Consider the following 123521-nt stretch of genomic DNA (forward strand, 5'->3'; position numbering starts at 1 on the left):
AAACTGAGAAGAAGAATGGATGGAGCAAACACGATCAATTCATTTTCTTATTCTGACTTAACAACTGATGACAGGCAAGAACTGAACAATTGCGCCCTAACTTCATGCACCATCCTGCTGTGCTCAGAGGCTCAGTCGTGTCTGACTCTTTGAGACCCCATGGACTATAGCCCCCAGACTGCTCTGTCCATGGGATTCTCTTGGCAAGAATACTAGAGTGGGTTCCAATCCAATGAATATAGTTCCTGAAGCAGATGTCTGAGACAAAATTGGTAGAGAAAGTTTGAAAAAAATGGATTGCATATATTCATTTCTAGAAAAATTGAAAATATACACCAAATCAAACATTTTCCCAGATAGGCAAAGAAATATGTGTGAAAATGAGAGCTGGTGTAGTTTGTGGAAAGGGCACTGAATGAAGCTATTAACATTCTGGCTCTCTCCTCAGTTCTGTTACTACTGATCACCATGTGACCCAAGGCCAGATACTGTACCTCATTGAGCTTTAGTTCTCCCATGCCCAAATGACATATTAATAATACTTGCCATGCCTACCCCAAAGGGATGTTATGAAAATGATAGGAAAGTGATTTGAATACTTGAAAATGCTACATGGCATTCTTATGATGAGGAAGAATGATCTTGGATTCAGGATGAAAAGATTAAGGCAATGTAAGATGAGTATGGAATTTGGGTCAACTGCTGAATTAGGGATTGTTGCCACTATAGTGGTTTTCTCTTTCAAAATTAAGTATAATATAATAATAAAATTATATATACAACTTTTAAAATTTGGCTTTAAGGAGATTATGTTTGATCTCAGATGTAACATAACTTAAAGATAGGGACTAATATTTTTTTTTCTCAGCAGAACTCTGACTATATTTATAATGGAAATCAGTGGGAAAATGGGCTTTATTTAAGGGAAGTTTCTTTAATAATATGTTGGACTATGTACTCCATTTTATAAATCAAGCCAATATCTAACTCATACAATCTACATTCCAGTTATGTAAGTAAAAAAATTCATCTAAGCACAATTTATCAACCTAACAATTTTCTTGAACTGAATCTCAGATGCTGAGACCATGTACTTAAACATATAAAATTACTATATTTAATCAGTGATTGTAATATGGAGGTGTGAACCCTAAGTAATCATAGAAGTGAGATTCTATGTGCTCTTTCATTCTTTTTTTCCCTGGAAAAAAACTTACTGATTTTTATTTAACCAAGGTTATGAGTAAGGCCAAAACACTTAATGGATATTATTTATCCTAGCACAAACCAAATGAAATATCATCCATCTCATTAAACAAGTACATTTTTCCTTTTTGCATGGTAATTACAATCTCAGTAATACAGTTTTGATTAATATAAATAGAAAACCATTAGTTGTAACTTAATTAAGTTGGTTCTCAGCTCAGTAGCTCAGCTCGTAAAGAATGTGCCTGCAACGCAGGAGACCCTGGTTCAATTTCTTGGTCAGGAAGATCTGCTGGAGAAGGGATAGACTACCCACTCCAATATTCTTGGGGTTCTCTGGTGGCTCAGCTGGTAAAGAAGCTGTCTGCAATGCAGGAGACCTGGGTTCAATCCCTGGGTTGGGAAGATCTCCTGGAGAAGGGAACAGCTACCCACTCCAGTATTCTGGCCTGGAGAATTCCAAGGACCATATAGTCCATGGGGTTGCAAAGAGTCAGACACGTCTGAGCGACTTTCACTTCATTTCAGCTCAAAACAGCTAACATGAAATTTACTGGATCTTGCTACTATGTCTTACCACCTTAAGTTTAAGGTCTCTTTGGTATCATAAAATGAAACTGAGTAGGTCACCCTTCTGCTGTGGGCCTTACCGGGCTCCTGAGAAAGGATCAGGTGATGATCTGGGCTGAAAAGATTTGCTTCTGAGTATTTCATTGCTCTTTGCTTTATAAATAAGCTGAGACCTTGAGGCATACTTCAGACTATTAGAGACTGAGACGTCAAGGCTGACTCAGTAGGAGTTTTTAAACAGGAATAGACCAGCACAACTTGTTACTGTTGGCACAGAGTGATCTAAAGGAAAGATTAAAAAAAATTTTTTTAAACAAATATTCAAATAGTGCTTACTAGGTACCAGGTTCTCCCAAGCTTTCTAAAGCACTGACTCACTCAATTTAATCCTCACGATGATCCTAACAGGTACTATGGTTATTTTCTTTAGCTGATGAGAAAGGGGAGGCACAGGAAGTTTTAAGTAACCTTTGAGGTCACTTGACCAGAATGACTGAGATTCAACCCCAGGCTGCTTGGCAAGAGGCATGGTTACCTCTCTGTGTGGCTGGTGACCAACGGTGCTAAAAAGCACACCGACTAAACTGGTTTTTTAGTACTTGCTCAAATCCAGAGAAGAACTAATCAGTTCTAACAAGTACTGTGGTGAACCTGGGAGAGAGAGCAATGGCAGCTAAGTCTATGCCAGCCAAGCCCATCTATACAGAAACTTCAGAGTTCTTAAAATAAGATTAATCATTAATTTCTAAGAGGTTAATCTTCTCATTCAGTTTTATAGTAAACTTTCCTTTCAAAAACCCAATCTTCCCTGAGAATTATCCATTGCCAAGCCAGCGATGATATTAGTGGTATTAAGCACTGTAAACAATAGTTGACCTGGTGAAAATAAACACAGATCAAAGTCAGCAGGCTGAGAGAGGGAAACAAGACAATTTTGCTTTCTCACCATTCATGGATTTCTTTCTCACTTGTATAGGTTTTGTTTTTTTTTTACAAGAGATTTTTATCTCTTATTTTATATATTGCTCCATTTTGTATTTCAGATGTTACAAAATGTTACAAAACTGTTACAAAAGTGTCATTTACTTTTACATTAAATATCAAATTAGCCAGAGAAGTTGAGTAACTTGTAAGTACTCCAAAAAGCAAAATGAAGATGAATTTGCTGATTCTATCCAGTCGATCCTCTAAAGAGATGTGAGGAAACCCCTTAGGTGCCAGAACTCATGTTTAGCTTTTTGCAGAGTTATCAGGTTTAATCCCATCCCCTGCAAGCTGGTATCACACCCACCATTTGAAGACTGAGAAGAGAGGCTTGGAGAGGGTAATGGCTTGGCATAAGTTTCACAGTTAATAAAAGGCCTTGGCAGAATTATAAACTCAGGTGTTTCAGGCTCCACAGAGCATAGTGCTATATCAGAGTCGATGGAAGGCATGGGTCTCTTGCTAAGAAGGTACTAAATCTGCTGGCAATCAAGTGGTAATTCAATACCACTGCATCTAGAAATACTGAGCAAGTAATGGCAGCAGGGGGCATCCAGCCACCTCCTACGTGATTAGTTGCAAAAGAAACACCCACAAACACACGTTGGAAAAATGTGATATAGCTAAGGACCAACTGGTAGGAAAAAGTAGCTTTTGAACATAGGGTAGACCACGACCTTGGAGGTGCAGTAAAGCAATTTGCCCATTGAAGCTGGCTAGTGTTGCAGCATTTAAGGGCCTATTGGTTGCACAGAAGTCTTTTCTGTGCCGCCTGCACGGATACAGCTAAAGCAGGGCTATCCAGGGCTCACCTTCAGATCAGAAGGCAAGTTATATTATGAGAGATATACGTAGATAGGTATCACATCCCGACCGTAATGTTTCTATAGCTAATGCGGGATGGGAGGTTTCATTAATCCAGGACCAGAAAACACCTTGTTTCCGGAGAGTATATTTCGGGAGGAACGCACACCACCGAAGCCTCCTCCTTGAGATACAGGCACAGCATCGTTCGCTATCGAGCCCCAAAGTGGAACGTATCCGAGGCTCAAGAGCGGTCCCTCAGTCCCCGGGAGCGCGGCGAGCGACGGGGTCCGCGCGCGCGGGCGGGGGCCGCGGTGACGCAGGACGCGGTCGGGGCGCGGGTCCTCGCGCGGGGAGCGGGGTGGCGGCGCGGGCCAATCAGGAGGCGCAGTGTTTCGGGCGAGGGGAGGGGAACGGTGGGCGGGGGCCGCCAGGTTTCCTCACGGCCGGCGCAGCGCCGCCTGCAGTTCCGAGCGAGCGCGCGGAGCCCCCGGGGGTCTCCGGACCCGTCGCCGGGCCCGTGTTCCTCCGCGGCTCCCCCCACCCTCTGGAGTTCGCCTCTTCAGCGACCCGGACGCGGCTCCGACGGCTCCCGGCCGCCCCCTCTTCGGGCTCCTCGGCCCTGTCCGCAGCGCAGGTCGCCCCGCGGCTCTCCGCCTGGTGTCTGCGGGCCGTGCGGGGGCGGCGCCGGCGGGGGCGCTTCACCCCGGGCCGGCGGCGGTAATGCTGCTGCGGTTGCCGCCCTTGCGGCCGGGCGGACAGCGGGCGGAGGCAGGAGCCGGAGCCGGAGCGCGCTCGCCGCTGGCCGGGACGCCGCCCTCGCCTGCGCTCGGCTCCCGCGGCCGCCGGGGGACGCCGGGGCCCCGCGCGGCATGAGGAGGAGGCTGTGCGCCGGCGAGCGCCCAGCTCCTCGGCCCCCAGGGCCCCTGCGGGCCCCCGCGCCTAGCGCGCGCCGGCTGCGGCCCCGGCGCCCACGCTAGCCCCGCGCAGGCACGAGACGCCGCGGCCCCGAGGAGGAGGAGGAGGAGGCGGCGGCGCAGGCCTGCCTGGAGCGGGCGGCCCGGACCCCGCGCGCGGGGGCTTCGCGACCTGGACGCCGGCGGGCGCGGGCAGCCGGAGCCGCGGGGGAGCCGCGCGTGCTGCAGTCGGCCGTCCTCTCCGCAGGGGCGCCGCGGCGCGCAGCCGGCGCCTCTCCCCACCTGCAGCCCCTCCTCCCGCCGCCACCGGGCGCGTCGAACGCCGCTCCTCGCCCTTCCACGGCCTCCTCGGGTCCTTTAGTCCCCAGACCCGGGCCCCGCGTCCCCTCTTCCGCCCCCCCCTCCCCGCATCCTCCAGGCCTCCCATTCATTCCGGCCGCTCCCTCCTCTCTCTTCCTTCCCGCTTCCCCAGAGCCTCCCCGCGCGGCCCCGCTGCAGTCTCGGGGTTGTTTTTTTTTTTTTTTTTTTTAGCACATTCATGGAAGTTTAGGGCCTGGACGGTGTCCCCAAGTCCGGCCTGGGAGCGCAGCCCGAGCTGCCGGCCGGGAAGAGGAAGATGTCTGTGCTCAAGCGGATGATGCGTGTCTCCAATCGCTCGCTCCTCGCCTTCATCTTCTTCTTCTCCCTGTCCTCGTCTTGCCTCTACTTCATCTATGTGGCTCCGGGCATCGGTAAGCACCGAGGCACACCCTCCCTTCCCACGGTAGCGGTGAAGGAAGTGTAGCATGTTACTTAAGGTATTGGGAAGCTGTCTGTACCGGGGCCCGGCAGAAAGCATTTTATTTCAAATGAGATGTGTCACATAGCCCGCTTCGGGGCATGGTTTTGGCACGTGAGTTTTGTTAATGAACGTTTAACTAACTTAAAAGACTGCGTTAAATGGATAGAGCAGAATGAGGTATGATGGACCTCATTTTGATGGACCTGAGATACCCCTGGACGCTTTCTTGAGTATTCCTGATACTATTAGCCATTTAATGTTAAGTTTTTAAGCTTAAACTTAGTGCTTAATTGTAATTTTATTCAAATATCCTCAGCTGTGTTAACTGGTTGTAAAAAAGACGATGGAGAAACCCACAGTAAGGAATGTGATTGAGTTCAAGAATGTACTAGTGTAGTGTTCCAGGTCACTTTTTTAGAATGGGGTCAATGAACATTTGTGCCTCACTTCAGGAATTTTTAAGCGATGAGTTGTCTATTAAAAACAATGCTCCATTATTTCGTCTGCTTGGGTTTGTTTTTCAAGGGTAGGTAACCTCTGCTACCTGTCAGGATGAATTCTGAAATAAAATAATAACTAAAAGAACAATCATGCAAAATAGCTTAAAATGTTAACTATTTAGTTTTTTGTTCGTTTGTTTCTGGTCCAAAACACACTTTTGTATAATCTGCTTGAATTAGCCTCTTCATTAAATATCCTAGTTTCTCAGCATCTTTGATTGAAAAGGTACCAGTGTGGCATTCTCATGATGGAAAAACTGGAACTTCATAGGGATATTAGGAAGTTGTTTTTACAGAACTTCTCTGAGTTTTTTCTGGTTATTACGTATTTAAATGTTAAATTAGTAACATTGTGCATCTCCTATCATTTCTTTTTAGACACTAGTAATATTTTGAGGCCATACCATTTCTCCCCTGAGTGAGCTAAAAATGTATGGCCTCTTAGAGTGAAAACACCTGCAGGATTTTAAGGTGGAATTATTACCAGGACATTGTCTCACACGGTAATAGATTATTGTAATGAATTGTAGGGGGAAAGGAAGAAACAGACCATCCCCAGACCTCATCAGGACTGTTGAATTTCCTAAAAATCACTGTGACAATTCTTGATAAAATTTTCAGGTTCAAGTAAGATGTACAGGCTCAGAATGATACTTGAGAAGGCATAAATTGTTGAAATCTTGATAACCCAAAATAGAAGTTTGAGGTTAAAAGTTTGAAAAAAAAAAGTGAATATTTTAACATAGTATTTTCTTTTAAGGCAGTTTTTCTTTTGTTTAGGCTACATCAGACACCTCCTGAAGCCTGTAGTAGAAAACGACAGTGGTAGCTCAATGGATTCCAGAATTGTTAGCCAAAATACTCAGTAGGCTTTTTCTTAAGATCCTCTGCCATTTTGGAAATCTTACTAATTAACTACTCATTCTACAGCAGTTTTTTTACTTGTAGCTCTTTAAAGATTGGACATCATTGGGGGATGTTAGTTTTATCTGATATTTCAACTTTGAGAGATTTTTGGAGAAAAAAGTGGGTTTTTTTGGTACTGAGCTAACAGTTTTATTACTTTCTTGGTATTTTGAGTAACATATTACAATAATGTTACTCAAAAAGCTAACCAAAGGAACTCAGAAGTCCATTTTTCACTTCATAATCAGCCAGTTTTTGTTATTGTATTAATATATTGTGTGTATATTCTTAAAGTTCTGTTGGTATGAAATACTGAGACATTTTCCTTATTTGCATACTTAATGTTTACCGTAGAACAGCCACTGATATGTCATAAAAATTTTGGCAGTTGTCTTCTAGGCAACTAGATTGACATGATTTAAATTATTCTTGTGGGTCTTCTAATTTATACTTAAAAAGATTGATTGAAACCAGTAAAAAGAATGAAAACCAAAACTTAGTGTTAAGGATTTGTTAAACTGAATCTGTTTCTCAAACCATTATTACTTAGCAGCAAAAAAAAAAAAAAAAAGCCCTGCTTATCTTTTAATTATTGAGAAGCAGTTTTCCAAAATTCAAACTTTTGTTTGGAAACTTGGATTTTGTCATTGGTAACACATACTGTCAGTTTTTCTGACAGAGTGTCAAGCTCATTTTGCTTACTTTTTGGGAAAATGTAGGTCAGATACAGAAATCTAAATAACCATAGTTTTTTTTTTTTTTTTTTTTTTTTTTTATAAATTTATTTATTTTACTTGGGGGCTAATTACTTTACAATATTGTAATAGTTTTTGCCATACATTGACAAGAATCAGCCATGGGTTTACATGTGTTCCCCTTCCCGAACCCCCCACCCACCTCCCTCCCCCTCCCATCCCTCTGGATCATCCCACTGCCCCGGCCCCGAGCCCTTGTCACATGCATCGAACATGGAATGGTGCTCTGTTTCACATATGACAATACACATGTCTCAATGCCATTCTCCCAGAACGTCCCACCCTCACCTTCTCCCTCAGAGTCCATAAAATTGTTCCATGCATCTGTGTCTCTCATTCTGTCCCGCATATAGGGTTATCGTTACCATCTTTCAGATTCCATATATATGCATTAGTATACTGTATTGTTGTTTTTCTTTCTGGCTTACTTCACTCTGTATAATGGGCTCCAGTTTCATCCATCTCAGTAGAACCGGTTCAAATGTATTTTTTTTAATGGCTGAGTAATATTCCATTGTGTATATGTACCACAGCTTCCTTATCCATTCATCTGCTGATGGACATCTAGGTTGCTTCCATGTCCTGGCTATTGTAAACAGTGCTGCGATGAACATTGGGGTACACGCGTCTCTTTCAATTCTGGTTTCCTCGGTGTATATGCCCAGCAGTGGGATTGCTGGGTCATATGGCAGTTCTATTCCCAGTTTTTTAAGGAATCTCCACACTGTTCTCCATAGTGGCTGTACTAGTTTGCATTCCCACCAACAGTGTAAGAGGGTTCCCTTTTCTCCACACCCTCTCCAGCATTTATTGCTTGTAGACTTTTGGATAGCAGCCATTCTGACTGGTGTGAAATGATACCTCATTGTGGTTTTGATTTGCATTTCTCTAATAATGAGTGATGTTGAGCATCTTTTCATGTGTTTGTTAGCCATCTGTATGTCTTCTTTGGAGAAATGTCTGTTTAGTTCTTTGGCCCATTTTTTGATTGGGTCATTTATTTTTCGGGAATTCAGCTGCAGAAGTTGCTTGTATATTTTTGAGATTAATTGTTTGTCTGTTGCTTCATTTGCTATTATTTTCTCCCATTCTGAAGGCTGTCTTTTCACCTTGTTTATAGTTTCCTTTGTTGTGCAAAAGCTTTTAATTTTAATTAGGTCCCATTTGTTTATTTTTGCTTTTATTTCCAATATTCTGGGAGGTGGGTCATGGAGGATCCTGCTGTGATTTATGTCGGAGAGTGTTTTGCCTATGTTTTCCTCTAGGAGTTTTATTGTTTCTGGTCTTACGTTTAGATCTTTAATCCATTTTGAGTTTATTTTTGTGTACGGTGTTAGGAAGTGTTCTAGTTTCATTCTTTTACAAGTGGTTGACCAGTTTTCCCAGCACCACTTGTTAAAGAGGTTGTCTTTTCTCCATTGTATATTCTTGCCTCCTTTGTCGAAGATAAGGTGTCCATATGTGCGTGGGTTTATCTCTGGGCTTTCTATTTTGTTCCATTGATCTATATTTCTATCTTTGTGCCAGTACCATACTGTCTTGATGACTGTGGCTTTGTAGTAGAGTCTGAAGTCAGGCAGGTTGATTCCTCCAGTTCCATTCTTCTTCCTCAAGATTGCTTTGGCTATTCGAGGTTTCTTATATTTCCATACAAATTGTGAGATGATTTGTTCTAGTTCTGTGAAAAATACCATTGGTAGCTTGATAGGGATTGCATTGAATCTGTAGATTGCTTTGGGTAGAATACTCATTTTCACTATATTAATTCTTCCAATCCATGAACACGGTATATTTCTCCATCTGTTTGTGTCCTCTTTGATTTCTTTCATCAGTGTTTTATAGTTTTCTATATATAAGTCTTTTGTTTCTTTAGGTAGATATATTCCTAAGTATTTTATTCTTTTTGATGCAATGGTGAATGGTATTGTTTCCTTAATTTCTCTTTCTGTTTTCTCATTATTGGAGTATAGGAATGCAAGGGATTTCTGTGTGTTAATTTTATATCCTGCAACTTTACTATATTCATTGATCAACTCTAGTAATTTTCTAGTAGAGTCTTTAGGGTTTTCTATGTAGAGGATCATGTCATCTGCAAACAGTGAGAGTTTTACTTCTTCTTTTCCTATCTGTATTCCTTTTATTTCTTTTTCAGCTCTGATTGCTGTGGCCAAAACTTCCAAAACTATGTTGAATAGTAGTGGTGAAAGTGGGCATCCTTGCCTTGTTCCTGACTTTAGGGGAAATGCTTTCAATTTTTCACCATTGAGGATAATGTTTGCTGTGGGTTTGTCATATATAGCTTTTATTATGTTGAGATATGTTCCTTCTATTCCTGCTTTCTGGAGGGTTTTAATCATAAATGGATGCTGAATTTTGTCAAAGGCTTTTTCTGCATCTATTGAGATAACCATATGGTAAATAACCATAGTTTTGCAGTTGTACCTTTTTAAAAAAAAAACAGTAATGTCACATTAAATTTTTTTTTTAATTTATTTTTGGCTGTTTTGGATCTTCGTTGCTCTTCCGACTTTTCTCTAGTTGAGGCGAGTGGAGGCTCCTCTTCATTGTAATGTGTGAGCTTCTCATTGCGGTGGCTCCTCTTGTTTCGGAACATGGGCTCTAAGGCGTGTGGGTTTCGGTAGCTGCGATTCCTGGGCTCTAGAATGCAGGCTCAGTAGTTGTGACCCATGGGCTTAGTTGTTCCAAGACATGTGGGATCTTACTGAACGAGGGATCAAACCCATGTCTCCTGCGTTGACAAGTGGATTCTTTACCACTGAGCCATCAGGGAATCTCTTCAGTTGTACCTTGAAGTAAAAATGATGTTCCATGAGAAAAATGTGGCTAGTTCAGCTCCCAGTGCAATGATCTATTACACGGTTTGATTTTCAAGATAACCATGGTCCTTTGGTATGCTGCTGAAATGCCTTATGCATGCTTCCCATTTCATCACAGATTTTCTTTGTTTTTAATTAATTTTTATTAGTGTATAGTTGATTTACAATGTTGTGTTAGTTTCTGCTGTACAGCAAAGTGCATCAGTTACACATACACATATATCCACTCTTTTAGATTCTTTTCCCATACAGGTCCTTACAGAGTATTGAGTCGAGTTCCCTGTGCTTCACAGTAGGTCCTTGTTAGCTATCTAGTTGATGTTGGGTTGGCCAAAAAATTTGTTTGGGAAAACCTGAAGGCACTTTTTGGCCAACCCAACATACAGTCGTGTGTATCAATCCCAATCTCCCAATTTATCCCTCCCCCTTCCCTCTTGATAACCATAAGTTTGATTTCCTACTTCTGCATCACAGATATCTTATTAATGAGACATACCCTAAACTAAGTAGTTTCTTATAGCTAGTTTACATTAGATGTCCATAGACTCTTTTGGAAATAATTCATATTTTAGCCTGGGTTAACATCTTGGAGCAGTTTTCTTATGACTAAAATACATGTTGTATAAGAGAGCATTTTTTTTAATTGATCTCAAATGTTTCGAATCTCTTTTGTTAAAAAAATCGGTATGAGCCCTATCCAGATCAACCTGTTTAGTAGCCATCAGTTGTATTTTCCTGACTTTTCTGCCCAGAGACCTATTTTTGTTGTGTGCCTTCCCCCAGACAGTCCAGTCATTTTAGTGACTCTTGTTAGTCTCCATCCCTCGTGTTCCTCCCTCCCTCTCTAGTACCACATAGTAGTGCATGTGTACTTACCTGCTCAGTCGTGTCCGACCCTCTGCGACTCTGTGGACTGTAGCCCACCAGGCTGTTCTGTCCATAGGATTTCCCAGTCAAGAGTACTGGAGTGGGTTGTCATTTCCTTCTCCAGGGGATCTTTCTGATCCAGGGATCAAACCCATGTTGCTGCGTTGGCAGCAGATTCTTGACCTCTGAGCCACCTGGGAAGCCCCTTCTTCCTTTGTGATTGCAAAATGATGAGCAGAGTTTCCCTCTAAGGTCTTGCCTTGGTTAAATTGAAACTGGAATTCCATTTAGCATGGAATTGTTTCTAATATAACATCGCATTGTCATTTTCCTGCCGTCATATCAGAGGAGTAGGTGAAGTGACTTAGATTCATTCACCTAACATGAATAGAGCACCTTGGATAGGCTAGGCTTTGTCTGAGGAAGACAGATGACTAAGACAGGCCTCCTTCCCTCATGTGATGGGGTGAGCACCATGCAAGGGCTCCAGCCAGTCCTCGGAAAGCATGCAGTGGAGCGTGCGGGCTGGTGAAGGATTTCCTGAGGAGGTGACGGATGGGGTTTATCTGGACTGAGCAGAGGGATTCTAGTCAGAGGGAACAGCTGGAACAAAGGTAGGTTCCAGAAAGTAGGAGTATTTCCGTCTGGTACCACTTAGGGCACGGGGTGGTAGATGGGCCAGACTGGAAAATACTCATGGGTCTCCCCTGCCCAGCCTAGTATTCTGGCTCTTTAGGTCCCTAAACTTCCTGGCTGAGAGTGACTGGCCTCGGTTCACATAGCTTTATGAAAGCAGTCTGTGATTAAGAAAGAAGTTGATGTGCCTTGACTCAGTGGGGCAGTATTGTGGGGAAGATCACACAGCTGCCCTGGGAGTGGGGATTTTGCTGTCCACTTGACTCACCGGCCATCCTGACCTTTGCTTGACCTGCTGATGGGCTCTTTTTTTCTTTGAGCAGAGGAAGAATCTGGTTGGATCACTTTGGTGTGAATTCCTGTGAGCTCTTTAAGGAATTACCGGGCTCTGTGCCTCACTTTTTGGGTCTCAAGTGGGTGGATGCCTGGCTGGGACAGGTGGAGTTGCTGATGGGTGGGCCGGGCATGGAGGGTGTGTTGTGGGAGGGTGTGGCTTAGTAGGGCCTTGCTCAGAGCCTCCCTGACATTTCTGGCTGGTTTCTGTAACTTTGCTCAGAGAGTAGCTTGTTTGTTGCCCTGTAGCTTTCTCATCACAGCCTTTCACCCTCCTGGGGGTGAGCCTAATTGTGGGTTTTTTTTTTTTTTTTTGAGGTGTTACACTTTGCTTTGTATTTCAGAGTTCCTCTTAGTTATTCTCCCCACCAAGTTCACTGGTCACTGTGACTCCTTTTGAGGGTTCTTTTGGTTGGGCTACGTGTTGGGCATTTCTTTTTTGTGGTCTTCTCTTACCAGTCAGGCTTCACAGACTTATGTTTCTGTCCTGTGAGTAGCAGGAGACATCAGATGTTCTGAAAATGGGAATGCTGGAATCCTTTGTTTTAGAGCAGTTCTTCTAGCCTGGAGTACAGGTTATACAGAACAGAGGTACCAGGTGGGAAGTTATTTCAGTGGCTCAGGCGATAGAAGGACTTGAGACAATGTGGACAATGGAATTGAAGGAAAGGGAGATGTTTAAGACAGTGTATTTAAGAATACAAATTCTGGCCTAGACACTTGTATTCTAGTGGGGCAAAGGGGCTGTAGAAAGGCAGGTGCCTTGAGGAGGCCATTTTGCTTTTAGAGAAATTGAGTTGGGATGCTTTTAGGATAGCGAGGAAGAACTTGTCAGCAGATGGGCAGATGGAAAAAAGGGCTTAGAGCCCATGACAGAGGTCTAACAGGAGAGAGATGTCATCAGCATATAGGTGAATGATATGTACCTGTTTTCCCCCTACACACTTGAGTTAATAAGACTAACTCATGCATGTGACTCACTAAGTTAGTTACTCGTAAATATGGAATGATAGGTGTCAAATGGGAGTATGATGGAGGTCCAAGTGTAGTTTGAGGGCTTCTTTGGTGGCTCTGCAGTAAAGGATCTGCCTGCAATGCAGGAGACGCAGGTCATCTGGAGGAGGAAGTGACAACCACTCTAGTATTCTTGCCTGGAAAGTTACATGGATAGAGGAGCCTGGCAGGCTACAGTCCACGGGGTCTTGAAAGAGTTGGACACAACTGAGTGACTAAACAAGTGTAATTTGAAGGATTTCCCATGAGGCTCTGTTACCTTTTTCACTCCCCAGCCCCAAAAGGGGGCAGTGTGATCGACACCGTGGAAAAGTTCAGATGGCCACCCAAGGAGAGCTTGTGGAGGCTGAAGACAGGGCAGCCACAGATGAAATCCATCAGCCTAGGGCGAGAGAAGAAACAGAAACAGGAAAATGAAGGGAGGGAGGTACCATGAAAGTGAAGAGAGTTGGAGGCCTTTGCAAAAATGAATCTGGCAGTAAGTAAAAATGATGATCAGCAAGACAAGCATTGCAGTGGGCTGTAGTTGAGTAGAGTCAAGTCTGGAAGGAGAATCATGGATTTGGTAAGTAGGAACTCTGTGATGGCCACCAGGGGACCTGTTTTTGTGATGTTAGAGGGGATCAGTAAGACTGCCTGAGGCTGGATAGTATTAATAAATCAAGTCAGATGAAAGTGGCTGATTTCTGGAAAAGTAGGATCAAAGGGATCTTAGAAGATGGGAAGACCTGAGCTTATGTGGATGTTCAGGGAGTGAGGACATGCTTTGAAGAAGGGAACAGATTATGACGTGATCTTATTCAGTCGCTCTGTTCTGTGCGACTCTTTGCGACCCCATGGACTGCAGCACACCAGGCTTTCCTGTCTTTCAGTATCTCCCGGAGTTTGCTCAAAATAATGTCCAGTAAGTTGGTGATATCATCTAATCCTCTCATCCTCTGTCATCGCCTTCTCCTGCCTTCAGTCTTTCCCAGCCTCAGAGTCTTTTTTCAGTGAGTTGGCTCTTTGCATCAGGTGGCTGAAATATTGGAGCTTCAGCATCAGCATCAGTCCTTGCAGTGAATATTCAGCGTTGATTTCCTTTAGGATTGACTGATTTGATCTCCTTGCTGTCCAAGGGACTCTCAAGTGTCTTCTCCAGCACCACAGTTTGAAAGCATCAATTTACTCTTCCATACATATTTGTCTGGTTTTGCATTGAACAGGATCCACATGGTCCCTGTTTTCATAGAGCTGAAGCATGCATGCTAAGTCGCTTCAGTCATGTCTGACTCTTTGCGACCCCGTGGACTGTGGCCCGCCAGGCTCCTCTGTCCATGGGATTCTCCAGGCAAGAGTACTGGAGTGGGTTGCCATGCCTTTCTCCAGGGGATCTTCCTGACCCAAAAATCGAACCCGAGTCTCTTATGTCTCCTGTGTTGGCAGGCAGTTTCTTTACCATTAGTGCCATCTGGAAAGCCCCTCATTATTCTAGGAGATCGTGCGAGTTTGCTGTGGAGGCACTGGTTGGGTGGATGAGTAGGGCACTAAACTTGTCTAGGCATCAGGGAGAACCTAAGGCCAGAAGCTTAGGTTAGGTAATTAAAGACCTGGGGAAAAGTGTTTCAGGTGTTTCAGGTAGAAATAAAACAGTTGAAGGTTAAGAAGTGGGAGAGAAATGGAAAGTTAAAAAATAACCAAAAAAGTAGAGGCTAAGGCATAAAAATTGGAGCAGAGTGTGGGCCAAAGCCAGAGACGTAAATACAGACACCTGTAAGCTCGATTTGAGAACTTGGGCTTTAGCCTGAGAACAATGTCAAACCATTGAGTTTAGATTTTAAGTACGAGAGTGACATGATTAGGTTTGCATTTTATAGGAATACTTAGGCTATATTGGTGTGGATGGATTAAGGCAGCAATTCTGAATGAGGGAGACCAGGTAGAGGGAGTAGGGTCAAGTGTATAAGGGGATTACTTTTAAGAGGTGGGAGAGTAGATAAAGATGCTCTTGATAGCAAAAATTGGATGCATATGAAGAGGGAGGTCGAGGACATTCATATCTGATAAGGTGGGTGTCTAAGCTCTTTACAGGGGCTCTGTTCTTGTGAACAAATCTTGGTATAGAGCAACGCGTTTGCTCGACTAGCTTCAGAGATTTGGTTTCTGCCTTGGCACATACTGGAGGCTTAGTGAAGAGCTGTCGAGTGACTGAGTCTTTCCAATTAATCACTTCTCTTGGTGTGGCTGCTCTAGTTCCTTCTCTCCCCAGCCCACCCATCAATATCCTGGTATTGGATGTTAGACCCCTGGGAGAATATGGAGGGGCTGGCAGGAGATGAGGAACAGTGAAGATGCCAGGGTCTGTCCGTGTGTTAGTTGTCTATTTGTTGTTTGGTCGCTATAAGTCGTGTCTGACTCTTCCGTGACTCTGGAAGCAGATCTGTCCATGGGATTCTCCAGGAAAGAATACTGGAGTGAGTTTACATTTCTTTTTCTAGGAGATCTTCCCAACCCAGGGACTGAACCCACATCTCCTGAATTGGCAGGCGGATTCTTTACCACTGAGCCACCAGGGAATTACCTCCAATTTTAGGGGCTTAAAACAACAAACGTGTTATCTCCTAGTTTCTGTGGCCAGGAATCTGGACACGATCTGGCTGGATGGCTCTGGTTCAAGGTCTGTTACTTTGCTACAGAGTGTAGGTCAGGGCTGTGGTTGGAGGCTCCAATGGGGAAGAATCCACTTCCAAGTTCAGCCGTGTGCATTTGGGCAGGATTCTGCCCCCTGAGGGTTGTTGCTCTGAGGACCTCGGTTCTTGGCAGGTAGTCGGCTGGAGACCTCACTCAGTTTTCCTTGCCCCGGAGCCTCTCCACTGGGTAGTTTAGGACCCCATTACTTTCGCCATATTTTCTTTGTCAGAGAAGAGTCATCTTGGGCCAGTGCACGGTCACGGGCTGGGGAGCCATCTCAGAAATTGCTTACCTCCATCAGGCTGCCATTCTTTTGTTTTTATTATTTTATTTTTACTTTATCTTCTGGCCACCATTCTTGAGCCTACATGTTAATTCAGCTGTATTGTTCCAGCAGAAGTGAACCTCAATTCTATGATCTTGTGAAGAATCAGGTAGTTTTAAAGGGAAAATGAATTCATTGAAATCTGACAGTGCTTCACAACCATTCTCCATGTTACTGTTTTATGAGTAAATTTTCTTTTGTAATTGGCGGATAATTGCTTTACCATGTTGTGTTGGTTTCTGCCCTACAACAATGTGAATCAGCCGTGAGTGTACATACGTCCCCTCCCTCTTGAACCTTCCTCCCACCCCCCACCCCTCTAGGTTGTCACAGAGCACCAGGTTGAGCTCCCTGTGTTGCATAGCAACTTTCCACTCGCTGTTTTACATGCGGTAATGTATTTGTTTCAGTGCTTCTCTTTCAATTCATCCCACCCTCTCCTTCCCCTGCTGTGTCCTTTTCTGGGAGATTATTCTAGAACTTGAATTTCCTAGGTCCTGTTTGGGCCTTCCTGGCCAATGGAGAGCCCCGCAGACCTTATGTATTGCCAGTTTTCTCCTCCTGGTTCATTTCCCTCGCCACCTGAGACCAAACTGAATATCGTCACCGCTGCTTGGACTGCACTTGACCAGTTTCATCAGAGCAGCCTACCCCCAGCTCTTTCTCCCTCCTCTTCTTTCTCTTTTTTCTTCTGAATCATTTTTTCTTAATTCCTGAAAGACCCAGTGATTGAGTATATAAAAGATCTTTATGTTTCTGCCTTTCCTCAGGGTAATAACAGAGAGAATAATATATGGGTTATATTGTGATTAGAGTTGAAGATTGGGTCAGTTGAAGGTTAAAAGTAGATTTTCTGAGAATACCTACAAGGCCATTAACATGCCACTGGGAAATCAAGAGTTTTACTCCAGTTATCATTAGGTATTTTTTCCTCATGTCTTAGACCCGTTGGAGAATTTCAGGTAGCATTCCAATTTTATTTTTCCATAGCATGTATATCCTACATTGGGCCGACTTGATGGCATACTTGTTTTTGGTTGTAGCAGAACTTGATGGTGTTTGGTTTAAACCACAGCAAAAACCCTCCTCAGTTAAAGTAGGAAAGAAAGGATGTTTGTTCTTGTTCGTTGGTTTGAAAGTATGCTCTGGCTGTGGAAATCTTTGAAATTCATTTTCCATGCTGTGTCCCCTTCTCTCCTTGTTTAGAGTCGTTTTCCTTTCATGAATAAGTAAATTGAAATTATGAAATGTTTTATTTTTGACTGTTCAGGAAAACATAACTTAGTGCTTTTAAATATTGAAATTGTAATTACTTTTTTTTCTCCAGAGGGGTAGTAGATATGACTTTTTGCTTGCATCTTGGTTTTCATGATTAAATAGTCAAGTTAGTAAAAGTCTTTGGCTCTCAACGAAGTCTTTATGTTGTATGTTCTTTAAGGATGAAACATAGATTCATTGTCTGAATGAATTGCGCATAAATTAGAAAGCTGTATAAAAGAGGATGTATTTATACAAGTTAAACTGTGAAAGGAGACTTCTATTTTTTCGCCTGTTACAAATGTTAGTGATGTTTAGAGAATTACTACAAGCAGTGGCTTTCAAACATGAAGGTGCTCAAGCCTTATTTAAGGCAACCTGGGTCTTATCATTAGAGAATCTAATTGGGATCCTGATTTTTTTTTTTTAATTATTTATTTATTTATTTGGCTGCATTAGGTCTTAGTTGTGTGCAGGATCTTTTTTTTTTTTTTGCATTAAAATTTTTATTTTTAATTGGAGGATAATTACAATATTGTGATGGTTTCTGCCGTATATCAACATGAATCAGCCATAGGTATACACATGTCCCTCCCTCCCTCCCACCTGAGTTTGATCCGTGGTCCAGGAACTAGATCCCACATGCCATAACTAAGAGTTCACAAGTGGCAAGTAGAGGATCCTGCATGCTGGGAATAAAACTACCATGCAGAATCTTTAGTTGTGGCATGTGCAGTCTTAGTTATGGCCTGTGGGATCTAGTTCCTGGATCAGGGATCGAACCCTGGCCCACCCCCCACCCCCGTATTGGGAGTATGGAGTGTTGGTCACTGGACCACCAGGGAAGTCCCTGATTGATTTTTTAATTAATCCTTCACCCTCGGAACTTTATTTCTGAGACACACCCCAAACAGTTGGGAAATCCTTTAGTGTGAGATAGTTTTACATTTGAAATTGGTTATCTCATTTGATCTTTCATCTAACTAATCTTACCTGTTAAAAACCAGATTAATTTGTTTATAGCATCGTGTTTTACTGGAGAAAGAGCTTTCATGGTGAAGAATTTCTTTCCTCCAGAATAAAAATGGACAGAATGTACAGATAACTTAAGGCAACCAGGATCATGCATTTCTTTATGAAACCACTATGTGATTGAGTTATAGGTTGATCCTAAATTTGTTATTTAACGTTTTTAATTATTAGAGAGATACATTGTAATTCACTTAATAGGATCAATATAAATAGTACATCATGAGAAACGCTGGGCTGGATGAAGCACAAGCTGGAATCAAGACTGCCCAGAGAAATATCAGTAACCTCAGATAAGCAGATGACACCACCCTCATGGCAGAAAGTGAAGAAGAACTAAAGAGCCTCTTGATGAAAGTGAGAGAGGAGAGTGAAAAAGTTGACTTAAAGCTCAACGTTCAGAAAACTAAGATCATGGCATCTGGTCCCATCACTGCATGGCAAACAGATGGGGACCCAGTGACGGGCTTTATTTTTAGGGGCTCCAGAATCACTGCAGATGGTGACTGAAGCCATGAAATTAAAAGACGCTTGCTCCTTGGAAGAAAAGCTGTGACCAACCTAGACAGCATATTAAAAAGCAGAGACATTTCTTTGCCAACAAATGTCCGTCTAGTCAAGGCTATGGTTTTTCCAGTAGTCATGTATGGATGTGAGAGTTGGACTATAAAGAAAGCTGAGCGCAGAAGAATTGATGCTTTTGAACTGTGGTGTTGGAGAAGACTCTTGCGAGTCCTTTAGACTGAAAGGAGATCCAATCAGTCCATCCTGAAGGAAATCAGTCCTGAATATTCATTAGAAGGACTGATGCTGTAACTCCAATACTTTGGCCACCTGATGTGAAGAACTGACTCATTCGAAAAGACCCTGATGCTGGGAAAGATTGAAGGTGGGAAGAGAAGGGGACGACAGAGGATGAGATGGTTGGATGGCATCACCAACTCAATGGACATGAGTTTGAGTAGACTGGGAGTTGGTGATGGACAAGGAGGCCTGGTGTGCTGCAGTCCATGGGGTCACAAAGAGCAGACACAACTGAGAAACTGAACTGAACTGATGGCTCTACACGTTAACCAGTGGAAATAATTTCAAAACAAAAGACTTATAAAAATCTCTTTATAACATGTTCATAATTAAGAAGCTCTGTGAAGTTGGTTATTGTACCATCACACCTTGATTGAAATATTATCTCTTTTTTAAGTATTTGAGACTTGCTAGTGTTAATAACGGAGAAGGCAGTGGCACCCCACTCCAGTACTCTTGCCTGGAAAATCCCATGGACGGAGGAGCCTGGTAGGCTGCAGTCCATGGGGTCGCTAAGAGTCGGACACGACTGAACAACTTCACTTTCACTTTTCCCTTTCATGCACTGGAGAAGGAAATGGCAACCCACTCCAGTGTTCTTACCTGGAGAATCCCAGGGACGGCAGAGCCTGGTGGGCTGCCGTCTATGGGGCCGCACAGAGTCGGACATGACTGAAGCGACTTAGCAGCAGTAGCAGTGTTAATAATTCTTTACTGAAATCATGTTTTATGTATTACCTTTTTGATAATTAAGTTAATGGCTCAGATATTATGACTTCTAATCATAGTGCAATGTCCAGCGTGACTTGCAGGAAGAGAACTTGGACTTCATTTTCATTTGACTCAAGAGGACCAGTGGTAGAGAATTAAAAGATGCCTTGTTTTTTGATTTGAAAGTATGCCCTGGCTTTGGAAATCGTTGAAATGCATTTTCCATGCTGTGTCCCCTTCTCTCCTGCTTGTTTTAGAGTCATTCTCCTTTCATGAATATGTAAGTTGAAATTATGAACGGTATTTTAATTGTGAAAACACAGGGAAATTGGGGATAATTATAAAGCATATAGTTCACATAGGTCTCTCTTTTATGTCCTCTCATTATGATAGCGTTCTCAAGTGGGTAGAGGTTCATTTCATTCACTTTAAATGCATTCTGAAATCATTTATTTTCAGCAGATTTACAATGTTTCCTGGGTGTGTTTATTTATGGCTTCATCCTTTAGTCTATAATTTCATTAGATAAGTTTCCTTACTGATTAGATTAAAAATGTAATTGCCTGCATTTTTCTTTCCTGGTTCCCTCATTTCCTCCTGATTCTACTTGTCTCCAATGTGGTTTATAACTCTTGACTCTTTAGGCTCCTGTCATGCTTTAAAGAAGCCATATGTTTAAGTGAGTAACAATCAATTAACAAAGGACAGTGCTGAAAGCTGTCATGTGTTAGATCATGTGTTCAGAGTCTAGTTTTTGAATTTTCAGCTAAGTTTAAACCAGGCTGAGCTGGTCATCTGGTTGTTGTAGAAGAAGTAATTCCAATGTTTTAGGCAGTTTACCCTTTCTTAGGATTTTGGTTTTTACAGAGGGGCCCCCATGGCTCTTTAGTTGCTGATACTGCTTGGCAGTTGGTGGTTATTCAACACATATTTATTGTAAATAAACACATGTCTCCACTTTGAACGTCTTTAATAAGACTGTTAGAAAAGTCATCCTCAAATAACTTAAAGCTGTTAAACTGCAGAGTGGAAGTGGTAAAAAGCACCTGTCGGAAAGAATTTCTTGTTAATTTTTGGTGCCTACATCAGCAGAGCTTGAGCCATTGGCTAAGATCTGAAATAGATCTGTGCTGTATGTGATCAGTGTATTCATGATTGCTTGATAAAATGGGATTCTGAGCACAGAATTCTTTCATTCTACTTATTAGTCAGTCTGTGATTTACTGAAAGGATGGGGAGGAGGATATTATAAGCTAATAATTACTTGCTCTGCAGATTTCCTTGAGCCCAACTTGACTTTGAATTATCACCATAAAATAGTAAAATAGTCTGTTTAAATAGTGCTTTGACATAAAGGGAATCATTTGTTTTGCAGCATGGCACAGCCTAGAAGTCTGTTATGTTTTGTTTTTAACTTAAGCAATGCTTTGGTTCTAGGCAAAGTATGAACTCTTTTTCATATGTCATGTGGCCTCATCATGGGGTTTCAATTCAGTTCAGTCGCTCAGTCGTGTCTGACTCTTTGCGACCCCATGAATCGCAGCACGCCAGGCCTCTCTGTCCATCACCAACTCCCGGAGTCTACCCAAACCCATGTCCATCGAGTCGGTGATGCCATCCAGCCATCTCATCCTCTGTCGTCCCCTTCTCCTCCTGCCCCCAATCGTACCCAGCATTAGGGTCTTTTCCAATGAGTCAGCTGTTCGCATGAGGTGGCCAAAGTACTGGAGTTTCAGCTTCAACATCAGTCTTTCCAATGAACACCCAAGACTGATCTCCTTTAGGATGGACTGGTTGGATCTCCTTGCAGTCCAAGGGACGCTCAAGAGTCTTCTCCAACACCACAGTTCAAAAGCATCAATTCTTTGGCGCTCAGCTTTCTTCACCGTCCAACTCTCACATCCATACATGACTACTGGAAAAACCATAGCCTTGACTAGACGAACCTTTGTTGGCAAATAATGTCTCTGCTTTTAAATATGCTATGTAGGTTGGTCATAACCTTCCTTCCAAGAAGTAAGCATCTTTTAATTTCACGGCTGCAATCACCATCAGCAGTGATTTTGGAGCCCCCAAAAATAAAGCCTGACACTGTTTCCACTGTTTCCCCATCTATTTCCCATGAAGTGATGGGACCAGATGCCATGATCTTAGTTTTCTGAACGTTGAGCTTTAAGCCAATTTTTTCATTCTCCTCTCTCACTTATATCAAGAGGCTCTTTAGTTCTTCTTCACTTTCTGCCATAAGGGTGGTGTCATCTGCATATCTGAGGTTATTGATATTTCTCCCGGCAATCTTGATTCTAGCTTATGTTTCTTCCAGCCCAGCATTTCTCATGATGTACTCTGCATATAAGTTAAATAAGCAGGGTGACAATATACAGCTTTGACGGACTCCTTTTCCTATTTGGAACCAGTCTGTTGTTCCATGTCCAGTTCTGTTGCTTCCTGACCTGCATACAGGTTTCTCAAGAGACAGGTCAGATGGTCTGGTATTCCCATCTCTTTCAGAATTTTCCACAGTTTATCGTGATCCACACAGTCAAAGGCTTTGGCATAGTCAATAAAGCAGAAATAGATGTTTTTCTGGAACTCTCTTGCTTTTTCGATGATACAGCGGATGTTGGCAATTTGATCTCTGGTTCCTCTGCCTTTTCTAAAACCAGCTTGAACATCTGGAATTTCACTGTTCACATATTGCTGAAGACTGGCTTGGAGAATTTTGAGCATTACTTTACTTGCATGTGAGATGAGTGCAATTGTGTGGTAGTTTGAGCATTCTTTGTCATTGCCTTTCTTTGGGATTGACTTAAGCAATGCTTCGGTTCTAGGCACAGTATGAACTCTTTTTCATATGTCATGTGGCCTCATCCTGGGGTTTACAGCATTATTAATAGAGATAATATATTTAGCTTTTACAGACTCAGACGAGTAATTTCTGGGAACTTGTTGAACAAGGAGCTAGATGTGGAAAGAAGAAAACTTACAGGCATGTGAAATAGATATTTAAAAGGTTATTGTGAGTTCTTAAAAGTTCATAGAGTACATGATTCAACTGTCTGTGGTTACTGTCAAGGGATGTACATATGCAGCTGGGCTCTAAAAGCTGAGCGTGAGAGAATTGATGCTTTCAAATTGTGGTGCTGGAGAAGACTCTTGAGAGTCTCTTGGATAGCAAGGAGATCAAACCAATCAATCCTAAGGGAAATCAACCCTGAATATTCATTGGAAGGACTGATGCTGAAGTTCCAATGCTTTGGCTGCTTGATGCGAAGAGTCGACTCAGCAGAAGAAACCTTGATGCTGGGAAAGATTGAAGGCAAAAGGAGAAAAGGGTAGCAGAGGGTGAGATGGTTAGACAGCATCTTCAACTCAACAGACATGAGTTTGAGCAAACACGGGGAGATAGTGAAGGATGGGGAGTGTGGTGGGCTGCAGTCCATGGGGTCACCAAGAGTTGGACACAACTTAGCGACTGAACAACAAAAATATAAAGTGGTTTGCTTTTTTCCATGTTGTTTATTTCATTACATGTTCTGTAGATTATATGGGAAACCATTTTCTGTCCTGTGACTTTGAAGTACTACTTCTGATATCCTCCTTGCATTGGTTGCAATCTGTAAATCCCCTCTGTTGTCACTTCCCTCATAACTTTTTGCATTGAAGAGTTTTCATTTTCTTAGTCTCTCTGTCTCCTGTAGGACTTCCCAATCATTGCTTCTCCCAGATTGCTGCCTCTCAGAGTCATTTAGAGCAGTCCTTGAATCTTGAGTTTTTAAAATTCTACCTGTGTAATGTCTGAGTTTGCTTTTTGATCTCTTTTTTAAAATACTTATTTATTTGCCTGTGTCAGGTCTTAGTTGCAGCTGCAGCATGTGGGATCTTTGCATCATGTGAGATCTTTCAGTGCAATGCGCCGATTCTCTGATTGTGGCTTGTGGCGCAATTCAGTAGTTGCGGCATGTGGGCTCAGGGGTTATGGTGCACGGGCTTGGTTACTTGGAGGAGTGTGGGATCTTCCCGGACCAGGGATTGAACCCATGTCCCTGCGCTGAAGGGTGAATTCTTAACCACTTGCCCACCAGGGAAATCAGTTTTCTGGTCTTAAAATGCGGAAAGTTGTGCCTCTATCCTGGGATAGTATATTTGTTTCCTAGGGCTGCGATACAAATTAGCACAGTCTGAGTGGCTTAAAGCAGGAACGCATTCCCTCACAGTTTCGTTGGCCAGAAGTTCAAAATCAAGAAGTCAGCAGAGCTGTGCAGCCTCTGAAGGCTCTGAAAGACCCTCCCTTGTCTCTAGCTTTGGGTGCCTGTTGGCATTCCTTGGCTTCCTAGGCCTTCATCCTCACTTTACTTTCGTGTGTGTGTGTGTGTGTATGTGTGTATAGAAGTCTCACTCTGCCTTTCTCTTGTATGTGCGCTTTCATTGGATTTAGGGCCAACCCAGATAATCCAGGATGATCTCATCTCGAGATCCTTAACTGAATTACATCTACAAAGACTGTTTTTCCAAATAAGATAACATTTGCAGGTCCTGGGAATTAGGATGTGCACATATCTTTTGGGCGGTCTCTGTTCAACCTGCTACAGGAGAATTAAATGAAATGTAATACATAGCATTTAGCTCAGTGCCTGACGAATGGAGGTACTCAATTCACGTTAATTCATTTCCCTTCTCTTTAGAAACCCATGCCCTCTGACGTTCCACAGCCTGGGATGATTTCTGAGTTATGCTCAATCCAGAGCCTTCCTGCTCCACCCTGTCCCCCTTCTCTCCAGACCATAGTCTTCCTAACCTTCCACATCTGGCACTTTCTCACCTTCATTAATGTTAGTACTATTTCTTTTTTTAATGTTGAGAATGACCTAGTTAACTGGTCATAGTTAGTTCAGTTGCTCAGTCGTGTCCGACTCTTTGCGACCCCATGAATTGCAGCACACCAGGCCTCTCTGTCCATCACCAACTCCCGGAGTCTACCCAAACCCATGTTCATCGAGTCAGTGATGCCATCCAACCATCTCATCCTCTGTCGTCCCCTTCTCCTCCTGCCCCCAATCCTACCCAGCATTAGGATCTTTTCCAATGAGTCAACTCTTCGCCTGAGGTGGCCAAAGTATTGGAGTCTCAGCTTCAACATCAGTCCTTCCAATGAAGACCCAGGATTGATCTCCTTTAGGATGGATTGATTGGATCTCCTTGCAGTCCAAGGGACTCTCAAGAGTCTTCTCCAACACCACAGTTCAAAAGCATCAATTCTTTGGCGCTCAGCTTTCTTCACTGTCCAACTCTCATATCCATACATGACCACTGGAAAAACCATAGCCTTGGCTAGACGGACTTGTGTTGGCAAAGTAATGTCTCTGCTTTTAAATATGCTATCTAGGTTGGCCATAACCTTCCTTCCAAGGAGTAAGTGTCTTTTAATTTCATGGCTGCAATCACCATCAGCAGTGATTTTGGAGCCCAAAAAAATAAAGCCTGACACTGTTTCCACTGTTTCCCCATCTATTTCCCATGAAGTGATGGGACCAGATGCCATGATCTTAGTTTTCTGAACGTTGAGCTTAAGCAAACTTTTTCACTCTCCTCTTTCACTTTTATCAAGAGGCTCTTTAGTTCTTCTTCACTTTCTGCCATAAGGGTGGTGTCATCTGCATATCTGAGGTTATTGATATTTCTCCCGGCAATCTTGATTCCAGCTTGTGTTTCTTCCAGCCCAGCGTTTCTCATGATGTACTCTGCATATAAGTTAAATAAGCAGGGTGCCAATATACAGCCTTGACGTACTCCTTTGCCTATTTGGAACCAGTCTGTTGTTCCGTGTCCAGTTCTAACTGTTGCTTCCTGACCTGCATACAGGTTTCTCAAGAGACAGGTCAGATGATCTGGTATTCCCATCTCTTTCAGAATTTTCCACAGTTTATTGTGATCCACACAGTCAAAGGCTTTGGCATAGTCAATAAAGCAGAAATAGATGTTTTTCTGGAACTCGCTTGCTTTTTCAATGATCCAGTGGATATTGACAATTTGATCTTTGGTTCTTCTGCCTTTTCTAAAACCAGCTTGAACATCTGGAAGTTCACGGTTCACGTATTGCTGAAGCCTGGCTTGGAGAATTTTGAGCATTACTTTACTAGCATGTGAGATGAGTGCAATTGTGCGGTAGTTTGAGCGTTCGTTGACATTGCCTTTGGGATTGGAACGAAAACTGACCTTTTCCAGTCCTGTGGCCACTGCTGAGTTTTCCAAATTTGCTGGCATATCGAGTGCAGCACTTTCACAGCATCACCTTTGAGGATTTGAAATAGCCCCACTGGAATTCCATCACCTCCACTAGCTTTGTTCGTAGTGATGCTTTCTAAGGCCCACTTGACTTCACATTCCAGGATGTCTGGCTCTAAGTGAGTGATCACACCATCGTGATTCTCTGGGTCGTGAAGATCTTTTCTGTACAGTTCTTCTGTGTATTCTTGCCACCTCTTCTTATCTTCTGCTTCTGTTAGGTCCATACCATTTCTGTCCTTTATCAAGCCTATCTTTGCATGAAATGTTCCTTTGGTATCTCTAGTTTTCTTGAAGAGATCTCTAGTCTTTCCCAATCTGTTGTTTTCCTCTATTTCTTTGCACTGATCACTGAGGAAGGCTTTCGTATCTCTCCTTGCTATTCTTTGGAACTCTGCATTCAGATGGGAATATCTTTCCTTTTCTCCTTTGCTTTTTGCTTCTCTTCTTTTCCCAGCTATCTGTAAGGCCTCCTCAGACAGCCATTTTGCTTTTTTGCATTTCTTTTCCATGGGGATTTTCTTGATCCCTGTCTCCTGTACAATGTCACGAACCTCTGTCCATAGTTCATCAGGCACTCTGTCTATCAGGTCTAGTCCCTTAAATCTATTTGTCACTTCCACTGTATACTCATAAGGGATTTGATCTAGGTCATACCTGAATGGTCTAGTGGTTTTCCCTACTTTCTTCAACTTAAGTCTGAATTTGGCAATAAGCAGTTCATGATCTCCTGAGCCACAGTCAGCTCCTGGTCTTGTTTTTGCTGACTGTATAGAGCTTCTCCATCTTTGGCTGCAAAGAATATAATCAATCTGATTTCGGTGTTGACCATCTGGTGACGTCCACATGTAGAGTATTCTCTTGCCGTGAAGAAATACCCCACGTCCAAGGTAAGAGAAACCCAAGTAAGATGGTAGGTGTTGCGAGAGGGCATCAGAGGGCAGATACACTGAAACTAAAATTACAGAAAGCTAGCTAATCTGATCACACGGACCACAGCCTTGTCTATCTCAGTGAAACTAAGCCATGCTGTGTGGGGCCACCCAAGACGGATGGGTCATGGTGGAGAGGTCTGAAAAAATGTGGTCCACTGGAGGAGGGCATGGCAAGCCACTTCAGTATTCTTGCCTTGAGAACCCCATGAACAGTATGAAAAGGCAAAAAGATAGGACACTGAAAGATGAGCTCCCCAGGTCAGTAAGTGCCCAATATCCTACTGGAGATCAGTGGAGAAATAACTCCAGAAAGAATGATGGGATGGAGCCAAAGCAAAAACGATGCCCACCTGTGGATGTGACTGGTGATAGAAGCAAAGTCCGATGCTGTAAAGTGCAATATTGCATAGGAACCTGGAATGTTAGGTCCATGAATCAAGGCAAATTGGATGTGGTCAAACAGGAGATGGCAAGAGTGAACGTTGACGTTCTAGGAATCAGCGAACTAAGATGGACTGGAATGGGTGAATTTAACTCAGATGACCATTATATCTACTACTGTGGGCAAGAATCCCTTAGAAGAAATGGAGTAGCCATCATGGTCAACAAAAGAGTCTGAAAAGCAGTATTTGGATGCAATCTCAAAAACGATAGAATGATCTCTGTTCGTTTCCAAGGCAAACCATTCAGTATCACAGTAATCCAAATCTATGCCCCGACCAGTAATGCTGAAGAAGCTGAAGTTGAACGGTTCTATGAAGACCTACAAGACCTTCTAGAACTAACACCCAAAAAAGATGTCCTTTTCATTATAGGGGACTGGAATGCAAAAGTAGGACGTCAAGAAACACCTGGCGTAACAGGCAAATTTGGCCTTGGAGTACAGAATGAAGGAGGACAAAGGCTAATAGAGTTTTGCCAAGAGAATGCACTGATCATAGCAAACTGGTCATAGGGAAGTACTTAAAAATCATTTATTTTATCTTATTTTTTAATAAATTTATTTATTTTAGTTGGGGGCTAATTACTTTACAATATTGTAGTAGTTTTTGCCATACATTGACATGAATCAGCCATGGGTTTACACGTGTTCCCCATCCTGAACCCCCCTCCCACCTCCCTCCCCATCCCATCCCTCTGGGTCATCCCACTGCCCCAGCCCTGAGCATCTGTCTCATGCATCGAACCTGGAATGGTGTTCTGCTTCACATATGATAATATACATGTTTCAATGTTTAGTTGTGGCATGTGGGAACTAGTTCCCTGACCGGGGATCAAACCCAGGTCCCCTGCATTGGAAACGCGGAGTCTTAGCCACTGGCCTGCCAGGGGAGTCCCCATTAATGTTACTTCGCACCTTCACAGGGACCTCCAAGTCCTCTCCTCACCTCTCTGTTTCTTCACACCGTTTACCTCCTGGGACCGTTACAGCTTCCTGTCCATTGCTGCCAGCGCTCCTCAGGTTGTCTGGCTTATCCCTGAGTGTCCTCTGCAGCCGTGCATCCCAGAGTGTCTGCTTGTGCCGGCCCATCAGTGGAGACGTTCTTCTCCCTCTTTCCTCTTCCTCACTTAGAGCCTTCACTTTAAAGTTCTTCTTTCCTTGCTCTACTTAGGTCATGCTCAGGTCCCTCCTGCCCAAGAAAACTTCCCCTTGCCCTGGTTCTCATTTACCTGTTCTGAAACTGGACTGCTTTCACTTTATCCACTCAACTCTCTACTAATTTCTTCTTTTTTTGTTTCCTATTATTTGGGTGAAACTGCTGTCTTGAAGGTTGACCAGGATCTAATAGCACTCTTATTTATTTTTTTAAAAAAATATTTGACTACATCGAGTCTTAGTTGTGGCATTTGGGATCTTCGATCTTTTTTGCAGCATGTGGCATCTAGTTCCTTGACCAGGGATTGAACCCAGGCCCCACCTGCATTGGGAGAGCAGAATCTTAGTACTGGACCACCAGGGAGGTTCCTCTGATAGCATTTTAAAAGGCTGACTGAGATGGTGATGAAGAGTTGGGTTGCTGGAGCTGACTGCTGGGGGTGAATCGTAGCACCACCACTTGCTAATAAATTACTGTGTGACCTTGAGCAAATCACTTAACTCCATTTTCCTTGTCTGTAAAATGGGAATATTAATATCTACCTTATAGGGTTGTTTATTAGTTTATATAAAGAACTTCTAAGGATGCCCAGTAGAGTAAGTGCTAGGTATTAGCTTTTCATTTTTGTTTATTTATTTATTTATTTATTTTTTTCTAGCTTTTCATTTTTTAAGATTTTTTTCCTTATTGTCTTTCTTCTTCTCCTTTGTGTTGGCGTTTGTCATGATTGACCATTCCCTTTTTCTTTTGTCCAATGGCTTCTTCACCATGTTCCAGCTCAGATTAATTCATCTTGAGGTCTTTTAATTTTATATCTTCTATTTGTGGTCTGAACTCCACCTTCTTATCTCCTTTCTAGATAATTTTTCCTGTGGTAATTCATCACCATGGTTCCCACTTTTACTTTTGTATGAATGTTTGTCCCAATTGTATTTGTACCCCACTCCTCTTAGCTCTAGCACTGTGTTTATAATTGCGTGTGAGACTGTCTAACAACACCGTCTCCCTCTCAGAATCAGCTGTGCAGTTGACTTCTGGTTTGTTAAAGGACCTGGAGATTGTGGCAGTCAGGGACAAGGATGGTGAGATCAGAGGGATTTGTATTTGAGTCCTTCAAAGCTGAGGAAGCCTTTGCCAGATAACTGCAGACTACAGAGCTCCTTGACTTGAATCTATTCTGTGCTTTGAAGGAGCAAAGCACGTATGTGAAGGGGTGTGGAGTCACAGCTTTACAGCAGATACATTCCCTAGTTTTCTCAAGTTGAGAATGAGGCACGTTCATAAATCTCTCCCTCATAAACCCAGGGTAAGATGCCTACAAGCTATTGTAAGTTGTTAATTTTTGAAGTGTTTTTACCTTAAGTTATAGTCCCCCCCAAACCCCCTGGAAAACAGACTAGGTAAATAAGTGAAATTTATGTCTCGCAATGCAGAGGCAAATAGCAAGTGAACTAAATTAGAGAACATAGCTTCCTTTTAATGAAGCAGTGCTGGTTTTTAGTGCTCTTCTGAGTTGTCTTGAGACCAAAGGGCAATCATGGGGAAGATTTCCCTATTTTCTGAAATGTAATCACTTGTAAGATGGAATAGAAATCTCTCTCTCTCTTTTTTAAAACTATTTTTTGCAGCATTTGGGCTTCTTAATTCCCCTACCAGGGATCCAACTCATAGCCCCCTGAAGTGGAAGCGTGGAGTCTTCACTACTGGACCACCAGGGTAGTCCCTGGAATAGAAATCTTAGACAAGGATTTCCTGGCTTGCCAATAAGACATTCGGTTTTACAATAATGATGATTAGCAGGCATGTAGAATTACCTGAGTGTGAGTTACTGTAGTTTTATGGTGTTTGGTAGTCAATCTGGATTATTCCATGCTGGTTTCTTATGCCTTGAAACACTTTGACACACGACCTTCCTCCTGTTACCAGTGCCTCTATTTAAATACAGCTTCATTCCTTAATGTGTTTTGATCTTTAGGGATTAAACCCGTGAGGACCATTAACCTAAGGAATGTAGCTCAATTAGCTGTGAATGATTTAAAATAAACTAATAGATTTTCCGTTTGGAGAGCTTGGTGTCTCACCTTTATTTTTTCTCCATCTGTCTAATGCACAGTAAATACATGCTTTTGTTAAGTAATTCACCTTTGTCACAGGTGCCATCAGTAATTATTTTTTTATTAACAGTTTGGTTACCTGATGTTTTGAAAGTTTTTAGGAAAATTTGACTTTGATTGTCCTTTTCTATGCTGGTTATTATCCTTGTTTCTTAAATTTGACTTGGTTTCAAGATTCAGATTTGATTCCTGGGTGGGGAAGATCCCCTGGAGGAAGGCATGGCAACCCACTCCGGTATTCTTGCCTGGAGAATCCCATGGACAGAGGAGCCTGGCGGGCTACAGTCCATGGGGTTGCAAAGAGCTGGATACGACTGAACGACTAAGCATACAAAATTCAAACAGTTTTCTCTATTAGAGTAGGTATGTTAATTAAAAGAAAAACCTATGTAATTTGTGAAAATTCTATTTCCAGGACACACATGTGTTCTTACCTTGTGTATCCTTGTTTGGGGCAGTATTGTTTCTCCCAGTACTGGTCTTGGCTTAATAACTCTTGATTCAGTCCTCCTTCTCCAGGTCTTTTTTTTCCCCCCAGTTTGGTGCATAACAAATATTATAGGCTGTTTACACCATTGATAACAAATTTCATGTATAATTTTAGGATTAAATGAGCCAAGATAATTGTAAATCAGTAGATACTCGTAATCCATTTCATTTTTTTTCTCTGCGTCGTTTCAGTTGAAATCTTGGTTTCGGTCGAATTGCTAATGTTACTTTGGCTTTTCTTGAACATTTTCCCGCATTTTTGGTTGGCTGTTCTCTTTAGTTTCATTTTTCACTTTGTCTCATCTGTCTTTGAAAGTCCACTAAAAAAACAAAAATGTAATAAAAACTTGTGGGGTTTGTAAGCCTGGTTTAATAAATTCAAGCCTAAACAAGTTAGATCTAATTATAGGACTGATTTCCAGAGAGGATGTGGTGAGTGCGTGCTAAGTCGCTCAGTCATGTCCGCCTCTTTGCGACCTTATGGACTGTCTATCCATGGGATTCTCCAGGCAAGAATACTTGAGTGAGTTGCCATGCCCTTCTCCATGGGATTGTCCTGACCCAGGGATCAAACCCATGTCTCTTACATTTCCTGCATTGGCAGGCAGGTTCCAGACAGGCGTCTAAAAATGATTGAGCTGGAGCTTATGTGAAACCTGCATTTCTCTTCTATGGATTAAAAGTGAAAAAAAAGGTGTTATTTTACTCCACTTCTCTGTTCTATTTATTCTCTGCTCATTTGTACTTCGAGCAAGTTCAAATTTCAATAAAAGGAGAAAGGAGGTAGCAAACATTTTGCTCATCTCTCTGTGCCATCTCAAAGAAGCAGAACTGGGCCCAGAAAATGAGTTGGCATTTTTGATCTTTTCATTCAGCATTCATTTTTCAAGAGTGCCATTAGTGTGTTGAAAGACAGCTTATCTTAAAATTGAAAGAGTCATTAACCAAGCCTTGCAGTTTCTTGGTTTTGCTGTGAAAATGAGCCGCCTCCTCTTGTCTGAATGGAGCTTATGATTTTTAGCTTTTTGCTTGGAACATTTAGCATAGAAGGGGCTACCGGGAAACCTGGTGTAGTACTGCCATTTTTAGGCAAGGGAACAGATCTGGTGAGCTGTCCAAAGTTATGCCCAGCACTAGCAGAATCAGGACAAAGAAAGAAAGAGTCTTTCGACTTCTGTGCTTTTGAGGAGGCTGGCATCTCAAAAGGCAGTGACTTTTGTAATCTTTGTCCAATTACCAGTTTCTCCCAGAGGAAAAAAAATATAAATTATTCTTGAAGCACTTGGAGATTGAAATTAACAAGTTGAAAATGCCACGTTGATTTTTTTATAATTAAAATGAGACCACTAGTGACGTATTTAAAAAAATTTTTTTTTTCTATTGAAGGACAGTTGCTCAACAGTATTGTGGAGGTCTCTGCTGTACATAAATGTGAATCAGTCATGATTATGTATGTGTCATCCCACCCTCTCAGTCATCATGGAGCGCCAGGCTAGTTATCTGTTTTACACATAATGACGTGTACATGTCGATGCTACTTTCTCCATTTGTCCCACCTCTCCCTCTCCCGCTGTGTCCACAGTCCATTCTCTACGTCTGTGTCTCCATTTCTTCTCTGTAAATAGGTTCATCAGTACTATTTCTAGATTCCATGCTGATTTGCTCAGGCGTGGCCAACTCTTTGCAACCCCATGGATTGTAGCCCACCAGGTTTCTCTGTCCATGGAATTTTCCAGGCAAGAATACTGGAGTGGGTTGCCATTTCCTTCTCCACTAGATTCCATATGTATGCTTTAATAGATGATATTATAGATGATAATAGATGATTTGTTTTTGTGACTTACTTCACTCTGTGTAACAGGTTCTAGGTTCATCCACCTCACTACAACCGACTCAGATTTGTTCCTTTAGATGGTTGAGTTATATTCCGTTATATATAGGTACCATATCTTCTTTATCCATTTCTCTGTCATTGGACATCTAGGTTGCTTCCATGTTCTGGCTATTGTAAGTAGTGCTGCCATGTCGATTTTGATTTTGTCTGCTTTTATAATCCTGGTAGGTAGATTTGTGATTGAGAGTGTAAAATTTCAAGTAATCAAGAGAAATTACCAAAAGAGATTGTAATTCTAGGTCATCCTGCGTGTGCCCCCCAACACTGAGAATTTGAAAGATCTGTACCCAGACTAGACATGGTGATTTGTGATGTATGTTTATGATTGATGAGGGAATTCTTAACCTCTGTGGAGTCCTTGGTTCGAGGGTATTAATGTAGAATTAGAGAAAGTGAATTTTAGGATTATGTGGTTGAATGTGGTAAAGAATGCCTTGCTGAAATTCCTGAGTATATTTTATAGTAGAAAATCATATGTGGATAAAGGAATTATATTTTGGAGTGCTTATTTAGTCTCATTCTAGTTGATGGATGGATATTACTACTTTACCTTTTCATTTTATTGTTGTTTTTTAAAAGGAGTTTGTGAGTTTTTGATAATGGGAAATAGTAATTTTATATTTATGTTTTCCTGTTCGATGTACTAGTTGAATCAGATTGAGTCTATTGAGTAGTTCCTCAATTCTGAATATTATATTTTTAATTTAAAAAAGCTGATTGAGTCATGTCATTCTTTTTTTTTTCTTTCATAGCCAATACATATCTCTTTATGGTACAAGCTCGAGGAATAATGTTAAGAGAAAATGTGAAAACAATAGGACATATGATCAGGCTGTACACAAATAAAAACACTACACTCAACGGTACAGGTAAGACTGCTTCCTGTTTAATTTTGCTTTACTTCTGCTTCTTAGCCTTGTCATCATAAATTAGTAAACCAGATCTCTTCATCTTTGTCCTGACTCCAAGTAACTTCCTGTTAAAAGAGGAAGGTCTCCTTCTAAGTGCACTGGAAAGGTCTTTCACTGTTAGGACTGTCATGTATTCTTGGATGTAAAAGGTGTTATCACCAAGGTGATGGGGTTTTGTATAAAGATACTTAAGTTAATTCTTGAAAACATGAAATATGAAAAATAACTTTTGTTTTTCAGTTCACCTTCCATATTAAAGACAGATTATCCACAGGGTTATTTATGCATCTTAGCCATGCTGCCATCTTTCTTCATGCCCATTTTAATTCCTAAGATGATTTGCCAACTTTGTCTAGAAAATACTTGTTTCAGTTACAGGAAAGTGTTAATAATTGTATGGCCTTTTTAGGAGCGAAAGGAAGAAATCATAAAACGTTGGAAATCAGTAGCCGCTCTTGCCTTTTTAAAATATAACTTAGAAGAAGAATCTCCATCAAAATCACAGGAAGTTAAAGCCTAAGTAATAGGCCCAACTCATGATTTAGTTAATGGTAGAGCTAATGTGAGTAGAGGCGACTGTTGTGGAAGAATGCATGTGCTCTTTTGTAGCAGCGTTTTGCACATGGTCTCTGGAAGCCATATTAGATGTTATTTTAAGGGTTCAGTGGCTGATTGTTAGTTGTTGCATCCACCGTATTCTTATTTTAAGCAGTTAAAATTCAAGATTTAATTTATGTCAACAGTTCTTCATTCATTGTGTCATTATAAATCACACACACATACCCCCTACTTGCTAATAGGAAGTCCCTGTCTCCCCCGGTCATAGGTACATTTTCTTAAAATGTATGTTAAGGTGGGTAATAGTTTTAGACCCTTCTCACATCTCAAGACTGTTGCATATTGATTCTTAACTTCAGTGTCACCCAGCTTCTACAAAATCTGTTTTAGTCATTTGCCTAATTTGTGTTACAATGCCACCAATCAATGTTTTTTTAATCACTCTTAATTTTCTTCTTCCTTTTAACTTTAAAGAAATTTCCTTCAAAAGAACGGTCTCATCTGAGTTGGTATTTTAATAGTACAGTGAAAGTCTCATGAAGTGGTCTTCTGACTGAATTAGTCTTCTGAATAATAGGTCAATTTTAGAGAAATCGAAACATTTTAAAAGCTTCACTAGGACTTTCCTGGTTGAATAAGTTGGTTGTGGAAGTATTCATGAAAAGTTCATTCAACTGAACAGAAGTACTAAGCATCTTTAGGTTACTGTATTTGTGTAAGTGAGTGCTTATGAAATCTGTGTATAATCAGGTTCTTTTCCCAGGGGGTGAATAAGTTATATGTGTGAATATTGTGCTTCATTAGGAGAATTAGTTATTTGGGCAAGATGAACCCCACCTCCAACCCCACCACAATACGTCACAACTGAAAAGAAATTCCCTCCTTCCCTCACTAACTCAGAGTTTCAGTGAAGACCAACCAACCAATGCATCCTTTGATTAAAGGTTGCTGTTTATGAATCTTTGGAAGCCTTTCAGTTGGTTCCTTTACTGATGGTGCAGCTCTTCTCAGGAGACTGTCATTGTGTCAGTTAGGAATTGGGTTTGGTTGTAAGAGAAAGCTGACCGCAGTGGTTTAAACACATGAGGCTTACGTTCTTGTATAAATGAAGTCTGGAAGCTGGATAACTTCCTTTTGTTGAGAAACTCTTCACGCACTTTCCCCCTTCTGCTGTGTCATGTTTCACAGGCTAAGACACGGTGGGTCTCCAGGCTTCATGTTTGCTCTTGGGTCATTAGAAGGAGCAGTGGAAGGAAGGGAAGAGAAACAGAGCTCCCCCTTTGTAAGGATCCTCCCCAGAAGTCCCGCGTGGTAATCCCACTCATGTCTCCTTGTTGTTCAGTTGCTAAGTTGAGTCTAACTCTTTGTGACCCCATGGACTGCAGCATGCCAGGCTTCCCTGTCCTTCACTATCTCCTGGAATTTGCTCAGATTCATGTCCATTGAGTTGGTGATGTTATCTAACTGTCTCATCCTCTGCCTCCCTCTTCTCTTGCCTTCAGTCTTTCCCAGCATTAAAGTCTTCTCCAATGAATTGGCTCTTTGCATCAGGTAGTCTAAGTATTAGAGCTTCAGCATCAGCATCAGTCCTTCCAGTGAATATTCAGGGTTGATCTCCTTTAGGATTGACTGGTCTGATCTTCTTGCAATCCAAGCAAGAGACTCTCAAGAGTCTTCTCCAACACCACAGTTCAGAAGCATCGAGTCTTCAGCACCCAGCCTTCTTTATGGTCCAACTTACACATCTGTACATGACTACTGGAAAAACCATAGTTTTGACTACACAGACCTTTGTCAGCAAAGTGACATACTTAATTGTGAGGGCGACTGGGAATGATAGTCTTTGAGCTGGCCTCTGGTGCTCTGAATGAAATTGGGATTCTGTCCCTGGTGGCTCAGACGGTAAAGAATCTAGCTGCAATGCAGGAGATGCAGGTTGGGAAGATCCCTTGGAGAAGGGAATGGCAACCCAGTCTAGTATTCTTGCCTGGAGAATTCCATGGACAGAGGAGCCTGGCAGTCTACAGTCCATGGGATTACAAAGATTCAGACATGACTGAGTAACTAACACTTTCACTTTATCTAGGAAGAAAGGGAAAATGGAGTCTGAATAGGTAACTATGAAGCACTGCTGTGTTCATTTATATTGAGCAGCTAGTATAGTTAATACTCAGCTAGATATTAGAGACACAACATGAAGAAAAACATCCTCTCAAAACTGTGCTCTCCAACAGCATGGTCTTTCTCCCACATTGCCATGTTACCTTTTTTAGGGAAAATAATCTTGAAACTTTAGAGCTAGAAGGACCATTAGAGATCACTTGCTTCAACCCCATTATTATACATCTGAGACAACAGGGCCCAGACGAAGTGACCAACCCGGGGCTGCACAGCTTATAACTGGTCAGGGTGAGAGCTTGTCTTCCAGATTGCTGATGTTCTCTGGTTTAAGGATCAAAAGATTCTGGATCTAGTACTTGTTCTTATACCAACTAGCTGGTGCATATTTAAAAGACTCTCCAAGTTCTTTATGCCCAGCTTTTTCATTTACCTTGTTTCATAGAATTATTAGAATAAAATGAAAATCTGGCATGTAGCATTCATTGTAAAAGGCAGATATTATTGTAAGTCACGTCCAACTCTTTGCAACCCTATGAACTGTAGCCTGCTAGGTTCCTCTGTCCTTGGGGTCCTGGGCAAGAATCATGGAGTGGGTGGCTGTTTCCTTCTCCCGGGGATCTTCCTGTCTCAGAGATTGAATCCAAATCTCCTGAATTGGCATGGGGATTCTTTACCACTGAGCCACCAGGAAAGCCCAAAAGGCAGATAGTACAATTCAAAAATAAAGGATTCCTACCCCCCCACCCCCCCAAAAAAGAATAAAAGATCTTCATTTTATGGAAGATCTCTGGACTTTTGGGAGAGATGAAACTGTAAGTAGCTACTTATAATATAGTGATTTATTTCTGCACAGATGTATACAGATAAAATCTGCCCAAAAGGAGACAGTGGTCAGTAAGGTGTACAAAGGACTAATTGGACTCCAGGAAAGAGTTGAGAAATATGTATTGACTCATTGAAAATTTATCACTTAGATTAGATCTTTAAAATTCTCATCACAAGAAAAAAATATGTAACCATGTGAAGTGATGGGTGTTAATTAGCCTGGTGGCGATCATCTCACAATATATCCACATATCAAATCATTATGTGGTACACCTTAAATTAATACAGTGTTATATGCCAATAAAACTAGTTAGCAAAAAGCATAATATTTCACAGTGGCAAATTGTGATATTTCTAAATACTTTTGATTCCAAACAGGATTTTTTAACCCTGTGCCTGACATTCTGAAGCATGAAGTGTAAAGAGATCTATATAAAATTTTTGTGAAGAAATCATGTACTTTTATAATCAAATGGTACCTTGCCTTGTAGCCCATGGAATCAGTTAAATTAAGAAAACGAAATGTATTCAGTCGGCAGTTATCAAAACAGATGACAAAGGTCACGTGCTGTTAGAGCCAGCAGCCTTGTTAGAAATAAGCCAGCACACTTCCTCATTTGGTGGGTGCATGGTCGGAGGCCCTCAGACTTGGCCAACCTGACACGGCAAGCTGTAAATAGACCAGAACACTCACTGGATTTCTATTACCTGCTTTAAGCCACAGGGGAAACAAAGCCCTGGAGAGGGCTCATTTGGCCTGTTCTCCTAAGGTCCAGTGAGAGCCGAGGAGGGGCTTGTCTGACAGGTTTCATCCTGGGTTCCTTTTTTTCTGGTGTAGCTCTGAAAGGGAGGAAGAAGCCAGGGGCCCAGGTCTCACTGTGTTTTCATCTGTTCATTAGATGAAATAATATCTACATTTTATAGTGGTTGTGGTAGATTGGCCTCTGGAGCATCTGTCATGCGTCACCTTTTAAAGCTCCTGGGTTTTGAAGCTGGGGTTGTGCTACATGGGCCTCAGCACTTTGGTAGGAATAACAATTTTGTGGGTTTATTACATCATAGTCTCCCAAAGTTTAAATCATTGTTGTCCATATTATCAGTTGTGAAGCATTCATTTGTAGTGTCTTTTGTGTTGTAGGTGCTGTATTAAATGCTAGAAATCAAAGGCAATTTGGTTTCAATTAAAAGAGATTTACAGACATATGGCAAGAGGGTGCATAGTTCTTATATACACAATACACTGGGGTGATACAACTACCACTGGATGCATTACTGAAGGGTACAGACATTTTTATTAGTCTGACAATGAGTTGAGATCTTGTGATCATTTATAAGGATGCTGTCAAGAATCACATGTTTCAGCTAAAAAAACTTTGTATTTAAAGGATAAAATGATACTGCATGTCTCTGAGTTTTTTTTTTTTAATTGATTCTTTATAAACTGATAAAAGTGATCCATGGTTTCTTTCATGGCAAATTCAGTCATTTTAGCATGAAAATAAAAAGTGAAAACAATCCTCCAGCCCTCCTGTTGACATGAGACTCCCCAAAGGGAGCCGTGTTAACAGTCTGTTTTGCAGAGATGTCTGGAGAGCTTTAAACTTCTGTGACTTGGATGTGAGTTTAGAGTCAGAGTCTGTGGCTAAGAGAAGGGGACCGGGCTTTAATGATAAGAATTAATAAATTATGTATAGTAAGAAAATGCTCTTATTTAAATTTACATGACATTAAAAAATTACTTTGGGACTGTGTGTTAATACTTATCTTCTTCAGGATTACAAGAAAATGGGCCTTTGGAACACAGAAAGGCAGTGGACTCCCAGGGACAAGCTTGTTTATCTTCTGTTTTCAGCTCCTACAAATAATACACAGTATAGAGTAGATGCTTGGCTGGCATAGTTAGAGTCCCCATAAAAGGAGAAGAGTTGGTTTTTTGTTTTTTTTTTTTACTATAACTTGAAATTTGATACATATATCTAGATATATAGTTTTTAAAGGATTTTGAAAAAAGAATCAGAACTTTATTGGGCTTCCTGACACTTATTTTGAAACTTCCCAGGTGATGCTAGTGGTAAAGAAGCCGCCTGCCGTTGCAGGAGATGAGGGCTTGTACCCTGGGTTGGGAAGATCTCCTGGAAAAGGAAATGGCAACCCATTCTAGAATTCTTGCCTGGAGAATCCCATGGACAGAGGAGCCTGGTGGGCTATAGTCCATGGGGTCATAAAAAGACAGCCGTGATTGAAGTGACTTAGGACGCACACTTATGTCATGTTTAGTATCTTTAAATCTTTTAGGTATCTATGGATGCGATACAGGTGTGGCCTCCTAGAGGGGTTTCTGTGGTTTTTGTCTGTCCCTGCATGTATTGGCATAAAAACTGCTGCTGTCCACTGACCCCCTCTGCCCTCTGTCTTAGAGGGCTTTCCTTACCAAACGCTCTGCTGTCTTCCCTGGAGAAAGGCATGAGTGAGGGAGGACTTTGTTACTGGGGCTTTATCACTTTCTGGTGGAATAGGTCTTAGCCATTGTACCGTCACTGGGCCCTATTTGTTATGTTGAGGTTTTCTGGTAATATACTTGCCTTCAAACCTGACTGACAACTTGCCAAATTCATGAGGAGTTTCCACTTATTCATAAGGGGGTCTGGTCTACAGGGCCTTTTCCAGCAGGTAGGCCTGAAGGTGGGGTGTGTGTCTTTGCTCCAGAGTGTCTTCCTGGCTCCCAGGTGCATCTTCATCTACTGTATTTTTTTTTTTAAGAATGTCTTCAATTTACTTTGTTATTTATTTATTGGTCACATCTATGGCTTGCAGGATCTTTGTTCCCTGACCAGGGATTGAACCTGGGCCCTTGGCAGTGAAAGCAAGAAATCTTAACCACTGGACCACCAGGGAATTCCCTTCATCTATTGTATTTTGATGATGCATGAATGTTTATGTTAGATCATGACATGGACCAGAGGTATTTAGGTTTCTTTGATTCTTCTCGTGTGCTTCATATTCAATTTCTAGGAGTCTGCGGTGAGAAGGTTTAACTTTTGCAGTTCAGTAAGCCTCTGATTTTGACCCTCAGTCTTTTGCTTGCTGGTCGCTGGCAGGCAGACCTCCCTTTTAAGTCATATGTACGTTTTCCCCTTTCCTAACTCTCTTCTTGCTGGCCAGTTCTTATAGGAATGCCTTTTTCATTAGAGCAGATTACTGAAGACTGAAATAAAGTCTTCACATTTTCCAGAGCAGCTGCTGGAACTTCATTTCCTATGGGTACAGAGTTTGTGATCCAGAAGACAGACAGTGGTATAATCAGCAGTTTCCATTTCTCATGTCTTACTCACTGCGTGCTGATCTCATTCTCTTAGACCAGCTTCCTCTTGCATAGCAGGAAGCTAGCAGGTCATGGTTCCCAGATTTGCATCTCAGAACTTCTCAGAACTTTGTTCCAGAAAGGGACTGAGATGTGATCTCCTCAGTTCCAAGTTAAAAAAATTCCTAAGGCTCTGATTGATCCAGGTTGAGAGGCTCATTTCTAATGCGGTCACTCGTAGGTGAAGTTCCTGAATATGCATATGGACTTGGGGTTGTTCTGAGCACTTTGTACACTTATCTTTCTGAAATCTGAAAATGACAACACGAGGTGGGTGCAGAAGAGAAACTTTTGTTCTCTTGCTTTGTACCACCAAGCTGTGTGTTGGCGCAGGATTTGAACTCAGTACTTGATTTTGGCACTCTAAACCAGTACCTCTGTGTTCCATAATTTGCTGACTCTAAAAATAATAGAGTAATAATAGCTCCTGGGCGCTCCAGAAACTGAAGCCCACGGGTTGGAAATGACTAACTTAAGACTTTTAATTGGGCTGTATTGCAGAAGTCAGTTGAGTGGGTAAATCTCAGTTTCTTAAGTGTGAGGTGGTGAGAAAACATTACTCCCACCGTCTGCTCTCTGTGGCTGCAAATGCAGCGTGCTGTGGCCACGTGGGTGTCCAGAGCACCCTGGGCTGCCTGATAGTGGAGATGATCCTCCTGGGGCACTTTCTTCATATATATGTGTGTATATATATTATTGTATTTTATTTTTGGCCGTGCTGGGTCTTCAGTGCTGTGTGTGGGCTTTCTCTAGTTGTGGCAAGCAGGAGCTACTCTTCGTTGCAGTGCACAGGCTTCTCATCGTGGTGGTTTCTCTTTGGCCCAGTGGTTGAGAATCTCCCTGCCAGTGCAGGGGACACCGGTTCGATCCCTGGTTGGGGAAGATCCCACACGCCACAGGGCACTTAAGCCTGTGCACCACAACTGCTGAGACCACGCTCTCTCACCCTGGTATACTTTCACTCCCCCTTGGCAGCTAGCTCGGCTGGGGGAGGGGTGGGAGCAGGTGTTCTCTTCTGGTTGCAGATGAGTCTGCTGTGTGTGTACACGCATGGATCCGGCCGCTCTGCTCCCAGACGCGTCCCAGGGTCCCCGGGGAAATCATGCTGAGAGGTCCCTTCTGGCAGCCATGAAGGGTGAATGGGAGAGCAGTCCTGGCAGGTGTATTTTGCTTTTCTCTAGTTCTTTCTAGATAATTGCCTTTTAAGTGCTGCTGTGGATTACAGAGTATAGTCTTTACACAGTGACAGGGACATATTTCATACTAGGAGCAAAGCAAAAGGCAATTTTTTGGTCGTAACTTTTTTCTCTCTCTCTCTAAGATTATCCCGAAGGCAATAATTCAAGTGATTATCTTGTTCAAACAACAACATATCTTCCGGAAAACTTCACATATTCACCATACCTCCCCTGCCCAGAAAAACTGCCTTACATGCGTAAGTTTCATCTCGTTTTCACTTAAACTATGTGCTTGTATTATAATAACATAATAAAATTCACATGGTTTGAGCACACCACCCTCAGGTCATTATCAGGGTGCTCAGGGTCATATCGTGTAGCATGTTATTATATTTGACTTTTGGGGGTGCAGAGCAATTTTTTGTAAGGGGGAGGAGGATTGAAAAACTGAAGAAAAGCTTTTCACTAACCCAGAAATAACCTCTGTGTGAGTTTCATGTGCTCTTAAAATTACTCTTAAAGTGATTTTAGTATCTTTTATATAGATAGAAAATTAGAATGTTTCAAAGGCTTGAAGAATTTATATAAATGGTTTTAAAATTGCATTTTTTTCTGTAACTTGCTTTCTTATTTTTTGAGAATGGATCATGTTGATACATAAAAAATCTGTTTATTGCCATTAACTATCATACAGTATAAAAAAGTGAACTGTGTGTGTATGTGCTCAGTCGTGTCCGACCCTTTGGACGGTAGCCCTTCAGGCTCCTCTGTCCATGGGATTTTTCAGGCAAGAATACTAGAGTGGGTTGCCATGTCCTCCTCCAGTGGATCTTCCCGACCCTGGGATCAAACCTGCATCTCCTTTGTCTCCTGCATTGCAGGTGGATTGTTTACCACCGAGCCATTGGGGAAGCCCACTGTGTAGTATATTTTTGAATAAATGTATGCTATTTCATTTACCTTTCTCTCTGCTGATGAAAATTTAGTTTGTTTCTAATATTTTGCTATCACAAAGCAGCGCTGTAGGACAACCTCAGGCACATTTCCTTGTGCCTAGAAGCGTAATTGCTGGGCTGGCTGGCAAGGTTGCACTCCACAGCAGCTATACCCATTTATATCCCCAGGAGCAAAGCACGAATGCATCACTCTGACACTGATGGACTTTTAAGACTTTTGCCTTTCTTATGGATAAAACACTTTTTCTATTATGATATTTAAAAAGTTATCTTGTCTGTTTACTTTCTTCATTACTAGTGGCTTTACGTGAGTTTTCCTGTGTTTGTGAGTAGTTCTGAATTTTCTCTCCTGTGGCTCAGTCACTGCTTTATTGGTTCCTTATTGGTTAGTTAGATTTTTGTATGGATCAGTGGGAGTTCTTTATATATATTCTAGCAGTGTCCTATTGTCTGCTATTTGTGTTGTAATTGGCTTGTCTTTTCATTTTGTTTATGGAGTCAATTATTAAAATTATGTTTCTAAGCATATTGATCACATAAAGGTTTTCACTTTTTTTTGGTCTCAAGAAAGCTTTCCTTATTATCCAAAAGCTGTACAAATACTCTCTTATTTACTTCTAATAATTTTGTTCTATATTTTTGTGTATAATATGAGGTAAGGTCAAGATACTGTATTTTAAATATGTCTTTTTTCAAAATTATGAAGATAATACATTATCATTAAAAAAAAGCTCTATAATCACTCAGAAGCCACGTAGCTGTTATTTGCAATTTTTCATTGTTTGTGTCTGCACCCTCCCCTGATTTTAAGCATACTTCATAAATATAAGTTAGTATCTTGATCTTTATATAGTTAAAATTTAAATAAACATTATTTTGAATTGCTTATTTTTAATGTCCTAAGTAAGTGTGTTTTTTATGTCTTTATATAACTTTTCTTTATTGAGGAAGTTAGCCTGTCATATTTGTAGGATTTTTCAGTATATTTTTTGATAGATATTATATGACTATAATTAAAAGTAAGATTCTGTTGTGGTCCTTTAATGGACCAGAACTTGGTGGTACAGAGCCGACTGATAAGAAAGTGAAAGAAGGAAGAAAAGAGGCTGAGCCGCATGAAGGGGACAGAGGAGAGAGAGGGAGGGAGGGGGAGAGAGAGAGAGAGCGAAAGAGAAAATGAGGAAAGACACAGGGACCAGTGCTCTGGTGGAACAAAGGCATTTATTCAACATATTGTGGGCATATATATACTCTCTTACCAGATAGCCCTTTTTAGCAGAGATAGGGATCAAAAATCTAACAAGTCATCTAGAAAGCCGGAGGCTAGAATTATTCTCTAGAGAAGGGGTTGTAAAAGTAACTTTACATATCAGAAAGGAGGAGACTTGTAAATGGCTGCTGTTCACCATATGGAATTTCCATACGAATGAGATACATGAATTTCTGTTATCCCCGAATTTCTGTTATCCCCAACGGCTTGCCAGCTCTCTGGCACCTGTATTCAGGTGCTGTTAAGGAACATAGAATTCATGCAAGACTGAAAACAGCACACAGGAAGCCTCCTGTTAAATGTATCCTGACAAGATTCACCTTTTATTATTGTCTAAGGCCATGGTTCTCACGCTTTAGGGTGCATCAGAATCTCTGGACAGTCTTGTAAAGTGCACATTTCTGTGCCCAAGCCTCAGAGTTTTGGTCAGTAGATGTGGAGTGGGGTCTGACAAGTTTCATTTCTAACAAGCTCCCAGGTCACGTTGATGTTGGTGATCCTTGGGCCACAGACCCACTGATCTAGAATCGATCTTGGCTACGCTGTAGCCTGGGGAGCTTTTATAATTCTTGGGCCCACCCCTAAGTTTCTGATTTTTATTAATTGGATGTGGGGCCTCAGTTTTGTTTTTTTTTTAATTAATTAATTTATTTTTGGCTGTGCCAGGTTTTTGTCACTGTGAGGGCTTTTCTCTAGTTGCGGTGAGCGGGGGCTACTCTAGCTGCAGAGCTTGGGCTTCTCATTGCGGTGGCTTCTCTTACTGCAGAGCATAGGCTCTGGGGTGCACGGGCTTCAGTAGTTGCCGCGTGTGGACTCAGTAGTTGCGGCTCCTGGGCTCGAGAGCACAGGCTCAGCAGTTGTGGCACATGGGCTTAGTTGCCTCTCGACATGCAGAATCTTCCTGGACCAGGGATTGAACTTGTGTCTCCTGCACTGGCAAGTGGATCCTTTACAACTGAGCCATCAGGGAAGCCTGGGACCTCAGTATTGTTTATTTTTTTTAAATCTCAGTTGATTCTAGTATTGTAATCTCCTTTGCTGTCCCATAATAGGGACTGAAGCTGTGGTTTTTGTGCCTGTATATTTGTCAACTTTGTCGTTGCAGCTTAGGCCTTCTAAAAATGAATGTTTCTGTCTGTGCAGTGCTGAAACTACTGGGTGATGCTCTGTTGAAATATTGATTACAATAATTTCATTTTCATAATTTGCATATTCAAGGGTTGAGAGTTTTAGGAAGTCTTTCTGTTCTTGGTTTAGCTGCCACTTTCTTAATTAGTGTTTTGTGGGTGCTAATTGAAGTCTTGTTTCAGAGCGTCTGCCAGCCAGGCCATCCTGTCCCCCGTCCTCTCCCCACCCTGTCCCCCAGCCCCGTAACCGTGAACGCTCCTGTCACGGGCTTGAAAGATGGCGTCACGGCTGCCCCTCCCTGCCTTTCACGGAATGTCTTGGTGTTCCTGCTCGTTCCCTCTGCTTCCATCAGTCTTGCGTTCTTTTGCAAAAGAGGATCACATCAATTTGTCCAGCCACCTTTTCCTGGAAGGACTCTGCAGGGCTCTGCCGGCTTTGGGTCCAGCTCCAATCCCCTGTCCAGTTAGCTGTGGCCAGCGTGATGGGACGGTTAATAGAAAAGATGGTCACAGACAGAAACTCCTGAGGAGGGGGCCACAGGCACAGCCACCACATTGAGGCTTCTGCCAAGAGGGCTGGCGTGAGCCATCCCGGAGACCCCCTCACTAGCCCTGTGACCGCTGCACAGTCGAGCCTCAGATTGCCTGTTTGTAAAATCTGGAACCATATGTCAGCTTCGTGAGGATAAAGAGAAGCACAGTGCCTGAAGCTTGGTTGTTGTTAATTTGCTATTCCCTCTCCTGTTCTTCATTTCTTTGAATGATGGAGACAGATTTTACAGTGGTCAGGGGAGTAAGAAACCTAGGAGAAGTGTGTAGAATGAAGGCATTTATTTTTACTAAGCTGTGCATCCTTAAATTTTTTTTTAATTACCAGAATTTTTTTCCCATCAATGACAGAGAAAAGCATAATAAAATACCTAATTATAAAAATCTTGTCATAATGTCACACAAAGTGATTGAATCCCATACCTCCCCAAATAATAGTTAAGGAGAGGCTGTGTAAAAAGATGATCTACTTAGATGAAAACCATTCAGGTAGGAATGATACTGAATTTCCCTGTAATCACTGAAAATAAGGTTAGAGCTTAAAATTGGTGTTTGATTATCTGGCTGTAACGTTTTTGATTTTTACTGGCACTTGATTACCATAAAGATAAGAGTGAACTTCTCCAGTTGGAATTCACGTACAGTTGACTGCATGGGTTTCAGCGTTTATTTCATATTCAGTCAATTACATTATAAGATCTATTTTAGATGTTATTTATACAATATGAGTGAACACTTCTTTATTGTTAGGGTTTATAGATTCTCCAGAGGGCAAATCCACTTTCAGCTTTATTGAATTTGCAGGAGACTCTCCGTACTAACCTGGAGAGGGAAATGGCAACACACTCCAGTGTTCTTGCCTGGAGAATTCCATGGAAAGAGGGGAGCCTGGCAGGCTATAGTCCACGGGTCACAAAGAGTCAGACACGACTGAGTGCCTGAGCAAGCACTCCGTACTAATAATATTCACTTTATCTGGAGCTGTAAAATAATGGTTAGTGTGGATGTTCTGATTTTTCTGTGCGAGGTCAGTGATGGAAAATGTCAGCTGTGCACTCTGCATTGAAATGAAGACAGACTACCTGTAGATTTCCTGTCATTCAATTCCTGTTCAGAGAGAGGGCCTCTGTAGGGACCCCTTAATGCGTTTCGTCCATTGTGTCTTTGGGATAGTTGCCTTTGTGGTTTAATGTTGATAGTTTCTATGGTTGCTAGCCTTAAGACAGCAGCAAAAGCCACAGGCACTTTTTGAGATGAGTTTAAATAGTTCAAATGAAAAATCAGCAGAGAGGGAAAAGATTAGCAAATAAACTTCAGACAAGCTCGAGTAACGCTTACGGTAACAAACCGTCCTGCCTGTGTTGATCGTAGACAAAAGCTATGGGAGCCATTGCAGAATCGTGAGCCGCCTGCAGCAGGGCCTCTATTGTTCAGGGGGGCTGGTGGGGAGAAACACAGCTGAGTACGTGCCTGCCAGCCAGGCAGGCGACACACCCAGAGGAGGGGTTGTGACAAAAGGGAGACAGCGGTTCCTTCTGTAAGGAAAGAGACTTCAGAGAGAGGGGGCACGCTGAAAGTGGGTCTCGCAGGGTGGCTTAGTAGATAGCTGAGGGGGCAGTTTGCAGGCACAGGAGGCTCTGTATCCTGAGAGTGGGGAGTGGTCGGCTATGCCTGGGGTGGGTGTGTAGTGGGACGTGTGGGAGGTGAGGCTGCACAGCAAGGTGAAATAGTAGTAGTAGTGTCAGTCACTCAGTCGTATCTGACTCTTTGTGATTCCATGGACTGTAGCCCGCCAGGCTCCTCTGTCCATAGAATTCTCCAGGCAAGAATACAGGAGTGGGTAGCCATTCCCTTCTCCAGGGGATCTTCCCAACCCAGGGTCTTCTGCATTGCAGGCAGATTCTTTACCATCTGAGCCACTGTGTAAAGGACTCACCAGTCCGAGGGCTGCCTGGGTCCCATGAATCACTGGGCATCCGTGAGATGGGTGTTGGGGGAGCAGAGCGCTGGGCATGTGTGCAGAGGGTTGACTTCCAGCCAGGTCTGCATCTCTAAGGGTGCCTGGTTTTCCAAGAGTGCAGGGACAGAAAAGGGTAAAACAAAGCTGAAAACACTACTTTGGGAAATGTAACCTTTACCTGCTTTTGGTTGATACATGGCGGGACTAGGGATGGGACTTCAGAAAGATGCTTCTGATGAGCAATTGAGAATGAATAAGAGTGGGGAAGTGCCAGGGTCTGGGAGAGCCACACGGAGCTCCCTGCACAGCCTGGAGGAGCAGCTAGGGTACGTGCTGGGCAGTGGTGCTGAAGAGAAGAGATGGGCTTTTGGTCCGATGTGGTGACCAACTGAAGGATCAGGGTTGATTTCCAGGTTTTGGCTCGGTGGCGGTTCACTGAAATGCGGATTGCAGGATAAACCTCACACTTGGAGAACAGGGAAGTGAATGAGTTCAGTGTTGGGCTTGTTCTGTTGAAAGCTCAGGAGAGTTCGTTTGGGGTCTGAATTTTTTCAGAGAGATCTGGGCTGGAGGTGGTAGCAAGTGAGCCTGGAAGAAGGCTGCATATGAGTGGGCCCTTGGAGAACATTAGCACCTGAGAGTCAGCGAAGAAGGGAAAGAAGCCAGGGATGGGGGGCGGGGAGTCAGGGGATGTGTCCCGAAGGACAAGGAGAGGGCTCTGCCTTGTCCCCTATCTCAGAGCAGTAGAGGGAGTGTCTGGGCACATCTTACACTTACGGGAGCACAGCCAGCATGATTTCAGAGGGGTGGTGACGTGAGAAGCCAGGTATCCTGACCCAGAAGTGTGTAAAAACTAGCTGGTTTAAAACAGAGAAGTTCAGGACCCCCTGGCGGCCCAGTAGTTGGGACTCGGGCTTCCATGCAGGGAGGTGCAAGCTCAACGCCTGGCCAGGGAACTAAGATCCTTACATGCCTCAGGTCATGGCCAAAAAGAGCAAAGCAAACAAAACAAAGAAGTTTTGTGGGAAAGGGAAGGAGACTTGGGGGGAAGGAGTCTGTAGATGAGGTGGTGTTAAGGGAAGAGCGATTTAGGGAGAGATGGACTTAAGTGAGTTTTAAGTGCCGCCGGGGAGGACACTGTGACAGACTGAGATGCAGAGTGAAGGGAAGAGAAGGGAGGTGTCCAGGGAGCCCGGATCCTGGAGAAAGTGACCGGAGACAGAATGTGCTCCGGTGGAAGAACTAGCCCTGGGAGGTGGTAGGGACACCGCCTCCCCCGAGCAGGAGTGAGACGCATTTGGAGACGATTGGGAGAAAGTTGAGGGGGCTTAGCCCTGTTGCTTCTATGTTCCCAGTAGAGTTGAGACCACATGCATATGAGGGGGCGGCCACGAAAGACCAGGCGGCTTGAACCATGAGAAGTAAATACTTAAAAAGTAGTTGTAAGGAATGCAAAGTTGAGTCAATAAATCATATGGTAAAAGGTGTTGACTTACCTGTTAGCCAAGAGAGCCCCCACAGGGGTGGTCAGAAGCTACAGATAATGTGACTCTTGTTTCTATTGGAAGCTTTTTCTGTTTAAGGCAATCAGTTGGGTACTGTCACCTCAATGATGAGTTTAATCTGTGCGCTTACTTGATTTTCTAGGGTGAAGAATTTGAGCATGGAAAATTGTTGATCAGGTGTGGCAGGTCAGGAGGGAGGGAAAATAACAGTGTCTGTGAGTGTCTGGGTGTGTCTTAGTCTGTTTGGGCTGCTAAAGCCAAAATACCATAGACTGGATGGCTTAAACAGCAGATATTTATTTCTCACAGTTTTGGTGGTTAGACATCTGAGTTCAAGATGTCAGCAGGTTCGCTATCTGGTGAGAGCCTGATTGCTGATTCATCGATGGCTGTCTTCTTGCTTGTCATCATGTGGTGGAAGGGGTGAGGGGTCTCTCTGGGGTCTCTTCTATAAGGGCACTGATCCCATTCATGAGGGCCTCATACTCATGATGTAACCACTCCCCAAAGGCCCCGCCTCCTAATACCATCACGTTAGGGGTTAGGATTTTACCGTATGAATTTGGGAGCAGGGGGACATAAACATTCAGCCCATTTCTCCACAGGTGTGCAGTCATTGGGTGAAACTCATGGAGCTGTGTTGCTCCAAGTGTGGTCCAGAGATGATCAGTGTGTGCCAGAAGCAGTGAGGAGGTGGGTTAAAAATGCAGGCCTCTAAGCCAGCAGTCCCCAACCTTTTTGGCACCAGGGGCTGGTTTTGTGGAAGACAGTTTTTCCATGGAATGGTGGGGGGATGGTTTCAGGATGATTCAAGCACATTACATTTATTGTGCACTTATTTCCATTATTACATCAGCTCCACCTCAGCTCATCAGGCATCAGATCCTAGAGGTTGGGGACCCCTGCTCTAAGCCAAAGCCCAGAACCGTAAAGAAAGATTTCTGGGTTGCCAACCACGGGATGTGACTTGATTTGGTTTAAGAGGAAAGGGAATCCATAAAGAGGTACCAGGCAGCTCCGGAAAGCCTGGGTGGCCGCGGAGTTTGGTTCAGAGGCTGAGCAGCCAGAGCACGCCCCAGAGCGCCGTGGGAAGCATCTCCTGCTGCCACTTGGCTGTGGTCACAGCTCCTGTTGCCCCTGCACGGGCCTGGGGCCCTGACACCAGATGCCTCTGCCGTCACTGTCACGTCTGCTCAGCGTCACCATCAGGTGCACCTCCTGACTGACTCCCTCTCTCTGCTGAGAGCTTGGGAGAGTGGTTCTAGCTTCTTCCTCTGGGAGGCAGGACTCAACAGTGGGCAGTTGTGCAAGCCCTGAAATGTCTTGGGGTAAAGCTGGATGCCCACAAACGTGACCCACTTACTGACACAGGAGCTCTGAGAATGAGCCCGAGACCTTCATTCTCCACAGGCAGGCCTGGTGATCCTTAGCCACTCCATCCAAATTAGCAACTGCTTTTTTTAGGAGACTGAGGAGACAGAAAAAATGGGGAGACAGCAGAGAGAACTTCAAGCCAGGACTGGCTGGCTGTCAGCTCTGACGCTGCCAGTCATTCCAGGTGACAGTGGGGCTCAGGGTGTGAGTTCAGAGTTGGGTGTTACCAGGAGGATGTCCAGGGAAGGACGTGAATGTCAGTGAACGTGGCTGCATTTTGGAAGGTAGTTTGGCTAAAAGTCAGAAACTTCAAAGGAGATAAACTTATGAAAAAGAAAGTAATGATTTTTTATGAAATGTAGGTATACATCTGCAGAGTACCTTCTTATTTGCCTTACTCCAGTACTGTGGATCTCAGAGAGTAAGCAGTGAGCACAGTTTGAGAAGAAAAATAGTGTTTCATTTAAGATGAAGAGTGAGGGTGATATTCTAGAAAAGACATTGAGGTACAGTATGTGGGAAACTTCTCAGCCAGTGTAGGAACCATGGGTTCGATCCCTGGGTTGGGAAGATCCCCTGGAGGAAGAAATGGCTACCCATTTCTTGCCTGGGAAAGCCCATGGACAGAGGAGCCTGGTGGACTACCGTCCATCGGGTCTCAAAGAGTTGGACACGACTGAGGGACTAACACTTTCACTGTTCTCTGTAGTGATTACACCAGCTTACCTTCCTGCCGATAGTGTTGGAGGGTGGAACACTTTCTGGAGTGAAACCTGGAGGGGACACCCAGTATGGAAGGAGATGAGAGTAGCCTTGGTGGGTACCGTGGGAGGAAGGACTTGGGGTCCCGACCACAGGCTCACCTGTGAGGTTCTTCCCACCGAGGGTAGTTTGGAAACCGTGCTGCTACTCGCTCACCTGCGCTGTGCCTCTTCCAGGCCACTCTCTATAATGTGTCCCTTTTCCTTCACTCTCTGTGCACAGGAATGAGTCTTCTTTCTGGTACCACGTGTTGAGTAGCTGGGGCTGGTGTATGAAGTTAACAATAGGCAGATTATGACCTGTTTGAATAAAGGGGCACAAGCCCCTGACATGTGGTTGGCAGGGAGCTCCCTCAGCATCTGAGCTTCTGCTCTGGGGAAGTGGCACCCACAGGATTGTTTTGATTCAAGGTGCCGTTTCAGTACACCTCACACGGGAAGAAGAGTCACAAGGCTTATTACTCATGGATGAGAAACTGTCAGGGGCACAGAGAGCTGGTGGAAGGGTGGTCTGCCGTCCCAAGGTAGAGAGCAGGTACCAGGGATCTGTTGCTTATAAGGTGGTTGGGGCAGAGGTCACTGAGTTTTCTTGGCCTTAGTTCTAAGTGATTGTTATTAAAGGGGCCTCTGGAAAAGCAAAGTGGGAGCTTTTTGGCAGGAATCCCAAACTCAACCTCTTATCTGAACGTCCAGACTCAGGATGTGAGCAGGGTTAGCACACTGTGAAATGCCGAGGCAGCAGCTTAGGAAAACAAAGGTTGTTTTTCTCATCACAATTGATCCTGTGATGCCTCAGCATTATTAATCTTCAGGGCAGATCACAGACACTGTGTGGATGGTGGAGATGTTAAAGGCCATTGGCAGGGTGTTGGTCACCCAGCACATGAAACATTTGAGCAAAGCAGAAATGCCATTGGCAGTATCAATAGACAAATGCCAATTTGCAATCCTTTCTGTAGCCACCCACTCCATTATTTGGGGTCCAGCCAAAAATATAAAGCCCTTGGATAAGGTTAAGGTAGGTATTTGATTTAAAAAGTCTGGTGAGACTGTGGAATACTAATACCTGTTGGGCCATCTTTTGAATGTTTGTCTGAAGTTTGTGTGGAATTATTGATATATACACAGAGGGGGTGCCCCTTCCAGCGCACACACACCTTCTTCCCGGGCCAGTGAGTAATCCAGAGCTGAACGGTTATCCACGCTGTTTGTGCTGAAGAATCTCACTGCCGCTGCTGCTGCCTGAAGGCTGGGCTTTGTGTGCGGTGTGCTCGGCCAGGGCGGCTCACAGGTCGGGGGTTGCTGTAATGATGTGTTGTTTTGTGCCCAGGGCGGTGACACCTTGAGTCACCTCAGTCCCACCGAGGGAGGCAGCAGACCTGCTCCCAGTGTAATGGCATGAATGTCTCAGGCTTTGACGTGAGGGGGCAGAAGAAGAATTGGGGGGTTCTGTTCAGTGATGCGGGTGTTCCCAGGGAGACTGAAGGGGCCTGGTGTGAAAACAGGTGCAGGGGAGTGGAGGGAAGGAGGAGAAGTCAGGGGTCCTCCCTAGATGGCTGCACTGTGAGACCCACGATGACGGGGATTATGCTCCTTGGGACCAGGTCTGGGTCCTCGTCCTCCATGTATGTGGTCAGGGCATCCATACCTGTGCCAGGAAAGGGTCGGGTTAGATGGCTACCACCAGGAGGTTGTTAAGAAAGATGGTTTCAGTAGTGACATCTGTTGTCCTACTTGTTATTTCTCGTAACTTACAGGGTGCCCTTCACTTCTATTTGGAGCAGTTCCAGGGAGGCAATGCAATTTGGCCTCCAGTGTCAATGAGAACATCCCACTGGATAATTAGAGAACAGGTGATTGTCCCCCAGAGGAAGGGACAGGTTCAGGGATCTGCAGGATCCCTAGGGCAGGGGTCTTGGTGGCTGTCACTCTCAGAGATCAGGTGTGGGATCCCGGGTTCTGAGCTTCTGAGGGGGAGCACTGCAAAATGTGACAGCAGCATCCTCCGGGATGGGACCACTGTCTCCTGAAGAGCACCTGGACAAAGGCATCTAACTTGTGTTCAGCTGTCCCGAGGTTAAGTCACCAGGGACCCTGATCTCCGGAGCTCCAGTACGGAGCCTGTCCCTCATCTCATGAGGGAGGCTGAGCTTCTTACTTCTGTCTCTACAGGCTTGGAAGGATCTCTTTCTCTGTAATCAGAGCCCGGAACCAGTTCCAAAGACTTCTAAGAGCCAGTCGGTGCTCTTCTCCCTCTCCCTTTGAATGAATTTTCCTAAAAAAAAAAAAAAGCTCTTGCATTTCTATCATGTTATAGCTAGGTGTCCCCGTTCCTCACTCACACTGGCCATCGCTGGACGTTTTGGTATTTGCTGCATAGTAACAAGGAATGCCTGGGGCAAAGGTCACCTCTTCCCCAACTCCTGTGGTGCCACCTCCCATTCCAGGGGTCTCAGTTGACCACCAAGGGGTTGGAACCCACCTCCACCAGTGCAGCATTAACAGACACATTTGGGAAAGCTCCAGGCACTGAGAACGTAGCCTTCACAACTTGGTATGTGCATGTGCCACCAGTAATGCCCAGACCATGAGGATCTTAGAAGCTTCCAGTAATTTTTTTTTTTTCAATATTCATTTATTTGACTGTGCCAGGCGGCATGTGGGATCTAGTTCCCTGACCAGGGATTGAACCCAGATCCTCTACATTGGGAGTGTGGAGTCTTAGCCACTCAACCGCCAGGGAAGTCCCTCTAGTAGTTTTTTCACCTCCTCTGGGGGCTTGGGAGGAGCTGGTACCCAGTGCTTGGGGCCCCACTTTCAACAACGTATGATGCACTTGCCTCCTGGGTGCCATGCAGGTCCTGGTAGAGCTGCCCGCCTCAAGGGTTAGAGCGGCTCTCCAAGCTCAGCATCCAGTCCTGACCCAACACAGGGGGCCCTGTAGCTGGCCTCCCCCTCTGACTCTAGGGCTCCAGGGAGCTCTCCTTGGCTCCTAGAGCCTCAGAGCCCGTGCCTCCGCCCCTGCCCAGAGAGAGAGAGAGGCAGAGCCCTACCATCCAGCACCCCAACTTTCACAGGTGGTTGTAGCCGATCACTTCCACACCCGACGTCAGGTGGGGTCTCATTCAGAGAATAAAGGGAAGCAGAGGTGCGTTAGCCTGGGGGCTGCTGGCCAGACTCTGCGGGGGAATATGACCTGGCACAGCACCAGCAGTTTGGGGGTGGGGGGCGGAGCTTCTCTGCCAAGCCTGGCATCAGCGACACATGGCAACTCAGAGCTCTGGAGCCAACTTCCAGAGCCAGCGGTGGTTCCTTCCCTGAGAGACTGAACAACCTGGAGGAGGAAGTTAGAGAGCCGTTTGCAGCTCCTAGACATCTAGGAGTATGGGGCCCCAACCGTACCCACCATCCCATCCTCCTTTTAAGGTGTATTGAGCAGCTAGAGCTGGTGTATTAAGAACCTGCAGATGATGACCTGCTGAATAAGGGGGCACCCGCCACCCATACTGGTTGTCAGGTGGCTCCCTTAGCATCTGAGCTCCTACTTGGGGGAAGTGGAACACGGGGGTCATTTTGATGGAAGGTGCAGTTTCAGTACACCACAAGAAGGAAGTAGAGTCTCAAGATGTACTCACAGATTCCAGAGGGGGCCAGGGCCCAGGGAGCTGGTGGAGAGGGCTGCTGTCCATCCCAGGTCACCAGCCAGCAGATGGAGAGCAGGACAACAGGCACCTATCACTTACAAGGTGGTTGGGGTGGAGGCTTAACTCTGTTTATTTGAGAAGCTTCCCCAGAAAAAGCAGAGTAGGCGCTTCAGTGATGGGCATCCTGCACTCAAGTTCTTATCTAAATGTCCAGACTCTGGGTGTGAGCAGGGTTATCACACTGTGAAACGCATAGGCAGCAACTCAGAAAGAAATGGTTGTGTTTTCAGAGGAACAGAAGTTGGTTTTTCTCATCAACCCACCCCACCGCATCCTCCACTAATCAGTGTTTATTTTCCCTCCTCTCTCTTTCTGATCACACTCTTGCTGTTCCTGGTGGTGGTGTCTATCCTGGAGCCTGTCCCCCACCCCTTCATACCCACCCCCCCAGTAATGAGGTTGCTATTAGTCCTGTCATGACAACCTCATGCCACTGGGTCATGTTAGGCCTTCAGCCAATAAGATATTAAGAGTTCAGAGCAATAAGCACATAGAAAAGATGCTGAGGGTCTCTGAGGAATGTGAATGGGGGGGCTGCTGGGGGGAGGAAGGTGAACTTCAGGTGCATCGGGCATCAGAGATTGTTAAGTGATGGGCACTGGAGCCCCCGCCCCCATTGAGGAGAAAGATATAAGGCCCACCTCTTAATTTGCTGGCACATGTGTGTTCAAAATGAAAATTAAACTACAAATGATGCTGGAGCAAACTGCTGACAATAATGATGATTGCAGCTGTTGAAGCTATAAAGCTGGGCAAAAGGCAAAAAAATTGGTTTAACAGTGCATAAAGAATACCAACTTCAGTTCCTTATATGAACTGCTTGTTATTTAGTCTAATTACTATCATTTGGGGAATCATGCATACCAAGAAATGCGTCAGATTTACTTGTGTGAATTTTATCTGATTACAGTTACAGATTCTGTTTTCTGTCAGCTGAGTCATGATAGTCTATGCTCACATGATGGATCTTACGTTTGATCTGTCCTTTATCTGCAAGTTCATAGATTAGGTAAATATGACCTTTCTAAGATTAGCTACTTTGCATTTCTTGTCACAGTAAAGGGTGGGTAGTTCGTTATAAAAGATGACACACGTTAGAGGAACAGACACGAGAAGATTTCAGATTTTTTCCCAGCTTACTCTATGTAGCAAAGCCATTTGCATTTTGAGATACTTCTCTCTAGTATGCCTGCCAATGCAAGAGATTCAAGAGATGCCGGTTCAATCCCTGGGTGGGGAAGATCCCCTGGAGTAGGAAACAGCAACCCTCTCCATTATCTTGCCTGGAAAATCCCATGGACAGAGGAGCCTGGTGGACTATAGTCCACAGGGTTGCATAGAGTCAGACATGACTAAGAATGCACACAACAAATGGAACAAGTAATGCCTAAGTGCTTGATGGTAGCGACTATGTTCCTGCCTAGTTAGGTTGAGGAGGGGGATGGGAAATGGGCGGCTATAAAATCTTATAGAATAGAAAGTAGCAGCAGGAAAGGAAAGGGGCTCTCTCGAAGAGCGACTGAGTGTTTTTCAGTTGTCCCTCGGTATCTGAGAGCCATTGGATCAAGGGCTAAAATGTGAGGATGCTCAAGTCCTTCCCTTACTGTCGGCCCTCCATATGTAGGCTCTGCATTCACAGATTTCAGCCAACCTCATGGATACAGAGGGCTGGCGGACTGCATGTGTGGAATCATGGTCACTGAGCTCAGACAGCTTGAAATAAGAAGCCTTAATATTTGTTGGTTTGCATTTTATGAGACAAGGAGGTGAAAGAACTTAGTCGTTAGTCCTTAGTTCTTGTTTGTTTGTTTTTTTAAGTTATTTTCTGTAACTTTTTATTTTGTATTGGGGTATAGCTGATCAACAGTGTTGTGATAATTTCAGGTGAACAGCAAAGGGACTCAGCCATTCACGCATGGTTGCCAGGGGAAGGGTGGAGGGAAAGGACAGCTAGGGGGTCTGGGATAGACATGTACACACTGCTGTATTTAAAATGGATAACCAACAAGGATCTACCTTATAGCACAGGGAACTCTGTTCAGTATCATGTGGCAGCTTGGATGGGAGGGAAGTTTGGGGAAGAATAGATACATGTATACATCCTTAGTTCTTGGTTGGTTTTGATTGAGTTAATGGAAATGGTTTGCCATGCAAGAGTCATTCCTGTTTCCATAGTATGTTAGAAAATTTGTTAGAAAAACTGTTAGCAAGAACAGTTCCAGGAATATCATTTATTTGCTAATTTGAAGAGAGAGAGCCTAGTAGACCAGGAACATCTTAGAAGTTTATAGTTTTCACTTTGCATGTCAAGGTGATGCATAGTAGGTGCTCAAAATAAATTTGTTGAATTGTGCTTGCAGATTCTCTCTGAAGAAATATCAGTAAACTGGATGACAATAGTGACAGCTAGATTTCCTGCCTGTGTACCTTTGTGCCCAGCATCTAATGGATATGACCACAGTGGGAGGCAGATCTCTTTTTACAAATAAGGAAACTGAGGCACAGAGAAGTTAGGTAATTTCCCTAAGACACAGAAGCTAGGATTCAACTCCCAAACTAACTGCTTAAATAACTCTTATATACTGGGCATTCGTGTCTTCTATGTTGATTATGTTGAAATTAAAAATGGCTTTTAAATAGTTGATTAAATTGAAATGATAAGCTATACTGTCATGACTGCAAACATTTACTAAAGAATACTATAATATTCATCATATTACTCAAAAGTAAAAAGCTTAAGTGTTTTGGTTTTCTTTGGCTGATTTCCCAAGGATGGTAGGGTAACCATATAATTTATCATCCAAAGTAACACTGAAAGGTGGTATTAACAATTATATGGTGAAAACAGGACTAAATGCTACTATGCCAGCAAATACGTTATGCCAGCACGTTACTGATTGTTGTTTGTCTGACTTCATATTAAAGCGGTTCTTCTCATTTTTGACCTTCTAGGGGGATTCCTCAGTGTCAATGTAAGTGAAGTCAGTTTTGATGAAATTCATCAGCTCTTCTCCAAGGATTTAGATATTGAGCCAGGAGGTCACTGGAGGCCTAAAGACTGTAAACCCAGGTGGAAGGTGAGGTCCATTTTTTCACAAATCATGTGACTGTTACTATGTATTCGAGAAAAGTATTTTCAATTCAGAATATATAGTGAAATCCCTTTGTCTTGATAAATTAAGACAATTTTGTGTTTAATGTTTAAGTATTCACAGTTCAAATTTGGGTTAGTTGTGTGACCCGTGAAGATGAACTACATCTGTGCTTATACAAATACCAGGCTCCTGTGTTCATCCTCTCAGAGATCCTGCTGATCGGTTCCTCACTTGAGACTGGCTTGGGAAACAAATGTTTCTTCTGTTCTGTTTGGAAGAGAGGCAATGATTTCTTTGCCTCCCACTGCTGCCCCTGCTGGTTACTGACACCTGCAGGTGATCCCCACAGAGGCCTGGAGCCATGGTTTCCAGTTGGGTCTAGCATTGGGGTTCCTGAGTCCCAGGATTCTAAAGAGGCTGCTTGGCGGTCACTGCAGGACACAAAAAACAACTTTGGGCCCTTTTCGCCTCTATTTCAGAAAGCAGAGTGTAAGCTTTTCATCTTTTTGATATGTCACAATCCTACTTTTAATGTTTTGTCTGAAAAAACTGTAAGGGAGTCAACCTGCCCCTGCTGCTTAAAAAAAAAAAAGAATGAAAACCATGGTTTAAGTCCGAGTTGCTCTCGACACTGTGAAACTGGTTAATAAGTGCATGCCCATGTAATGTTGTTATGTTTGAATAGGAAGTAGCACTTACGCAATTCAGGTGAAAACTGCATATGATTAAATCAGATGTATGATTAAATTGGATGTTATATCCTGAAGGGCTGTGATGTAGCCTTAATCTGGGAACATTTTTCAGTTCTCCTTTTAAATATTAGTATTTTGTTAAAATATTTCTCCTTTGGTACCAAAAAATGATAATCACTCCTGGGAAGGAGAATTGTATGCTGTTACGCTCTTGATGAAAGCTGTCTGACTTCACTGGCCGTGAGTCCTTTGTGTTTGGGGGTGTTGGGGTCTGTAGTACTCATGTTGGCGTCCATAATGTAGACACCAGTCTCTGGTATAACGTGAGCAATAAATCCAGCTTTGCTGAGTTGAGTTTATGAGACAGATAAATGCCTTGTTACAAATTATTAAATAATTTTTTTTCTTCAAAAAAGTTGTAAAACTGCTGAAATGGATTCCAGTACAAATGTTGGCAATACATTCTGTTTCACAGTTGCCTTATGCTATTTTGCAGATCAGATTCAGATAATAAATTAATTTCATGATTGATTTTATCATGTTTGTATATAAAATATGGCCCAGTTTACATAATAACCACTTTTTAAAATGTCCTGGGCAAAATAAATTATTTTTCTTATTTGGGTGATGAGTATATGTGTGTTGAGTATATGTGTGTTGAATGCTGATGGAAAAAGTGTCCTCAATCACAGAGGCTGTGGGAAAGCATGGAGGTTGGTCCTCAGATGTGTTAATACACGTGATACATACCCCTCAGGTGTGCACTGTGTGGTATCAGAGGATGACTTGGGGTCAGAAAAATTGAGTATTTTGTCCTTTCGCTAATGGTCTATATCAGATGTTGCATTTTAAAGTGTTTTAGGGTTTGTTTCCTTCTCATTTTCCGGGAGAGAGGTATGTATTACACATAGGTAGCTCCTACTTACAGATTTTAGTAGACTCTAAACTCCAGTGGATGGGTAGGTCACTATTGAAAGTGTAGTTTCAGGAGCCAGCTAGTTCAGGGTTCTAAAAATTAGCTTATTTTTATTCAAGAACCATATGGTACTGTTGCTCTTATTGGAGTTACGTCTAGTCTCAGCTTCTGAGCCATGCGGCTCAAGGTATGGGAGGAAATTTGGAGATAGTTCAGAGGTGACTTGTACTTGCCATGTTTAATCAAATAACCTTCCCCCTGACCCCACCCCCTGTTTACATTCTAATAATGTCCCATTTTAATCTTGGAACTGAGGTGAGAGAGAAGATGCAACTAGATTTTTGTGAAACATCTGCTGCTAACTTGATTCTTAATATTTGAGGATCTTTTTTTTTTCTTTTAAAGAAAACAACTAAGTTGTCTTTAAAAAAAAAAAAAGTTTGTTGATGGCCAGTTAATTGGAACTGAGATCTGCTACAACTAGTGATTTCAGCAATTCCTAGGTAATCTGAACACCACAGGTCCTCATTGAAGGTTTAGGACAGGACAGATGCCTTATAGAGGCAAGGTTGTTTCTAAAAGGGAGATTGAAAGAGGAGGAAGGTAATGCTTTTCAGATCATTAAAGTGTTTACCTGTGACATTACCTGTGTTCTGTCTGTTCAGGGTCCAGGTGGAGGCCTGAACCACTCTGGTCTAAAACGCTGAAGGCTTTAAAGAACCAGGCAGCTGCTTGTTGGGCTTATCTGGTCAGAGGCCTAGAATTGTGTTTCTAGTGTGAGGTTCCTCAAGGATGGGTCTTAACCACCTGTTCCAGTGCTCCCTGGGGTGTTTGGTAAAAATGAAGATTGTTGAGCCCCTTCCTCAGACATTCCGAGCGAAGGCTTGTCGGCTTCTGCTCTGGTCTGTCTTAGTTACTCCCCTAAGGTAGGCAAATCGGAAGCCAAGTCATTTAGGGACCCTGTAGTGGGAGGTGTGCTTAAAGTCTGGAAGTAGAACAAAATCTTGGTGGGGACAATGTATGTAGTCAACATTTTTCTTGCTAATCTCTTCATGGTGAGTGTAGGAGAAAATGAGCAGGGAAGAAAAATAGGTGCATAAATTCAGTAACTTTAGTGGTTTTAAAGAGGTGTGGAGAGATTCATGAAGATGACTTGTTGTTCTGAAGATAATGATCAGATGTTCTCCATCTCCAATGGAGATACATCAACAGGAAAATGGCTCCAGCAGCAAATTAGGGCACATGTAAGGAAGAATCTCCTGAAACAAAGGCTGTCAAACCTCGAAATAAATTATTGCTGCATACCGAGAGCTTCTTTTTCTAGAAAGTAAGGTGTAAACTATTGAGAGTCATTCCATGCCACAGGAAGGGACATACCAAATGAATCTTTAGATGCTGTTTAGCTTTGTTTTAATAAAAACTTCAGGCATATTCAAAATCTTTAATATCTGCCTCTTTATAAAAATGTCAGTTTAGCTTTGAACTTGCCATGATTTGGGGCATTTTTTTCTCTTATAAACTCTCAGTTTCCACATCAGATTAAGAAAGGAAAAAAAAACTCAGTATTTTAAATGTTCTGTTGGAGAAATTACTCTATTAGGGGCCATGACTACCTTTGTCTAGTCTTATGTTCAATTGATTACTCAGCCTAATTGTACTTAATTAATACGAGCTGTCTTTAATTTGACTCTACACTTTTTTAATAGCTTCTTTCCCTAAATATAGGATTTCCTGTATCTCAGATGGTGAAGAATCTGCCTGCACCACAGGAGACCCGGCTTCAATCCCTGGGTTTGAAAGGTCCTCTGGAGAAGGGAATGGCAACCCACTCCAGTATTCTTACCTGGAGAATTCCTCCTCCTGGACAGAGGAGCCCGGCAGGCTATAGTCCGTGGGGTCGCAAAGAGTCAGACACAACTGAGTGACTTCCTTAAATATCTGTTCAGTTCAGTTTCTCAGTTGTGTCCGACTCTTTGCGACCCCATGGACTGTAGCCATATCTGTAATTCACCTTAACTGCTTTTATAGCCCATTTATATCATAGGCTGCCAATTTGTGGCCAGATTCAAAACCAAGAAGAGCAAGCTCAAGCCTAATTTTCTAGAAATCGGGTCTCCTGCATTGCAGGCAGATTCTTTACCATCTGAGCCACCAGGAAAGCCCAAAGAAGTTACCACACTGATATATATCAGATGAGGTCAGTGGTAGAGGTTGGTACTCAACCATCCACCTCCTTTTTTTCCTTTTACTTTTCATAACAGTTTCCTGTCCTGAGAGTAAACCTAGGGGCTCCTGAACTGCTCTGTTGAGTTGTGTAGATTTGGAAATTCTGTAAATATGTTAGCAGTTGATCCTGAGGCCCATCAGCAAGTCCTCAGTCAGTAGGGAGCGCCCAGCACCAGCAGTGACTGTTGTGTGTAAAACGGAAGGGACCCCCAGCTCTGGGTTCCGAGTTGCTCTGGCAGCCTCGTGGTCCTTAGGCTGATAAGCCAAGAGATTCCTTATGGAGCAAACCAAAGGAGAAAGGAGCCCAAAGTGGGGCTGGCAGGGACGCCAGAACCTGTTTAGTTCCTGCCACGTACCAAGCCTGGTACAGTGTGGATGTGAAAATGTCAGCCTCCAGCAGACGTAGGTCCCTTTCTTTTTTCACTCTTTGTCATCATTAAGGGAAAATTAGTGACAGAGTTTTTAGTTCAGACATCTTCAATTTTCTGAAACCATCTTTTGTTCTCTTTTAAAATAAAACTTTTAATAATCTGAAATTTTCTCTCATGTCTGATCCTGGTAATGTAAAATACATAGGTAAACATTACTATTTTCTATCGACTCTAATGTCATGTGCTGATTCTACAAGTAGGATTAGATCCTAAATCTATGCACTGTCAATTTTTTGCGTTTGTTCATTCGTTAGTAAAGTGTATTTGGTATAGTTGAAATTTTAATAAATCCCAGATTTTCTGTTTAACCAGTTTATTAGGCTTTATTTAAAAACCCAGAATACAGAATAACACATAAGCATTGTTATTAGACATATTTTGACTCTTATGCTCTTTGAAAATCTCATGATTTTGAAATTTATTATTTGTTTAGCATCTTTTTATTGAAATCTAGTTGATTTATAATATCTTGTTAGTTGTGCCTTTTTATTAAATGAAAAACGTTAATATAATTATCAAACTTCATTTATATTCCATGCTATGTCGTTATATTTCTCAAAAATATCGCTAGGCCAGATAAGCCATATTAGATACTAGATGTTCAAGTGGAATCTCTTCTAAATTCAGTTTGAAATCCAGAAAGTTATTATTTATGATTTAATTGAAAACCTAGAATGAGTCTTGACACATCCGTCTCGTTCACTCTTTATATATCCAATCCACGAACAAATCCTGGTGCTTTGCCTCTTAAATGTTTCAAAAATCCACGTGCTGCTACCCTTCTTGACCTTCTCAAGCTGCCATTACCTCTTGTCTTGACTTGGCATTTAGTTTCTAACCAGCTCCCTGAGTCCGTTTTTGGTTTTCTCCAGTAGTGTTTGCTGTCACCAAAGGTGGTCATATCGCTCCTTTCACATCTTCCCGTGACTTCTGTGGTTTTCGTGGGGAAAAGACCACTATCTTTAGAACAGCCCGTTTATACCACCACAGGTTCACAGGAGCATAAATGGCGCAAAAGCAGGGGCCATGTCTGTTTTTGTTCACTGTTGGATCTCTGGTGAGAAAATTCATAAGTAAGAGAGTCAGTTTTTATCTTTTACCTCTAGGACTTGCTGCTGTATTTATTTACATATGTGACTGTTTTGTTTTAAAGGTGGCAGTCCTCATTCCTTTCCGCAATCGCCATGAACATCTTCCAATTTTTTTCTTGCATCTGATCCCAATGCTCCAAAAACAGCGGCTGGAATTTGCCTTTTATGTCATTGAACAGGTGAGAATAGTTTTCAAAATGGTAACTAGGTATACTAGAACTTAATAAACTCTTAGATATTGTGTGGTTAGAGATGTTTAGTACCTTGGTTTTATATTTGGGCACAGTTTCGTTTTGGGTTGAGCCTGTTAATTGCGTGAACCACATTTGCTTAACCCATTTATCAGTTGATATGCTCCTATCATTTTTAATAATCTAATGTCTTACCTATTCAAGTGAAATGTGCATGTAAGTATTCTTGAGACTATCAGCTCGGTTTTTTCTCTGTAAATATTTTTGTCTTGGGATTCAATGTATACAGTTTCTTTCAGTCTTACCTAAACCTTTTGGAAATATTCTCTATACCTCTGTGTTTTTCTCCTTCTGTCATCACCTAGTTTTGTACTTAAGTTGTCATCGTGGATTTCTTCCTTGGTCTTTCCCCCACCTCACTTCCCAAACACTAGAGTCCTTGCTGAATTTTATTACTGATTTCTGTATACTGTTTCTAAAATGGTGCATTTTGTTCATGTTTTGAATACATTGTAATTTGGATAGTTTTGGTTTTAACATTGTTGACCTCGTTTTATCCTGATTGTTCCTTCTTTTTACTAAATCTGACTAAAAGCATATTTCCTTATTTATTAGTAGACAGAAAGTGACCTAGTTTATATTAGATGCTTCTGCTTTTTGTTTTTGAAATATTAGAAAATATTCAAATTCTCTTCTTAAGATTGTTCCATTTAATGTGTTTTCCCAGCTCCTTTATGGCTGATTCTCCATCTTTTTTTATTTTTTCACTCTTAGCTTTTTTGCCTCCATTTCCCACCTTGGAAATACTTGGTATTTAATATAACTTAAACTTGGTCGGTATGTAAATCACCCTTTTATGGTCTGTTTCCTGTTCATATAATGATGTATTAATATATAGTGCATATATGCTTTTTAATGCAACTGCCTATATTATGAAAATTAACTTTTTTAACCTGATAGTAAGTTAAAAATTTTAGCCACTTTCATGGTAGCCATGGGACTTGCCAGGTGGCATGATGGTAAAGAATCCGCCTGCCAATGCAGAACACGTAGGAGACACAGGTTCAGTCCTTGGGTCAGAAAAATCCCCTAGAGAAAGAAATGGCAACCTACTCTAGTAGTCTTGCCTGGAAAATCCCATGAACAGGGCAGCCTGGTGGCTACAGTCCATAGGGTCACAAAGAGTTTGACACAACTGAGCACACATACACGGTAGCCAAACTTCTATGTCCGTTTTACCAACTGCTAGTTTCCTGTTTTGAATCAGTCTTCATAATGTGGATGATGAGATACCTATACCTACCTCTATGTCTTCAAAGGCTTATCATCTGGGAGTCCGACACAATTGAATTACTTTGTGTATGTGATGAAAAAATAAAAGCAGCTAAGATCCTTATTTTCTAAACCTCTTAAGTCTGAATATCAGCCTTGATCAATATTTATTCAGGCTTGTATATTTGGTAGTGTGGGGCTTTGAGCTAGTAACATCTTTACCACATAGGAAGTGTAAAGAGTTATTTTCCTGCTGGACTGGTGCCTAGAAGAGCCAATCCGTTGACGAGCAGCTCAGAACCCTCAGTTTTATATGATGGATAGTACACACATTTCTGTCTCTTCCTTCTTTTGCTGTTGAATTGGATGTACATTGTGAGCGATGGAGAATGGTCAACCAGGATGCAACATTTTTGCCTTGAACAAGGGTGTTGCCGTTTTCTGAGCTGTGGGCACACAGAATACTGGCGAGGAGAAATGGGGCTCCTGTTTCTGTTTCAGTTTGGCTTAGGGATTTGCTCGAGCATATGCCTGTGTGTGTGTGTGTGTGTGTGCACGCGCGCGTGCTGTGTGTGTGCTGTGTGTGTGTGTGTGCGCGTGCTGTGTGTGTGCTGTGTGTGTGTGTGTGTGTGTGTGTGTGTGTGTGTGTGAGAGCGCTGTGCCACAATCTCATGTACCTATGTGGAGGTTCCCCTCAGCATTTTAGTGCCTTACTCTCAACCACGATGGATAGCCAAGAGCTCCCACAAGAGGAGACAAAGCCAATCTAACAAAAAGGATTATAGAAAATAGACACAGTGGAAGGAACAGAGAACATTTCTGAAAAAAAGAAATTAATAGTAATACAAATTCCTAATCACTATCCACAGAGAGTAAAGGAAAGATAATGAACCCGTGAAATGAAAACAGGACTTCGTTAAAAAAAAAAAAAAATCAGAGAAAGTTAGAAAAGAAAATGTGATAAGTGAAAGAAAGCTTTCAGTAGACAAACTTAAGGTAACTCTTAAACTAGAATTAAAGCAGGAGAAGTTAAGAGTTAATCAGAAAGTACTAGTACGTCACAGGGGTAACCATCTCCAAGATGGTCCCCAAGTATCCCTGCCTCTTTGTATGGTCTCCTGCCCCAGTGAATATGGGAACCACACTGAGAAGTGACAGTGTGTGATTTTTGAAGCTGAGTCATAAAGGACATTGCTGCTTCTGCTTTGGTCTGTTGGATCTCTTGCTCTTGAAGAAGCCAACTGCCATGTCATGAAGACACTCAGGCAACCCCATGGAGAAAATTGACTTGCCAGTGTTATCTTGCTGGCCATGTGACTTAGCTATTTTGGAAGTGGATCTGCCAACTGAAGCCCAGACATCACAGAACAGTGATCAGGGATCTTTATCAGAATTTCCTATCACAGTGCTTTGAGCATCGTAAATGCTATGGTGTGATTAACCACTGGTTTTGCTGTGATTTGTTACACATCAGTTGATGACAAATATACTTCCTAATCAGAGTTCTGGAAAAATATAGCAAAAAAAAAAAAATGGGAGGGGTAAAACAACCAAAGAAATAGCATAATATTTCTGAGAAGCAAAGACATGAGGCTTCAGATTAAAGGGGTCCACATGTACAGATGAATAAATACATGAATAAAATACAGATCTATAAAGCATATTACTTGGAAATTTTTGAATACAAATTAAAAAGAGAAGATAACAAAACATTCTGTAGGAACAATTGCTAGTGATTATGTGTCAGAATCATATGAACCTTCTCATCAGTGCTGACACCTAGATGATTGTGGAGCTACATGCCTTTAAAATTCTAGGGGAAAGTAATTTTTACCTAGAATTTTTTTACCCAGTCAGTATATCAATCAGGTGTGCAAGTAGACTGATGGCATTTTCATTCATTCATTAGCTAAATACACACACACACACACACGTGTACTCAGTCTTCATTCATTAGCTAAATACACACACACACACACACACGTGTACTCAGTCACCTAGTCCTGTCTGACTCTTTACAACCCAGTGGACTGTAGCCTGCCCATGGCTTCTCTGTCCGTGGGATTTCCCAGGCAAGGATACTGGAGTGGGTTGCATTTCCTTCTCCAGGATATCTTCCTAACCCAGGGATGGAACCTGCATCTCCTGCATTGGCAGGTGGATTCCTTACCCCTGAGCCACCTGTGAAGCCCTCTCTCTATATATATGTATTTATATACACACACACACACACACATATATATGTGCATGTGTGCATGCTAAATCACTTCAGTCATGTCCGACTCTTTGCGACTCTAGGGACTGCAGCCCTCCAGGCTCCTCTGTCCATGGGATTCTCCAGGCAAGAAGACTGGAGTGGGTTGTCCTGCCCCTTCCAGGGGATCAAACCCCTGTGTTTTAGTCTTTTATGTCTCCTGCATTGGCACGTGGGTTCTTTACTTCTAGAGCTACCTGGGAAGCCTGTGTACATATACATATATATGCTATGTAAATATATATATGTATATATTTAATTTCCCCCCATGGATCCTGACATAGGAAGCTGCTGAAGGATGTTCCTCAACAAGTTGACAGAGCCAAGTGAAGGACACAGCTGATGTAGAGGGTGCAGGAGGAGACCCAGGTTGATGGCCACAGCTGCTCAGACCAGTCCAGACTGGAGCAAGATGTGAGGGCAGTGGGAGCTAGAGCTGAGCTTGGCGGCTGGAGGAGGAAGTGATAGATGATTTGATGCATTTGAATGATTGCATCAGTTATTAATAAACATGGCATGCCCATTGGGGCTTTTGTACAAAATAATAACAGTTATATATTAAACTCAGAAAACTGAAGACAGTTATTAATCCCAGTTTGAGAAAGAAAACAGAATCGTAATTTATTCAACACAAATATTTACATAGTTGTAGTAATGCAAACACCATTGATTTAACAAAAAATTGTGGCATAACTCTGTTGGGAGAGTGGATGGAGGGGCAGTGAGTGTGGAGGTATAAATCCTCAGTGACCATGATAAGAAATCAATAGTGTCTAAAAAGTGAATGAGGCAAGGGAATATCAGAACTTTCATTACCTTGAAATATAAAGGTGAGTACTAGAATAAACTTCTAAAGGTGTGTAAATGTATTGCCTTTGGAAGATGAACTGGGGCTAGATATAGAACTTATTTTTATTATAAGCCATTAAGTATTAGATCCACATTTGATAAAAACAATTTTTTAAAATCTTGAAAGTCATTTGTTCAAACCAATGATGTACCGGTAGTAACATTATAATTCAACTGCCTTTTGTTTTTATCCTCTCCATCTCACTGGTGAGGAAAAGCTGTAAAAAATAAACTGATTTCTGTTTTCTCAAGTTAGTGAAGGACTCAGGACTAAAAATTAGTAATTTTGCACTCTTGAGGGAGCGCTCTGGTGATGACTGCATTGTGTTATCTCATTTGCTTCTGTCATAATCCTTTTTTTGTTTTATGCTTTGTAAATGATTTTGAGAAATATTGCTAAGGCATAGGTAATTTCGCTCTAATTTTCTTTAGCTGTAGAATGAAAGTTTTGTTGCCAATGTACCTTTATATAATTTCCCTCATAAGTAAAGGGAAGTGGTTATAATATAGGAAGTTGGATTCTGTGTAGTAAGTTCCCACTTTTCATGTCTCTTAAAATGTTCTTGGTCTTTATCATAAATAAGAATAATAAAAATAGAAACTCTTGCCTGGATATTATACGGTGAAAGTGACAAATAAATTCAAGGGATTAGATCTGATAGAGTGCCGGAAGAACTGTGGACAGAGGATTGTGACATTGTAAAGGAGGCAGTGATCAAAACCATTCCCAAGAAAAAGAAATGCAAAAAGGCAAAATGATTGTCTGAGGAGGCCTTACAAATAGCTGAGAAAAGAAGAGAAGCAAAAGGCAAAGGAGAAAAGGAAAGATATACGCATTTGAATGCAGAGTTCCAAAGAATAGCAAGGAGAGATAATAAAGCCTTCCTAAGTGATCAGTGCAAAGAAATAGAGAAAAACAATAGAATAGGAAAGACTAGAGATCTCTTCAAGAAAATTAAAGATACCAAGGGAACATTTCATGCACGGATGAGTACAATAAAGGACAGAAATGGTATGAACCTAACAGAAACAGAAGATATTAAGAAGAGGTGGCAATAATACACAGAAAAACTATACAAAAAAGATCTTCATGACTCAGATAACCATGATGATGTGATGACTCACCTAGATCCAGACATCCTGGAATGCGAAGTCAAGAGACCTTAGGAAGCATCACTAGGAACAGAGCTAGTGGAGGTGATAGAATTCCAGTTAAGCTATTTCGAGTCCTAAAAGATGATGCTGTGAAAGTGCTTCACTCAGTATGCTAGCAAATTTGGAAAACTCAGCAGTGGCCACAGGACTGGAAAAGGTCACTTTTCATTCCAATCCCAAAGAAGGGCAATGCCAAAGAATGTTCAAACTACTGCACAATTGCACTCATCTTCCACGCTAGCAAAGTAATGCTTTAAATTCTCCAAGCCAGGCTTCAGCAATACATGAACCATAACTTCAGATGTTCAAGCTGGATTTAGAAAATGCAGAGGAACCAGAGATCAAACTGCCAACATCCATTGGATCATCAAAAAAGCAAGAGTTCCAGAAAAGCGTCAACTTCTGCTTCATTGACTACGCTAAAGCCTTTGTCTGTGTGGATCACAACAAACTGTGGAAAATTCTTCAAGAGATGGGAATACCAGACCACCTGACCTGCCTCTTGAGAAACCTGTATGCAGGTCAGGAAGCAACAGCTAGAACTGGACATGGAACAACAGAATGGCTCCAAATTGGGAAAGGAGTATGTCAAACCTATATAGGGTCACTCTGCTAGTTTAACTTTTATGCAGAGTACATCATGCGAAATGCCGGGCTGGATGAAGCACAAGCTGGAGTCAAGATTGCTGGGAGAAATATCAATAACCTCAGATACGCAGATGACACCACCTTATGGTAGAAAGTGAAGAAGAACTAAAGAGCTTCTTGATGAAAGTGAAAGAGGAGAGTGAAGAAGTGGGCTTAAAACTCAACATTCAAAAAAACTAAGATCATGTATCCAGTCCCATCACTTCATGGTAAATAGATGGGGAAACAATGGAAACAGTGACAGACTTTATTTTCTTGGGCTTCAAAATCACTGTGAGTGGCGATTGCAGCCATGAAATTGAAAGACGCTTGTTCTTTGAAAGAAAAGCTGTGACCAACCTAGACAGCATATTAAAAAGCAGAGACAGGGGCAATGGGATGACCCAGAGGGATGGGATGGGGAGGGAGGTGGGAGGGGGGTTCAGGATGGGGAACACATATAAACCCATGGCTGATTTATGTCAGTGTATGGCAAAAACCACTACAATATTGTAAAGTAATTAGCCCCCAACTAAAATAAATAAATTAATTAAAAAAATAAAATAAAAAGCAGAGACATTACTTTGCTGACAGAGGTCCAGATAGTCAAAGCTGTGGTATGGATGTGAGAGTTGGACCATAAGGAAAGCTGAGCGCCGAAGAATTGATGCCTTTGAACTATAGTGTTGGGGAAGACTCTTGAGAGTCCCTTGGACTGCAAGGAGATCACAACAGTCAATCCTAAAGGAAACCAGTCCTGAATATTCATTGGAAGTACTGATGCTGAAGCTCCAATAAATACTTTGGCCACCTGATGCAAAGAACTGACTCGTTAGAAAAGATCCTGATGCTGGGAAAGTATAAAGGTAGGAGGAGAAGGGGATGACAGAGGATGAGATGGTTGGATGGCATCACCCATTCAATAGATATGAGTTGAAAATGGTTATAATAAAGGTAGTTTGGTTTTATATAATAAGTTCCAGTTGTTTTTGTCTCTACAAATACCTTTGTGTCTATTATAAGCAATACAAAGTTAGCCCTCCCTGGCCTTATTATATAAGAGAAGGGTCACTGCTTCTTGAGTCACTGTATTTCCTGCTCCTTTTAGTCTTGATACCATATGGAAAGCTTCACTAAAAAATACAACCTGTATTATTTTCAGTGGCTTTGTTTTTTTTTTTTGTTCCTGGTCATAAATAACCTATATCCTGATGTATTTGAAGTAAAACAGAAACATGAATTACATCATTATATAAATGTGATGATCTCCCAATGGACTTGATAATAATAGTGTTTTCTTGTGTGTTACCAAAGTATATAATAAGGTAATAATTCAAACAGTATATTTGATAATCCTAAAGCATGTTTACTATGTTATCTATTTGATTTGGATGTATTTGTTTTTACTATTTGACCATGATTCAACAAGTTAGAAAGCTACAGAAAAAAGTCATGGCAGAGCCTGAGTACATTTCTGTTTTTCTCTCTGTGTAGACTGGCACACAGCCTTTTAACCGAGCAATGCTCTTCAACGTGGGCTTCAAAGAGGCCATGAAAGACAGTGTTTGGGACTGTGTCATCTTCCACGATGTGGATCACCTACCTGAAAATGACCGAAACTATTATGGATGTGGAGAAATGCCACGTCACTTTGCAGCCAAGCTGGATAAATACATGTATATGTAAGTAATGGCAGTCTTTCTGATATGGTGCAACGTGTTCGCGCTCAGTCATGTCCAACTCTGTGCAACCCTGTGGGCTGTAACCCGCCAGGCTCTTTTGTCCATGAAATTCTTCAGGCAAGAATACTGGAGTGGGTTGTCAGGCCCTCCTCCAGGGAATCTTCCCGACCCAGGGACTGAACCTGCTGTCTCTGCCTTCGCAGGCAGGTTCTTTACCATCTGAGCCACCTGGGAAGCCAGATACAGCGCAACATACCTGCAGAATTATATCATTAAAATGGAAGCAGCATTATGTGCCTGGATCTGAAGGGGCCCAAGAGCCTAGAGATTCCCTGTCACTCCAGCCCACCTTCACAGGGAGCTGGTACATAGAGTCACTTGTCATCCCAGCGCTTCCTCACACACAGGTTTCAGCATGGGGTGGTAGGAAAGAAATCCTGGTTTCTACAGTCAAGGAAATGTGGACCCAGTTTCTGGCTCTTACATTTAGCAGTTAGAGGGCTTGGTTGTCCCAGGACGTGCATTTCTGAACGCGGGTCTCCTTGTTCAGGAAGCAGTAGAGCCCATCCATGGGTTCTGCAGTTTCCCAGGAGCTGGGCTGCCCCAGGTAGGAGCAGGGCACAGGTTGGTTCCCCTGTGTTCCCCTCCTCTGGGGATTTCCAGTGCATGGAAGGCCCTCTCTTCTGCAACCCATTTTCTTCTGCAGCTGTGTTTTCTTGACCTGCCTTTAATAGTAAGAAATGTTTTTTTCCGTTCTGTGACGGGAGATCCGTTGAAATGACACCATCATTGGAGCTGTGACAGTAAACTTAAATTGACATTAAAGCAAGCACGTCTGATCTGGGAAAGAGATCACAGTTTTCATTGACTAACAGAAGTGGAGAGTAGAGAAAATAGCCTGGAGTAGGGAGATGTTGGCTCCCATCACCGTTTCTCCTGCTGCCCGACCTGCAGAGTTCAAACAGGGTGGTGATGGCTCCATCACTGTTTGACCTGCTACCTGACCTGCAGAGCTCGAGAAGCAGAAAGTCTCTGTGATAGGACCTGGCGAATCAGCTCAGAAATGAGAAAAGAGTGCTTTTTGTTTTTAAAATTAGTCAGTGTCATCATTAGAAAATCTCCATTTTACTGTGGTATCAGAAATCCAAGTCTGGCATTACCTTGGGAAGGTCACCCTGGTTCAGGATCTAATTCTTTGCACTTCTAGAAACTCAATTTTGGTCAATCTGCTAGAGTCACATTAAATTCAGGGGAATTGATTTTTACTAGGGTTTTCCTGATAGCTCAGTTGGTAAAGAATCCACCTGCAATGCAGGAGACCCCAGTTCAATTCCTCTGTCAGGAAGATCTGCTGCGGAAGGGATAGGCTACCCACTCCAGTATTCTTGGGCTTCCCTTGTGGCTCAGCTGGTAAAAAATCTGTGGTATTTTTTTTTTTCACTAAATTTTACTAAAGATTATTATTTAATCTTATAAATTAAAATTTAATAAATTTTAATAAAGATTCTTGCTAAAAGATAATCATGAGTGTCATAGAAATGAAGAGTTCTCAATTTTTGTTTGAAAATACTAATTTCTAATGAATAAAGTCATCTTATCTACCTAGACTAATCCTAGGTCTTCCCAGGTGGCACTAGTGGATGATAAAAAAGACCGTATATGTGAGATAGCAAAAGAGAAACAGATATAAAGAACAGACTCTTGGACTCGGTGGGAGAAGCCGAGGGTGGGATGATTTGAGAGAATAGCACTGAAACATGTATATTACCATATGTGAAATAGATCGCCAGTCCAGGTTCGATGCATGAAACAGGGTGTTCAGGGCCAGTGCACTGGGATGACCCTGAGGGATGGAGTGGGGAGGGACAGAGGTGGGAGTGGGGTTCAGGGTGGGGGATACATGTACACCCATGGCTGATCCATGTCGGTGTATGGCAAAAACCACTACAATAGTGCAATGTAATTAACCTCCAATTAAAATAATTAAAAAAAAAAAAGAACCCGCCAGCCAGTGCAGGAGACAGAACATATGTGAGTTCAATCCCTGGATGGTGAAGATCCTCTGGAGGAGGGCATGGCAACCCACTCCAGTATTCTTGACTGGAGAATCCCATAGATAGAGGAGGCTGGTGGGCTGCAGTCCGTAGGGTTTCAAAGAGTCAGACACAACTGAAGCGACTTAGCATACAGACTAATCCCAGGGTTGGTAGGGTATCTTGGAAGAGCATTGCAGGAACAGGCAGCTAGTTTTTTCCAAATAAAATGCTAGACTTGCTTTTACTAGTTTATATTTATCCTCATCTATATAATAATGTATTTAATAAATTAAGATCAATTAATTTGGAAATTAGGTTGGTAACATCTAACATTGCAGTAGCAGCTCTTGATGTATTTGATCAAGTTTACTTTTGGTGTGAAAATGGACCATTTTTTGAACACTAGGTTTTGAGTCTTACAAAGTAACAATACTAAATAGTGAATTTCGGTTACCACAAGTGTTTTATGTAATACAGTTAGGTGTACCTATTTCACTAGAATATGAAGATGCTTTGTTTCTTGGTGTGCTTTATATTTCCAAAAATAAGATTAAATCAACATGATTGTTTATATGGAAATAGAGGTATATTTTGCAAAGCACGTAGAAGATTTAAAACTCGACTTCATATGGCAAACTGTCTTGATTTCATTTTTAGAACGCTGTTTTCCGCTTTCTTTTGTAGTCTTCCTTATAAAGAGTTTTTTGGCGGTGTAAGTGGACTGACAGTGGAACAGTTCAGAAAGATCAATGGTTTTCCTAATGCCTTCTGGGGCTGGGGAGGGGAAGACGATGACCTTTGGAATAGGTATGTTGAGGTACCAATTACTTAAAATTGGAATTTCTAATAATTTCCTTTCTGTTAAGTAAACTGTACTTTCTATCCCAGGAAAGGATTTTGGGGATGGAAAATCTTTGTGGTTCCTAAATCCTATGTTGTGTTTTTCCGTTTTTTTCATTGAGTGCCCTTTTGAAATTACAGCACGTACATTAGAGCATTCTCTTGTATTTTAAATAGAACTCAAATAATTATTTTTATGTCATATTTTATTCTTAATGTATTTTCATTTCCATATATTGTATCTTAGGGTTCACTATGCTGGATATAATGTGACAAGACCAGAGGGGGACCTGGGAAAATACAAGTCTATTCCTCATCACCATCGAGGTGAAGTCCAGTTCTTAGGACGGTAAGTTTAATATCATCTTTAGATAGCAAGGTTTCAAAGTTATTTAACATATGAAAGATCTTTTTAAAAATGCATCGTACTCCCCACACACAAAAAAAAACTTTTGAAGGGAATTTTCTGTCGATACCATTTTTCTTTATAAAAGTAAACATTCTTGTACTTGTTTTTTTTTTTTTTTAATTTATTTATTTTAGTTGGGGGCTAATTACTTTACAATATTGTGGTGGTTTTTGCCATACATTGACATGAATCAGCCATGGGTTTACATGTGTTCCCCCTCCTGGACCCCCCTCCCACCTCCCTCCCCATCCCATCCCTCTGGGTCATCCCATTGCCCCGGCCCTGAGCCCTTGTCTCATGCATCGAACCTGGAATGGTGTTCTGTTTCACATATGATAATATACATGTTTCAGTGCTATTGTCCCAGAACGTCCCACCCTCACCTTCTCCCTCAGGGTCCATAAGACTGTTCTATGCATCTGTGTCTCTTATTCTCTCTCGCATATAGGGTTATCGTTACTGTCTTTCAAATTCCATATATATGCATTAGTATACTGTATTGGTGTTTTTCTTTCTGGCTTACTTCACTCTGTATAATGCGCTCCAGTTTCATCCATCTCAGTAGAACTGATTCAAATGTATTCTTTTTAATGGCTGAGTAATATTCCATTGTGTATATGTACCACAGCTTCCTTATCCATTTGTCTGCTGATGGACATCTAGGTTGTTTCCATGTCCTGGCTATTATAAACAGTGCTGCGATGAACATTGGGGTACACATGTCTCTTTCAATTCTGGTTTCCTCAGTGTGTATGCCCAGCAGTGGGATTGCTGGGTCGTATGGCAGTTCTATTCCCAGTTTAAAGGAATCTCCACACTGTTCTCCATAGTGGCTGTACTAGTTTGCATTCCCACCAACAGTGTAAGAGGGTTCCCTTTTCTCCACACCCTCTCCAGCATTTATTGCTTGTAGACTTTTGGATAGCAGCTATTCTGACTGGTGTGAAATGGTACCTCATTGTGGTTTTGATTTGCATTTCTCTAATAATGAGTGATGTTGAGCATCTTTTCATGTGTTTGTTAGCCATCTGTATGTCTTCTTTGGAGAAATGTCTGTTTAGTTCTTTGGCCCATTTTTTGATTGGGTCGTTTATTTTTCTGGAATTCAGCTGCAGGAGTTGCTTGTATATTTTTGAGATTAATTGTTTGTCTGTTGCTTCGTTTGCTATTATTTTCTCCCATTCTGAAGGCTGTCTTTTCACCTTGCTTATAGTTTCCTTTGTTGTGCAAAAGCTTTTAATTTTAATTAGGTCCCATTTGTTTATTTTTGCTTTTATTTCCAATATTCTGGGAGCTGAGTCATGGAGGATCCTGCTGTGATCTATGTTGGAGACTGTTTTGCCTATGTTTTCCTCCAGGAGTTTTATAGTTTCTGGTCTTACGTTTAGATCTTTAATCCATTTTGAGTTTATTTTTGTGTATGGTGTTAGGAAGTGTTGTAGTTTCATTCTTTTACAAGTGGTTGACCAGTTTTCCCAGCACCACTTGTTAAAGAGATTGTCTTTTCTCCATTGTATATTCTTGCCTCCTTTGTCGAAGATAAGGTGTCCATAGGTGCATGGATTTATCTCTGGGCTTTCTATTTTGTTCCATTGATCTATATTTCTATCTTTTGTGCTTGTTTTTTAAAAATAATTTTATTTATTGATTATTTTTGGCTGCGCTGAGTCTCTGTGGCTGTGTGGGCTTTTATCTAGTTGTGGCCAGTGGGGCTGCTCTCTAGTTGCGGTGCGTAGCCCTCTCATCACAGTGGCTTCTCTTGTGGAGCACGGGCTCTGAGGCGTGCCGGCGTCAGTAGGTGTGGCACGTGGACTCAGTTGCTCTGTGACATGTGGGATCTTCGCAGATCAGGGGTCAAACCCATGTCTTCTGCATTGGCAGGTGGATTCTCCACCACTGAGCTACCAGGGAAGTCCTTGAGCTTGTTTTGAAAAGATACACGTGTATGTATACTCACACACACACCCCCCCTATATATTAAAGAGCCTGGTTAATTGTTCATATAAAAAGTTTTTCCTTAGCATAAAGCCTAATGCATTTTATTTCTTAAGGATATCTAAGTTGTAAGAGTACAAAATTTATTTTTCAGGTAGCATTTTAAGACTAGTAAAAATGCTAATTTAGAATGTGGTGTAGAAGGATGTTTAATTATGTATAAGAACCCAAAATTGTGAAGAGCTTTAAGTGCTTTACTAATAAGAATGACCTTGAGCATACTCTCATGTTTTTCTTTTGAAACATGTTTCTGTTAATTTTTTCTCTAATGCTGTAGGTATAAATTACTCAGATACTCAAAAGAGCGCCAGTACATCGATGGGTTGAACAATTTAGTATACATGCCAAAAATACTGGTTGATAGGTTGTATACAAATATATCTGTAAACCTCATGCCAGAGTTAGCTCCAATCGAAGACTATTAAAGGAAGTAGCTCTCATGGCAAGACCTCAATGCTGGATCGGAAACTGGGAGCGCGCCCCTAGTGGAGGTCAGTGAATGGATGCGTCACAGTGCTCTGGGTGGTGAGAAGAGCCTGCGTTCTCAGTGTTTATTTGTGGCATTGTACGCAGTCAGCCTTCTTCCAGCCACCCATCCTCTACCCTGAGACACACCCCTGGCGAGCACCGCAGAGACCAGATGCAGCTAAGTCCGGCAGTTACAGGAGCTCTCTACGAAGAGAAAATTTTATACTAAAATCTATAATTTAATTCAAGAGAATGCTTTATTTCCATTTAAACATATTTTGTACATATGTGATGTAAATTAATGTGTTCAAATTGTTGAAAAATAAGATGTGTTACAGTTTTGCATGTAACAGGTGATGCCTTTATGGGACTTTTATAAACATTTTTTATTTGCATGGAATAAAACCCTGTAAATTTATGTCACTAAACAAAGGTTAACCTTGTGTGAAATGAAGGAACTGTCAGTAATTGACAGCCAACTAATACAGTACACTGTTACACTAGTTTTGAGCTTAGACCTTCAGCTTTTTGTGTGGAAGAAGTCACTGCTTCCATAGGGTTTTTAAGGTTAAGAAGAAAGGACTTAAATAGCTTTTCTTCCTACTAGAATTACCAATTTTTTTTTTCCTTGCTTGCAATCTCATCAGATTTTGCTAAATCACAACCATATTATTTATGCATATTGCATGAGTATTACTAAGAAAATCTTAAGAGTTGTGATGTGACCCGATATAAAGGACCTCTTTGTTAAGCGTCTCTCATGTACCTCTGGTGTAAGTGTCAGGGATTTTATGCCTCAAAAAATGTTCCCAAGGTTGCGTGTGGTTGTACACTGTATTTTTTTAATTCACAGTGAATAGCACTTTTATTATTTCCAGTTCAGAAGAGCCAAAAAAAATTTTCATTTAAGAAAAAAGCAAAACAATTTTTTAAAAGATTGAGTTATGGAAAACCCAGTAGTACTTAAAACATACAAACGAATTATACTATTAGATAAAAAATTAAATGGTCTATTTTTATGAAGATAAATGCTTAGTAGATAAAAGCAGATTGTAAGTTTAATTATCAGACTCATAGAACTTCAAGTTTGGAAGGGACCGTTTTTAATGTTGGCTGGTTTCATTCAAACTCTGCGTATTTTTTTCACTTTTAAGATATTACATCTCTGGTGTTAAAATTTCCTCACTAAAAACATAAATTAATAGAATTATATTAAAATACATTACCAATCATTTAAATGCATTGGCTTTATTAAGACACTTCTCTAAAAACAGGTCTCTCTCCCTGACATCAAGTGTATTACTTAATCTTGAATTTGGATAGCATTTTCATAACAAAACCAAACAGTATCCTTACTTTGAAAGTTATCAATTATGATTGACCAAAATTTCTTTAAAATGTCTAAAGATATTTTCACAAATTTAAAACAAAAAATTATATATCTATAAAATGAACCTTCAATATCGAGGAACAAAATGGATTATTCACCTGACACAGATATAGTTATTTATCTCTCAGGTTGTAAGTTTAATTTTAATTGTCATTTTCTATGGCAAATATTGATAACACAAATGACTGCAAACAAAACCATAAAATAATTGAAATTCTTACACTTTGAGAAAACTGATAGCTCTCTGTTGTAACAAATTTTCTACATTTATTTCTTAGAAATATTTCCAAAATATTTTTCATTTTTTGATGAAAAGTCAAACCTTCTGGAAAGCAAGATATTTGTTCTTAAATTGTGTATCTTTGAGAGCAAAGCCAATGTAGTTTTTTAATTTGATGAAATGAAAGAAAGTAGATTGAAAAAGTTAACATTTGTTGATGACTAACAAGATGGTAGGGGTGTAGGAGCATAATTAACCCAATAATACTTAAATATTTTAGTCATGGGGGAAATTGGGGCTGTTTCTGAGTCTTGTTAGGAAAACATATTTTTCTCTTCAATATGTAGCTGTCCACATTTTGGAATCTTCTCATTTTGATACACATTTTTATAGTTTCAAGAGAATTCTGTTCAACTAGTATTTGCCTTATTTTCTTGGATTAAGTCTACTAGTAATTTTGTTTTAAGTGAGGGCCATGATTATTTTGCTTTTTTCAGTTTTGGATACAGTGTGGCATCCTGTGAAAGCCATCTCTTTAGTTAGCTTTTTGTCTTTTGTTTTGCTTTTTAAGTGCAGACCTCAAATTGATTTTTGCATATAAAGAGTAACTTTTATGTTTGCATATATGTGATAGAGCTTTGCCAATTACCTGTATGAAAAGAACTCTGGTGGTGGTGGTTTAGTACCTAAGTTGTGTCCGACTCTTTGCAACCCCATGAACTGTAGCCCTTCAGGGTCCTCTGTCCATGGGATTTCCAGGCTGGAATACTGAAATAGGTTGCCATTTCCTTCCCCAGGGGATCTTCCCAACCCAGGGATTGAACCCTGGTTTCTTGCATCTCCTGCCTTGCAGACGGTGTCTTTACTGACTGAGCCACCAGGGAAGCCTGTAACTCTGTCCCATAAAAATTAACAAATACATTACAAATGCAAACTATCTCTATAGTTTGGTGGATTTATTAGCGTGCATGTATTGATAACCTACTTGATTAGGTGCTGTGCTAGGTATGTCTACAGAAAATATCTTATTTCAGTTCTAAACAAATCAAGTCAAGCAAATTAAAACCTTTCTAAAATTATGAAAACGTCTTCTGTTAACTTATGCATTGTATTTTTTAGTCTCAAAGGCAAGAAATTTATATAGATAGACATAATTCCGAGCTCCCTATAGCACTACTGGGAAAGTTATACAGTGCCTTTTGACTAGAGAAAGTAGTAATGATTAATGGGCCTGTTTGTAGAAAAGAAAAGGAAAAAGTGTACCCATTTGCTGTAACATTATGTCTCATTCACCGTGGAGATTGTCATTTAAGTCTTTGCCAAAACTGGGGTTTAATGAATATTTTTTTAGTCTAAATATAAATTTGTTTGTAGTTTGTGAAAAGGTGTTCCATAAAAAAACCCCTTATTTGCAATGTTATGTAAATACAAAATTATGTGTTAAAACTTGCTTATTCTCCTTCCCTAGCCAAGGTATTGATATCCATTTTAAAACAAAATGGAAAAATATCCAGTTCAATATTCTCCTTCATTTTGGAGGTTCTGTACAAGTTAAAGCAGATTGTGTGTCATTTTATTTGGCCTTTGTTTGTCTCTGTTATATTTCTTTGTGTACTTTTCAGACAAATGCTGGTACTCTAGATTTATTATCTTGTATTTGCAAATATGCCAATGAGAGAACTGAAATGGTCATAGTGTTTATCAGAAAAAGGAAGTGTACTTAAGATTATTTTATTTATTAAGATCTAAAAGGCTTCTATATAAATGCACTGAAATAAATGCTAGTAATTTCTTGTACTCTCATTTTTTTTTTTTTTTGCTTCTCATGGAAATGTTTGTACTTTTTTATCATTGTCTTTTATGAAATATAATGTTCTAAAGACCTGTGTGATGATGTAATTATTTTCACAGGACCTGTTTTTGGGTTGTCTGGAGTTTTGTTGTGTTTGTGTTCCTGATTTTCAAGTGGATTATTGCTGAATACTGTGCTTGTACTAGGATTTACACTGTAATCATGAGGTGATCACATCTACCTTTGCAACAGTGTCAGTTAAATACATTTAGACATGACCTTATAGCTTGGACCTCAGAGGACACACAGTGACATTTAAATACTGTTCATCAATACAATTAGTAATCTACTATATCAAAATGAATAGTTAAGAAGTCATTTTTGGCATAAGTTTCTTCTCCCTGCGCAACTTCAGTAAGCTGGTGTGTTGTAGGCAGGAATCTGAAGATCTTTAAGGCAGTCAATCTCAGAAATACCTTGAGACTGAATTTGCATTTGGGACTAGATCATGAGATCATGACTTCTGTCGATTTGAATTATTTGTGTAATGAAGTCTCAGTGTTATTAATTTTTATACATGGTGTGACTTACCAGGATATTGTCACTATACATCACAAATAAAGCCAGTCATTAAATCATAATCATTTAGTTATTCAAATCCTACTAAGCCAGAAAATGGAGTTTGCTTAGTCTGCCCCAGGTTCCTACCTATAGTATTAGTGTGTCCTCTGATGAATAATCCAGCATAATTGAATGGTTTTATATTTTTTTGTTGTCTTTATTATTTTTTTCCAATTTTACTGAGGTATAATTGACATACAGCACTGTCTGAATAATGGTGTACAGCATAGTGAAATAATGACCACAGTAAGTTTAGTTGAACACCCATCATCTCATATAGATGCAAAAGAAAAGGGGGAAAAAAAGGGTTTTCCTTGTTTGGATTTAAGGTTGTGGAGATATTCTGGACCAAAGTTATTTTTTTAGAAAAGGTGCTTCTTAAGGAGCATGTACTCTATTGCTCTTGATTTAAGTGACTTCAGAAAAGATAGTCCTGTATCACCAGCAAATTATTACAAGAAAAATATATGGGTTGAAAAGTAAAACTTGTGTCTTTCTCAGCACATTCCTAAGATACATTTTGGTGGACCTGAGTTCCATAGCTAATTTAATCTTCCCAACTCTGTCAGCTGAAGTCTGTGCTCTGGGAGATCTCCAAGAAGCATCAGACATTAACTACTTTCAAGGAGTTTACTGTCCTCTGTGTAAAACTGACAGAGGGGGACACTTGAAAACCTATGTGTCCTCACTCACTGAGTCGTGTCTGACTCTTTGTGACCCCATGGGCTGTAGCCCGCCAGGCTCCTCTGTCCGTGAGATTCTCCAGGCAAGAATACTGGAGTGGGTTGCCATGCACTTCTCCAGGGGATCTTCCTGTCGAGTGAGGTGCTTGATTGTGCCCTCTGCAGACATCTGTTGTGTAGTTAACTCATGCAATATTAGAGAGCCAACGCAGTGTCTTGAGCGACTTTTTTCCAGGTGCAGAATATTTCTCAGCCAATGAATAATCAACAGGGACCTACTGCCGAGCACAGGGAACTCTGCTCAATGTTATGTGGCAGCTTGGACAGGAAGGCGGTTTCGGGGAGAATGGATACATGTTATACATATGGCTGAGTCTTTCTACCTTGCACCTGAAACTGGCATGCCGATGTTAATTGGCTATACTTAAATCTAGAATAAGTTTTAAAAGCCAAAAATAGAGTATTTCTCTGCTGGAAACACTACATGTCAGAAGGATAGTTGAAATAATTGCTTTTCTGCAACTGTGGACCTTGATTTGCAGTTACCTCTTAAAAGAACTTTGTGAAAGGTGGTAGTTATAAGTGAAGACTCTGGAATCAGACTGAATTGAGTTTGAATTCACAGATTGATTGTGATTAACTGTATGTGCTCAGTTGCTAAGTCGTGCCTTGACTCTTGTGACCCCGCAGACTCTTGGACTGTAGCCTGCCAGGTACTTCTGTCCGTGGGATTTCCCAGGCAAGAATACTGGAGGGAGTTGTCATTTCCTCCTCCAGGGGATCTTCCCAGCCCAGGGATCCAACTCATGTCTCCCACGTGTCCTGCATTGGCAGGCAGACTCTTTACCACTGAGCCACCTGGGAAATTTTAGCAAAATTTTAAGCCACTGTGGCCCTCAATTTCCTGGTCTCTCTATGGAGGATGAGGAAACTACCCGAGGGTCATTCAAATGATTAAAGTAACTAATTCTAATAGAGCACTTAGCACAGTGCTGGACTCCAAGCACAAACTTGACTTATATTAAGTCAGTTTCCAGTTTTAGAGTGAATTTCTTTTCATACAGATTGTCTCGGATCATATTTTAAGAATGATACCACGCTCCTTAATTCTGCTAGGAAATGAAGTCAGTGATTACCCTATGCATGAGAATGTATGTAAACAATTAGTAAACTGACGAAAGAAAGTACACAATTATAACTTGGCGATAACAGTCATGAGAAGAAGTGTATGGCAAATGAGAATCTGGCTTTGTTGTTGATCTTAAGTAGATGACGTGGCAAGCACCTGTTACAATACTGAACTCATGGAAAGGATTCCGTAGTTCTCTCTCACACAGCTGAAGCAGTTCAGCGTCCACCTGGGCCTGAACTCCTACTCTTTCTCTCCTGCCTTTTGGGTGTGGCTTCTTCACTTATTCTCCGTTTCTTGGAAGATCCTTCTTTTTCTGCCTTTTGTTCTTCCTCCCCTCTCTTTGCTCTGATCAGTAATTCACTTTCTAGGACACTTTCCAGCACTGCCCAGTAGACTATCCTGTGATGATGGAAGTGTTCTGTGATATATTGTATGATAGTCACTAGCCACACATGGTGGTTCAGCACTTGAAATGTGGCAGGTTTGAGTAAGGAACTGGATTTTTAATTTTGTTCAGTTGTAAATAAATAGCCACATATACCAGATGATCTCTTGTATTTGCAAAACTGAGCACATGGTCCCCCAGGTGTGTGTAGGAAACTCCCAGGTAGTCTGTGTCAGTTCATTTCTGTACTCCCAGCATCTAGTTCAGTGCTCAGTGAATGAGTGATTCTATCAGGGGAGACTGTTTACCATCTAAAAGAGCAGATCCTACCTCAGCGTTACCAATGACTGCTTCATTAATGCACACCCATCATACCCTCTTACTCAACTGTGTTAAGTAGGATCGGTGCCTTATTATTAAAGATCATTGTCAGAATGTGTTTTGTTCCACCTACAGATTTACCTGAATAGAGAGGCTCATCTTTTTGTCCAATATATTTGTAAATTAAAAAAAAATGTTTACTGTTTTAAAAAATTAAAATGGATTAGTTTATAAAACCAAAAAACCAGAATAGCAAGGAATTCACTGCCAAGATAATTTTTGCTTGCTAAATTAAAAAATCTAACAAGGAAAGTGACAGTCATCCCTACTGTAAAATAAATGTCTCAAGGCACAAATATGGTGATGAAAGAGTTTGAGAGCAGACGCTGAAAACACTTGCTTGAGTTATCAAAGAGAAGGTGTTAATTTATGTCTGGAATATTACTTCCAGTTTACTTAGTTCATGTCCAAGGATTTGCTTCATTTACACAGTCTTTCCTCCCCTTCTTCCCTTCCTTTACCTGCTCTTCTCTCTCCTTCCACCATCACCATTGTTGTTAGAATCAGGAAACATCATGGCGGCTGGCGGCTGTTTGTTTCCCTGAAGTCTTAATGAAATCCCCTGAGTACTTTTGTTCAGGCAGAACAGGGTTGCTATGGTAACCAGACCTCCCCTTTATTCCTGTATCCCTTGACCTTGTATAAATGTCATTTTGCATAGGGTAACTGCAGTCTTTCAGCCTGTGTAGCAGCTTCTGGCAGCCCGGTCTCTAGTTTTTCTGATCCCAATATTTTAGGCCATTTATTAAGCACCTGCTCTGTCCCAGGCACTGGGCTGTGCTGGTGGCGTGAGAGTGAATAAGACCAGGTTCCTTCCCCTGAGGGGACTACAGCCAAGTAAGGGAGATGCTTGCCAAGGGCTTCTCATAGGGGCCAACCACTTATCCCTTTATTTTATTTTTTATATAATTTTATTTATTTTTGGCTGTGCTGGGTCTTTGTTGCTATGCAGGCTTTTTCTCTAGTTGTGGTGAGTGGAGGCTGCTCTCTAGTTGTGGTGCATGGGCTTCTCATTGCGATGGCTTCCGTTTTTGCAGAGCATGGGTTCTAGGGTGCATGGACTTCAGTAGCTTCCGTGCAAGGGCTCAGTCACTGTGGCTCCCAGGCTCTAGAGCACAGGCTCAATAGTTGTGGCACACAGGCTTAGTTGCTGCTTCACATGTGGCATCTTCCTTGGACCAGGGATTGAACCCGTGTCTCCTGCATTGGCAGGCGGATTCCTTACCACTGAGCCACCAGGGAAGCCCTGTGTATTTTATAACGTACCTGGAAACCCAGTAGAAAAGGGGGCAGAAGTCTTAGGCGACATAAAGTAGGGGAGTCCCCAGAGTTCCTCCCCACAGGCTCCTCACCACAGAGGACATGAGGGTGGGGAGTGGGGTGGACCAGGTTTGGCCACCACTGTTCCCCAAGGGGAGCAGAGAGGGCCCTGGCTGTTCTTGGGATGCTCTTCTGAAGAACAGACAGTATGGTTGAATGGTGCCTGCTGGTCTGTGCCCTGCTGTGTCTCAGGCTGAGAACAGCAGGCTTTTCTTCTGGGGCTTTTTCTACTTGGGTCAGTTATGTTGCTGACCTTTTTAGCACCCAGGCTGGGATATCTAATGAAGAGGCAAGTAAGGAACTCCCATGGCTGAGTTGTTGCTTGAGTCTCCGGGTCCCTGGGGAGTTGGTCTTCCTTACCCCACCTTCCAGAATCCTCTGATAGGCTTTCATTGTTGTTTGGTCATTGGTGGGAGAAGTGAATGGGATGCGTTTACCTCAATTTGTCCAACTCACAGAAAAACATCATGTAAAAAGGAAGATCAGGAACTCTTCTGTACTTGATGGTGTGGATGTCAGTTTGGTGGCTGTCACATTGCACTATAATTTTGCACCATGTGAGCACAGGGAGGAGAGCTGGGTAATGGGTCCAGGGATCTCTCGGTATTATTTCTTACAACTGGAGTCTACAGTGACTTCAAAATTTAAAAATTATCAATCTTTTTTGGCAGAAACCAACATAATATTGTAAAGCAATTATCCTTCAATTAAAAATAAATCTAATTTTTTTTAAATGGCAAACCACTCCAGTATTCTTGCCTGGAGAATTCCATGGACAGAGGAGCCAAGTGGGCTGTAGTCCATGGTGTCGCATAGAGACTGAGCGACTAACATTACCTATATGAAAGATAATCAACTCCACTCACAATAAGAGAGATGCAGATTCAGGTCACATCAAAGTATCAATTCTAACCTATCAGATTGGCAAAAATCCAGAAGTTTCACCAACACTATCAGTGAGACTGTGGAGAATCAAGGACTCTCATACATAATATACAAAATGTCACATCCTCTGGAGAGGAATTTAGCCAAACCAGCAAAATGATGAAAGAATTTGCCCTTTGTCCCAGAAATACTTCTTTAGGCATCTTCGTTAAAGACACACCTCTACAGATATGAAACACGTGCAAGTTTGTTCATGGAGGCATGAGAGCAGCAAAGGTTTGGGAGCACCTGAATGTCTGCAGGGGGACAGCTGGTTGAATGGCATCGGTCACCCACTCCATGGGCCCTTCTCCAGCCATATGAGAGAGGAGGCAAAAATTCTACATTCTGGTATGTACTGATTTCCAGACTAGTAGTGTCCTGTGGGAAAAAATAAAGCTCACACACTATCTAAAATGCTACTTTTTGTGTGTAAAAGAAGGGGAACTAAGAATATATGCATTTCTGTTTGTGTTGTTTTTTTCCTACAAAACCTAGCAGAAAAAATCAGAAACTAATAAAAATGGCCTGTCGGGAGAGAGTGGCAGGGGGTGGAGGGCACAGGACTGGCAGTGAGACTGAGCCTTTAATACATTTTTAAATAGTTAGGAACTAGAACCGTGTCAGTGTTTTTTATATAATCAAAAAATCCAATTTAGCAAACCCTAAAATAGATCTTAAGCAGAAACAAATTTTTAAAATTATTAGAACAAAGCAGAACAGATGTTTAATGAGTTTGTCTTTCATTAGCTGGTGATCAACTTTAACAAGTAGAAAGATGATGGTTCCTATTCAATTACTGTTCTTGCTGCATTATATAAATGTCCCTGATGCATTTTGCAGGGTCTTGTTTTCTTCCTATTTTTTACTGAGCGTTTTTCTTTTTTTCGTACAATTTACTTTGCATTGTTAAGGTCGTATAAAAACCTTTCTAGAAATGAATGCCTAACTCTAGACTTTTAACTTCAAAGTCCAATAATTTATTAAAGTTAAAAAAAAGAAAAGCTGAACAGCAAGCATTGCTTGTTCTTCTCAGTCTGCATTCTGAGGAGTTTTGCTGCTTCTAGGTTACAAAAAATATGGCACTGCTTTTATAGTGTGCTTTTGTAAGGGAAAAAACTAGGCTTATTAGTATATGTTGGAGGAAATAAGAGTAATAAAAATTTTAGTAGCTATTTATCTAAATACTTCTTTTATGAGTCATTTACTGTAAGTAAGTGTTAGTTGCTCAGTCGCGTCCAACTCTTTGCGATCCCGTGGACTGTAGCCCGCCCGGCTCCTCTGCCCATGAAATTCTCCAGGCAAGAATACCGGAGTAGGTTGCTATTTCCTTCAACGGGGCTCCTGTAGGGGAAATTAGAATTTAGTCATTTACTGGGAGTACAGCAAATACAATTTTTTATTCTAGGCCTAGTAGCTAAAGTGTAATTCCCAATCCCATTGGGAGAACAAATGGAATCATGAAACCACAGAACTTTACGTCAGGAAGGTAACTTTGAAATCAGCTAGTTTATTTCTTTTGTTCCCATTTCTTTTATTACATATCAATTTAAAATATGTATAAGTGGAATTTACTACCCTCCCCTGGACAGTTGTGACAGCCTTCAGGCATCCCTCAGTCTACCCTAGACTCAAGACTGGGATCTCGAAAACCTGGGTCAAATCAGCTCATTTATTTACCTTCACTAACTCCCCGTTTTCTACAGGACCTCCAACTTCTTAGCACAGCCCTTCAGTCTTTTGCTACTTTGATCTGAACTCTCCTAGCCTCTAACTAACTAAACCAAATTGCTTGCTTTTCTCTGCATATTTAATACACTCTCAAATCTTTGTCCTTCTGCAATTCAGTCTCCTCTCCAGAAATGGCTTTTTCCTACTTATGTGCCTGCCTCTTCCTTAGCTTGGGAGGACAAGCTTGATTGTCCTTTCCTCTGTTGAGGCCTCCAGGATACCAGGAATGAAAACAAGTTTTTCTGTTTTGTTACTGTAGCATTTTACTGTTTTTGTGGCAATGCTGACTTCCCTTCCTTGTTTGCTTTCCTGCCTTTTTTCCTTCCTCCCTCCCTCTCTCCCTCTCTCTCTCTCTCTTTCCCTTTCATGTCTGTCTCCATTGCTAAGAACAGACATGAATTCCTTGCAGGCAAACCCTCTGTCTTAATGCATCCTTACAGCTCCAGCACCAGGTCTCAATCAGTGTGTTGGATAAATCAATACCTGTACGATGTCATAGATGGAATAATGGCCACCTGCATGCTAATTCCCAGAACCTGTGCCAGGAACTTTGCAGGTGTAATGCTTTATTTATTTATTTATTTATTTATTTGGCTGCACAGGTCTTAGTTGCAACACGCGGGATCTTCCATCTTCGTTGTGGCGTGCAGGATCTTTAGTTACCACATATGGGATCTAGTTCCCCCACTAGGGATTGAACCTGGGCCCCCTGCATTGAGAGCTCGGAGCCTTAGCCACTGGACCACCAGGGAAGTCCCTGCAGGTGTGATTAAATTAGGCTCTTGAGATGGATAAATTTTCCTGGATTATTTGAGAGATCCAATGTAATTCCAAGTGTCCTTATAAGGAGGGGTGATAAGTCAAGGAGGCAAGTGGCCTCTGGAAATTTAAAAAGGCCAGGAGACCTACTTTTTGAGGCCAAGTATCCAGAGGGAACACACCTCTGCCAACACCTTGATTTTGGACTTCTGGCCTCTGGAAGTGGAAGAGAATAAATTGGGGTTGTTTTAACCCACTGAATTTGTGGTATTTGTTACATCATCAAGAGGGAACTGATGTACACGCCCTGTGAATTAATAAGTCACATACATTTTAGACTGTTAGACATACTTGAAAAGTGTGTCTAGTAAAGGGAATAAACAATACAGGAAAAATAAATACAGGAGAAATGTTTAGTAATCAAGTAAAAAGTAAAGCAATCGTGAGATATAATGATGTATCTATTAAAGTGGCAAAAAACTTGAATAAGAACTAGTAAGTCTTCAGTGTCATAGAATTTATGACATTAATGGTTTCATATTCTAAAATTATTCCAAGTAATAATTCTTGTAGTTACAGTCCTTGAGGACTTAATATATACAGTGCATGTTTTGGGCTTTCCAGGCGGTGCTAGTGGTAAAAAACCTGCCTACCAATGCAGAAGATGTAAGAGACTCAGGTTTGGTCCCTGGGTCAGGAAGATCCCCTGGAGGAGGGCACGGCAACCCACTCCAGTATGCTTGCCTGGAGAATCCCATGGACAGAGGAGCCTGGCGGGCTACAGTCCATGGGGTTGCAAAGAGTTGGACACGATTGAATCAACTTAGCACACACGTGCATTGCTTTAAACCCCTTTACATGTCTTACTACAACTGGTCTTAAATAACTCTCTGGAGGTGGTGCTATGATTATTCCCATTTTACAAATGAAACCAAGGCAAAATAAGTTAATGTAATCTGTCCAAAATCAAATAGTTTGTAATGGTGGAGATAAGACCTGTTCCAGGCAGCTTGATGTCCAAGGCATCAGCCTGAGTTATATAGAAATGTTAGGTCATTCACTTAATTCAACAGAAGCAAATATCTATATGCTTCCTAAAAATCTTCATTACAGCACTAGCTACAAGTGCAAAAAGTTGAGACTGAGTATATCACATTAAGGAAAGGAAAGGAAAGGGAAGTTGCTCAGTCGTGTCCGACTCTTTGCGACCCCGTGGACTGTAGCCTACCAGGCTCCTCCATCCATGGGATTCTCCAGGCAAGAATACTGGAGTGGTTTGCCATTTCCTTCTCCAGGGGATCTTCCCGACCCAGGGATCGAACCCAGGTCTCCCGCATTGGAGGCAGACGCTTTAACCTCTGAGCCACCAGGGAAGTCCACATTAAGAGCAGAGTGTAATTAAACTGTAAATACATACGATAAATTTTTCAAAAATTAAAAGTTATAGTTGTAAAGATCACATAGAAATACTAGAAATTGTTCATGGGAAATTAGAGCATGAAAATTTACATTACTTTCAGGAAACATCTCCTTTGATCTAATCAGGAAAGAGAAGCCCTGGGTTTCCTTCTGACTGGGCTGTTTTAGACCTCAAGTGCCCCTAAGCTAAACACCAGGACAAAGATGGTGAGATTTCACTGGTTGACTTAGATGGAGATGCTTCCATTCCCCTTCTCTGGGAGCTAAGAGTAAGAGCATTTTCATTGCTACTCAGTGGAAAAGAGATGGATGGAATGGATGCTGGCAATAGAGCCATAATGTTCATTATCGAATTGAATTGATGCTTTCAAACTGTGGTGCTGGAGAAGACTCTTGCGAGTCCCTTGAACTGCAAGGAGATCAAACCAGTCAGTTCTAAAGGAAATCATGATTGTGCATTGGAAGGACTCATGCTGAAACTGATGCTCCAATAGTTTGGCCACCTGATGGGAACAGGCGACTTATTGGAAAAGACCCTATTGCTGGGAAATATTGCTGGGAGGAGAAGGGGACAATAGAGGATGAGATGGTTAGATAGCATCATCGACTCAATGGACATAAGTTTGAGCAAACTTCAGGAAATGGTGAAGGACAAGGAAGCCTGGTGTGCTGCAGTCCATGGGATCACAAAGAGTCAGACATGACTGAGCGACTGAACAACAAATTCATTATAGAGCACTTGCGAAATTTGCTGGGTATTTGCCTCTACACAGAGTATGCCCAGACAAGCAGGGTCTTACCTCTGGCAAAGCCCCATCTTCCATGCAGGGCTCAGATCCTCTGCATTGCCCCAGGCAGGCTCCCATCCCATCCCGCTTCTCTATGGGGAGACCTGGAATGGCAGAGGGTCTCTGCCTTTCAAGACAATGAGACAAAACCCACTCAGTGGGCTTTAGTTGTGGTTTTGGATGAAGGCTTTTTGTTTTGGTCCTGGGCCTAGTCAATGGAACATTTTAGAGTCTCATGCTCTATTGACTGAGCTAGCAGGGCACCCAGTGGGACACTTTAAATCAACTGATTTTACAGTAGACATTCTCAGTGACTTAGGTTCTTGAAGTCAATCCAAGGATGCAGAACTTGGCACTGAATATTTGAGATTACTCCCAGGAGCTGATAGCCTTTTAGCGTTTCCCAACAAACCAGCCCATTTCATGGTGCCGTTTCTCACACATCTGTGTGAGAGGAGAACATGCCCTGGTAAAACCCAAGGGACTTGCAAAGGCTCAGAGGAGAACTATTTGCCTACCTGGAGCCAACTTTCTGTTCATTCCTTCAGCAAATAATTATCAAGCCCTGACTAGATACTAGGAACTGTCTTCCATGTACTTGGAAATACACTCCGTGTATTTTCCAAATACACTTTCCTGAGGAAGGCAGTTGAGTCGTGTCCTTTCAGCTCAGTACGAGTCTTCATCTGGGCAGCTGCCAGAACTTACACAACAGCCCCAGGGTCCTCTCCCAAACCCACCACTGCATTCCTGCCTTATACCCAGTCTCCCAACCTTCAACCTCCCCAGGAGCCACATCAGTGGCAGCAGCAGAAAGTGGGTGACTGCCAAGCCCCTGAAGAAGCTCCACATCTCAGGGCTTATTTAAGCAGCTACTTGTAACCCCACTCTCCCTGCTGACGACAGTGGTTCCGGAACAGACCTCAGCATTTGCCTTGATTGCCAGAGATGAATTACCATCTGCCTCGGCTTTAAATTAACTGGGGCAGTTCTAACCCACAGAGAATGGGGCACGAGGAAAATGGAATTGATTCTGAGCTTATTTCCATTTTGAAAGGCAGGAAGAAGTAGTCATGGGGCTAAGGGAGGGTGTGTGTTCTGTGAACTGAGACAAAAAGGAATAGTTATAATACTGAGGGTTTGGGTGAGAAATAAAAGTTTTGTGAACAAAATACAGGTTATAAGGCATAAGTATCCTCAATTTCCTTGTTCAGCAGGTGCTATCCAAATGTTTCAGGAGGTATTTTAATATTAGTCTTGTTTTCTGCATGTGTGTGTATACCCAGTGCTGATTTCCAAGGTGTGAGATTGAAAACTGGCTTGATCATTTCAAGCTCGGTGTGACTAAAATTGAGCTCACCATTGCTGACTACAAATCTGCCCTTTGCCCATTTTTCCAAGCTCACTTATTGGCTGGTCCATTCAATCTGCTGGCCAGCACTGATGCCTAAGTTTTCATGTGTGCATGCATGCTCAGTCGCTTCGGTCGTGTCCAACTCTTTGCAACCTCATTGACTGTAAGCCACCAGGCTCCTCTGTCCAGGAGATTGTCCAAGCAAGAAACTAGAGTGGGTTGCCATGCTCTCCCACATTTCTTAGGTCTTCTGCATTGGCAGGTGGGTTCTTTACCACTAGCACCAAGACTTCACAGATATATCTAATTCTCTCCCCCTTTTACAACAAAGCTATTGCAGCTATTTGCTGATATTTTGCAGATCAGCAGCTCTATAGACATTGAGGAAGAGGGGGTGGAGACAGCTTGACCTCCAGGAACTGGCCTCAAGGTTATTACAAGCGGGTTGGGGCCATTGTTGTTCTCTTGGGTGTGACAGTCTCACCGAACATCAGACAGTGTCGGTCTAAGACCATGATAAAGCCAGAAAAAAAATCACTGGAACTCACAAGATCTCAAACCTCCCTTCTCACTAAAAGGAGTAACTATGTCTGCTTTTCCAAGTACAGCTTTGTGTCTGTTCTGGTCTGTCTGCCCTACAGATAAACAGAGACTGTCATAGAATTGCACCCACTTTCTGATGACATCCAGTCTAGAGTGAAGTTCCACTTTCTTAGACTCCCCGAAGTCACCCAGCCAAAGCATAAAGTCCTTCGTAAGATCTAATACTTTCTTAGAGTATTGTAAGTTCTCTCTTGCTGAGATGAGTAGTAAGTCCAGTGGGTTCAGTTACACAGATGTGTTCCTCTTTGTTGATTTGGGCTGGAGAGAATTGACACACTGTCTTCTCTCCATCTGTTGAATCTTGTTATCAACTTGCATGCTTGCTAAGTTGCTTCAGTTGTGTCCAACTCTTTGCGACCCTATGGACTATAGCCTGCCAAGCTCCTCTGTCCATGGGATTCTCCAGGCAAGAATACTGGAGTGGGCTGCCATTTCCTTCTCCACGGGAATCTTTCCGACCCAGGGATTGAACATGCGTCTGCTCCTCTGGCAGGTGGATTCTTTATCACTGAGCCATCGGGGAAGCCTGCCTTGGACCATACCATAGCCCTTGTCAAATCATGTTGACACAGTTATCTTCTTAAAAGGCTGTGAGCTCTTCATTTGCAGGCACTCTATCTATCCTTAGGTTCACAGCATCTAAAATAATGCTTGGCATACAGCAGTTTGCTGGTTAGAAGTTTGGGTTAGTCAGATTGATTATATTCTTTGCAGCCAAAGATGGAGAAGCTCTATACAGTCAGCAAAAACAAGACCGGGAGCAGACTGTGGCTCGGATCATGAACTGCTTATTGCCAAATTCAGACTTAAGTTGAAGAAAGTAGGGAAAACCACTAGACCATTCAGGTATGACCTAGATCAAATCCCTTATGAGTATACAGTGGAAGTGACAAATAGATTTAAGGGACTAGACCTGATAGACAGAGTGCCTGATGAACTATGGACAGAGGTTCGTGACATTGTACAGGAGACAGGGATCAAGAAAATCCCCATGGAAAAGAAATGCAAAAAAGCAAAATGGCTGTCTGAGGAGGCCTTACAGATAGCTGGGAAGAGAAGCGAAGCGAAAAGCAAAGGAGAAAAGGAAAGATATTCCCATCTGAATGCAGAGTTCCAAAGAAAGCAAGGAGAGATAAGAAAGCCTTCCTCAGCGATCAGTGCAAAGAAATAGAGGAAAACAACAGATTGGGAAAGACTAGAGATCTCTTCAAGAGAATTAGAGATACCAAAGGAACATTTCATGCAAAGATAGGCTCGATAAAGGACAGAAATGGTATGGACCTAACAGAAGCAGAAGATATTAAGAAGAGGTGGCAAGAATACACAGAAGAACTGTACAAAAAAGATCTTCATGACCCAGATAATCACGATGGTGTGATCACTCACCTAGAGCCAGACATCCTGGAATGTGAAGTCAAGTGTGCCTTAGAAAGCATCACTACGAACAAAGCTAGTGGAGGTGATGGAATTGCAGTTGGGCTATTTCAAATCCTCACAGGTGATGCTGTGAAAGTGCTGCACTCGATATGCCAGCAAATTTGGAAAACTCAGCAGTGGCCACAGGACTGGAAGAGGTCAGTCTTCGTTCCAATCCCAAAGAAAGGCAATGCCAAAGAATGCTCAAACTACCACACAATTGCACTCATCTCACATGCTAGTAAAGTAATGCTCAAAATTCTCCAAGCCAGGCTTCAGCAATACGTGAACCGTGAACTTCCAGATGTTCAAGCTGGTTTTAGAAAAGGCAGAGGAACCAGAGATCCAATTGCCAATATCCGCTGGATCATCGAAAAAGCAAGAGAGTTCCAGAAAAACATCTATTTCTGCTTTATTGACTATGCCAAAGCCTTTGACTGTGTGGATCACAATAAACTGTGGAAAATTTTGAAAGAGATGGGAATACCAGACCATCTGACCTGACTCTTGAGAAACCTGTATGCAGGTCAGAAAGCAACAGTTAGAACTGGACATGGAACAACAGACTGGTTCCAAATAGGAAAAGGAGTACGTCAAGGCTGTATATTGGCACCCTGCTTATTTAACTTATATGCAGAGTACATCATGAGAAACGCTGGGCTGGAAGAAACACAAGCTGGAATCAAGATTGCCGGGAGAAATATCAATAACCTCAGATATGCAGATGACACCACCCTTATGGCAGAAAGTGAAGAAGAACTAAAGAGCCTCTTGATGAAGGTGAAAGAGGAGAGTGAAGAAGTTGGCTTAAAGCTCAACGTTCAGAAAACTAAGATCATGGCATCTGGTCCCATCACTTCATGGGAAATAGATGGGTAACAGTGGAAACAGTGTCAGACTTTATTTTTTTGGGCTCCAAAATCACTGCTGATGGTGATTGCAGTCATGAAATTAAAAGACGCTTACTCCTTGGAAGGAAGGTTATGGCCAACCTAGATAGCATATTAAAAGCAGAGACATTACTTTGCCAACAAAAGTCCGTCTAGTCAAGGCTATGGTTTTTCCAGTGGTCATGTATGGATGTGAGAGTTGGACGGTGAAGAAAGCTGAGCGCCGAAGAATTGATGCTTTTGAACTGTGGTGTTGGAGAAGACTCTTGAGAGTCCCTTGGACTGCAGGGAGATCCAATCAATCCATCCTAAAGGAGATCAATCCTGGGTGTTCATTGGAAGGTCTGATGTTGAAGCTGAAACTCCAATACTTTGGGCACCTCATGGGAAGGGTGGACTTATTGGAAAAGACCCTAATGCTGGGTAGGATTGGGGGCAGGAGGAGAAGGGGACAACAGAGGATGAGATGGTTGGATGGCATCACCGACTCGATGGACATGGGTTTGGGTAGACTCCGGGAGTTGGTTATGGACAGAGAGGCCTGGCGTGCTGCAATTCATGGGGTCGCAAAGAGTCGGACATGACTGAGCGACTGAACTGAACTGAGGTGAATTAGGGGTGCAAGGGTCCACTGATTACATCTCCTAGTCTGAGTTGGATTACAGGGCTTGAGTCACTCTAAGTCTGTCCCAGTGGAGCTGGGCTACTCTTGAGATCAGTGAAGCACTTAAAGGAAATGCAGAGAATAAAGAAGAGGACTTTAGGATTTGCCTTTTGCTATTCACTGAAGGTGAGAGGCAAAGATAGCTTTCTCATTTTCAGAATGTGTGTTTTTAATAGCCGCCAACCAGAACGAATATATGCTTAGCTAGGAAAACAATGGAAATTTGGAGTTCCCAGAGTGCATCCAGAGACGTTTCTTTTAGTTCCTTTGCATCTCTGTCAAATTTAGATTCTTTTTTTTTTTTTGAGAGGATGACAAGGGAATCAAAAAAAGCAAGTACAAATGAAATGGGAAGTGCTTTAATAGGCATGTTTTATTGTTTCTGCCTGGTTTCTAACATAGCTTATAAAGTGAAAACACTGTCTTAATAAAAATGGAATACTCTTGGTTACACAATATCCTGTCCTTCATCCTTCAAGTCCACCGAGGCAGGCGCCCTCACTCCTTGGGATTGCTGACGAGGGCGGTGGTTGAGTACGAGTAGGGGCTGAGCAAGGCAGCGATGGTGTAGTGGCGGAGGCCGGAGTCATTGGCTGTGAATACCACCTGCAGGGAACACAGACAGGATCACTTTCCAGTGGAGCCCCCAACTGTGAATCAGTCAGAGACCACAAGAAGTCCAGTGCCAAAGAAATTATTTTTATTTTCTTGTTTTCTGGAATAGTGGGTGCAAAAGGCAAAATTCTGAATATACGGGCCAACTAAGCTGTCAGAACCTTGCACAGCCCTTTCAGTAAGATTCTTCACTCCCCACCCCCATCCATATAATCAGATCTCTCTTTGTGGGGGGCAAAGTCACACTGATAATCAGGGTGGCTCTAACCTGACCGAGGGAAATCATAGAGCTCCTAATTGCTTGTGTCTCGTGTTCTTGGTTTTGGAAAAAGGAAGAAAGAATGTAGAAACTGGCATTAGTGACCCAAAAGCGTAAGAATGATGGTTGCCAAGCCCACCGCAGACTTAGAGACCCTAGAATTTTGAAGCCGGAAGGGAGCATTCTTCCCATTTCACAGATGAGTGAAGCAGACCTCTGAGTTAGGGTATTTGGCCCACGTTCATGAAGTGACAGATCCAGGCTAGGAGTTAAGCCACCTGTCTCCAAACCCGAGACATTTTTTCCCCACTGTTCCTTTGCATCTCCTAACATGCAGAAGAATTAGTGTATTTTGTGTATATAAAATGCAATGAAATATGGAGTCAAAGCATCGGAGGGTTCTGTTTACAGTGCAAGCAGGGTATGGAAGATCATGTTGAAATTCTGCAATGCACACATGTTGGGGCTCTTTTAAGCTTTGGAACTGGGCAAATTGTCTATGAGAGTGTGGTTCCCATTAGTTATGTACTTCAGGCAAATGTCATAGAGCTGAGACTCCCAAGTGCTGGGATCGTCTAGGTGCCCAGAGTGAGGCAAGTTGAGATAACTTGGTTCAGAAGAGAGATGGAGGGCAGCAAGCAGGTAATTAGTTTTACTTATTTTATACAGAGGTCCTGGATTGAACTTTAAATACACCCTATGTAAACACCTTTTATTTTAAATATGGACAAAGGAAACCTTGATGACTTATGGGAGAAAAAAAGATCCAATTAAACTGTACTGAAAACAAAAATATCATCAGAGCAGGAAGAGCTGAGAATCACTTAAGAGTCTCTCTGCAAGAAGGAGAAATATCGTTTAACATCCCTTAAATGTGGAATCTAAAAAGAAATGATATGAATGAACTAACATACAAAACAGAAAAAGACCCACAGAATTAGAAAACAAACTTGGTTGCCCAGAGGGAAGGGATAGTTAGGAAGTTTGGGAAGGTCATGTACAAACTGCTATATTCAAAATGGGTAACCAACAAGGACCTATTGTATAGCACATGGAACTCTATTCAATGTCATGTGCCAGCCTGGATGGGAAAGAGGTTGGGGGAGAATGGATACATGTATATGTGTGGCTGAGTCCCTTGCTGTTACCTGAAACTATCACAATATTGTTAATTGGCTATACCCCAATACAAAATAGAAAGTTTAAAGTCTGAAGCAAACAAAGAAGAATCTGTCTGAAGGAGAAAGGGCATACTTTAAAGGCCAAGTTTCTGGAAGCAGGTCAGGAGAATTTCTGATCTCTTGTAATGACATTGACCTCCTGACTCATTTGAGTCTTCCTAAAAGTTGTAAATGGCATAATCTGCATTCAGAAATCCATGAAGTTGAGAGGGCTAATCATTCCAAAGGAAATTTCTTGTCTTGTTAAGTCTAATATGGCTGCCTGGGTCATTGGCCAAGGCGGAGGTGACTAGTGCTGAAGGATGGCAGTGTTCTGGAAGGTCCTCAGAAGAAGAAGCTGACAGAAAAGGAACTTATAGTCGAACCCACTGCTCAGCCACCAGTCACCCAAGTGAGGCACTGGGACTATGACTCCTCATGCTCTCTCTCCTTCCCCATATCCATTCAGCCTCCAAGTTGGGCTCATGGTCCTGCCTGCAATGTCTTACATCAGTCACTTTCCCTCCATCCCAAGGGCAGGGATGTGTTTTCACTTCTGAATCTCTAGCTTCTAGCAGACTTCTCAACAATAGCAGGTTTTCATTTTTCAAATGTCTGTTGAATAAAAACTGAAAGAGTGACGAGCAGGCTAGGAAGCTAGCATCTGATGAACAGGAATAGCACATCATGGGCAGGACAGCATCAAGTCTTCTCAGATGGTCTCATCAGGCTGAGATCAGGGGGGAATAAGGATTACAGGGGGCTGGTCTGGTGCTCCAGGCTGGGGCTTAAGGGTCTAGGGGCAAATATCTTGTGCTGGGCAACATCTAAACCCTGAAACCACCCAAGACAGGAGCTCCGCATCTTGTTGCCTGGCTGAGAAGTAGCCAGAGACATCCGTCTGGGTAGATAGGGCTCCCTCGGTGACCTGTGGGCCCCAGAAATCAAACAGGCCTAAGGTTTCCCTGGCAACGCTGTCTACTAAAAGAACCGTTTTATGTCAATGAAAAGTCTCATCCATGACTAAGCCAGAGAGAATGGTTCCCTTTCATGATGAGCTATTTTTGATGCAATTAGTTGATCTTTAACTCTGACCAGCATGTCTGGATTCTATTTCCATGGCAGCCATCTGTTTTACATGACTTGAGGAATTACAGACAAGGAAGACATAGGGATAACTTTGATGTTCCCACTGCCTCATCAGCAGAGGAATAGAATGTGAACCAAGGGTTATGATTGCGTCTTATTATTATTATCTCGACTTCTCACAGGAAGAAAGCTGAAGCACACCTGAGGCTAAACCCAGCCTGGCCCTGGTGGCGAATATTACTGTTCCTCCTGTTACTGGCCCCATGACCTCGACAAGTTACTTAACTTCCCTGTGCCTCACTTTCTTCACCTCTAAAATGGGGATAATAATAGGAATGACTGCAAAGTGTTGTTTACAAAGATCAAATAGGTTAAATATAGAAAATGGTAGTAGTCTGTGCTTGATAAGTTTCATCTGTTGTGTTGCTATTATTATTTTGAATTTACTGTTTCTATATATACTGTCTGAATTCAATTATCTAAACCTCTGGAAGCCAGATGAGTTCTGGAATGAAACAGTTGTCAGATTTTAGAGAAGTAAAATGATGCATCTAAGTTTTGTTGTGGAACACCCTAAGTTGGGGTCTGGAGCATTGCCTAATAATCCAATCTATTAGTATTTTTTCAGCAGACAAATAATCACATTCAGTGGAAGGAATGAAATCTCTCAGGAGCATCTTGTAAGTTCGGGTCCTGTTACTGAATGAATTATCATCAAACTTAGAGAAAAAGTTTGCTTTTCAGAGTTTTGTGGATTTCTGATTGGAGAAATGGGAAGGGCGCTGTACTAGTCTGATATTTTCTTTCTGACTTTTCTGTGGTGTGCAAAGTGCAAGCAGTGCATTTCCTGGGATTGCAAACAAACAGACAAAAAATAAAAAACAAAGCTAGCATCCTTGCGCTCACCTCTGCATATTCATGGAACGGGGAAATGCCAAGTGACTTCCAGTAGGATTTGGTGTCTAATTCCACTTTGTATAGTCCTTCTACAAATTTGTCCTCCGTGGTGAGCCCGTGGAGCTCTCCAGATTCACTGGTTTTCCTAAAAGGTGCAAAAGTCCAGGTTAAGTTAGGCATTGAGGGAATAAATGCCATGGCAAGGTGACACCACACACAGACACACAAACACAGACACACATGCACACACACTCCCGTATACAGTTTGTGTATGGGAGTGTGTGTGTTAGTCACTTAGTCGTGTCTGAGTCTTTGTGACTCCATGGATTGTAGCCCACTAGGCTTCTCTGTTCATGGAATTCTCCAGGCCAGAATACTGGTGTGGGTAACCATTCCCTTCTCCAGGGGATCTTCCTGACCCAGGAATTGATCCTGAGTCTCCTGCATTGCAGGCAGATTCTTTACCATCTGAGCCACCAGGGAAGCCCAAGAATACTGCAGAGGGTAACCATTCCCTTCTTCAGGGGATATTCCCAACCCATGTGAAGATATATGTATATGTATATATATATTTTTCCCTCAATTAGGTCAAGATAGGGAAAATTCCAGTGACTGTCCAAAATTAACTACAGAAAACTTGTCAGGAATGTTTCCAAAAGCTCATTGTAGATTTTTGTCTCTTAAGAGGTTTCACTTCAAAAAGAGGCTTTGCAACTAACCGTTGGTGTCTGGGTGAAGTTTTGTAACTACCCTGGAAGTGGCCGTGAGCTGCTCTGACTGCGGTGCCTTCGACCCCAGGGCCACCCTCCTCTCCCCTGTCGTGTAAGAGTGTCTTGCAGAGGTGGTATCATCTGTACACATGGTGGGGATGCCAGAGTACAAGGAGAAACCTGTATCTGACTCTTTCATTGTTTACATAACTAAGCTTCTTGGCAGCTCTGTGCCATCAACAAATACTAGGCAATTCATTTTTCTTTTTAAACTAAGCAACTTCTATTTCCACGTAAGTACCCGCTTGATAGGCTTCCCTGATGGCTTAGTGGTGAAGAATCCACCTGCCAATGCAGGAGGCGTGGGTTCTATCCCTGGGTTGGAAAGATCCCCTGGAGAAGGAAATGCTCACACCAGTATTCTTGCCTCTGAAATCCCATGGACAGAAGAGCCTGGGGAGTACACAGTCCATGGTGTTGCAAAGAATCAGACATAACTTAGGGACTAAAATGACAACCTGCTTGATGGCTGGTGTTAGAAATCATTCTCAGTTAGCAAAAACTAAGACAGACTAAAACAGAATGGCTCTGTTCATTACTCTCCCACCTTTCTTCTTTGCCAGGAAGAAAACATTGATTTTCCCTTTTTTGTCTTACCATCAGAAAAAAATTCCCACAAACATCTGAATGCTTATGGCATCCATTCTATCTCATGCTTTGAATATTCTCTTAACTTTTCCATGGTGTGCTTGGCATTTTATAGAAACATAAATGAATTAACAAACAGAAACTCAATTGAAACCACACCAAAGAAAATGGTCTTTCCAATGATGGATGAAGAGTCATCATGTGATTCTTCTTCAATTAAAACCCACAGGAAAATCTCTTCCTGGGAAACATAAACACTTAGAAGTATTGCTTGGTACTGAGGATTTTTTGGTTGTTCATTCTTTTAGTTAGTTGGTGGAAAAGAATCAGCCTGCCAATACAGAAGACGTAAGAGACATGGGTTTGATCCCTGGGTTGGGAAGATCCCCTGGCGGAGGGCATGGCAAGCCACTCCAGTATTCTTCCCTGGAGAATCCAATGGACTGAGGAACCTGGCGGGCTATGGTCCATAAGGTCATGAAGAATCAGACATGACTAAAGTGACTTACCATGCAATGATGGGTGCAGGGTCGTCGTGTGATTCTTGGGATTCAGTTAAAACCCACAGACACTCTCTTGCTGGGAGACATAAACACTTAGCAGTATTGCTTGGTACTGAGGGTTTCTTGATTGTACATTCTTTTAGTTAGTTGGTTTATATTTACTAATATGTATTTTTTTGAAACGGTTACTAGTAGAGGTGGAGAAACTATGAAAGTTCTAAAGCAGCCAGTAAAGGGGGGAAATCATTTGGGCTCCTGGTGGGGGGAATGCAAGGCTGGTCTGGGTCTGCACTTGATGTGATGTATCTTTCTCTTCTGTGTCCTTGCTTATGGAGCTTGACAGTCCCAGCCTCACAGAGCAGATGCTCCACTAGGCTTTGCTGGACAACAGCCCTGGACTCGGGATGGTCCAGATAAACTATAGACAGCTGCCTAGTCCGTGCTGTCCCTCAATTTCTTTTCTTTCATTAACATATTAACACAAATTCTATATCTTTCCTAATAGTGCAAATCAAGGACTCTCAGCTTGAGTGATATGTGAAGGCATATCAAGGAACCTGGAGCTCCTGAAATTAAATACATATTTTTGTAGGCGTGTGTATATGTGCATTTTTCTGGACATGGAATTCACAGTTTTCATCACCCTTTTCGAGTGGTTTGTGACCTCAGAAGGTGGTGAACTAGACTGGAGGGATGGGAAGCTGTTCAGGGTTCTAGTCATTCCCAGCTGGGCCAGGCAAGAGGACATCCTTCTCAGGGCCCACGTACCCTCTGCCACATTTTCAATCTACTTGCTGGTCCCCTTAGTGAATGATGTTGTGAGGGACACTTTGGCTGAACCCACCTGCATTGGCCAGGGCACAATAGTAACTGCTTGCCAGAGCTGTCTCACAACAGGAGGTCCTGATAAGTAACCTGGTGCTGCTGCCAAAAACTAACCAGGAGAATTCAGGAGTGGTCAAAAGGAGGGAGATGCCAGACCACGTGTCCTGCCAACCTCCCGGAAACCGTTGGGCTGGAATCCATCTTGGCTGAGAGGTGGGCTTGCCACCAGGTGGGACCCTGAGTCAGACCAAATATGGGCACAAGCAAAATGATTGGCCAGAGACAACCCAGAAAGCCACGCCCACCTCCATAAACCCTGAGACTGCGAGCCAGGAGGCAGAGCGGTCCTCCTGGGCTCTCTCCCCCTGCCGCTCTCCACCCGGGTGTCACTTCCCAATAAAGTCTTTTGCTTTGTCAGCATGTGTGTCTCCTCTGACAATTCATTTCCAAGGGTTAGACAAGAGCCCACTCTCAGGCCCTAGACGGGGTCACCCTTTAGGTAACAGTGTGATCCGGATAAACTATGGCCATCTGCCTAGTCCATGCTGTCCCTCAATTCCTTTCCTTCCATTAATATATTAACACAAATTCTGCATGTTTCCTAACATCGCAAGGCAAGGATTCTCAGCTTGAGTGGTTATGTGAAGGCATACCAACGAGTGATGGGGGAATGGAAAGATATAACCAAGCCCCACGTCTGGGAGCCCCAGGCAGCTCACCCCGAGGCAAATGGCTCCCAGGTCTCGTCAGCAGCCTTCTTGAACACCTTCACACCCACGTTCGCAGCAGGACTGCCCCGGACAGCATCCAGGACCTTGACCATCAGAGGACACTTGGGTTCACCAGCGCCCTGGGTGGAGAGGAGACAAGTGACAAGTCAGCAAAGTTGGTGAGAGCCACAGGCTGCATCCTTTGTGGTGTGAGACCAGGAACAAGGCAGCAAGGACTCGAGAATCCCATTTTCAGCGACAGACGGGTTGACGGTTAATGAGCTTCTGTTCCTCAGTGTAACACAGACACGATTGTCTCCAAAGAAAGAATAGTTTCTGCCTCCGGACATGCTGTGCTCTAGTGGGGTTGTGTATTATGAACTTGAAGGGAGAAAATGGTCCCTCTGAGAAGAGTGTCTTTGTTCAGCCTCCTCATCTGAGTGGAGTTACTGCAAAGATATAATATGCCATAGGACCAAAGAGGGGCTTCCCTGGTAGCTCAGCTGGTAAAGAATCCACCTGCAGTGCAGGAGACCTGGGTTCGATCCCTGAGTTGGGAAAATCCCCTGGAGGAGGGCATGGCAACCCACTCCAGTATTCTTGCCAGGAGAATCCCATGAACAAAGGAGTCTGATGGGCTATGGTCCATGGGGTCACAAAGAGTCAGACACGACTGAGTGACTAAGTATAGCACAGGACCAAATAGCTTTTCCTGAGAACATTTTACTCAGCTGTTGTTGTAGCAGTTCCTTCTTACTAGTTGCTGTAGTCAGATGATTTCATGATCCTTTTAATAGTTTTATTCTTCTAAACCAAGCATCCCCAACTTCTGGGATCTAATGCCTGATGATCTGAGGTGGAGCTGATGTCATAATGATAGAAATAAAGTGGACGATAAATATAATACTCTTAAATCATCCCCCAACCATCCCCCACCCCCCACCTTCCAGCCTGTAGAAAAATTGTTTTCCATGAAACCACTCCCTGGTGCCAGAAATGTTGGGGACCGCTGTACTAGGGGATTTAAGAATTAGATATTGGACTAGAAGGTTGTGCACCAAGCCTTTGAAGAATTAATCAGTACATACTTTTTGATTGGCTAGAGGAAAATCAGCTTCATCAAAGGTCAAGCTTCTGAAAACTCAGTAGTCACAGCTTCCAGAATATCATATCTTTATTTCTACCATTTATCTGAGGGAACGGAGGCATCACTGCAAAGTCATAGAGGAGGGCACCCAGGATGAAAGCCCCAGTTTAGTAAGCTCTGTAGAACTTCATTCTTTTTGAAGTTTGGATCAATGACATTTAAAAATAGATACCGGCTGCCCTGGTCCCAGTAACAAAAGCTTATTGGCAAAGCAGGAAGAAGTCACTTGTACTTCATCCATAGGAGACAGATGAAAGAACATCAGAGAGTCAGACACTCACCCCAAGGCCAGCCTCAGACACAAACACCAGTCCAGCGAGGCAAAGGAGGAACAGACGGAAGGAAGCCATCCTGCCAAGAACTGCTGGGTCCCTGAGCAGACTGCCCCCAGCTCCAGGCTTTTATACTCACTTCACCCCAGCCAAGCTGCTGATCCCTGCCAACCAGACTCCAAACCTGCTGATTCTGATTATTGACTTAGTCAACAAAGGGAGAATAAGTAACCCACACAAATATGAACCTTGCCTAGAGAGATTAGAGCATCAGAACATTAGCTCTATGAAATATTCCCTTTTTAAAAAAAAAAAAATCTTTAGGGAAATATTCTTAACAGGTCATTTGACCAGCTAAATCATCAAAACAAAACAAAAATATTCTTCTCTGTGCTCGGCTGGATGCAGTAACATTCTTAGAATGTTTTTTCTCCCTTACCTAATATTTCTATGCATGTTTTTCCACTTTCTACACATTTTATCATTTATTTTAAATGATCGATGCAAGTTGTGATAATTTATTTCACATGGAATGACATTTGGCTGTGCTCAGTCATGTCTGACTCCTTGTGACCCCATGAACTGTAGCCCACCAGCCTCCTCTGTCCATGGAATTTTCCAGGCAAGAATACTGGAGCAGGTTGCCATTTCCTCCTCCAGGGGATCTTCCCCACCCAGGGATCGAACCCGCGCCTCCTGCATTGGCAGGCGGATTCTTTACCACTGAGCCACCTGGGAAGCCCAGTGACATTTGGCTGCACAGACTTAAATACAGTGCACCAGAAAACATTGTTACACTTGATCTATGTCTATGAGTCAACAAGGAAAAACCTTTGGCCGTGCTTACATTTTAAAAACCCACGTTTTGGCCAAACTGAAAATCATTTGGAAGTTTGGCTTAGTCAGCAATTTCTCCACAATTTTTGTATTCTTTTGAGAAAAGATTCCCAACCCAAGGAATAATGACACATTTAAAACTGTCATCCATGAGCCTGAAATACAGAGAGCCAGAGATTTTTTATGGCCTCTCCTGCACTGGATGTGCAGAAACAAGTTTCCCCAGCTGACTTGTGTCAGAATCAAAATTTCTGGATGGAAATAGAAATGACCGTGAGAACTAGAAGCCATTGTTGACAACAAATTTTCTTTCTCTTGACTGTCTTACACGTCCAGCATTTATACTCATTTGATGATTCGTTGATCAAGTACCGGCTCTTGTGTGCATGTGTGTGCACCTATATGGATGTGGCTTTGTTCATGGATTAAGACAGGTTTTGTCCTGATAGAGACATATATGGAGAAGATGCAGAGAAGATGGACAACCATTTCATTTTGGGCAACCACATGTCAAGGGCGAGTTCAGTTTCAAGCTTGAGAGCTGGGGGAGGATTCCCCTAATTGACAGCTTGGAAGAAACTACACAAAAGATCATGAAAAGCTTTTAGAAAGTGGTAGAAGGGACAGGAAGGCATTCCAGGAATATGGAAATGTGCAGGGGAGTTGGTTGACCACAGGAAAGCAACAATGAGCAAATCCAGTTTAGAGCATAGCTAGAAATGGAATCTCACAGGCTTAGAGTCTGACTCTGAAGTAGCAAAGGAAAGAGTTTTGAATTTGAAGTTCGATAACCTGAGTCCTAAATCTCAGCCCAGTTTCTAAGATTACCTTCCTTGAATTATTTAGTATCTCAGATGCTCAGCTTACACATTTGTAAAACAGAAATACCTGCTTTTTTTTGCTGCTCCGTACAGCTTGTGGAATCTTAGTTCCCTGACCAGGGACTGAACCCGGGTCTTGGCAGTGAAAGTGCTAAAGTCCTAACCACTGGGCAGGGAATTCCCTGAGATACCCACTTTTCTACTTCAAAGAACTATTCTAGTAACTTTTTACATGAGATAATACAAAAGTTGCTAGTAAACTGTAAGCCTCATTCTGGTATAAAGTATAATTATAGTTTATAAAAAGAGTTCAACATCTCTGCTAAGGAGAAAATCCTTTCTCTTATGTCTTTCATATACTGTCAACTAATAGTCTCTGGACTATTTCTCAATGCTCAGAAATTGGATGGGGAGTCTGTTTTTTTACTATGGATTTTAGACATTTGAATATGCTCTCATATCCCAAGTCAATCTTCCTTCAATGCATCTTAGTGCTGCTTCTGTTAAAGCCTAGAAATATCTCCTAGAAATGTCTAGGTTAAAACCTAGACATTGTGAACTGGCAGCCCTGGGCTGCCTGCAGCCCATTGACACATTATGTTTGGCCTGAGGAATGTGTCTTTAAAAAATTTTGAAACAGTTGTTAAAATGAAAATTGAGACATTGCATAAAAATGTGGGTTTCTGGCTTCTCTTGGGAAATCAGAAAAGAATGTAGCATTAGGCCTGTTTGACACGTGATGATAATCACCAGGCTCTCATTCTACACTGCCCAGGCCTCTCCTTCCACCCCAAAGCCTAGGTAACATCTCTAGTGGCACTCTCACGCTTGAGTATTTTTCTCTCCTTACACATGTTCTGTTTCTCTCATCTATGTTCCCGCCTGGCCTCTTGGAAATTTGAGTTTGAAACTGCTGGTCTTCTAACAGCCACTTGAGAGGTGAGTGACAGCTTATTTTCTATTTGCCAAATAGTCCCACTTCTCTGAACAATTCCTTTTCAGACATACTTCCCAGAATCCTCACCACCCAGAACTTCCTCCTCTGATACATTCCAATTGGTAGCCAGGGCTTCTTTTCAAATGGGACCCTCTGAACTGGATACATGCTCCAGCTGGAATCAGGTCACTATGCAGGACTTTGAGACTGTAACCTGCTTATGGACAGAGCTATGCTTTTTCCAGTAGTCATGTACGGATGTCAGAGTTGGACCATAAAGAAGGTGGAAAGTGAAAGTGAAGTCGCTCAGTTGTGTCTGACTCTTTGAGACCCCATGGACTGTAGCCTACCAGGATCCTCCATCTGTGGGGTTTTCCAGGCAAGAGTACTAGCTGGAGTGGGTTGCCATTTCCTTCTCCAGGGGATCTTCCCGACCCAGGGATTGAACCCAGGTCTCCCGCATTGTAGGCAGACGCTTTACCGTCTGAGCCACCAGGGAAGTCTTAAAGAAGGCGGAGCACCAAAGAATTAATGCCTTCAATTTATGGTGCTGGAGAAGACTCTTGAGAGTCCCTTGTACTGCAAGGAGATGAAACCAGTCAACCCTAAAGAAAATCAACTCTGAATATTCATTGGAAGGGCTGATGCTGAAGCTGAAGCTCCAATACTTTGGACACCTGATGCAAAGAGCCAACTCATTGGAAAAGACCCTGATCAGACCCTGCCTCCTGATTGAAGGCAGGAGGAGAAGGGGATAACAGAGGATGAGATGGTTGGATGGCATCACTGACTCAATGGACACGAGTTTGAGAAAACTCCGCAAGATACTGAAGGACAAGGAAGCCTGGTGTGCTGTAGTCAATGGGGTCACAAAGAGTCAGATACGACTTCCATAACAACTACTGTGAGTGATGCATCCTGAGCGCATCCTTAACTATAGTAGCTGTGACCGCAACTCCCCATCCTAACACTACCCATTTTGACTCCTTGGTCACAATGGTCTAAAATCACCATGTATCATCCATCATCTGTGCTTTTGTCATTTATGAATCTTATTTGGTTTTTACCTTCATTGAGGTGTAATGGACAAATGAAGTTGTAAGATATTTAAAGTGTATGTTGTGGTGATTTAGTATATGTATACATTGTGAAAGAATTCCCACCATCTAATTAATGAACATCCATCACCTCATGTATTTATGTATTTTTTCTTTTTAGTGAGAGCATTTATATTCTACTCTCTTAGCAAATTTTAATTATATAATACAATGTTATCAACTCGGTCCTGTGTGCTCAGTACTCAGACGTGTCTGGCTCTTTGCGACCCCATGGACTGTAGCTGCCAGGCTCCTCTGCCTATGGAATTTTCCAGGCAAGAATACTGGAGCGGTTTGCCATTTCCTACTCCAGGGGATCTTCCCAGCCCAGGGATCGAACCCAGGTCTGCTGCATCTCTTGAATTGGTGGGCAGATTCTTTACCGCTAGTGCCACCTGGGAAGCTCATTATAAACTTTAGTCACCGTGTTTTACATTAGGTCTTCAGACCTAATTTATCTTATAGCTGGAAGCTTGTACCCTTTTACCAAACTCTTTCTATTTCTTCCACCCCTCCAGCTCCTGGCAATCACTTTTCTACTCTTTGTTTCTGAGTTCAACTTTTTAATACTCTACACATGGGTGAGATCATACAATGTTTGTCTTTCTCTGTCTGGCTTATCTCACTTAACATAATGCCCTCAAGGTCTATCCATGTTGTGTAAATGGCATTTTTTTCCTTCCTTCTCATGGCTGGATTATATGTCATTGTATGTATACATACCACACCTTATTTATCCATCCATTCACAGACAGATATTGAGTTGTTTTCATATCTTGGCTGTTGTGAATAATGCTGCGAAGAACACAGGAGTATACATGTCTCTTCAAGATCTTTTTTTTCATGGCCTTTGGATATATACTGAGAAGTGAGGTTGCTGGATTGTATGCTAGTTCTATTTTTAATTTTTTGAAGAACTTCCATACTGTTTTCAATAAATGCTGTACCAATTTACATTCCATCAGCAGCACACAAAGTTTTCCTTTTCTTTACATCCTGGCCAGCGCTGATTATCTCCTGCCTTCTTTGTGGGGCTTCTCAGGTGGCTCAGTGGTAAAGAATCCACCTCCCAATGCAAGAGATGCAGGAGACATGGGTTTGATCCCTGGAAAGATTCCGCTGGAGGAGGAAATGACAACACACTCCAGTATTCTCACCTAAAAATTCCATGGACAGAAGAGCCTGACAGGCTACAGTCCACGGGATCTCAAAGAGTCAAGCATCACTGAATGACTGAGCACGCACCCACATCTTTATGAGAGCCGTTCTATCAGGTACGAGGCAATATCTTACTGTTACCATTTGTGAATTTTAACCTAAATACAGGAACGTATATTCATGTCTGATCTATCTCCTCGTATTAGTTCCACCCCCCGTGCCATCCGTTTACATCACCTACTAGTTGATTCTATCATTTGTTGCAGCAGCACACCCTCCAAGTCTCATGCTCTTGGCTGCTTTGACTTGCTTGCCTTCTAAACTACCATTGACCTGGAAATCATTAATAAATTTTGAATTTGAACAACACAAGGAAGTAGAGGGAAACTGAAACCACAGGGAACATCTTGAATCTGATTGTGGAATCACCCATAAACTTAGAGATGGAGATGATTTTTAACACAAAAAGAGGAGAAAATTCTGGCTGAGACCTAAACAGCAAATGTAAATAATGTGAATTAAAAGTAAGAGAGTCCCAGGAGAAGAAGCTAACAGCATTTTTGGTGAGAGAAGAGCAAGGCTGAGGAGGAAGGAGGAAATGGCGAGAGTGGAAGTGCATTCTTGGCTCGAGTTTGTATGGAGCAAATGGCACTGCCAAATAAAAGAGGACTCCAGTGTTTCTTGCCTAAGAGGCAATTTGTGATGAAAGAGGGTTATAAGGATAAACACAAACTCCCAAAGATAAGAGGGCCTGCCCTTCTGTGTTTATTTGAGTTTGTGAAAGCTCTTTTAGAAAGATAGTTACATGGGCTCCATCAGGAGAGAAGAATTAAGGTCAAGGGTCACCATGTTCCTGGAGTCCTAAGTGGTTGCTGTAATAACTGTGCTTTCTAGAGGGAATATTAGCAGCTGTAGGAGCCAGTGCCAGAAAACAAAGGTGCATTAGTGAAACATTTCCACCATGAATCTATGTCTTGTCTTAGCCATGTACTGTTTTTCTTCACATTCTGAGCATGGGGCTGATGCCTAGGTGTTTGTTGTTCAGTCACTAAATCATGTCCTACCCTTTGCAGCCCCATGGACTGCAGCACACCAGGCTTCCCTGTTCTTCCCCATCTCCTGGAGTTTGCTCAAACTCATGTTCATTGAGTCAGTAATGCCATCCAACCATCTCATCTTCTGTCGCTTCCTTCTCCTCTTGCCCCTGACTTTCCCAGCATCAAGGTCTTTTCCAATGAGTCAGCTCTTCACCCAGATGTTTAGTTGAGGTAGAAAAGACCAATTTGATGACCCTCTTCCTCCTTTTCCTACAGACATATGTGATCGTTAATGAACAACTCAGGACTGCTCTCTGTTTACGATTCTTCTACCCTCTTCCTTCTAATGGACAAGCTTATTTATTAATTTTTTAAAAATCACAAATTCTTTCTTCTTCGTTTATTTTCTGTGGGTGCCTAGCAACTGCGTTTCAGTGATCTGTTGACCTGAAATGCCCACTAATCTTGTGAGTAAGCTGATTAGCTAGAGTAGAGAGTTGGTTGGCCAGGTATTTGGACTGGGTCTCATGGGGGAAGCGAGCTGGAAGGGAATGACATGAGGCCCTGGATCGCTGCAGGCTGAAGAATTCAATTTTGTCAGCTCCCCTTGAGGTGACTAAACCCTGAGGGTTTCATTAATGCTAAGAAAATCATAAAAGACTCATTTTAAAACCATAATACCAACTTAATTAAGAGTCAGATGGTTACTGAGTAAACAAGGAAAGGGACTTAACTAATTTTTTTGAGAATGTTTCATCCAGCCAAAGGGAGAGCCTAGAAAATTTCCTTATTTCAGGACAGAGTACACTTTTCTTGTGCCCAGAATACTTCTGTCTTGTCTACTCTGTCTTTCCTCTGGACATTTCTGAATAAACAAAGAAAAAGTCTTTTCCTTTGTCTTTTGTTTTTTCATTGCCCATAAAGGCAACCATATAAATGGGATCATACAGTATGTAGTCTTTTGATTCTGGCTTATTTCTGCAATAAAATTCTTTGGATATTCACCCATGTTGTTGCATGTTTCATTAATTTTCCTGTTAATTTATAAGTAGTAGTCATTTGAGTGAATATACCACAATGTGTCTGTCCACTCAACACTTGTTGGATACTTCAGTTTCCAGTTTTTGATGATGATCTTGTAGTTTTTACATGTAAAAAGCAATGTTGTTAAACAGATGGAGAACATATCTGATAACTGTGGGTAGTATATATAGACTGAAATGAATCACCTGAAAAACCCAGAAATTGCAATATGAGAAATGCGTTATAAAATCAGCCTGTAATGGAAAAAAGCAGAGGCATGCCAAGTCACCTTAATAGAGATTCTTAACCTGGGGTTTGTAAACTGTTAGTGTCTGTGGATAAAATTCAGAAAACCTGTGATGTGTGCGTGTTGTGTCACTTCAATTATGTCCAACTTTTTGCAACCCTATGGACTGTAGACCGCTAGGCTCCTCTGTCCATGAGATTCTCCAGGAAGGAATACTGGAGTGTTGCCATGCCCTTCTCCAGGGGATCTTCCCAGCCCAGGGATTGAACCCAGGTCTCCTGCATTGTGGGTGGATTCTTCACCATCTGAGCCACTAGGAAAGCCTTATAAATGTAGACAACAAACCAAAATAGTTATTAGCAGTATCTGTGACTTTGTCATGAATAGAAACCACAGATATTTTCATAATCATCTAGTTGGTGAATATATTTTAAAATGGTCTTTATGCTCATCACTGCCTTGAAGTTAAGGTAGTTAATAGACCCAATGTTAGATTTTATAGTTAATAATGATACACACTGCAAAATCACTGCAGATGCTGACTGCAGCCATGAAATTAAAAGACACTTACTCCTTGGAAGGAAAGTTATGACGAAACTAGACAGCATATTAAAAAGCAGAGACATTACTTTGCCAACAAAGGTCCGTCTAGTCAAGGCTATGGTTTTTCCAGTGGTCATGTATGGATGTGAGAGTTGGTCTATAAAGAAAGCTGAGCGCCAAAGAATTGATGCTTTTGAACTGTGGTGCTGGAGAAGACTCTTGAGAGTCCCTTGGACTGCAAGGAGATCCAACCAGTCCATCCTAAAGGAGATCAGTCCTGGGTGTTCATTGGAAGGACTGATGTTGAAGCTGAAACTCCAGTACTTTGGCCAACTGATGGGAAGAGCTGACTCATTGGAAAAGACCTTGATTCTGGAAAAGATTGAGGGCAGGAGTAGAAAGGGACGACAGAGGATGAGATGGCTGGATGGCATCATCGACTTGATGGACATGGGTTTGGGTGGACTCAGGGAGTTGGTGATGGACAGGGAGGCCTGGCATGCTGTGGTTCCTGGGGTCGCAAAGAGTCGGACACGACTGAGCGACTGAACTGAACCAAACTGAATGATACACATATATCACAATTTGAAAAATATTTTAAAGTGTCATTTCAATGTCATTGATTTCCTTTGTAATCTTCTATATTTACTTTTATGAACAATGAGATTAAGAATCTGGGGAAAGAGATAGGATGGACCCGAGGCCAGCATGGCATGGCTGTACTCTAATGAAATCTACTAGCATATGTAAAGTAAGAAAATGGGAGTTATCCTTAAGGTTGGTTAACAGTGGAAGGAAATAAAGAAGAAGTTGGATGTTGGTTGTTGGACTGAAGATTTATAGTTTTATGAACAAGATTTCCCTTGGATTAGGAAAGGGTGTCAAAGAACTACCCAAAAGGTAGAGAAATTATCTGTCATCTGGCCTGTGTGGCTGCTAAGTTTCTCATGGGATGTCACTACATCAAATTCTTATTGATACTTCAGTTTTTGTGAGCTTGGTTGTGAGAGTCCCTCTCTGATATTTTGGATGATACAGTGGTTCTGAGACTGCACAGTTGACTTTGAACATTGATCGGCCCATGTGAATTGGCAAATTCACCCAGGAAACACCCCCTAGGGAGAGGCCAGCTGGATTCCACCAGGAGACACTCACTGATCTCAGCAAAAGCCCGTCTTACAAGGTCAATAACAGTAGGTGACGGAGAAGGCAATGGCACCCCACTCCAGTACTCTTGCCTGGAAAATCCCATGGATGGAGGAGCCTGGTAGGCTACAGTCCATGGGGTCGCTAAGAGACGGACACGACGGAGCGACTTCACTTTCCCTTTTCCCTTTCATGCACTGGAGAAGGAAATGGCAACCCACTCCAGTATTCTTGCCTGGAGAATCCCAGGGACGGGGGAGCCTGGGGGGCTGCCGTCTATGGGGTCGCACAGAGTCAGACACGACTGAAGCGACTTAGCAGCAGCAGCAGCAACAGTAGGTGAGCTGGTATGGTTTCACTGGTTTTGAAGGAAAGAGTGGATGCAACAGATAGTGCTGAGCAGATGGAGGCCAGAGGGACAGGGTGTTGAAAACGGAGTGGTAGATGATTCTCCACTATTTAGAACCTAAGATGAAAGAGGGGCTCTTCAGCAGAAAGACAGAAGGCAGTGAATCAGAACAACAGCCAAGTAAGCCGAAGTTCTCATTTATGGAAAGGGCAGCCATCTGAATATTTAAAGGCAGAGGCCAGGGAGACCATGCAATTTTAATGACCCCAAAACAACCATGCTTTCCCAAAACATGGTCCTTAGACTTTCTTGGTGATCCAGTGGTTATGACTCCACCCTTCCACTTCAGGGGGCACAGGTTCAATCTCTGGTCCAGGAACTAAGATCCTGCATGCATCGGGCAGTGTGGCCAAAAAAACTCCAAAAAACACAAGGTTCTTAGTGTCCTAGAGGAGAACATTCAAGACCATTGGACCAAGAGAATGTAACAGTCCAGGGATTCTTAGGTCGATCTTCATCATCACTTAAAGATGCAAAAGTATGATTGATTTTTCCAGTTGACATGACCTTGAGACCTGCTGTGTGAAAAAAAAAAGGGGGTTAACCTACAAACCAGCTTGCCCTTCTGTGTCCCCATGGGCACAGACTCCCTCTTCTCTCCCTTTTCAGCTTTTCTATTCACTTGTGCTCCCTGCCACTTACATCACTACCCTGCCCATCCCTTCCATTGAGTTCCAGAAGACCTCTGTTCTCCTGTGCCCAGACTGCCCTGTTTCCTTAGCTTTCCCACTGCTCTGTCTACCTCTTCATTGTAACTGAAATCTGGTTTCTCCCCAAAACTGCATTTCTTTTGAGCTTTCTTTCATGGTACCAACTTCCCCGTCTGACCAAGAAACCCTCGAGTCCTCATTACTCCTATTAGGGATTTGCCTGCCTGGGTCCCACAGTCAGACTTCAGTTTCCCTCACCAGACACCCTGTATGCCTCTTATCCTCAATCTCCTGCCATTTCCCCTTGCAGGTGTCCCCCCATCATCTGACTGGAGGAAGATGGCAATGAGCTAAGCTTGCTTCAGGAAAAGTGACAGAATTACCTTGATCATGCCCTCAACAGATTCATTTAATTCTTGTGTAACCCTCATTTCAGCTTGCTTATTCTTATATCCATACCCAGGCCTCATTGATTCCTTGCTGTCCTTCCTATATATTCTTAGATTTGGGTTAAACATTCAACCTTCGTTGCTTTTGTGAACTATTCTGTGACCCTTCTACTTCCATTCCCCCATTCAGAGGAGAGTTCATTTTTTTTTTTTTTCAATTATCCTGCTAGTTTTCACCTTTCTAGACTGATGTTCCCACTTTGACCTTGATCTTGATTTGTCTTCTTTTAAGATCATCCATGACCTACTCTTCATTGTATTTCACCCATTCTCTCCACCTCTTTCCTTCCTTTATGCCTGAAAACTAACTCATGTCAGCCACGGTGACACCTCCCTCCCATCCTTCCGTTCCCACCACTAAAGGGTAGTCACTTCTCCCTTCTCATCATGCACGGTGGTGATGACAGTCTAGTTTCCCTGCCACTTCCCTCTTCCAAGATAGCCTTTGCTGCAAGGGTTCTTGTCATCATAAAACCCAGAGGTACCCTATCAGCTGAGTCTATCTTGATCCTTTACTCCACAGCTGCTCTATCGCCTCTTTTAGAAACATACAACTTGGTTCTTTCTGGCCTGACTCATTGGTTCTCTAATTGCTTGTCTATCTGGGCATCCCAATCATGTCTCCAACAACATGTCTAAATGTGAACTTCGCAATCCCCATTGCCTCCCACCTTCTTCCTGCCCCCATCACTTTCTCCAAATGACATTACTATGCTCTCCTGTGGTCAGAATTAAACCTCTGGAGTTACATTTGAATTCTCCCCCTCTTTGGCACCAAAATTTTAAAGTAACAGCACTTCTGTGTCCAAAATATTTCCTCCATTTCTCACTTTGTTTCCACAGCTGCCAACTAAATTTCAACCTTCATTGCTAATCACAGAGCCTTTTCTAAGTATGTCTAATTGGTCTCCTTCCTTCTAATCTATTTTCCATATAATCTTTTCTATAAGCTACTGCCAAGTTAATCTTCTTAATGCATACCTCTGATTTCATCACATTTCTCTTCAAAAGCTTGCTCTCACTCCCCATGGTCAGCTAAATGAAGTCGAATGTCCTTTGCCTGACATTCAGGAATGGCCAAGATTTGGTTCTGTTCCATTGACTCCATTGACTGTGATGGCCCTCCAGCACTAGCTAGACCTTGGACAGATCCCGTGACATGCTGCCCTTGGGTCCTCCTCCCTTCCTCATCCTGCTGACTGCCCAAAGGCGCAAACAGAGCTGCGGAGAGGCTTTTAGCATTTGAAAGGCAACCCGCTAGGGAGGGGTGAGAGTTGAGGCCTAGATTTCAGAGAGGAGGTGGTTTCAGTAACCCAGAGAAGTAATGATGAAGGCAATGATAACAGAGAGAAATGTCCAGGTGAGACGCGGTGTGTGTTTGTGTGTGTGTGTGTGTGTGTGTGCGCGCGCGTGCTCAGTCATGTCCTCCTCTTTGCGACCCCATGGACTATAGCCTGCCCAGCTCCTCTGTCCATGGAATTTTCCAGGAGTGGGTTGCTGTTTCCTTCTCCAGGACATCTTCCTGATCCACAGATCTAACCCCTGTCTCCTGCTTGCCAGACCGATTCTTTACCACTGTGCCACCTGCAAAGCCTTGAGACACAGTGATGGAGGTAGAAATAAGAGAGCCTGGTGACATCAGGAACAGATAATGAGTGAGAGGGAAGAACCAAGCTCCACTTGAGTATTTTAGCTTGGAAGGCTGTTTAGATGATAAAATTATTGGCTTATACAATTAGAAATATAAAAGAAAGTGAACCTAGCTTTGGACATGAAGGGTTGATATCCAGGCATCCAAGCTCAGATAACAGTTGGAAATGATAGCCTGGGAGATGGAGCTTGGGAGAAATCATGCTGGAGATGGAGATTCAGGGTCAGGAGCCTGTAGGATGGATCCAGCATTTGGAAGTCACCAATAGACATTAGCAGTAAGAAGTGTGAAGACAGAACCCTGGGGTAAAGTAACATTTAGTCAATGATAAGACCAAGGGAAGACTGAAGCCTAGGTTTTTCCTAGGCAGAAGTTACCTCTTTCCTTTAATACGTTTTATACATCCCTTAAGGGCTTCGCAGGTGGTGCTAGTGGTAAAGAACCCACCTGCCAATGCAGGAAACATAAGCGACATGGGCTCTATCCCTGGGTTGGAAGATCCCCTGGAGGAGGGCATGGCAACCCCCTCCAGTATTCTTGCCTGGAGAATCCCATGGATAGAGGCACCTGGTGGGCTATAGTCCATGGGGTCACAAAGAGTCTGACACTACTTGAAGCAACTTAGCCTATAGCATACATCCCTTAAACATTTATGCTGTTCATCAGAGCTGTGTGTACTCACAGTTTCTTTTTCCTTGAGTGTTCATGCCTTGAGAACAGAGGCAACGCCTTCTGATATTTTGGGTCGTAGTCTCTAGTTAGTGCAGGGCCTGCCACACAGGAAACACCCCCAAAATGTGGACCAAATAATTCAATAAATGAAACTGCACCTCCAGTTGCAGCTAGGTTTAGCTTACTCTCTCAATGAACCAACACTTGCATTGCCCTCCACACCCAATTTTCAGCATTTCTGATGGCAGATCAACAATCTAACTGACATTTTCCTATGTCCTCTTTTTAAAAAGTGTTTGTATTGAAATATACTTGCTTTACAATATTATATAAGTTACAGGTATATGGTATAGTGGTTCACAACTCTTAAAGGTTAGATTATGTTTATAGTTATTGTAAAATACTGTCTATATCCCCCATATTGTATAGTATACCCTTATAGCTTATAGCTTATTTTATACCTGATTGTTTGTACCTCTTAATCCCATTCCCCTGTATTGCCCCTCCCCCTTCCCTCTCCCCACTGGTAACCACTAATCTGTTCTCTATATCTGTGAGTCTGCTTCTTTTTTGTTATATTCTCTAGTTTGTTGTATTTTTTTTTATTCCACATATAAGTGATATCATATAGTGATTGTCTTTCTCTGTCTGACTTATTTCACTTAGCATAATATCCTCCAAGTCCATCCATGTTGCTACAGAGAATAAAATGTCATTCTTTTCTAAGGCTGAGTAGTACTCCATTGTATATGTGTATCACATCTTCTTTATCTGTTCATCTGTTGATGGATGCTTAGGTTGCTCCCATATCTTTGCAACTGTAAATAATGCTGCTGTGAACATTGGGGTGCATGTATATTTTTGAGTGTTATTTTTTTTTTTTTTTTGATAAGTACCCAGGAGTGTAATTGCATGGTCATATGGTAGTTCTTTTTTCAATTTTTTGAGAAACCTCCATACTGTTTTCCACAGTGGCTGGGCCAACATTGTTTTATGCTTTTGATTGCACGTGCCAGCAGAGCCAGACCAAGCATGAGTGCCAAAGTTCCTCGTTTCAGCCCTCGACCAGTACCCTTGTTTTCCTGCTCACTCACCTGCTGCTCATCTGCTGCCTTCACCCTGGTTAATCTTCTATGCGCCTCTATCTGTCTTCTGCATTTGTCTGAGGTTTCGTTTCTTCATTCATTGATTTCAGACTCAGTTTCAAAACTCCTTTCCGGTGGTTCAGTAGGAGGGGTGGAAGACTTTTCCTCTGACATTTCGTTGCCTCCAAAACGTGCCTTCTAGATGACAGTTTCACCTAAATTACTTAGCCCAGAACAGATTTAGAAACTGGAAGAAACTGCTTTATTCCGAGCTTGGGGATAAATCTATCGCGTCTTTGGATCCAAGGAGCAATTTCTCCTTCCTTATCGTACATCCTAGATCAGTGGTTCTTCAAGTGTTGGCTCCTGATGAACAGTATCAGCATTCCCCGGGAACTTACTAAGAAGTGTAAATTCTAGAGTCCCACTCTGGAAATATGGAATCTGAAACTCTGGGAGTGGGGCCCCACAGTCTGCATTTTAACAAGGCCTCCAGGGGATTCTAATGTGCTAGAAAGTCTGAAAACCATTGTCTTAGATGCAACACACATCAGGAGTGAGGTTGGGCAGTGGAGTCCTAGTCTGGTTTCTTTAACAGCTCTGCCACCTCCTAGCTAGGTCACCTTGGCCAAGTTACTTACTTACCTTGTTACTTATCAAGTTACTTACCAAGTTACTTATCTTACCTCTGGATCTTAGTTTTCTTTTTAATAAGATTCACATTTCTGAGTCAGCGATTACAAATTTGAGTCATAGAATTCTTAGGCTCTGTGAACACCTATGAAGACAATATAAATCCCCATGGGTTCAAGTAATCAGAGCTTCAGGGCTGGCCAGACACATTATAAGGGCTAGGCTGGTGGTGACCAGGTATATGGCTGTCTTTAGAGCCCCTCAATCTTGCTCAGGAACAAATCCATTTGGCCAGGTGTCTTATGAGGCAGGTTGGAACCTCCTGGCCTCTGTGTCAAAGCCAAGTGTTGAGAGCAGCTAAGTAGATGATCTATGTCAAGTAATTGTTATTGAATCAGTGTCCTTAATCTGTAAAGAAAGAACTATTTGCAGATATTAGTAGCTTAGGAGGACTGATGCATGAACAATGATCAACCCAGATTTCAACAGGCAAAGCGTTGCCTGTTGAAAAGCCCAGAAATTGGCTCAGGGCTGCTGGGTGTTTGTTACTTATGAATTCAGCAGAAGAGCTTGTTCATTGTATTGTCCACTTCAAGAGTATAAACTACGAGGTCACTCTGAAAATGAGCGCTGATTCTTCTCGAGAAGTAAACCATGTCATTAGCTGCCTGTAGAGTCAATACAACTCTCTTGGAACACACTCAGTTTCTATTCTTTTAATGCATATTCATGCCAACACTGTAATTCTTCAGTTGGGACAAATGTTCACATAAAAGACAAAATCAATTTATCCATAGCTTTATTTGAGTCGTGTTTAACCTCACTTGGCCTTCTCCCCACTGCTTAGTTCTGAGAACTGCTCCACAGTCATCATGAAGACAAGGGCTATTGCTGACTGATTTGGACAGAGCTGTGTTCCTAGCACCATAGTGGCAGTCAGCTCACAGCATTCACAATCTCTTATCTCCATCCTTGAGGGTGCTGGGGGGTTCAAGACAGCTCCTGAAGCAGGTAAGCTGCCCTATCTTGCACCATGCCCATCCCCTGGGTCCTCTGATTTGGTCTCCATCTAGAGACCTCAAGGGCTGTTGAAATGACCCTCATACTTAGAACCCCAAATTGGTGACTCACTGTCCATTTTTTAAAGAAGTTCACAAATATGAATAAGTGGGACATGTCTGCTCATATTTAGCTGTTGTTGTTGTTCAGTCACTAAGTGTGTCCAACCCTTGGCAACCCCATGGACTGCAGCATGCCAGGCCTCCCTGTCCTTCACTATCTCCCAGAGTTTGCTCATGTTTGGTTATTTATTTATTTATTTGGCTGCATCAGGTCTTAGCTGTGGCACATGGGATCTTTTGCTGTGACGCACGGGCTCTCTAGTGGTGGTGCCTGAGCTCAGTAGTTGCAGTACTTGGGCTTAGTTGCTCCATGGCATGAGGGATCTTAGTTCCCTGACCAGGGGTCGAACCCATGTTCCCTGCATTGGAAGGTGGATTCTTAACCACTGGACCACCAGGGAAGTCTCTTACATTTGGTTTTAGAAAGCTCTGTTAGCAGGGCTAGTTGAGGGTATATTGGTTAATTAACTCAGCTGGGGCTTATGTGCGAAGGAGGCAGTTTGAATTTTTGGTGCCACCATTTTTAAGAAGCCATCCAAGCATCTCCCCACTTTATTTCACTGAGACCATTTCCAAATCTGTCCATGTCCACCCTGGCTGTGAGGACTGCTCAGAAAGAAATACAATTTTATTTGACAGGCAATGTAGTACAGTAGAAAATGCATGCACTTTGGAGTCAGAAAGTGTTGGTTTGAGTTTGACTTTCCTGCATCCTAGGTGTTTTACCTGGGTTTTCTTACACAACCCATGAGGTTTAATGTACTTAACTAAACAGGGGTAAGAGTAGCATCCTCTACCTGTTAGGGAGGATTGAATTCAATAATGAATAAGAAGCAGGGCAGGGTGATTGGGCACATAGTAATTCTTAAATGGGTGTCCCAGGTGGCTCAGTGGTAAAGAATCCACCTGCCAATGCAGGAGACACGGGTTCAATTCCTGGGTCAGGAAGATCCCCTGGAGGAGCAAATGGCAACCCACTCCAGCATCCTTGCCTGGGAAATCCCATGGACAGAGGAGCCGGGAGGGCTGCAGTTCATGGGGTAGCAAGGAGTTGGACACAACTGAGTGACTAAGCACACAATTCATAAACACTGGTCTAGTCAATAGAGGTGGGAGAGGGGATGAGGGTTGGCTGACCCCCCTTGACTTTTTTAAGAAATTTATTTATTTTTAATTTTTATTGGAATATAATTGCTTTACAGTTTTATGTTAGTTTCTACTGTACAGCAAATTAAAGTCAGTGATTTGTATACACATATCCCCTCTCTTTTGAATTTCCTTCCCATTTAAGTCACCACAGAGGACTGAGTTATTTAAGCAACTTAAACTTTGGCTCGGGTTGTTGTGGACACCCTATAGAGAAAGTTGCAAGCCTCTGGCTGCTCGTTTCTAGGTTCCAGCTTTTGGGATAAGAATCAATATCTCATATCTCAATTGAAGACTCATTGCATTTTTGCCCAAATGCAAAGGTTGATATCAAAAAATATGGGAGCCCTGTCAGAATTAGGGTGTCTGTTAGTTAACTTGGCAGTTGCTTCTTGGATTATGAAGCATCTAGAAATGAAGTGGAAGTAATAATTATAACATTCGAGTGACGTCTGTTTATTTCAATGAAATTCACTATGTCCAGGGGTCCCCAACCTCCAGGATCTAATGCCTGATAATCAGAGGTGGAGCTGAGGTAGAGCTGATGTTATAACAATAATAGAAATAAAGTGCACAATAAATGTAATGTCCTTGAATTATCCCCAAACCACCCCCTCCATGCCCCTGGTCCATCAAAAATTGTCAGCCATGAAACCAGTCCCTGGTGCCAAAAAGGTTGGGGACCACTGCTCTATTTGGTATGGCTATCACACCAGTTTGTGAAAATAAAGGTCATACAATAGGTCAAGGAGCGGGAGGAACTCTGCTGTCTCCATTACTGCTGGGAAATATGACAAAGTGTTGTGGTCTCTTCCTCCTGGCCATTCAAGGATGGGACTCTGAATAATCTGCCCTAGGGTGGGGAAGGGTTGCAACTGGACCTTGTTGATTGTCAGCTGAACTAGAACTGCTCCAATCACACTTCTAGATTGCGTCTGACTGCAGAGGTCAAGGGTGACGATTGCATCAGTAGTATTTACACTTTGCCCTGGGCTTTGAGCTTCTGTGCATTCAGAAGGGCATCTTGGGCAGGTTCCAAAAAATAGTCACTCAGAGGCACTAACTCTGCAGCAGGTTGAGGTCGTAAATGGGGACTCAAGGCCCTGGGCTCCAGTGAGCAGCATGTTGCTCGCATTCAGTGTGTGGCTCAGGCATTCCAACTCCTTCTAATATGATTTAGAAATTCTTTTTCTAAGGTGAAAAAATGTCTCAGACCCAAACTTGTAATATCTACCTGAAAACACCCTATGACAAAAAGTTAATAAGAGGTCATCAGTGTCTTGAAATGACTATGTTTTATAAATCAAGTGTGTGTGTGTTTGAAAACCAGTCATCGATTTCTGGATGAAATAGCAACTTCAATCACCTTCCGTGGTTGGGCTGGCAGGCCCCATCTAGTGCCTTCATCTACGAGGCGCCTGAACCTGCAGTTGGTCCTGTAGAGTGTTCTTCTGCCAATGCCTGGCAGGAGGAAGTGCAATTAGAGTCAACACATGCATTGTGCTGAAGGTCTGAACAGCTCTACTAGGTCTTAGCTGCAAGGGATGTTTCAAGCATAATCTTGTCCTCAGACAACTGAGACCTCTTGCTAGAAGAGGAACCAGGTTCATACACTTGAAACCAGAGACATGTCATCAGGCACTTGGCTGCCAGTTCAGACTGAAATTGCCCAACAAGCCTGGGGGGAAAGAGAGGTTGCCAGAGTCCGGTTGTGACGGCGAAGAAGACTCAGTGGAGGGGAGTTTTGAAGAGGGGGGCTGTGCTAGAGCAAAATATAAGATTCAAAGATCCAGGAAAGAAGGGGGAGAGGTGGGTTTTGCATCCTGACATTTCCACGACTCTTTGCCAATCTAGACCCCATCTTCATTTCCTCAACTTTCCTGCCTCCCCTGCTCCTCACAATCCCCTAGTCCCTCATACCCTCCTTTTGTCCATCCTGCTA

At 42.4% G+C, this 123521-nt stretch overlaps 2 protein-coding genes and 1 long non-coding RNA gene across 13 annotated transcripts; 1 reads left to right on the plus strand and 2 right to left on the minus strand.

Annotated features, from left to right (window-relative positions):
- The first annotated feature begins 2714 nt into the window (after positions 1-2714).
- B4GALT6 (beta-1,4-galactosyltransferase 6) lies at positions 2715-120195 on the plus strand. 11 transcript variants are annotated; one of them, XR_014074824.1, is made up of 10 exons: positions 2715-5212; positions 33974-34090; positions 42319-42432; positions 58334-58458; positions 63895-64011; positions 71675-71862; positions 74583-74705; positions 74986-75087; positions 86605-86809; positions 120160-120195. XR_014074824.1 is itself a non-coding variant. In XM_081562646.1 (9 exons), the coding sequence occupies exons 1-9, from the start codon at positions 5098-5100 to the stop codon at positions 86651-86653; spliced, it is 1050 nt and encodes a 349-aa protein (XP_081418772.1). In that variant the 5' UTR covers positions 2715-5097; the 3' UTR covers positions 86654-86875. The 11 variants fall into 11 exon arrangements, 8 of the variants coding, with proteins under 8 accessions (XP_081418772.1, XP_081418771.1, XP_081418773.1 ...); XR_014074823.1 differs by lacking the exon at positions 120160-120195 and adding an exon at positions 107578-108795; XR_014074822.1 differs by lacking the exons at positions 86605-86809; positions 120160-120195 and adding exons at positions 77420-77633; positions 77716-81102.
- On the minus strand, positions 49820-53086 carry LOC145534641 (uncharacterized). The gene is made up of 3 exons (XR_014074825.1): positions 52835-53086; positions 51835-51942; positions 49820-51010 (listed from the first exon to the last, which is right to left on the minus strand). It is a non-coding gene; the product is annotated as an uncharacterized LOC145534641 (long non-coding RNA).
- TTR (transthyretin) lies at positions 96533-104995 on the minus strand. Its single transcript, XM_081562655.1, has 4 exons — positions 104927-104995; positions 103508-103638; positions 100112-100247; positions 96533-96688 (listed from the first exon to the last, which is right to left on the minus strand). The coding sequence occupies exons 1-4, from the start codon at positions 104993-104995 to the stop codon at positions 96581-96583; spliced, it is 444 nt and encodes a 147-aa protein (XP_081418781.1). The 3' UTR covers positions 96533-96580.
- Positions 120196-123521: the final 3326 nt, after the last annotated feature.

This window comes from Giraffa tippelskirchi, chromosome 14, assembly GCF_054371585.1.
Source record: "Giraffa tippelskirchi isolate mGirTip1 chromosome 14, T2T-mGirTip1v1.2.pri, whole genome shotgun sequence".
Taxonomy (NCBI): Eukaryota; Metazoa; Chordata; class Mammalia; order Artiodactyla; family Giraffidae; genus Giraffa; species Giraffa tippelskirchi.

Coding starts and splice junctions, on each gene's coding strand:
- B4GALT6 (XM_081562645.1), top strand. CDS start 5,098: ATGTCTGTGCTCAAGCGGATGATGCGTGTCTCCAATCGCTCGCTCCTC. Junction 74,706..74,985: donor GACGATGACCTTTGGAATAG/GTATGTTGAGGT, acceptor ATTGTATCTTAG/GGTTCACTATGCTGGATATA. Junction 75,088..77,419: donor GAAGTCCAGTTCTTAGGACG/GTAAGTTTAATA, acceptor CTAATGCTGTAG/GTATAAATTACTCAGATACT.
- TTR (XM_081562655.1), bottom strand. CDS start 104,995: ATGGCTTCCTTCCGTCTGTTCCTCCTTTGCCTCGCTGGACTGGTGTTT. Junction 103,639..104,926: donor TGTCTGAGGCTGGCCTTGGG/GTGAGTGTCTGA, acceptor CTCTCCACCCAG/GGCGCTGGTGAACCCAAGTG. Junction 100,248..103,507: donor TGGGAGCCATTTGCCTCGGG/GTGAGCTGCCTG, acceptor TGCACCTTTTAG/GAAAACCAGTGAATCTGGAG.